Source organism: Bos indicus x Bos taurus, chromosome 19 (genome assembly GCF_003369695.1).
Source record: "Bos indicus x Bos taurus breed Angus x Brahman F1 hybrid chromosome 19, Bos_hybrid_MaternalHap_v2.0, whole genome shotgun sequence".
Taxonomy (NCBI): domain Eukaryota; kingdom Metazoa; phylum Chordata; class Mammalia; order Artiodactyla; family Bovidae; genus Bos; species Bos indicus x Bos taurus.
This window is the reverse complement of record NC_040094.1, coordinates 54375491-54512675: the sequence shown is the minus strand read 5'-3', so window position 1 is coordinate 54512675 and position 137185 is coordinate 54375491. Positions and strand designations below refer to the sequence as shown.

Here is a 137185-nt window from a genome sequence, read left to right as displayed (position 1 = left end):
TTTCAGTTGTCATTATATGAAGCTGAAGCTAAAAATATCTAATATAGGTACATCTATCAGGTATCTAGCTTCTTCACTAGCTTGAGCAGCTGAGAGTGATGCTAGCTATCTCCTCAATTCATTGACTGAAAACTGGCCTCCCTGGGGGCCAAGAATTCCTTGGTACAATACAGAGAAAGGAATCCAGGAGCCAGAACCCCTGAAGAATGTACTGTGAGCAGCCAATCTCTAGCCTCTAATCTGGAAAGACCCAAACAGCTGTGTTTGCCCCAAGACCTGGTGAAATCACTGGGAAAGGAGCCACCAGCCTTTTAGAAAGTGCCCTTGTGGCTTATCTCTGAAGGCCAGAGAGGGCCCACTCTAGAGACACTGCCATTGAGAGAGCTTCCTGATTGCAATGGGAGGGATGTGGCTAGCTGTTCATGAGATGCTCAGGACCAAAATAGACGAGCAGCTTGCAAAACTCTTAATTCTTATCATTGAGAAAAAAACCTGAGCAGAGCCATCATGGGAGGGTTGTGGTCCCCTCCCAATTTCTGGGTCACTCAGAGCCCCCTCAGAGGCAAGTGGTCAGGCTTTTAGGCCCTGGACTTCAACAGTGTGCAGTCCTGACAACCTTTCTCCTGGCCATTAACCAAGTGACCGAGAGCTCCCGGGAAAGACTTTGTGGGCTCTTGTACACGCTTGGTTAGCAGACTATCTTGAAGATCCCAGTGGGCCCTCCTATTTTTCCAGGCACAGCCTGGTTGGAGCAGAGTGGTAGAGCCCAACACCTGGAATGCGGCCGTTGTGAGCAATTTTTTCTCTCACGTGCACACACACACCCACCTGCTTCGGGACTGTGCCAGCTCGCTGATTCTGTGCCTTCCCCCTGCCGTCTCACTATGCCACAGCCGAAGGACAGGTGGCCCTGGCCACTTAGAAGAGGGCACCCCCTCTGGACGTTCGAGGTGGCGTGTGCCACACTTGGTGCTGCTGTGGCCGTTAGTGGTGACCCAAAACCTGGAGTCAGAGCACAAGGCAGGCAGCTCACCTGCCATCCAAGGAGTCGACATTTAACTAGATTTGGATTGGTCCTCCCCACCCATCAGTCCACCTTAGCGTTACCAGCCCTGGACTCACTGACCGGCACGATGGCTGGACGGCTGCTCCCAGAGCACGCAGGTGCCGATGTCAAGGGATTTGCTGTCGTTAAGAGTAGCCCATGACACGGAGCTGGCCTGTGAATCGGAGGGTGAGGACAAATCCCAAGGCTCAAGATAAAAGTGACGAAAGACAGAAGGATCTGGGTCTGAAGACATCAACAGCACATTAGCCAATCCTGGAACCGCCCAACTTCCAGATTCCTCAATACATTCTTTCATCATTTACTGCCGAACAGAACAGAACAAAACAACCCCAAACAAACACCCAGCCCTGGGCTCCAGTCTGTGGCAGGGTGAGTCCCTCCCCGACCTGCACCCCTAGTGCGGGAGCCAGTGGTGGCCGAGCAGGACAGATTAGTCCTGCTAATCTTCCCCAGGGCCAGACGTTCTGCGTCCGGTCCCCCTAACTCTGGACTCTGCTGGTTTAGAGTTTTTACACCCACGAAAGGAATGTTTCCACTAAGAGACACCTCCAGGCTCCACTGGCCAGAAGCTGAGACCAAGATCTGACCAAGGGGACCACTCATGTGTTCAGGCAAATGGGATGGGTGAGGAAAGAAGGTGGGAGGCCTACCCTGGGCTGGTAGACCCTGACTGTCAGGGGGACAAGCCTGCCACTCGAACGCCCACAAGGAGGATGGAAGGAACTCGGGGATTCCTCGGGCACGTCCTCAAATGGCTGATCCCACGGCTCGAGGTGGGGCTGCAGGCTTCCTTATAGTCTGGATCCACCAGGGCCCGGAGCACTCTGGAGGAAAGGTTCCGGTTACCTGACCAGGCCTGTACCTTCACTTCTGGGGTGCTGGCTCTGGGCAGAGGTCCAGGGAGCGGGTAGGAGACGAGGATGCTGTGGGTTTGTGGCTCATTGCTTCAGTGAGACTGCCGCTCCCCTGTGTGTGTCTGGAGCATGTTGATAACCAACATTTCCTGTCTTCTTTTACCAGCTACAGTCCTCGACTGTGGTGATGGCCATCAGTGTGGTTTAAACAAAGTGGTAGATTTTTAAGATGTCAAAGGACCACCATGGAGGTGGCCAAGATGGGGGGCCTGGATCTTGGGAGGGGGGTAGGGCTGGGGGCGCCTTCTGGCAAAGGGTGAAGCTGTGTGGGGTCAGGGGGCGGCTTTGTGTGTCCCTGCTCTTGTTTTCTCGGGGCTGGAGGGAAGAGGCATGTGTGGCGGGGACAGCTGCTGTCCTGGCTGCCCAGCTTCTGAATCTCACTCCCACTGGGTGAGTGTAGTGCCGCCTCCCTTCTCAAGGCCAGAGCAGTCCAGATGCTTGTTCTCTCAGACCCTGGCCAAGAGTGGAGGGCACGTGGTCTGAGCCTGGCCAACCAGATGCTTCCACCAGAGCCTGGTGCCTGGAGCGTGTGTAACACAAAGAAGCGGGGACAGTTTAGAATTCTTGCCCCGCTTGTGGTGGGGGCAGCCTCCAGCGCCCAGACCCCGGTGGTGGCATTCTAACGCAATTTCCCTATGGGACCCCAGGCCCGGTTCCCTTGCCTTGCCCTAGATTCGGTGGGTCTTCCAGTCTCCTTCTTGTACACGCTTCTTCTGCCTGACCCTCCACATTGTGGGTGTCTTTTATTTGTGCTCAAGTATCCCATTGGCCTTCTAGGCTCTTTGCAAATTTCCATTTCTACAAACAATGCTGGGAAGAGAATCTCTGCCCTCTTCCCAGTGCACAAGTGGGAAGATTGATGGGGCCAAGATTCCGATCACCTACTGTTCCTTCTCCCTGGAACACACACACCCTCCTGCCATTTCCCCCACGCCTGCTGCCTCGCACTCTTCATTTCTCCACTGAGATCCACTAAAGTAGCTCCAGCCTGTGCCTCCCACCTTCCTTCCTCTGGTTTCCATCACCCATTATTCCCTCTGGTCCTCACCCCAAGTGTTTGCTTACTTGTGATGGCCTGTCTCACCCACGAGACTGCAGCAGCTTCACAGAGAAGGGACCACGTCAGCTCATTACTTGATCCCAGGGCCTAGCGAATCATCCTCTGTCCCAACACCCTATGAACTCAACAGCCTCTTCTGCGTGAACAAGAGAACTTGGGAACCACAGTGCAATTTTAATGATCTCAGACAAGGGACAGCAGAGGGTGGAGAAAGTGAAAGGCCAGGTAGGAAACCCCACAGCTCCTGGCTCACATCTCATTGCTTCCCAACAAATTAAGCTGGCAGTTGAAGTGGGAGTTCTCAGCTTGTGAGTGCACTAGTTGAAGGAAGGAAGTGTTAGTCGCTCAGTTGTGTCCAACTCTTTGCAACAAGTTGTCTCTGACTCTTTGCGACTCCATGGACTGTAGCCTGCCAGGCTCCTCTGTCCATGGGATTCTCCAGGCAAGAATACTGGAGTGGGTTGCTATTCCCTTCTCCAGGGGATCCTCACGACCCAGGGGTTGAACCCAGGTCTCCTACATTGCAGGCAGATTCTTTACCATCTGAGCCACCAGGGAAGTCTGCAGTAGCTGAAGTCTTCCAGTAATTTCCGTAAGCTCAGAGAGATCAACGGAAGCAGGGGGGCCACCTGGTGGCCGGTGACTGGAGGTGGCTGCAGAGAGGAGGTGAAGGAGGGGAGGTGCCCAGCCTCTATGAACTCCTGCCCACCCTGACCTCCAGCCTCGAGTCTAGTCCATGTCCGTGGAGTTGGTCAGGTAGAAGGGACGGATGACGACTTGGAACCTGCTGAAGACCCCTGACGGGCAGGGGAAGAGGGAAGTGCTCCTGGAGCTGTTGGTAGCCAGGGCACTGGGGACCAGGGCCTTCCAGCCCTTGAAGTCGATGACGTCTACCACAAAGCTCCCCTCACAGTGCAGCAGGGCCCGGTTTTCATAGCCGATGGTGGGATTGGACTTGGAGTAGCTGGACTTGGAGAGAGCCAGGAGTGGGGGGTCATCAGAGGAGCACGAGAACCCGTAGTTCCAGCAGCTCTGGAGGGTAGGGAGGTAGACGAAAGACCAGGAGACAGAGCTGTCATGGAAGAGGAAGCTGGGGTGCTGGGGGGTCTGGAAGGACCGGGAGGGGTTGTAACTGGAGCTCATCACGGATTGGCTCCAGGTGGGCGAGGTGTAAAGCCGGGGCTGGTAGGTGCCCTCAGTGAGGTTCAGGCCCCAGTACTGAGCCAGCAGCTCGAAGGGCACGGTGTGGAACTCCAGGGCCTGCAGGATCTTCTTCTGGAAGAGCGCCTCGTGACTCCAGTACAGGGACAGGTTAAACTGCAGCGAGAAGAGGTCCTGGGGTGGCATCATGGGGAACCGGACCTGCTCCACCAAGGCCTCCACTTCCCTGTGGGAGGTGTGCCTCTCCTGGCTCCACTTGTCCACAGCCAGCAGCAGGACCAGCTCGCTGGGCACCACCAGTTCGGTCCTGGAGAGCAGACCTTGGAGCAGGGCCGGGGGGACGCTTGGCCAGGCCTCGGCCTGCGTCAGGGCCCCGAAGTTCCAGGACAGGAACTGCACGCAGATCTCCTCCAGCACAGGGTCCCGGGTGGCCAGGGCGTAGGCGTAGAGCTCCAGGGGTGTCCAGAAAGAGGGGTCCTGGGGGATGAGGATGGCAAAGAGGTGCCCGCAGTAGCTCTGCAGCTGCTTGGCCTGGTAGGCAGAGGCGAGCTTGTGCAAACACTTCACTGACGACAGGGACACGTCGATCCTCCGGGAGTAGAGGTACCTGAGGGAGACGAGGGCTGATGCCTGGCCACACCCCTTCTCCCGAAGGACGACAGGTGTGCCCTGGTGCGGGTGTCTGGCTGACTGCTGATGCCCAGGGTGTCAGCTATTTCAGGGGGCCTTCGGAGCCCCCGACTTATCTCCTGAGTCAACCCCCAGTCTAAGCTCATATGGGCCGAGAGCCACAGGCAGCTGGGCGGACCCCAGACTCCTTGAGGATGTTGCTCCATCCTCATCGGTGGGGACGGTCCCACCTCCATCATCACCATCATCTTCATGGGCTGGGCCCCGACACCAGGACCTGCTGGCCATCCGGGGCTCTGCCCTTCCCTTTCCCCTGTCACGCCCCTGGGCAGAACTCTTGAGTTCCCCACTGGGTGCCCATGGGTGCCCCTGTGCCCCAGCACCTGTCTGGTGCCCCTGTGACATAGGGATCGTCATGGGTCACCTCCTGTCTGCCATCCTTGCCAGCTGTGAGCCCTGTGGGTGGCACCCAGTCTATGCCACCCGCCACGTAATTCGGTGCGCCACCAGGAGGCACTCTGCTTGTGAAGACTTGTGTGGAGGGAGCCTGCTGGGAGGGGAAACGCCAGGCGATGGCCCCTGCCGTCTCCTGGGAGATGATGAGTGGGGCCCTGCTTTGGAAAGAACCAAACAAACTCTCTCCACTGCTTCTCTCGAATGACGAGCCTTCCAGGGAGCCTCAGACTTGCTGGCTTCCCTATCACCTGAACATGGAGACTCAGGTGCCCAGAAAGGAGCCGGGACCCCACAGAGCCCAGTGGCAGCAGCGGGGTGGGCCGGCCCTCGTCCCACCGCTGCTCCGCCCTGATGTGCTCAGTACATCCTGTGATCCTGCTGCTGAACGTGAACTCAAGAGCAAAAATGGTCATCTGCACCACGTGGGGGCTGCCGGGCAGAGGGAACGGGAGTGGGGGGTGGTGGAGGCAGTGAACAAGGGTCTCCAGAGGCCCTCTAGGGCCTGGGTGGGGCTCATTGCTGCCTCCCTGCCTTAGAGGAGGGAGAGAGACAGAGAGAGAGGGAGGGAGGGAGAGACACCAAGATACGGGGCAATAGGAAGATAGAGAGAGATGGAGTGAGAGGCAGAGAGAGACAGGCAGACAGAGGCAGGAAGGCAGAGAGAGGCAGAGAGAGCGAGCTGGAGCACATGGCTAGACAGTCCAGAGAACCACTGACTCTGACCAAGGGCGGTGACTGACGGGCTGAGAGGCTGGGGCCAGGCACAGATGCATCACAGACCTCAGTCCTGCTGGGAGGGGCACAGGACAGCTGCCAAGCTCTCATCCTTGGCTGAGAAGACGCCATTTAATCTTTTTAAACTGCCATTTGCCGATTCCTCTTAAATGTCACTTTCGGCTACCTACAACTTTGGGTCATGAGAGGGAACGGCTTTTCATACACTTGGTTCTCTCTTTAAATTGATGCTCCCAGAACGCCAGTCCCTGGGAAGCCCACCTGAGGTGGTGACATAGTGACCCCCCAGCAGGATGGTCTGTGGGGGAAGGGGCTGACCCCTCGGGGGCCACTCTCAAATGGGAGACGGGCTCCCGGTGTGGTTGGCCGGCTGGTTAGACTGACGCCTGGACGGTGCCGCCTGGGGATTTTCTCCCCACTTTCTTCAGGCAGCAGACTTGGATTCCCGTTTCTTTAAAAAACAATTTTCGCAGGAGCAGATCAGTGAGGTGAGAAGAGGAAGAATGACTTTGATAGTTATTTTTTTGGGTGCTTATGACACCTGAGAGACAGGTGTGGGGTGTGTGTGTGTGTGTATGTGTGAGGGCTGACCCATTTCTCACAGTCCCTGTGGAAAGAATACATAAGAATGTGTGTGCAAAGGTGAGGACCCGTGGCTGTGAAGGTGCGTGTGCGCACGTGTGTGGGTGTGTGAGCACACAAGTGTGAGAGCACATATGCGGTTGCCCTCGCATGTGTTCAGGTGAGCACAGCTGTGGCTGGTGCCGCATCCCTGGTCCCTGGGGTTTTCCTTTGGCGGGGACGCTGCCCAGTCCCCGGGCCCGGCCCCGAGGCCACTCACCTGATGAAGTCCTTGACGACGGGCACACACTCAGAGTCCACCTCCATGGTGACCCTACTGCCCGGCTCCTTCCATAGGCCGTGGGCCTCGGGGTTGGTGGACAGGATCAGCTTGTGGGCACACATGGCTATCTCGTCTTCCTCACGCACCTTCACCGTGATGAACAGGTCACAGCCCTTCTGGCTCTCAAATATCTGCTCTAGGGCCGCAGGGAGTTCGCCAGATAGGTCGAGGGTGTAGACACCTCTGGTTTCTATGGAGGGAGACACATGTTAGGAGGGGCCCCGGCACTCGCTTCTTCTGTGACCCAAAAATACTTTTGCTCCCCGGAGTCAGATTCTTCCCTTAAACTGTGGATCCTGCCTTATCAACTCAGAAAGGCTCCTGGGGAGACGAGGAAAGAACGGCCCTGGAACGCAGGGTGCCGTTGGCCCCCGTGGCCCAGAGCCCCACCCCGTCAAACACCCCTATGTCATAGCTCACCTGCCCCACCCAACATTCAGATGGCACATCTTGGGGGGGATCTGGAGGGGCTGACTTCCAGAACTTGGGGTCCTATCCCAATCAGTCAGTCAATCAATCACCCAGATGTGACTTTCTAAAACCTGAACCTCCTGCCTCGTCTGGTCTGAAGAGGGTCCCATGGCAATGTGGTTTAGAGCTTTGGGGTCCTTGGTAGCCTCCTACAAGGGACTGAGGCCTAGAGAAGCTACTGGAAGCTCCCAGCCTGGTTTGGGGGTGATGCACCCCCTTTCCCAGCAGAAACAGAAGGCTGCCGATTCAAGGGGTAAGCCTGCAGTGTGCAGACACGGGGTGCAGAGGCACCTCACTTTACTGTGCGTGGCCATGTTTCTCAGAAACTGAAGGTTGCGGCAACAGTGTCTTGAGCTCTGCTATTTTTTTTTTCCAATGACATTTGCTCACTTTGTGTCTCTGTGTCATGGTTTGGCAATTCTCAGTGATCTTTGATGTTACTACTGCAAAAAGATTATGACTTGCTGAAGGCTCGGAGGGTAGTTAGCAATTTTTAGCACTCAAGTACTGGGTTCTTTTGGCTGTACCTCATGGCATGCAGGATCCTAGTTCCCTGACCAGGAATTGAACCCATGTCCTCTGCACTGGAAGTGTGGAGTCATAATTACAGTGCCACCAGGGAAGTCCCAATAAAGTATTGTTTAATTAAGGTATGTACATTATTTAAAAAAAAAAATAAAGTGTGTATATTATTATCATTATTTTTACTGCTAGCTTTTCTGGTTTACTGGGGCTTCCCTGGTGGCTCAGATGGTAAAGAATTCGCCTGGGGTGTGGGAGACTGGGGTTCTATCCCTGGGTTGGGAAGATCCCCTGGAGGAGGGCATGGCAACCCACTCCAGTGTCCTCGCCTGGAGATTCCCCATCGACAGAGGAGCCTGGCAGGCTACAGTCCATGGGGTCACAGAGTCGGACACGACTGCGAGACTAAGCAACAGCACTGGTTTATTGATTTTATGGCATTGATCTATTATATTTAGGATTGGCCATTCTTTAAATTTGTTCTCTTCAAAAAAACAAAGAGAGAGAAAATATGCATATTTATTTTACCTAAAACTCTTCATCTTCAATCCTCTCACGGCAGCAAGGCCCCGCCCTTGTGCCTAGAGCAGAGTTAGTCTCCCTGTACTTCCCCATGTCACAGCAAGGGGGCGCCGCTGAGCCAGGAGCCTGAGCCCGGTGACAACTGCTTCCTGTCTCACGGGGATTCTTTACTGTGGTGGGAACTGCAGGCTTTCCCACCCCTCCTGGAGAGCGGGCATCACCTGTGAACCTTTGCTCAGGTAGGTGTGTGATTCACATGGAGCCGGGGAACCGGCCTGACCACCGTCCCTGGGATCCAGGCCGGGCCTCTGGGGCCCAGGATGGGGCACCCGGCCGCCCCACTCCGCGCCCCCTTGCTCACCGTTGGTGCAGATCACGCTGGCGTCCTTGTCGTGTCTGCAGTTGCTCCGCATCCAGCCCAGGGATGAGCAGTTGGCCAGCGAGGGCTCTGTCCCCGTGCACCTCACCTCGTCCAGCATGATAGGGCCATATCCTGGAAGCACAGCAAGGACAACTGAGCCTGGAGGGGGGCTGGGGCTCTCGGCCGGGGAGGAAGGCCCTGCCAACAGAGCTGCTTCCCTGAGAAGCCTAGGAAAGGACAGTCGCAGTTACACACAGAGATGGAGAAAAGCACTCTGCAAATCCTGCCACCCCAGTAAAGCAGGGCCTAGTTGGTGACGTCCCCTCCAGCGTGGGTCCATGTGGGCACGTGTTTTTACCCGGCACTGTCGTGTGACTACTCGAGCATGGGTGCAGATCTATTATTGTAACTTTGTACCATGAACTAGCCTTGTTCGACCCGGTCCGTCCGCTTTGTAGATATCAAATAATTACTGCGTAACTTATGTATCTACCCCTCTGGCTGAATACGTGGATGATTTCTCATTTTTTCAGAGTCATAGGCACTGCACACAGACTTTTCTTTTAGGGGGAAACTGTTTCAAGAAGGTAAAGTCTGGAGTGGAGTTTCTGGGCTGGAGGGAACAGCTGCTAGGCAAGTGGAGTGCAGACTGGGCGGCCAGCTCTTGGCCAGCGCAGAGCTTCTGCCCCTTGGAAACCTTGGCCAGTGGTGGGAATGCCATTTGCACGCCTTAGGTATGACCCCTTCCTGGGCCTGGTTCCTTGGCAGCGCATCCTGCTTTGGGGGACCCGGGGACCCGTGGGTTACCTGGCCCGAAGGCGGCCCCGCCCAGAGCCTCGGTGGCGTTCTGGAAGCCCAGGGCCCGGCAGACGACGCTGGCGTCCGTCAGGTCCCACATGTTCTCACACACCGTCCCCCACTGGCCGTTGTAGTAGATCTCCACGCGGCCCTGGTTGGCGGAGCCCCCGTCAGCCAGCCGCATGTCGCCATCTTTCACGCCTGTGGGCTCTCAAGGGAGAGCAGAGGTCAGCAAAGATGGAGGCTGGGTGCTGGGCCTTCATCCCTGGGCGGAAGCATGGCTACCCCACACTCCTGGGGACCATGGGCTTTCGTGGGGGCTGTAGAGTTCTCCTCAACAGGGGTGAACCCTGGACCATTAGCTTTGAACACCCCATCCATCCTCGAGGGGATCAGCCCCTGGGAGGAGTGAAAAATACACATAGACACCCCCCCCGCCCCCATACACACACTGAGGGTAGACGTCCCCTTTCTAGTCCTTGAGCTCTGAGTCCTTCATGCCATTGATAGAGACGGGCCAGGGGGGCGCTTGGTGCCACCTGAGAGTGGGGTGGCAGGACCCCAAGGGAAGAACAGGCCCACACTGGCCCCACCTGTGGGTGTCTGGGGCTTGGGGTGCAGCCTGGGCACCATGGCAAGGAGTCCTGGGAGGGATGTTTGGGAAGGCCTGAGGGCAAAGGTCCAGAGCACCCTGGAAACACAGGAAGAGTATGCCAGACCAGGAGAGAAAGCAGGGTCCCACTCCACATTCATTCTTCTGGGACTCAGCCCGCTGACCTCCCCACCCAGCCCCACCTCAGCCCCTGCTGGAGCCGACAGGGTCAGGCAGGAGCCGGGTGCCAGGTCAAAGGGCACTTCTCAGATGGGGTGTAACAGGCCTTCCATGGGGTCACTGGGAAGAGGAAGGGCCTCTGAGTGTGAAGAGCGTGAGGACAGGTGTCCAGGACTCTGGATGCTGACTGTCCAAAGGGCACCGACCCCAGGCCCCTCGGGGCTCGGCTGCTCTGTGAGCCCCTCCTGCCTGGTCCCTCTGGTTCCAGCTGGATGAGAATGGAGCCCCCCGACCTCCTCTCCAAATCTCCAAGCCATGAGTTGGGCCATCCAGGGCTTCACGCAGGAGCGAAGACCCAGGCTGGCCCCTGTGACCCAGGCGCCGCGCAGAACACTGCCTTGACTTTCTGCAAGGGGAAGGGGCTGACCTTGTAGAGCAAGGTCACAGACGGCTGCTCTCAGCATTCCTGGGGGTCAGCTCACCTCGAGTCCCCACGACCAGCAGCCATATCCAGAAGAGCCGTAGAGGGGCCATGGCCTTGCCTGGGGGTCCCTTGTCCTGCAGCGAAAGGAGGCAGCAGAGTGAGAGGGTGGAGCTGGACAGGCCTCGGGCCCTCCTCGTGGAGGGTGCTCTGGGTGTCCCAGCGGGGGCCCTCACCTCGTCTGAAGGTGGTCCTCTGAGGATGAGGAAGACTTGCCCAGATGAAGGGGGGGTCTCTGGGCAGCGAGGACAGCGGGAGGAAAAAGGTGCCCATATCAGAAAGCTAGGCCCTGGGCATGACTGTCAGGGGACATGGGTGGGAAGGGCGGGGAGGGAGGAGGCAGAGGGTGCAGGGCCGAGATTGGGGAGCCTGGGGGACCCCGTTCAGGGTGGCTGAGAGATAGCAGGGATGGCTCAGAAGGCAGGCCAGCCTGCGAGAGTACCCTGAGGTCTGCAGCTGCCGAAGAACTTTGCATGAAATGGACCATGTGGAATGTGGAAGGGAGGGGTCGAGGGTGGGCAGGGTGGGGAGATGTGTCAGGAGGAGGCCACAAAAGTCCGGGCAGGGGCGACACGGCGACGGACGGCAGTGAAGAGACTGGGCTGGGGGTGGGCGGGGGGCGGGGGAAGAGGGTTGAGGGCTAAGACCCAGGCCTCCGCCTGGGCAGCTGGGTGGGGTTGGGGGAGACTGGGGCAGGGGAACGAGACGAGAGGACACTCTGGTCCTGGCACTGCCGCCTCTGAGGTCAGTGTCCCCAAGAAACAGAGGCTGGAGGAGGCGGGGGACCGCAAAGGCCACACAGCCAGCCCTGGGGAAGGGGAGCGGGGGGCACCCAAGTCTCTCCACTTTTGCCGGGCTGTCTTGCCTCTGTCATTCTCATGGCTCGCTTTTTCTCTTCGCCCACATCCTGGCCCTCACCTGCCTCCCTCCTTCATGTCCACATACCAGCACGGTGAGGCGGGAAGAGGGGCATGGAGCGGGTGCAGAGTCCCTGCTGCTCTGGCCCAGTGAGGGCCTTGCGACACCCACACCCCGCCTCAGGGCCCAGCCAGCAGGGCTGTGGCCGCTGTTGTTGCACCACTCGAGTCAGGGCCTGGTAACCAGACCCTCCGGGGGCTCCCAGGCAGGAGGGTCCGCTGTCACTGAGCAGAGTCCCTGGATTGGACTGCTCACACCACTGGCTCACGGAATCCCGACCACGACCCTGAGAAAGACCTCGTTGATCCCACCTTACAAGTGAGGGGGCTGAAGCCCGGAAGGATAGCCAGCTCTGCTCACACAGCTGGGGAGCTGTGGGTGGTGAGTGGCCGTGGGGGAATCTGCCCAGCGGCCACCCTCTCTTCATTACACTGACCTCAGCTGTTGGCCGAGTGGCCAGGATGACCAACCACGCAGCACACTGGGGTCTGTCCCAGTTTTAGCACTGGAAGTCCTATGTCCTGGGACATGCTCTCGGTCCTAGGCACATGGGGACGGCTGGTCACCCTCTGCACTCCCCAGAGAGTGGGGGCCACCAGCTTCGCTCATCCTGAAACCGGAACCCAGGGTCCCAGGCAGATGGCCAATCAGGCACTTGGCTCATGGTATGCAAATGTCACTGCCCTCCGGCTGTCTGTGGCCACCCATTTTTGCCTGACTCATTCCAGTGATGAGGCAGAATTATCTGCCCGGGGCCATTCGGCACTCTTGTGCAAATTGGGGAAAGGTGCTCTTCCTTTGGGCAGGCTTAGCCTGAGCTGAAATGGCAACCCACTCCAGTACTCTTGCCTGGAAAATCCCATGGATGGAGGAGCCTGAAAGGCTGCAGTCCATGGGGTCACTAGGAGTCGGACACGACTGAGCGACTTCACTTTCACTTTTCACTTTCCTGCATTGGAGAAGGAAATGGCAACCCACTCCAGTGTTCTTGCCTGGAGAATCCCAGGGACGGGGGAGCCTGGTGGGCTGCCGTCTATGGGGTCGCACAGAGTCGAACACGACTGAAGTGCCTTAGCAGTAGCAGCAGCAGCAGCCTGAGCTGAAAAGCACAGATCGGAGGGAGCACCTCGGCTGAACTGCTTGCCCCTTTGGGTGGTGTCCTTGTGCACCAGTGAACAACCTGCCCAACTGTTGGACAGAGAGACACAGGAGCAGCAGTGATGGGCCCTGGTTTCAGGAGGAGCATCAGATCCCTAACTGAGCACAGGCTGGGAGACTTGGCCGCTGCAAGATTACACTGTATAAAGAGAGGGACACCCACCTGAGAGCAAAAGGTTACCAGCTTACCTGCTCGGGGCACCTGCGGATGGCTGTCCTAAGGCCTCCCACTTGCAGAGGAACCTCCAACCCAGAAAACCCTCCCAGGTCAGAGTGTGTCAGGCTGGTCCCAGGAAGCGCTTCAGGAAGCTCAGTCTAGTTTCAATTTCTAGAAACCACCTGACCCTGTTTCCTTCTGGGGTTGGCTGCTGCCAAGGCTTCCTGCTTCCCTCCCCGCCCTTGGCTCTGAGTGGGGGTGGCTGGGATGGCGATGGGGAGGATGGCAGCCGCCCAAGGCTGCAGTCTGGCTGATTTTGCTCTGGTTACAGAGCAAGGCGGCTGATGGCTGTATTTGAATTTCAACACTCTCACAAGCTAAACCGGCGCCGGGGTGGGTGCTGGGGGAGGGGAGAGGAGGGGCAGCAGGAGTTAGTGGTCAGAAGAGCAGAGGAAGGGCGTGGACAGGTTCTGTCTGCATCCAGGGACCGTGGGCTCTTTCACTGCACGCCCACGCCCGTCTCCTGGGTCTCACGTGTTGCTGGGGGCAGGGGTAGGAGGGTGCTCACTCTGCTCTAAGCACTTGACATGCCTGACCTGAACACCTCACCCCTCTGGGGCGGGGGCAGAACCTCTGGAGTGGACGTAAATTGTTCTGCCCATCTCACAGCCACTCCCTTTCCTTCCCTCTGACAGAGAGCCTGCACCTCGATTTTCCCCTGGGGAAGCACACTGGGTCTGGCCTGAGTCTGGCAGGTTGGAGACAATGGTGTCAGGGAGGTGTTGTGATCCCAGCCGACCTGGGGGGTCAGTTTTAGATTGCTGGAAGGGGACCCTGTAGGGAGCAGGTGGCCTGGAGGTGCTGATGCCCCTGGTGCCCCTGACTGTGCCCTGAGGAAAGCCCAGCTGAGGATGCAGGTGAGGGCAGAGCTGAGAGATGGAGGAACCCAGGTCCTGATGCTATGGTTTGAGCACCTGTGTCCCCCAGGCCTGAACTCAAGGCCAAGCCCTGGCTTCAAGGTTAAAGGAGGCAATCAACATCCTCTTTTCTTTCTGTCATTTGCATCCCAGGTTCTGGACGAGAGTTATCCCCTAGGAATGTCCCCAGGTCTCTCTAACCTGCTGGCTGTCGCCCTGGTCGGCTCCTGAGAATCACCCAGGTGTCTCACGAACTCCCAGCGTTCACATCCACAATCTCTAGGGTGGGGACAGGCGTTGGTCTTGAAGCCTTGCAGGTGGTTCTATGTACAGCCAGGGCTGAGAACCATTAGTGGGGAGACAGAGTTTCCCTGGCAGCTCTTGAGTCCAAGACAGTGAGCCCTCGGGTCAACCATTCAATGACTATTTGCCCAAAACGTGAGGTTTGAGGGGGCTATGGGCTCATGTGATCCCCTCCAAAGAAGCTGTAAAGCTCCGTGGGGGGAAAAGGGGAGTGGAGCCACAGAAACAGAAGCAGCAGAAGAGACTGGAGAGTTTTAACATCCGACCCAACTGAAGGACCCTCAGTGCTGGCTGTCACAGAAACCCTGGCCTTGTCACTTCCAGCCTCCATTGGTTCTTGCCCCAGTAAGGAGCTGGTCAGGGTCAAGAGCACGGAGGAAGTCCTTTGGGAGGAACTGGTGGCGACGTTGGAAAAACCCAAGCTGCTGAAGGATTTGGGATCAAAGCAGGGGTGTCTGTTCCCCTCCGGCTTTTCCAGTCTTCCGCCCACTAAGGGAAGTGGAACAGGAATTGAGGCTATCTTCTCCAGAGAGAAGTGACTAAGCTGTGATAAGGAGACCATCCGTGGAAGCCTGGCTCCACAGATAATCGGGCCGGTGGGGACCATGTGGACGCGGCTGCTGTAAGCAGGCAGCCACAGCCAATGCAGTCAGGAGTGTGCTGGGGCTGTCAGAGACCAGAGCCCATATGAAGCCTTTAGACTTTCTTTTGTGCCTCCTCTCCCGCTCCACCAAACAGGGGAACGCTGCCTGTGATGCTAACATAGAGACAGCTGGCACTGCTATAGTCTTTGATGGGACCCATTCAATACTCCCAACCTCTACAGGAAGCTGTTGTTGTTCAGTCACTCAGTCATGTCCGACTCTTTGTGACTCCAAGGACTGCAGGACGTCAAGTTTCCCTGTCCTTCACTATCTTCCAGAGTTTGCTCAAACTCATGTCCATTGAATCGGTGATGCCATCCAACCATCTCATCCTCTGCCGCCCCCTTCTCCTCCTGCCTTCAATCTTTCCCAGCATCAGGGTCTTTTCCAATGAATCGGCTCTTTGCATCAGGTGTTCCAAGTTTTGGGAGCTTCAGCTTCAGCATCAGTACTTCCAACGAGTATTCAGGGTTGATTTCCTTTAGGACTGACTGATTCAATCTCCTTGCTGTCCAACGGACTCTCAAAAGTCTTCTTTAGCACCTCAGTTAGAAAACATCGATTCTTTGGCACTCAGCCTTATGGTCCAACTCTCACATCCATACATGACTACTAGAAAAACAATAGCTTTGACTATATGGACCTTTGTCAGCAAAATGAAGTCTGCTGTCTAGGTTTTTTTTTTGTTTTTTTTTTTTACTTTATCCATTTTATTTATTTATTTTTTCTAAATTTTTAAAAGAAAATCCATCCTGAACCCTCGGCCCTCCTCCCTCCCCATACCATCCCTCTGGGTCGTCCCAGTGCACCAGTCCCAAGCATCCAGCATCGTGCATTGAACCTGGACTGGCATCTCGTTTCATACATGACATTTCACATGTTTCAATGCCATTCTCCCAAATCTTGCCACCGTCTCCCTCTCCCACAGAGTCCATAAGGCTGTTCTATACATCAGTGTCTCTTTTGCTGTCTCGTATACAGGGTTATCATTACCATCTTTCTAAATTCCATATATATGCGTTAGTATACTGTATTGGTGTTTGTCCTTCTGGCTTACTTCACTCTGTATAATAGGCTCCAGTTTCATCCACCTCATTAGAACTGATTCAAATGTATTCTTTTTAATGGCTGAGTAATACTCCATTGTGTATATGTACCATACCTTTCTTATCCATTCATCTGCTGATGGACATCTAGGTTGCTTCCATGTCCTGGCTATTATAAACAGTGCTGCGATGAACATTGGGGTACACGTGTCTCTTTCCTGCTGTCTAGGTTTTAAGATGCTGTCATAGCTTTTCTTCTAAGGAACTCTTACTAACTCTTTAAAAAACATTATTTATTCATTATTTTTGCTGCACTGGGTCTTCGTTGCTTTCTCTAGCTGCTTCTTCGCTGCTTTCTCTAACTGCAGTGAGCAGGGGCCACTCTCCAGTTGTCCTGCACGGGCTTCGCAGTGTGCTGGCGTCTCTTGTTGCAGAGCACAGGCTCTAGGCACATGGGCTCAGTAGTTGTGGCACACAGGCTTAGTTGCCCCGAGGCATGTGGACTCTTCCCAGACCAGGGATCGAACCCGTGTTCCCTGAATTGGCAGGCAGATTCTTAACCACTGGACCACCAGGCAATCCTCTTATTAACTCTTTAATAGATGAGAAAACAGAGGTGCAGAGAAGGGAAGCCCACCTAGTTACACAGCCAAGAAGGGGGACTGCTGGCATGTCAACCACTTTTTCAAAAGACTTACTTGAGATCTGATAATTTACATACAATAAAGTGCATCAATTTAATGAGCTTTGGCAAATGTATACAGACGGTAACCACAACCGTAATATAGAGAACATTCTTATCATCTCTCAAGGTTCTCTTAGGCCCTTTGCTGACAATCTCCTCTACCAGCCCCCAACCCTGGCAACTGGTGATCTGCGTACTCCTACTGTGTAGATCACAATAAACTGTGGAAAATTCTGAAAGAGATGGAAATACCAAACCACCTGACCTACCTCCTGAGAAATCTGTATGCGGGTCAGGAAGCAACAGTTAGAACTGGACATGGAACAACAGACTGGTTCCAAATAGGAAAAGGAGTATGTCAAGGCTGTATATTGTCACCCTGCTTATTTAACTTATATGCAGAGTACATCATGAGAAACGCTGAACTGGAGGAAGCACAAGCTGGAATCAAGATTGACGGGAGAAATATCAATAACCTCAGGTATGCAGATGACACCACCCTTATGGCAGAAAGTGAAGAAGAACTAAAGAGCCTCTTGATGAAAGTGAAAGAGGAGAGTGAAAAAGTTGGCTTAAAGCTCAACATTCAGAAAACGAAGATCATGGCATCCGGTCCCATCACTTCATGGCAAATAGATGGGGAGACAGTGGAAATAGTGGCTGACTTTACTTTTCTGGGCTCTAAGATTGCTGCAGATGGTGATTGCAGCCATGAAATTAAAAGATGCTTACTCCTTGGAAGGAAAGTTATGACCAACTTAGATAGCGTATTCAAAAGCAGAGACATTACTTTGCCAACAAAGGTCCGTCTAGTCAAGGCTATGATTTTTCCAGTAGTCATGTATGGATGTGAGAGTTGGAGTATAAAGAAAGCTGAGCGCCGAAGACTTGATGCTTTTGAACTGTGGTGTTGGAGAAGACTCTTGAGAGTCCCTTGGACTGCACGGAGATCCAACTAGTCCATCCTAAAGGAGATCAGTCCTAGTTTGTAGGAGACAGGAAGAATAAAAGAAAAGCAGGCCCTGGCAAGGGCCGCAAAAGAAATTCATAATTATTGATAAACTGGATGCTATAAGGCATGAAACTCTTGGAACAAGTCCAGAGGGAACAGTTCATAGTCTCGAAAACAGGATATGATCCTGGGGTCGGAAGACGGACCCCAGACTATTTCTCAACTGGTGTCTCAGAGTCATATGTTTTACATATCTGGTGGAAAATCTATAGATAAGAATATTAGTCTTAGTTACTGATGTGTTATTGATTGCTATTTCCTAATTACTCAATGGTTAATGATTGTTTTGTTCTTTGGCCCTGAAGGCCACATGAGTTATAGTTTAACTCCCCGCTTACTCTTTCATTCCTGGCTGAAAGTATACTAAAGCCGGCTTGAATTCAGTTTCGGCTCCTTCAGCTTGGAGCGGCGTTGGTCCCCTGATCCTCGCTTTTCTCTGAATTCTTGTGTCTCATTTCTCATTCTCTTGCTGTATCGTGCTTTCGGAAACCCTGCTTGTCAAGCTGGACTCGACACTGGTTGTTCATTGGAAGGACTGATGTTGAAGCTGAAACTCCAATACTTTGGCCACCTGATGCGAAGAGCTGACTCATTTGAAAAGACCCTGATGCTGGGAAAGATTGAAGGCAGGAGGAGAAGGGGACGACAGAGGATGAGATGGTTGGATGGTATCACCGACTCGATGGACATGGGTTTGGGTAGACTCCGGGAGTTGGTGATGGACAGGGAGGCCTGGCGTGCTACGGTTCATGGGGTCGCAAAGAGTCGGACACAACTGAGCAACTGAACTGAACTGAACAGTTTCAGGCATCCAATGGAGTCTTGGAAAGTATCTTCTGCAGATACAGGGGCAGGGTGGGGGATGGCTACTGTATTACACATAAAACTGTTAAGAACGTTTAGAGACAAGTCTTTGTATGAATGTCAGTTTTTATTTCTTTTGTGGAGGGACAGGATTACTGGGTCCCATGGTCGGTGTATATTTAACTTCTTAAGAAACTGTCAAATTTCCAAAGCGGCTGAACCCATTTTTGCATCCCTACTGGCAATTCCTATTACTGTTTCAGTGGTTTAAATGCTCACCAATACTTGGTATCGCCAGTTGTCAGGATTTTATACTTTCAGCATATAGATCTTGTACATATTTTGTTAGACTTTTATCTGTTTCACGTTTTGGGGTGCTATTATAAATGCTGCTGTCTCAAAAATTTTCCAGTTGTTCACTGCACAGAAATAAAACTAATTTCCGTATGTGAACTGTGTATCCTTCAGCTCTGCTAAACTCAGCTGTTAGGTCTTTTTTGAAGAGTCCTTAGGGTTTTCCTATCTAGTTGAACTTGTCCTTGGTGAAAAAAGACAGTTTTACCCTTTCTTTCCCAATCTAAAGATTCTGCTTTCTCTTGCCTAATTGCACTGTCCGGGACCTCGTAAGAGATGGTGGGTGAAGAACAGTGACGAGCACATTGCCAATTTCCTAGTTTGATCACGGAGCTGTGGTTGTGTAACAGCATGAAGGGAACACAGCAACACTAATTCTAGTTTGGCAACTTCTTTGTGGCTTAAAATGATTTCAAAACAGAAAGTTAAGTGGTAGGGGAAAAAAAGGTGGAGAATGCCGATTCTTGCTTTGTTCCCAGCCTTCAAAGCAAAGTTTTTTTACCATGTAGTATTATGTTAGCTAAAGGTTTTTTCCACAGACACCATTTACCAGCTTAAAGAAGTTCCTTTTATTTCTAGTTTGCAAAGAGGTTTTTTTTTCCCCCCCGCTTGTATTTATTAAAAATATTTAAAGTATTAAGAAAATTCATTTTTATTATGACAAATGTTCAGAAAATATATCCTTAGTGTTTAACAAATCCTCTTTTTTTGGCCCTGCACCGTGCTGGATCTTAGTTCTGAAGCCAGGGACTGAACCCACGTCCCTGAAGTAGAAGCCTGGAGTCAGCCACTGGACCACCAGGGAAGTCTCCGTTTGCTTTTAAATCATGAATGAGTACTGGATTCCATCCGGTTTTTTTTCCTCTATCTTTTGAGATTATCACACGGTTTTACCTTCTTCATCTGTTAAATATGGTGGATTACGTGGATTTTAGAATATTAAACCAACCCTGCATTCCTGGAGTAAATCACAGTCTGTCGTGAAGTATTGTCCATTTTACAGGACATTGTATTCAACTGGCTAAATTTCTGTCAAGGATTTTTGCTTCTACGTTCACGAGGGTTTGTATTTTTCTTCTATTTGTCTGGTTTTGGTATCAGGGCAGTGATGCCCTCACAGAATGAATTGAGGGTGTTCCCAGTTCCCAAAATTATGGAAGATTTTGTGTTGGCTCCTTACAACTTCTTCCTTAAATGTCTTAGACACAATTTACCAATAAAGTCATTTGGCCTCGGAATTTTCTTTGTGTGAAGGTATTTTATTTTTGTTTTACCCAAATCTATTAACGGTTTTATTAAGGTATAATTTACCAATTTGAAGTGCACAAGTAAGTAAAGTTGCTCAGTCGTGTCTGACTCTTTGCAACCCCATGGACTGTAGCCCACCAGACTCCTCCAACCATGGGATTCTCCAGACAAGAATACTGGAGTGGGTTGCCATTTCCTTCTCCAGGGGATCTTCCTGAACCAGGGATCGAACCCAGGTCTCCCTCATTGCAGGCAGACACTTTAACCTCTGAGCCACCAGGGAAGCCAGCAGAAGTGCATAAAGAAGACAGGATTAACATTTGGAAAGAAATTAGTCTCATTTTCTTTCACCTAGTTCTGAGATGACTTTTGGGAATTTCTTTTTTGCTAATGAATTGGAGAAGGAAATGGCAACTCACTCCAGTATTCTTGCCTGGAAAATCCGATGGATGGAGGAGCCTGGTAGGCTACAGTCCATGGGGTCACAAAGAGTCGGACATGACTGAGCGACTTCACTTCTGGTGGCTCAGATGGTAAAGAATCTGCCTGCAATGTAGGAGACCCAGGTTTGATTCCTGGGTCAGGAAGATCCCCTGGAGAAGGAAATGGCAATCTACTCCAGTATTCTTGCCTGGAGAATCCCAAGGACAGAGAAATCTGGCGGGCTATAGGCTATGGGGTCACAAAGAGTCGGACACAACTGAGTGACTAACACTAATGAATTGCAAGTGTGAGTGCTAGGCAGGCCAAGTCGTGTGGAGCCCAGAGTGTCACAGCTGCTTAAGATACAGTCAAGCGCCGATTTTCTCTGCCTTCCTCCTCCATGTGCAGTTGCTCACCCTGTTCCCCTCCTCAGCTCGATGTGCTCTGGCTCCCCATCTCCCATCCTGGGACTGTCCTCCTGAGGACTGCTTCCTCACTGCGGGCCCCTGGAAACACTCGGCCTCCTTACTTGACACCTGCGTGGTTTTGACGGTTGAGTCTCCTCCCTGACTGTCCTGGTCAGGCTCGCAGCAGGTGGTCCCAGATTAGGATACTCTAAGGAAGCTTTAAAGACAGGGGAGCTATTTACAAGGTGTGAGTGAGCTGGTGCAGCTGGTATCTGGAGGTCTGGCTACTCCCAGGCCGGAAGCGACAAAGGCAGGAAGTAGTTCCTGGAGGTAGTGCAAGAGGCAGGCAGCCCTGGAGAGGGAATCAGTGCTTCCTGCTGGTTGGGGGTCAGTCCCAGAGTGTGCTGATGAGGTGCAGAGGCTCACTCACGTCAGCCTCTGGGGAGGCCGAGCAGGATGGGGAAAGGATGGAGGAGGACGGGCACCCTGACCTACACCTGCCTCCTTCCAGGTTCCTTCCTCTTAGGGTTAGGGTTAGAGGTTAGAGGTTCCTTCCTCTTAGGGCCCCCAATGTCCTCCAGAATGATCTAGTTGGTTCCTGCAGGCTCATCAGACACCTAACGACATCTGGACCAGTCAAGAACCCTTGCTGGAGCCCACCTCCCTGCCAATCTTCTAGTAGCCTCCAAGAAAATGGATAAGTAGATGCTAATCTGTGTATGGACTCATTTACTGTTCATGACAGCTCTGTGAAGTAGCTCCATTATCGCTGTCCTTTCACGGACGAGGAAATACAAGCACAGAGAGGTTAGCTGATCCAACCACGGTCACACAGTTGCAAAGTGTCAGAGCCAGGACTGGAACCTGGAGTGGAAACAGAACCTATATTCTTTATCAGTCTGACCAAAGCAGCGTCTTCAGGCTTAGGGACAAGCTGGACTGGCTGATGTGGTTTCCACAAAGGCTTCTAGTCCACAAAGGTCCACGGTCCCAATCCCATGAGCTCCCATGGCACCCCGGCCATCCTGCATCAAGAATGCTTCTGGCTCGTTCCTTGCCAGGATCCCTCTTCATCCCCACAGGAAGTGCACCCTTCTCTGAGCCCCTGTGTGAACTGGCTCTCATATCCCCTGCGGCAGTGCCAAAAGCCAACACAGACCAGAAGACAAAGAGAATTCACTTTATTGTTTACAAAACAATGGCTCCAGTAGGAAGGGAACACAATCATTATGCTTACAGCAGCGAATAGGGGTGGGGGTGGGGGAAAGTCTAGCTTTAAAATACTTGAAAATCACTGTGTGAAAATGGAGCTTCTGGGCACCTGGGGCTTAGACCTCAACCCAGAGAATGTCCCTAGTCCTCCAACCTTCCTAATTTCATCTCTGGTATTTTTAATATCACACGGCCCTGAATGTCGTGGATATTTATCAAGGAGGTGGGTCAGGGAGCCCAGGTAAGCCAAGTCAGAGAAGACTTGGGCCTTCAGACTGTGTACAGTGGGAGCTGAGCTCTAGAGAGACATGTCTGTTCCAAACCTTGTTTTCTACTCTCCTGCTGTTAGTGTTATAGTGGAAGAAACAACCGCGCAGGAACAGGGATCCTTCCTGGGTCCCCTCCGAGCATTTGTATTAAAATTCCAAAGTGGGAAAAGTCTACAAGACAGAGGTTCACAAGACAACAGCCAGAGCCTAAAACACGGCCCTTCCTGGCCATCACAAACCCTACATTCTCCTGAGAGGTGAGGTAGCTTCTGGGAGAGGGGTGCCGTGGGCTGATGGTGATGGCCCTTCTAGACTTCGGTTCTGGCTGACCTGTGTCCCAAACCCTCCGCCTTTACCCTGGGGTACGGAGAAGAGACCACAGGGACTAAGACGTGCCAAAGTTTCTGTGAAGTTTTTATAAAGAAGAGGCTGCAAAACTCTAACAGGGAAGCGGAGAAATAAAAGGCCAGGACAGAAATTGCCGGACCAGGTAGGCCTCATCCACAAGTCCCAGGGTAAGGGAGCCCAGCGTCGGGGGCCAGGTGCAGGCTTGCCAGAGCCTGGGGCCCCTCTTTGACTCAGGAATTACACATTCAAGTCATTCGTGGAAGTCTTTAAAGAAATGGCAATTTCTGATAATTGCTAGAAAAAGGTATTGTGTCCTTATCATTGTATCCTTTGGCCAAGGACTTAGAAGTGCTTGAAAACTTGCCTTATGGACTGTAACTGCTTAATTACCATTTTCTTCACTGCCGGGAATGAATTTCTTAACTACAGGACTTTGCTCTTGATAAGATTTGCCGATTCCATTTTATAAGAAAGGAAACTAATTAATATATAAGCTAATAATTAAAACTTCAAAGTGCTACGCAGGCACAGAATTTTCCTGAAGACAGAATATACGGGGCCAGACCCTTGAATGGAGAAGTTTGACGTGGGGCAGATGGTGGGCCTGTGACCCCTCTTGGGGCACTTTGAGCAGACGTGTTCCCGGAGGCCTGCCCTTGCCCTCACAGCCCTGTGAGGTCCTGCAGTGTAAATAGGTTCTTTTCCAGGGGCCTGGAGGGGTGGATTTAATGCCTGAGGTTCACAAGGAAGAGAAGACGGGTGGTCCAGGGGCACCAGGCTGGCAGCCCCACTTGGCAGACTCACTGTTGGGTTCCCAGAGAGGGCACAGTTCTTGACACACAGTAGGAGCTCAATAAATATTTATTGAGCAGGAGAAGAAATGGAGAGAAAAGAAAAGGAGGTCAGATGGAAGAAAGGGCTGAATCGGAGGATGGGCCCCAAATTAAGATGCCTGCAATGACTAGCTTCCACCACCAGGTGGAGGCGCAGGGAAATGTCCGGCCTGCAGCTCTGGGAGACACCCCCACCCCGCCACTTCTGTTCCCCTCTGAAAAGCCACATCTCAGGCTGGGACTGAGCTCCCAGTTCTGGAAATTTCTAAACCAGGCACGCACCTCAAGAGTTCCAAAAAAAAAAAAATCAAAACAAGAAAAAAGGATCAACTAAACATCACGTCAAAGTGCAGTCGTTGGGTTTTTATGAAACTTGAGTCCTGACGTAGCTTAAAACTGTCCACCCCTCGGCCTGGCTTGTCATCTTGACTTCTCTTGGTTCAAATGAACTCTATGCCCTCGTACTTCACACTCCCGATCTTGGTCTCGGGCAGGAGGAAGCGTCCGTCCAGCGTGAAGGCCATGATGTAGGTGGCAATCTGGCCGCTGTCCTCCTCAGACTTGAGGGCCACAATGATCTGGTCGTCGGTGTTGGGGATGAACTTGAAGGAGGAGAAGCCGTGGGTGGGGACCACTGCCCCCACGTGCTGGACGGTTATGTCCCCGAAGTCCTGGGTGGCGCTCAGCAGCAGGTTGGTGCCCCGGCGCTCGTCGTCCTTCTCGCTGTAGCGCTCGTGGCTGGCGCGGCGCGGCAGGAAGAACCAGCGCTGCAGCGTGTCGCTCCAGCAGGCAGACTCGTGGATGAGGTAGCCTGGGGACACACAGGCCGGTCACGGCCCGCCCGACCCGGGCCTGGGCGGCCTCGCCCCGCGTGCACACCCGCGAGTGGCCCGGCGCCCGGGCAGCAGCACCGTTCTTTTCTTTAGCTGTCCGTCTGTCCAGAGTGGCTGAACCCAGCAGGACAGAGCCCATGGGGCCGCGTGAGCCTCTGCTGGGCCGCCTCTCTGGCCACCCTCCCTCGCTGGCTCCCCCAGCACTGCTGAGTAGCCATGGCTACAAGGTCTGTCTGTATTTCACCTCCTTGGTGCTATTTCACCTCTCTCGGGGCGCAGAGCAGAGAGCTTCTGGAAGAGGCACGAGTAACACTAGGTCTGATCTGAGAAGACGGATCAGGGCAGGTAGGAGAGGCTGCCTCTAAGCCAAAAAGGATGGGAACTCAGCCTATCTGGAGGTGAAGCTGTGACCTTAGTCATGTGCTTGAGCCTGCTCCAAGCACCGCCCCTCCCTAAAATAAACCATGACTTCCAGAAATGAGGGCAAAGCAGCAAAGCTTCGTGCACCTGCTCCCACCACCAGGTCAGGGGCGAGGCCTGACCTCGGGGCGGCCCCCAGGACACTGCTGACGGGGCTACTGTCTGAGCCCGCCGAGTGAGCCTGGGTGAAAAGCAAAAACAGCTCGCTGGCCCCAGAACCGAGAGGCCTGGTGGGAGCAACCATCAGAGACAGCTGAATGGTCTAACAAGCAAGCTCACGGTGCCCATCCGTGGGCCTGGCTCTCACCTGGCGGCCGGATCCCGGCAGCGGCCCGCAGGGCGTTGTAGCTGGACACCCAGTTCTCGTGGCCCACGCTGCCTCTGCAGCCCACCACCTTCACCCACTCTGGGTTCTCATTCAGCACCTCCCCCGTGGCAGTGGTCCACTCCTTGCCCAGGCCGCCCACATACAGATGCTCATCCTTCACGGCCAGCCACTCAGCTTTGAAGCCTGGGGACAGGGAGACAGGGGCGGGGCTGAGGCGAGGGCCAGCCTTCTGCTGGCCTGGCCCATGGGCTCAGTCAGGCCAGAGCAGAGAGCCCTCTGGGCCCGGCAGCTCTAGGTGGCAGAGGTCACTCATGTTGGACTCAACCTGGGGCGACGACAGGAGGATAGGGGATGGACCAGCCAGCTCGCAGGTCCGTTCGAGGGTGGGCGGTCGGGCCCCTCTCCTTAGAGCAGACACCACGGCGTTCACGTGGGGCAGACGGGCACCACCTCTGCCTTCTGACTCCTGGCTTCTCTCTCCCTGCCCTCTAGCATCTTCCTCCCAAACTCACCCCAGGAACCCTGCTGGATCCCCGCCTCCTTAACCCATGTGAACCCCCTAGTGGAGCAGCCTAGTCCTCCCCCCAGCCAGAAAAGTGGCCCTCCACTCACAATCTCTGCAGACCCAACCTCCCCGTTTTCCCAACTGTCATGTCAACCCCATCAGACTACGCCCAACCCTGGGAGCAGCAAAGTGCTGGTCACACAGCCACACCCCCGAGGGATTTATGCGCCAGCGGCCAGAGCGTAGTGGGGCTCAGCACAGATGCGCACAGTAGCCACGCCAATCAGTGTGTTTATTTTCTTAGATGGATTCACTTACCATAAGCCTAGTTGTGAAGGCTGTGTGGGCACTTTGTTCTAGCATATTCTCACCTGTTCCTACACTGTGTTCTAATCTGTGCCTATTCCCAAATGTTTTGCAAACTTCCGGCTGGCCCAAGGAGCTGTGGCTGCAACCCTCACCTCAGGATGCTTCTCTGCAGGTGGCTCTGGGGGACCCACTGACTTCCTGTGATCTCCTCCGGGGGACAGACCACCGGGCAACCCCGAGCTCCCTCTATCCCGCTATCCTCCAGACCCGAAGGGCAAGCAGAACTGCTGGATGGTGCCGGACATGCGCGGCCGGCCTAAAGCAGAAAGCGGGCAACCGAAGTTTTCAATAAAATGGTGGCTGAGAGAGAGTCCTGCCAACCTGCTCAGCCTCGGGCAAAGTCGGGACAGATTTTTATCACTTCGAGGGAAGGAGGCCCTGGCAGCCAGCCCAGGGCCCAGTGAGTTAATGCGATTTCTCCTTTGACCCCAGGTGCTGGCAGTGGAGCCTGGCTTTCTAGCAGATGCAGATCCAGCCACACGCATGGAAGCTGGTGTCAACTCTCCCGCTGCTCCATGTGAAGGTTCTGGGCACACAGGCTCCCTCCCACAGCTCTGCTACCTGCCTGCTGGCATAGCCGATGCCAGAGGTCAGACTCCACTCAAGGTCGGGGTGGGAGGCACTGCTGTTCACACTCAGACCCTCCCCTGCTGGGTTTTCAGAAATGAGCAGTTTGCTTTTTAACAAAGTCTCAGTTCAGAATGAGCAAACCTGATGCCCCAGCTTTAAAGCCAACCCACGTGGAGGGCACAGTCCCAGCGTGCGCTCAAGACACTGACACAGCTGAGGACGCAGAAAGGGGCTGTCCCTGAGGGCAAGGCCCAGCGCTCCTCTGGGAGAGACCCTGCTTCCCCGCCAGCCCCCAGCAGAAGCTCACACTCCTGGGCGCGGCTTCGGTCTGAGGTCTCCGAGGACTCTGCTCAGGCTGCGGGAGCTGCAGGTCAGAGGTGGGGTAGACGAGATCTCCCCGACGTCCACCCCTGGACCAGCGACTGCTTTGCTGTGCATGTGTTGAGAACCAACTGGATGACCTGATCTCCAGCACCGCAACGAGCCCAGGGACAGACAGCCCGACTTACCTTTCCCCACGGTGCCGTCGCCGTCGGACAGGATGACCCAGGGCACGGCCCTGGAGCCTTCGATCTGGTAGACCACGCCTGTGCGGTCGTCCACGGAGTAGAGCTTCCCGTTGAAGACGATCAGATCCGACAGTTCCATGCCCCGCCCCTTTTCTGCCAGGTGGGACTCCAAGACCTCATGGCCTTGGTCCCACTCCACGGCCACCCGGTCCCCGCTGTCTGACAGGGTCAGATGACCCTTCTTCAGGTAACTGACCCAGGTGTTCTCCTCCTGGGCCCTGGACTTTGTGTCCAGGTCAGCAATAACAGCGATCCGGTATCGCGTCCCGCCTGGCGTCCTCTGGGGGGCAGACAGTGGGTAGGTGTCATTGTACCGGGCAGCAGGTGGCTGGACAAGCTTCCAGTTGTGGGTGTTGGGCAGGGGGGGCCGGCCAGGAGGGGGGCGGTGGGTGTAGAGCAGCCAGAGGACAGCAGCGCCCACGAAGGATGGCAGGATCACCTTCCAGCGGGGGCGGAAGCGGGGGTCCGCGGCCTTGGTCATGGACGCCAGCACGGGAAGGCCCCCCACGCTGATCCGGAGAGAGTGCATAGACTCATTCCATTCCGGGGGGTTGGAGAGCTGGACGGGCATCAGACTGAAGGGCGGCGGGACCTGCAACGCGGGGGAAAGGAGAGTGGTCACGACCTGCCGGGCGCAGTGCCCCACCTACGAGCGGGCGTACGGTCCAAGGTGGCCTCGTCCAGGGTGACTGGCGTGGCCACGACTCAGCCACTGCTGCCCCCTTGGCCTAAGTAAACCCTGACTCTAGCAGTGTCTTTGTTTACTCTTTTCAGCAGGTAAAAGTCTTTCCAAAGCAAAACCATTCCATGTCCTCTGTCCCAGCTGGCAAGACACAAAGCTCAGTGAGAGAAAGTTCTGCATAAGCTGGTGCTTTGCAGTCTTGGGAAAGAGGGCATGTGGCAGGCGGGGAGGTAGGGAGGGTTGGGCAGGACAAACTATCAGACAGAGTACAGGTCCATTTTAAGCAAAGGTCACCTAAGCCAGAAAGCCCTCCCTGACGGCTCTGCTCCCGACGGCAGCCTCCATCCCTTTCCTTGGCACTTGTCACCACTGGACATCAGGTTACAGTTTATTCATTTGCGCCCCCGGCTACTAGAACAGTGCACAGAGCAGACACATGCTCAGTGAGGGAGCTACGTCCTCCTGGGTTACGTTTCTGTGATATTCAAATAAAGCATAAAACACAATCAGCCAAACAGAAACGTGCTGTGCTGAGCTTAGTTGCTCAGTCATGTCTGACTTGCTGTGACCCCGTGGACTGTAGCCTGTCGGGCTCCTCTGTCCATGGGACTTTTCAGGCAAGAATACTGGAGTGGAATGCCATTTCCTCCTCCAGGGGATATTCCCGACCCAGGGATTGAACCTGCACCTCCTCTGTCTCCTGAATTGCAGGGGGATCCTTTACCCGCTGAGCCATTGGGGAAGCCCATTCAAATCAACTATGGAACACAATCAAGCCAAACAGAAACAGTGCAGGTTTTGGCAACATCTGCCCCCTGGCACCTTTGTGTCATGCAAAAGGCTGAGGGTCCAGAGGTTGACGCGTCCTCATCCCTGGAGCCCTGCCTGTCAGCACTTCAGCTCCAAGGACAGCGTGGCTCGGCCCAGCCCGCTCCCTGGGTGTAGCTGGAGGCCGAGCTCCGGGGGAGGTGGTGGTGGCCAGGAACAGCGGCTCTTGTCCCCAGCACAGACCACGGCAGCTCACAGGTCACAGCAGCACCAGGGGCAGAAGCAGCAGAACACTGGCCCGTGGCCACCCTCAGTCTCGACCTTCAGCTGTGACTTGGCAGGTCTCAGCCTGAGAAAGGTCCCTCAGGCCACGGAGCATTTCTGCCTTGGCCCCCAAACAACTAACGGCTGACTCTCTGCGTAGATGCTCCTCGCTCCGCCAGGTGGCAGCTGGGAAGGGTGTGGGGACTCACAAGGGGACTTGGCAGTTCTGTGAACCACCCCCCACCACACTGTAGACCATGTGGGCTGGCTCCTGGGATGGAAAATGAAGGCAACAGGCCCATATGGCAAACAGGCCTCCCATCCCCTTGCTTTCCGGACAGATTCTTAGGTTTTGGCCAGAGGGTCAAGTACAGAAAAGGGACTTCTAAGGAGCAGGTAAGACATCGGGGCTCTGCGGAACGGCCTTGGAGTCCTCCTCCCCTCCCCTGGGCATGGGCCCGACTCCCCTCCTGGGAGAGGGCTCCCCCGCCCCCAGGAAGCAGTCCCCCAATTTGCCATGGAGATGTGAGCTGGTCGCCGAGGACCTCGAGGGAAAGCAGGAGTCCTGGCCCCACCTCTGGTCTCGCCAAACCACGGCTTCAAAAGCACGGCCAGGCCGAAGCTGCCCGCTGTCCACGTCCAGCCCACCGTCACCACTGAGTTCTCAGCTCCTGCATCTCACCTCCTGGTCAAGATTCTGCCTGGATTTCTGACACACATTCGCCTGCAATTCTTCCCTCAGGAATCGAAGCAGCGATGGCGGATGGCCATAGTCACAGCTGTCCTGGTCAAAACTTCCATGAAAACCCTGGGAGACACAACTCTCCATGTGAACACACTTCAACCAAAAGTTATGAGCCACCACCACCTCGAAAAGCTCAGGTGTGGCCCCGATCCCCCTCCGTCTGCAGCATCTGCTCTGTCAGCCCCAGCGACCCGGCTGCCTGCCTCCTCGCCATCGGCTCCCACAGCCCCTTCTCACAGGAACCACGCAGGCACCTTCTTGCTGCTACCCCCCGACCCCGACACCCACTGGTGCCCTGCGGGCACTGACACCTGCCATTCAAGCCAGTCCCTCTGGCGTGTCATTCCCTGCTTTGGGAGCAAACCCTCGCTAGTTACACAACCCCTGTCAACCCCAACCCGGCCCCGGCAAGCCGGCTCCTCTGCCTGCCGACCAACCACTCTTCTACCCCGCGTCCCCCAGACAGGGCTCGCCGTCCTCCTGACGGTCTTGCTCGCACTCCTCAGAAAGGCCTCCCTGCCCACCCTCTACCCCACAGCATACTGCGCCGAAGGAATGAAAACGACACCCACTTCCCGAGCAGCTGAGGCTCCTTGCCCCTGCGCTCCAGCTTAGGTACACGCAAACCTCTGGCCCTGGATCCAGCCGGACGGTCAAGCTGCCTGCCGTCACAGGGCTGCAGGGGCAGTGGGCAGAGTGCCTGCCAGGGCAGACGTGTCTCCATCGTGCTGTGTGCCCTCACAGCCCCTGGTGGGCTCTTCATTTCTGCTTCGCGGTCCTGGTGTCCCCCCGTCACTCGCTCCCAGCAGACTCTGAGGACGCCACCAGCAGCTAGGGCCCAGTGGAGCCCACCCGGCTCCCCGGCCTCGGTCTGGGGGAGGACCTCCTGCTTGCTCAGGGTCAGGTCAGCCATGCCTGCTCTACTGGTTCCTTCTCAGTCTATACTTGTCCATATCTCCCATCTGAGCCACTGTTCCAGCTCCAGGGTACACTCTCAGGTACTGGTAGCGCTCGGTACGTGAAAGGGTGACATCGTGCCTCTGTGAATGAAGGCAGAGCCCACCCCCCCCATCCCGGAGGAGGGCCCTCTCCCCGGTCCTAGCTAGGGTCCACTGCTGGCCCCGGAGACGCCCCACCCACAGGCAGGCCTGCTCCTGGGGCCCAGACACAGGGTGTCCCGCTGCACCTCCTGCCAGCAGCCACGGGGCCGCCAGTGGTGACCTGTCTGCGGTCCTCTTCCCTCTCTTCTCGGCCCTCAAGGCGGGCTCCTTCCTCGTCACCCACCGCTTCTCCTTCTGAATCCACACCCTCCCAGCCCGAATGTCTCCCTGGAATCCAGGCCAGGAGCCCAGCTGCTGAGCCTCCCGCGCCTGCAGCAGGTTCTGGGCAGGAAGGCACCGCTGGCCGGAGGCGCTCCCAGCTCTCAGCGCCAGCCTGGGCAGCAGTCAAATCGCTCACGCCGCCACATCCTGGCGGGTGCCAGGCCCCCTCACCTGTCCGCACCCCAGCTCTCAACTCTGCACCACTCCCCTCCCCGCCCCAGCCTCTGCCCTGGTCTTGTCTCACCTTGGCCTCCTGATGACCCAGACCTCTGGGCAACCTGAGCTCTGCCCGTTACCAGCCACGTGACCTCAAGCAAGTGACCTCGTTCCTCTGGATCTCCGTCTCTCCACGTGTAAACTGTGCACATGACGGACCGGCTTCCCAGGGCCACGGCCGCCGGGTCAGACGCTGTGGGACTTGGCACTGACCACCCTCTGCTGTCCAGCGCTTCCCTCCTCACATTACGAGCACCTGTGCTCAGGCCTGGGGGGCCCAGCTCTGCGGGCGAAGCTGGCACAGGGGCCAGCCCACTCCTGTGAGTGTGGGCATGGCCAGAGCCAGGGACTAGATGGCCCGCAAAGCTGAGAATACCCACGCTCTACTCCCCCAGAGAAACAGATCCTCCCCAATCCATCCTTCACACAACTGAGACTTTCCTGAAAAGTGAATCTTTACCAGCCCCCAGCGCCTTCCTGCCAAAAGACAAGCTCCTCAGCCTGCAGGTGAAGCTTTGTATCCTCGCACACGCTCCCCACGCTCAGCACCGCCTTGTTGTGATCCCACAATCCGTGTGCCAGACACTCGCACAGGACGCTTTCTCCACTCAGCCACATGGACCCACCTAGCAGTTCCTGGCTGTCTCATGAGAGTACTTGCTGTCCTGTTCCCCTCCTGCCCTGCGTCCACGTGAAGTGCCCCCCACCCCCCTGTAAGTGTCCCTCCTGTGAGGGGCTGACATCCCAAAGGCAGCCGGGCTGGATCTCAGGACTTGGGACTGTCCCCTTCTATGGCAACAGGGACTGTGCAGACGAGAGCCAGTCGGGGGCCTTGCGATGGAATTGCCCAGGCAGGCCCTCAGTGTGACCGTGTCCTCACAGAAGCGGGGCGGGGGACGTGACGGCTGAGGAGGCCATGTGACCACGGCCGAGAAACGCACAGGACCCCAAGGAGCTGGAAGAGGCGAGGATGGACTGTCCCCGGCACCTTCAGCGGAGCGCGGCCCTGCCCACACTATTTCAGCCCAGTGAAATGACACCTGCTTCTGGCCTCCCGAACAATGAGGGCACATGTACTCTTTTCAGCTGAGAAGTCTGTGGCGATGTGTGAGGCTAGGCCTAGAAATCAATGTACCTGATGCCGGCTGCACCTCTTGGGGCTCTGCCGTTTCTCTGGCTGCAACCCGGTCTCAGCCTCCCCACTGACTCTGAGCCCCAGGAGCCCAGGGGCTCTGCTCAGTCAGGTTGGCTCCCAAGACCAAAGGAGGCCTGGGCTTCGATCACGTTTTGCTACATCAACACTTATTCGATTGCTTTTGGTGACCGGAGAGTTTGGGCTGCCTTCCAGAAAGCCCCTTCAGCTTCACCACTGGATCAAAGCCCAACCTTGGTGTCCATCCCTCCTTTGGCATCCCAAGGGATTATTTTTATTTTGTAGAAGAAGAAAGTTTCCAATCAGGTTCGTTTTCATGCCGTGCCACGACCCGCCGGTTTATCATCTAAAACTGATGGTGAGCTGCCTGTAGTCTCTTGTTGCTGGAGGCCTAGCTCCAAGAGAGAGCTTGCATTTTCATTAAAAAAACAAAAACCTGCCATCCACAAAAACCAAGAGACAAGCCAGCGCAGGTGAGAGGTGAAATGGACAAAGCCGTTCCCAGGAGGGCCTGCCCCCTGCCCACGCACCTCCGAACGCGAAGCGGTTTAAATGTCACCACCTCGTGCAGCTCGAGCTCAGTCGCTCAGTTGTGTCTGACTTTGCGACCCCAAGGACTGTATCCTCCAGGCTCCTCTGTCCATGGGATTCTCCCAGGCAAGAATACTGGAGTGGGTTGCCATTTCCTTCTCCAGGGGATCTTCCTGACCCAGGGATCAAACCCACATCTCCTCTCCTACATTGTAGGCAGATTCTTTACCCACTCAGCCATCATAATGGATCGATTTTTTAAAAAACTAGTTTTCTTTATTTGACCACACTGTCTTAGTTGCACACGTGGGAGCGAGTTCCCAGATGAGGGGCTGACTCTGAGCCTCCCGCATTGGGAGTGCGCAGCCTTAGTCACTGGGAGGTCCCAGGCTGATTTTACATAACCAGGAAAACTGGAATCAAGTTGCTGTGGTAGGAAGTCATGAGCTCTTTGGCCGGCCAGGCTCACCTGTTCAGGGGGCATGCCTGCCTTTGCTCCCGTTCAGAAACCCCTGGGGACCACACCCCTCGGGGCTTCCTTTCTCCCACGCCAGTCCCACTGAAACATCTCTGGAAAGACGTCCCTGGCTGTCGAGGGGCAACCACCACCCAGGAGGTTCGCGTTCTAATCTCCTTCCGGGTCCCCTCTCTTTGGGGCGGGTGTCAAGAATGGCTTGCTGACACTCCTGCTTTTCCAGTGTCCGTGGAACCAGCACTTCCTTAGAAGACAGGCCGGAAACAGCCAGGTGGGGTGCTGGTGATTATCCACTGGGCAGTGGACTCCAGACCCAAGGGAGGCGGCACGAACCTCTTGCTGTACACCCAGGGGGACGCTGCCTCCCCAGCCCAGCAGCAGCAGCCCCTCCGAGGTCTGGTTACAGTTAAGGAGGAGGACAGGCTCTGACACCCCTACTTTCACGGGCCTTTCACCACTGGACTCTACCAAGACTTAGAAGAAAGTGGGTGGCGACACTGACACAGCCAAGAGCCTTTTTCTGTAGATTCCTTCAGGACAGGGGTGTGACAGGTGGCAGGGCAAACAGGTTTAACGACAGCTGCCAAGGCTATCCTCCCCCCACCCCCCTTCAGGATCTAGGGAGGCAGGAAGCACAGTGTAGAGATAAGGAGGCCCCTCCCTGCTCCCTGCTGCCTCGGGGGCAGCCACTCTCCTCCCTAGGGAGCAACTGCCTTCCTGGCCCCACCTCGCTCCTAGAGAGCCCTATCCAGACAGTGGGCTGGGCCGGCCTCCGAGTTGCTGCTGTGCTCACTGCCAAAGGGCACTTCCTGGTTAGAAAGTCAAGAACTCATCCCATTGACGGCACTAGGCACCAAGGTTTCACAGCTCCAGCGAGACGGCATCTCAAAGAATGCAGACGGTGTTGTCTCAGCTTCTGGAAAAAGTGACCTGATTCAAGGCATTTTTCTGTTTTGGACTTGCCAAGGCTTACTACTTTGTACTATTTTAGGCCATTTCGAATGCGGACAGGGTGGACAGTGGAAGGAAACCAGGAAGGACGGGAAAGGTCCTTTTCAGTCCAGTTTCTCAGTCATGTCCGACTCTTTGTGACTCCTTGGACTGCAGCACGCCAGGCCTCCCTATCTATCACCAACTCCTGGAGTTTGAGGACCCAAACTCATGTCCATTGAGTTGGTGATGCCATCCAACCACCTCATCCTCTGTCGTCCCCTTCTCCTCCCGCCTTCAATCTTTCCCAGCTTCAGGGTCTTTTCAAATGAGTCAGCTCTTCCCATCAGGTGGCCAAAGTATTGGAGGTTCAGCTTCAACACCAGTCCTTCCAATGAATACTGAGGTCAGGGCTGAAACTCCAGGCCCTACCCGAGTCTGCACCTTCCCAGGCTCCTCTTACTCTGTATACAGGCATTCACAACTGCGTGCTCAATCCGGTTACATACAGCTCGAGGTAACTTATTTTTCAGCCCTCTGGCTTGTTTTAAGGTCACTACCCAAGAGGAGTGAATTTGTTTTCTGTTGCTGCTATTAACAAATCACCACAGACTCGGCGGCTTACACACCACAAACTCGCTTAACGGTCTTGGAGGACGGAAGTCTGACATGGGTCTCACTGGACTAAAATCAAGGGCTGTGTCCTTTTCCGAGGAGCTGGCCTTTCTCAGCTTCTTGCGGCTGCCCACATTTCTTGGCTTGCGGCCCCTTCCTCCACCTTCAAAGCCGGCAACAACACTGTCTCGCTCTGGCCTTTCTGCCGTCACCTCCCTCTGAAGTTCTCCTCTCTCCCTCTTCCGCGTTTAAAGGCTCTGTGATTGCTCGATAACCCAGCATGGTTTCCCTATTTTAAGGTTGTGGGTTAACAACCCTAATTCCATCTGCTACCTTAATATCCCCTTGTGAAAGTAAAGTCGCTCAGCTGTGTCTTCACGACCCCATGGACTGTAGCCTGCCAGGCTCCTCCATGAATGGGATTTTCCAGGCAAGAATACTGGAGTGGGTTGCCATCTCCTTCTCCAGGGGATATTCCCGACCGAGAGATCGAACCCAGGTCTCCAGCATCACAGGCACTCTTTACATCTGAGCCACCAGGGAATCCCTAATAACCCCTTGCCACGTGATATATTTGTAGATTCTGGGGGTCAGGATGTGGACATCTTGCGGGGGCCATTATTCTGCCAACCACAAAGAGGGAGACAGAGAAAGAACCTCCGGCTTTTCCAAAGGGGCAGGGCCGTTCGCACACGGCTCTGTCTCCGGGGTGGGTACACGGTGTCAGGATCGCCCACAGCTTGTAGTTATTGCCATCATGGGAGGGCTGCATGTGCTTCAGTTGTATCATTAAAGCTATACTTGGAGGATTTTTAGCAAAAAGTGATCTTTCCAGTTGAAAGTGAGGCGCCGTACACAAAACCACACATCACTGGGGCAGTTTACGCAGAGAGCCCACAAATACGAGGACACACTCATCCCATGATCCATCTGAATCAGGCCTTGCTTCCAGACAGTGGAGCTGCGCCTGCAAGAAGCCATTTCCTCCCGGCACTTTTCTCAGTGGCAGATACCGCTGGGGCTCACTCAACCCTCGGAGCCCTTCTGTGGGGGCTCCAACCTGCAGACACCGCTGGGACTCGCTCAACCCTCGGAGCCCTTCTGTGGGGGCTCAGTGGCAGATACCTCTAGGGCTCACTCAACCCTCGGAGCCCTTCTGTGGGGGCTCCAACCTCAACCTCACACCTTCAGTAACCATAACAGTATCTGGTCTGGCCCCGTCTGATCCCTGCTGTCTGGGGCCCTACTCCAGCCTCATTCCCCATGACTTGTTCCCCTAGCTGAACAAGAATGCAAGTCGGGCTCTGCTTCAGAACCTGAAACTGTGAGTTCCACTTAATGACTGGACCTACTACAGGTAAACAAGTAGGATTTAAAAAAAAAAAAGGTATATAAGAAACGAGAAAACCGAACACCTTCCCAGATTTCTCTATCACCAGGATTATTTTTTTCTAATTGATCATCTTGAGTCTAGTGAAACGGGAAATCAACACAGGGGTCCTTAAAGATTAATATGAAAATTTTAGATTCCCCTAACGTTGGCATTTAATAATATCTTTCCAGGCATCTCCACAGTCCAGAGTGTTACTGAAGGGAAAAGTAACATCACTACCCTTTTCCCTGCAGTGTCCTAGGTACCATTCCACAATCATCTGAACGATAGAGAAATGACTTATCACAGTGTAGACCCATTCAGGACTCCAGACCACATTCCCAGATCTGAAGTACTCTGTTTCTGAAGGAGAACACACTGGAGCATGTGTCCACCTACCCTCCACAGCTGCCACGAGGACTGCCACGTTGCTGCTGGCAAGTCCCGAGACTCAGATGAAAGGGGCGTGTGTGTGTGGCAGCCTGCAGTGCTCACCTCAAAGGCCACAGTCAGGGAGTAGGGCGGACATAGCCACTCCTCCTGCACCCTGGGTCCCTCCTCCCCACATCTGTGGCTCAGGGAGGCTGGGCACACGCGCAGGGTGCAGTTAGACCGGCAGGTAAGAAATCCCTCAAGTATCAACAGCTTAAACACATCACTGCTGCCGTCTATGAAAATAAGGGGTGAACTACATTTGGGTAACATCTTTAGGGGGAAGAAAGCAGACTTTCAGCTAACAGAAGGAATGGAATAATCAGATCATACGGTGCCACAAAGCATACTTGCCCGTAGGGGATTTCCTCCACCACCCTGTGACATCACAGTGCCTTGTGTGATCAGGTTAACTGGTTAACTTGATCTCGTCAGGTTAACTGACGGGAAAAAGTGAGAAGATGGAGAATCCTGGCCCCAGACCACTGCAGAGGCCTCATGACAGTGCCTGACCAAATCGATCCGTCTCCCCTGAGTCCTCTCCCAAAGACACTCTCAGGATGGGAGGCCCCTACCAAGTGCAGAGGGAGTGGCTGGCTGGTTGGTGTGCCTCTCAGACCGAATAGAGGGCTCATTGAGGCCAGCAGGGAGGCGCCCCAGGGGCTGGCTACTTGCTGGCTCTTCTGGGAGGAGCCCCACTGAGACCACAGGCTCAGGCTGGGCTGTTCCACTGGCAGGCCTGTGGGGTGAGGCTGGGGGCTGGAGGAAGGCCCGCAGCCCAGCCCAGGCAGATTTTTCTCAATCAAGCTCCTCAAGGGAGAGGAGGGGGAGGCTGCAAAGACCCTAGGGCTCCTGAAGGGCTACAGCACCTGCTTCCTTTTCATGGACCCCCAGAGACCCTGTGCTTTTGTTAACGTTTGGTCCTTAGACAGAAGGGCCAGCAAGATTCACTTGACCTCAGCAGATGCAGGCTCCCACATCTACAATTGTTCAGAAACGGGTAGGAAAAGATGTCAAGCACATACCCTGAGGCAGCCATAGGAAATGGGGCTGGAGTGCAAAGAGGCACCCATCTCCTGGGGGACCCTCAGGTGCCTGCCAAGCCTAGGGACATGAGCGCAAGGGTCACGACAAACCACAGGGATGGGCAAAGCGCCTGTCCTAGGAATGGTGCCCATCCTGACCAGAAGGTGGGGAGGAGAGGGTGGAGAGGGGGCAGGGCAGACAGTCTGGGTGCAAAAGGAAAAAGGGGAAGGAGAGGAAGGCCTGCTGGGGTGGGGGGACGCTGACCTGCTGCAGGTGTGACAAAGTGCCAGTCAGAGAGGGGAGGGGTTCCCTAACTGGTCAGGAGAAACCCTGCAGAGGTCACAGAGGCTGGTAATGAAATCACAGCGAGCAGGAGAGGGTTGTCCTCAAGGATAGTTAAGCCTCAGGAAGGGAATGCATCCCCCAGGCTCAGAGGGGGTGATGTCCCAACCTAGGCGGAGGGGCGAGGTGTCCACAAGTCAGAGGGGGCAGGAGTCTTGCAGTCAGAGGGGTGGTGGACCGTACCAGTCAGAGGGTGGACGAGTCCCCCAGGTCAGAGAGGGTCGTCCTGCAGTCACACGAGGGAGGTATCTCCTAAGTCAGAGGGGGGAGGTGTCCCGTAGGTCAGAGGAGGTAAGAGTCTTACAAGTCAGAGGAGAGGGAGGCGTCCCACCCTAGTCAGCGAGTCAAGGGGGGCGGGGGCCCCGCTCAGGGAGAAGAGGGATGGAGCCTGGGGTCGGAGGAGAGACGCGGCGGGGTCGGAGCGGGCAGCAGGCGCCGGCGAGCCGCCGACAGGCCGTCACTCACCCGGTGCGGGCTGGCTCCGGGGCCCGCGGGCGGCGGGGCCTCGCTGCGGGTAGCGCCGGGGACCCAGCGGGAGGCCGACTTCCGCCCGGCGCGCTCGCCCCGCCTCCGGGCAACACGCTCCCGGCAGCCTTCGCTCCGCGGCTGCGCGCCGACGCCCACTGCCGGCTTCTGGGAGTTGTGGTTTTTTGGTTTTTTTTGCTGCTCAGCGAGCAGGTCCGGGGGGAGGAGCCGCTCGCTGGGAGGGGGCCCGAGGGCAGTGTGCTCCACCCGCAGGCCGTTTTCGGCGAGTTATTCCAGAACTTTGGCCAAAATGGAAGCAGGGGATGGAATGAAGTCTATGAGGAAGGAGTTGTTATTCCTCCAGCTGAGATTGCAGGATCCCTCTCCTGGAGGCAGGGAAGCTTGGACCCCTTTCTGCCACCCTCATTCAGAGGGTAAAGAATCCGCCTGCAATGCAGGCTTCGATCCCTGGAAAAGGAAATAGCGACCCACTCCAGTATTTTTTTTTCTTTCTTTTTCCCCACTCCTTATTCATTAGAGCTTCCCAGGTGGCGCTAGTGGCGAAGAACCCGCTTGCCAGTGCACAAGACCTAAGAGATAACATGTTCGATCCCTGGGTCGGGAAGATCCCCTGGAGGCGGTCATGGCAACCCACTCCAGTATTCTTGCCTGGAGAATCCCATGGACAGAGGAGTCTGGCGGGCTACAGTCCGTGGGGTCGCCAAGAGTGGGACACGACTGAGCAACTAACACTTTCATTTTCCCGGAGCCTCTCTCCTTGGCTCTTCCAATCGACCACATCAGAACGTTGATCCGTTTCCAAACAAAAGGTCTGTGTACAGAACTTACAGATGCACAAGGGAAAAATTCAAATTACATTAATGGTGCACAGTGAAAAATAATCGCCCCCACACTACCCTGTTTGGCATTCCCTGCCCAGAGGCAATCACTATTACTAGTTTTCTGTGGTTATTTCTAGAGCTATTTCACGATGCACAAACTAATCACAAACACATACATTAAATTACCTTTTAAAAAATGCAAATGTGCTAGACATGGTTCTGCCTTTTTTTTTAGGGTGGGGGGACCCATCTTGAATTCATTTGTTTCCTGTCATGCTAAACTAAATCCTGGCCATACACCATGTTTGTGTTTGTTCAGTCGCTAAGTTGTGTCCGACTCAGCTACCGCTGAGGACTACAGCATGCTAGGCCTCCCTGTCCTTCACTATCTCCTGGACTGATTGTGCTGTGCTCAGTAGTATTTGAGTCCTTGTGACCCCATGGACTGCAGCCCACCAGGCTCCTCTGTCGATGGTATTTTCCAGGCAAGAATACTGAAGTGGGTTGCCATTTCCTCCTCCAGGGGATCTTCCTGACTCAGGGATCGAACCTGTGTCTCTTGAGTCTCCTGCATTGGCAGGCAGATTCTTTACCACTGAGTCACCTCAGAAGCCCCTCACTATCTTCCAGAGTTTACTCAAACTCACGTCCATTGATTCAGTGATGGGATCCAACCATCTCATTCTCTGTCATTCGCTTCTCCTCCTGTCCTCAATCTTTCCCAGCATCAGGGTCTTTTCCAGTGAGTTGGCTCTTCACCTCAGGTGGCCAAAGTACTGGAGCTTCAGCTTCAGCATCAATCCTTCCAATGAATATTCAGGGTTGATTTCCTTTAGGATTGAATGGCTTCATCTCCTTGCTGTCCAAGGGACTCTCAAGCGTCTTCTCCAGTACCATATATACCATATATATTGTTATTACTTTAAATTCTTCAAATCTTTTATTTATTAAGATATCTCTCTCTATATATGGGGCGTCCCTGATAACTCAGTTGGTAAAGAATCCGCCAGCAATGCAGGAGATCCCAGTTCAATTCCTGGGTCAGGAAGATCACTTGGAGAGGGGATAGGCTACCCACTCCAGTATTCTTGGGTTTCCCTGTGGCTCAGCTGGTAAAGAATCTGCCTGCAATGCAGGAGACCCTGGTTCGATTCCTGAGTCGGGAAGATCCACTGCAGAAGGGCTAGGCTACCCACTCCAGGACTCATGGGCTTCCCTTGTGGCTCAGACAGTAAAGAAACCGTCTGCAATGCTGGAGACCTGGTTTCAATTCCTGGGTTGGGAAGATCCCCTGGCGAAGGGAATGGCTACCCACTTCAGTATTCAGGCCTGGGTCCCAAAGAGTCGGGCACTACTGAGTGACTTTCACTTTCACAGTGCCTATTATAACTTTTACAACAAGAAATAAAACTATGCAGTGGATGAGAGATCAAGTCACTCCAGAGATATTATTAGGTTATTAATTTTGCCAACTATGGCATTAAATATCTTCTCTGGGATACTGTCTGAGTACTGAGAGATTGTATATCATATATTTTGGTCATTTCTATTTCTTCTTCTACAGATGCCCCAATATCTCAGTGGTGTTTTTAGGAAATAATCCTTTTCCCATTGATATGTATGCAATGCCTGTTTGGTCATAGATCAAGTTTCCATATATACGTGGGTCTGTTTGGGGGGGCTTTCTATTAGGTTGTACTGGTGTAATTTTTCACAGTAGTTCCAATACCACTGTCCTCATTATTACCTCTTTTTAATAAGCGTTTATATGTTGTAGGACAATTCCCCCCTCCCTCCCACAACATACCCTCCACCCCAGCTTTTTAGGATTTTGAATGGAATTGCTTTGAATCTGTAGATTAATTGGGGGAGAATTGAAATTTTTATGGTGATGAGTCTTTTACCCAAGAACATGGTTTGCCTTTCCATTTACTGTTCAGTTCAGTTCAGTTCAGTAACTCAGTTGTGTCCGACTCTTTTCGACCCCATGGACTGCAGCACGCCAGGCCTCCCTGTCCATCACCAACTCCCGGAGTTTACTCAAACTCATGTTCATCGAGTCGGTGATGCCATCCAGCCATCTCAGCCTCTGTCGTCCCCCTTCTCTTCCTGCCCTCAATCTTTCCCAGCATCAGGGTCTTTTCCAATGAGTCAGTTCTTCTCATCAGGTGGCCAAAGTATTGGAGTTTCAGCTTCAATATCAGTTCTTCCAAAGAACACCCAGGACTGGTCTCCTTTAGGATGGACTGGTTGGATCTCCTTGCAGTCCAAGGGACTCTCAAGAGTCTTCTCCAACACCACAGTTAAAAAGCATCAATTCTTTGGCACTCAGCTTTCTTTATCGTTCAATTCTCACATCCATACATGACCACTGGAAAAACCATAGCCTTGACTAGACGGACCTTTGTTGACAAAGTAATGTCTCTGCTTTTCAATATGCTGTCTAGGTTGGCCCATTTTCTGAGGTCTTCTTTAATGTTTTTCAATAAAGTTTGTAATTTTTCACCTTACGTGAATGCCTGTTCTATACCATTACATAGAGTGGCTTCATTCTCTAAGGAGCCACGTGCTATCTGCTGTATGGATGTTCTGTAATTTACTTTACCAGGCCCCTAGTGATGTCATTTTAGGATATCTGTGATCTTTCTGCATTACAGCGATGCTTAGGGGGCATATCCCAGAACTTACTTATTGGAGCCCAATTGTAAGTATATCTGCAGGATAAATTCCTGGAAGAAAGATGACTAGGTCAAAGGGGACTTGTATCCTCTAGTGAATAGACACTGCCTTCCTGGAAGCCTGTGGCATGAAATTGCCCTCCTCCCAGTCAGCAGTCATGTACAACCAGGTTTTTCTTTAATTTTCATTGTCCTTGTCTTCTTTGCATCACAGGAGACTTCACCGCGACCTTCTCCTGGAAATTCCCTTCTCCTTTTATTTCTGTGGCTCTGCATGAAAGACTAAAAAATTTGTCACGTTAATTGTTCATTCATGAGTCTACTTATTCACTCATAGTGCAAGGCATAGAATTGTGCCGTCCACTAGAGGGCCTCCAATTTTGTGCATCAAGTAAAGTAGTTTTACCTAACTGGTCTGTCTAGGACTGTCTCTGTGTAACTGAAAGTGCTAGGAAACGGGAGTAAGCATTGAGAGATGGAGAAACTGAGGCATGAGGCATTAAGTGGCTTGACTAGAGTCAGGAGGCATATAAAAGGCAAAAGAAAGACAGCGACTGTATTTTTCTATCCCCTACTGCCCAACTTGGCGTGGAGTTGTGAGGGGACTCCTCCTTAGAGTGGGCGTGTCTTCTCCAGGTCTGAAGATCACTCACACATTAGCCTGTTCCATCCTGGCAGCTATCAGTCCAATTCCCACCTGTCCCGGAGCCTTCCAGAACACGGGCAGCACCATCCAGGAGCAGTGAGGGTGGGCCAGCAGCCAGGGAAGCTGGGTCTGGCTGCCAAGTTTCCATCTCAGCTCCTTCTCCAGATCTCCACAGAATCTCTCCCACCCCCATCCCTTGGCCGTGGGACACCACCAGCGGAGCCTGCCTGCCTTTCGTTACCCTTTGGAACAGAATTCAAAAGTTTGCAATACCGATCTCTGCCCTTGAGACTGGGATGGCTGGGCAACCCGGCCCAAAAATAGCTGGGAGAGGCCTCAGTGGGAAAAAAAATCACAGAGCTGCTAATAACAGGCTTTGCTTATCTAGAACTGCGCGTCTTGCAGACGTTAACTGAGGTCACGTAGTTTTTTCCAAGGAGGAGAAAACAGAGTGAGCATCGTGACGTGCCCGGGGAGAGAGAAGGAATTGCCAAAGAGTACACAGAATGTGCTGCCTCTGGGCAGAGATTCCGGGCAGTGTGCTCCCCTCCCCCCACCGTGAGCTGCTGGGTTTTACATCCCATGAGCAACCCGTGTCTGAGAATGTGGAGCCACTTGGGAATGTTCAGGAAAACTTTAGGAGTTTGGCCCAGACATCCTTGTGTAGGAGGTGCGGGCTCCTAGGGAATTCCAAGATGGGCGTGGTCTATGACTCCTCTGGGAACCTAAGAGACCTTGATCCAGTGGGGTGGAGGGTCATCATTCTGGTTGGCCTTGGCCTCTGACCCATCACAGGGCTGATGAACTCTCCCCAAGCATGACTGCTGGCTTTGACTTCTGATTTGTTAGCTTTTTTTTTTTTAAACTATCAATCTTGTCCTAGCCCTGGCCCAGACTGTCCTAGGAGAAGATATTTGCTGAACTGAGAACATTCTGCCCTGGTTGCTGCGGGTGGGGTTGGGGTGGGCTGGGGGAGGCAGGCTATACCCGTGATGGAGAGAATCAAGCATCGCCAAAATTTTTACTACTTACCACTTTAAGGAAATACCTGACAAAGGGCATGAAGGCCCCGGCCAGCTCTGTGTTTGCGTGACATAATATTTCTTTTCTTAAGGGCAGACTTTGCTTTCTCTGGGAGTGTAGACTTTCGAATCTTTGCCCAGTTGTCTGTTGGCTTGGGTTGTGGGCCCCGATGGCACTACCCAGCGTGTACTCAGACTTTAGTTCCTGTTCTCCGGAACTTCCCATGCCTCAGAGTCTTCTGTTTCTCATGAATATCTTGGGAAACCCCAGGCTCTTGTTGCCACATTTAATATCAACACACCCACCCCCCATTTTCTGCCTCAAAAAAAAAAAAAAAAAAGAGTAATCTCTTTCTAACTCTTGGGAGATTTGGGGGCTCAAACCAACAGGAAAGAGGGAAGAAGACCATTCTTGTAATGATAGTTATCATTACTATTCTCACACTTGACCCCAAATCCCCCCAATACAAACACTCTGAAAACACAGTGTTCCCCTAAATTTGGCATGAAACAAATTTGAAAGAACAATGTGATTTAAAGTGAGACTATGTGAGACTATGTGACTATGCATGTCTTTCCTTTATCCCACTAAAGACGATACAGGCATCTGATGAAGGGGCCCCACCCAAAGCCCACTGGGTAGGATGCTCTTGTGACAGTTGCATCGTACTCCGGACACATCTGTCTTCATGGGTTCCAGGAAGAGACTCTGAACCTGGCTCTGCTTTATAGACTAAGACCCACCGAGGTAGGGCAGCATCGCTTGGCTGCGGACTCGAAGCCTCCTGTTAGGACAAGCCAACTGCTGCTGAAAGGGACGGTCCTTCTTTGGCTGTATTTCTAGAGCTCTGCTCTATATTGGGCCTCTGAGTTCATGCCTTGGAATGATCTTAGAGGTGACTGTCTTTTAGTTCTTCAACACCAAAGCCGTCTTGCATGGAGGCAGGAAGGGAACAAACCTTCCATCTCCACGTCTGTGTCTCTTTCAAGCTGTGTGCCTAGCTTTGTGCACGTTGAATTCTGGTATTGGTCCAGGATTTTCCCAGGTCTGAGTCTCCTGAGTAGGACAAAGGAGGGCTTTCCCATTGCACTCAGGTGGCTCCCAGTTCACAGGAGTTCTGAGAAAGACTTGAATCCTCTAACGTCCAGGAAGAACCCACAGGGTGGCCTCTTTTGTTACTGCCATCTCCCTGCTTTGAAGGTTATTCGAGGACAGAACAACTAGGGGAAGGTCAGTGGGTGTGCTGGCCTGGGGTCTTGTTGACCGGGAAGTGTCCTCGGGTTATGCACGGAACGAAGACGAGCTTATCTCTGGGTTTTCCTGTGTGGATAAGCTACCAGGGATGTAGGGTTTGCCAAGTCTCAGACACATGCCAAAGATCGTGAGCAGTTCTGAGTCTTCTAACGCCAGCTGAAATAAAACCATATCTCCAGGGGAAAAGCATTTACTTAATCTTTCCATGGTGTCCTTGAAGTTCTCTAGGGCTACGGAGGATCAGGGCTACTTGTGACTTTGCTCCCACAGAAGCGAGTTGATGGCCAGGGTCTCTCCACTACCCAGAGCCCCTCTTTCTTCTTCCATCACCACCATTCTCAGCTCGCCCTGGTGAGAAGGTGTGCCGAGTGCGTCAGAAACGCACTCCCCTCCTCCTCTCGTTCAGTGTCTTAGCCTTCCAGGCAAACACGTGGAACGCAGAGGTGGAGAAGTCTCTCTGCTTTGCCCTGAGCACTCCAATCCATCATCCTTGCCTCTACATCTCCTGTCTGAGTAGAGCCAGTGGGAGAGGTCCTGGGAGGAGTGACCACAAAACAAAAAGTGCAGGGAGGACATCCAGACAGATTGGAGAGACCGTGGGAGACGGGGAGAAATCCCTCCCCCCAAAATTTTATCGCCACAACAGAGTTGTGTTTCTCAAGACAGATCGTTCTACTTCTCTTGATATGATAAGACGCTAGAACTATCTGGTCTGACTCAGACTTTGGGGATGGAGACCAGCTTGACCAGGGGCAGCTCTTGAGAAGCCCAGGGCAGTTATCAGGATGCAGGGAAGGAGTTGGGGGGCAAAGGATGTTGTTGCAAAAGAACTTTTGTATAAGATGGAGAAAATGTCTGTTTTTCATATCAAGGAATGAAAGGCCCGATAAAGACTGAGAAACGCTGACGTCCCTGCTGGCCCCACCCTGGCTCACATGTCACCCAGAAAGTCTGCACCCCCAGCCAAGGTTCTTAACCTTTGGATCACGGCCTCCTCGAAGAATCTGATCAAAGCATTAGACCGTCAGCATCCAATAACACCCGTGTGTGCACACACACAGGCACACATGCAATTTTGCATTCTGTTTGGGCGTTCACAGATTCCCTCAAACCTGTCCAAGGCCCCTGGCACCCCAGCTGGATGTCTCAGGTCTGCCACCATCTGGGAACCGATGGGGGTGGGGTGGCTGCAAGTGCCCCTTGAGAGCCTTGGAGCCCAGCCCCCTGCCGCCCAGCAACTCTGGGAGTTCCCAACTCTCCTTGTCCTTGGACCCCCGGCCCCCCCAACACCAGGAGGGACTTCCAGACCCTCAGAACCCCACCCCCAGTGGCCAGTCCCCAGCCTGCTGGCTCCTAGGGTTGCCAGGAGGAGGGCGGCGCGGGCGCTCCCCCCCGGGCACACACACAGTTAATCCTCGGCGGCTGCTGTTTGGATAAAATGCGCTGGGAGCGTTCGAGGCTCCGCGGCCGCTCACATCTGGCCGGGATTTGCTCCTTACACGTCTGTCCCGCTTTCTTCGGCTCTTCCTCTACTTTCGAGAAACCGCGTTTCCGCTTCTGGCCAAAGAGACCTCGGAGTCCAGGCGATCCAGGTGCCGGGAAGGGGTCGGCTGTTGCCTGCACCGCCTCCCCTCCCACCCACCCCCTCCCCCGCAAACTTTCGGGGCCCTCTGTTCCGGAGGACTTCTTTTTTTTTTTTCCTTCCTGCTTGCTCTCTCCTTCGACAAGTCTGGTCTTCCCTCGACCTGGCCGGGAGGAGGCTCCGCCGCTGGGAGATGCTGTAAGAGAGGCCGCGGGGAGAACGCGGGCGGCCAGCTCGCTCCCGGACGCCGGTGGTTGGCGGTAGGTGGCCTGGTGGGCGGGGTGTTTGTGCGGGGCGAGGGTAGGGGGGCCCGGAGCTCCTTTTTCTGTCTTCAGCATACTCAGAGAATCGGTACCTTGACTGGGGCGGGCAGCGGGCGAGGAGCATAGTGGGAGGGGTCGGGGGCACTTGCTGCCAAGGGGCAGAGAGACCAGTTGCGGGAAGGGTCCGGTGCGGGTTCCTGCTGCTGCCTGCCTTGGTGGAGATGCCACGGAGAGCCGTGGCGTGGTCTCCATCTGTGACCAGGAAGCAGGAGGCTCCGTGGCAGATGCTGTTGGGAATGACTGGTTCTGTTTGTTTGTTTTAGTCCCTAAGTGGTGCCTGACTCTTTGCGACCCCATGGACTGTAGCCCGCTAAGCTCCTCTGTCCATGGGATTTCCCAGGCAAAAATACTGGAGTGGGTTGCCATTTCCTCCTCCAGGGGATCTTCGCCACCGACGGATCGAACCCGCGTGGTCTTGCATTGGCAGGCGGATTCTTTACCACTGAGCCACCTGGGAAGCCCCTGGGAATGGTTGGACCTCCCTTGATTTTTGTGGCGTGTTTACATTGCTTCATTCTTCTCCGGGTGTGAAAAGGAAAGGAATGATACCCAAGTTCCCCCTCTATCCCTGGTGGGGAGCTCCTGCCCCAGTAGCTCCTGCCCCAATATCTCCTGGATCATGTGAGATCCAGACTTGCCTGTGGGCAACTTGGACCCCACACAGAACAGGGAATGCTGACTTTGGCCCCTGCATCTAATGGCTTTGGTGTTCCTGGAGGGGTCCAGTCTGGACAGGAAAAAATGATGTCCCTTTCCCGGGGACCCTCTGGTCTGCCGGCATCACGAAGGTGGCCCTGGTTGGGGCTGGAGTCGCTGAGCTGCCCTTAAGCCTCTGGATGGAACATGCCTCTCGGTGCAGCACGAAATGCCAGGCATCTCCATAGCACAGGTGTGAGCCCACCTGTCCAGGGCACACATGTCATGTGAGCCTGGGCCTCGCCGTGCACAGCTGCTGTGTCTCCCGTGGGACCCCAGCGTGCTTCAGGCTGACCCACTCGGGCGCGGCCCGCCCTGTGACTTGTTCCTGTCTCTTCTCTCTTTCACTTGGTTTCTAAGAACGGAGGCAGTTTGGCACACTAGGAGTTTCCTCCTCCGAAGCTTTGAAAATGGGGAGTGTCCTGAGAAACTAAGTTTTCTCAACCGCCAGCTACATCCTGGGTCCCTGGGGGGAGGATGTGAGGTCCTCAGAGGCTGCTGGGCCTTTGCTTTTTATAGTTCAGGGAAGCACGCGGACAGCCCCACGTGCAAGGTCACACATAGAGGCACTTGACTGTGTGTGCTGCCGGGAGAGGCCGGGCAAGAAGTACATGCTCCACAAGGCCTGCTCACTGTCCCTGCTGACCAGAGAGGCCGGAAACACACAGGTGAAGGGGAGATGGGGACTGAAACACACAGGTGAAGGGGAGATGGGGGACCAGAGGGTTGAGCTGTCCTCTCCCGCCCTCCTTCTCCACTCTCCTTCTTAACCTGAGCGTAAGAGGAGCTTAGGGATGACCCAACAATAGTAGTAGCAATATAAATGATGACAGTACACGTGCGTGTGTGTATCTGTGTGATTCCCACACAGTAAGCAATGAGCAAATGCTGATTCTCAACAATTCTACCAACGGCACTGTCATCCCTGATAAGCTCAGAGAGACTGTGGCTTGCCCAGAGGCAGTAGGTGGAGGACCCGAGGCCTGCATCTCTGTGCCCAGAAGGGATGTGACTTGCTCAAGGATGTGCAGCTTTCCAAACGGAGGCTGGAAAACCCAAGCTTCTCAAGTTTGCAGATTTCTACTTCCCAGCTGCCCAAAGAGAAAGTTCCTTGGGGCCAAGACAGCCAGGTTCTGCTTCCCAGGGACCCTGGCCCTCTCTTCTGGCTCTCTCTCCCCCTTCCTTCTCTCATCTTGAGTCTCTTGGGATGCCAAAGTGAGCAGCGGGTCAGGAAGACAGAGAAATGCAGGTGCCAGAGGCCTTGGATGGTCCATCTTTCAGCCAGAGGACACCGCTGCCTGTCTGGGGCAGGTGCAGCCAGCCAGCGAGGGGCATGCTCACAGGTGGGAGCTGAGAAAGCCGACATGGCCTCGGGAAGCCTGCAGGCAACTCCCGCCTCATTCCTGGGACGTAACCTCCCTATTCAGGGCAACCAGCGCAGCATAATTCTTTTGGAACATGCTTCTTTCTGTTGTTCTTCCTGGTGCCTCGCTCCCTTCCCTCCACCCACCCCCCCTTCCCAGCTGTAATTAGCATGACTCATAAACCAAATATTCTGGCATTGAACTTTACCCATCAAAACAAAGATGAAAAGAATTTCATAGATATAGTCATGCTGCTGGGCGCCCTCACTGGACGTGAGCTTGTCTTTGGGTTTTTGTCTTCAGGGGCCGGACCCTTGTGTGGGTCCCTGTTCCCGGAGTTGGGGGTGGCTGAGGCTCCAGGATCATAGGCGAGAGGTGGTAGTTTGCAAAGTAGAGGAAGAATAGAAAGTTTCCCTTCTGTTATGGTCCCCACACTCTGCTGACAACTTAAGGTAACTCTGCCTGCTCACCTACTAGAGAGAGAAATGGCCGTTTTGGAAGCAGCCTTGTCCCCCCGCTCTGAGAGCCCAGCAACCTTCAGTGGGGCCGATGGCATCCCAGGACACTTCATCTTGGTGGTGTAACTACCACGTGTGCTAAGGCTAATTATTTTCTTCCTGTTTTTACCTGCTGAAATCTGCCTTCTCATAAAGTCAAATGAGACAGGGCAGCTTCCTGGATGGGACTCTTGACATCTCCTTGAACTGACCTCTCCCACAATGCGAGGGACCACCTGCTCACAGTGAGAAGGATTTGGAAAAGGACCATGAGAGCCTGACCAGGTGCTTCCTTCTGTGCTCTCGGGGCAGCCCAGGGAGCCGGTCCCCTGGGTCCCAGGATTTGGGATCCCTGGGGCGCCTCCTGGGCATCCCCGGCCTGGCAGGACCAGTTCTGTGCTTAACTACAGACATGCAGAAGTGGGCACGCTGGCTCTTCCCTTCCTCCCCAAGCCTGTGGTGAAACTTTTGCCACTGCGGCCTGTGACCTCTGACCTTTGTCTTCTTGCCTCTTGGAGAGCGGCTTGGTGCCATGAGCAGGCGTGGGAGCTCTTGAGACCTTTGGGGGCATCTTTATCTCTGAGTCCTCATCAAGGTTGCAACCGAGCAGTGCCTGAGCAGTTGGAGGCAGAAGCAACTCCCAGACCCTGTGAAGCCACTCATCCTTCCCATGCTTGCTTCCCAGGACTGAGCTCAAAGTGGAATGGGTGTGGGAGGCCCCCCACTGCCCACCCAGCTGTCCCTGGCCTGCGCAGAGGCCTTTGGAGTGAACCCCTCTCCAGCTGTGGACGGCACAAGCATAGTCCTGTCCTGGCTTCCTGTCTCATTCAGGATGGCCATCAGGAGAGCTTTGGGCCTGCCTGCTCCTCCATGTCTGACCACTTCCCTGCCTGACCATCTCCTTGGCTCGTTTGAAATTTTCTTGAAATGAGATGGAGCAGAGCAGGAGACTGTGGGCAGGGATGCGGGATGGGAAGGAGGCAGACAGGCGGGGTGGGCCGTGGGGGGTGTGGGGAGCCTGTGGACCCCAGGTTCATGGCGTCTTGTGCTGTGTCAGATGTTGCTGTTGGCCACTGGTGGATCCCCACTTGGGGGAAGGCCCCAAACCCTTTGCCTCCCTTGCACCCCCTCCCAAGTGGGGACATCTGGTTACCAGCCGTCCTCTGCCCTGGGGACTAGCAGAGGAAAAGGACCTCGCCTGGGAAGGCTGCCAGCCCTGGTGGTGCTGCGGGCGGGTGCAGGCCAGACGTTGGTTGGGCTGGGCTCTGCCCCTCTGCCTGCAGGTTCTGAGGCTGGTGGTCAGGGTGGGTGACTGGGGTGTGCTCGGAAACACTTGGGCTCTTTCTGCTTGTGAAGAGTCTGAAGTGAGTTCTGGTGAGAGATGGGTGGATCTGGGTGGGGTTCAGAGTAGCCCTGGCTCTCAGATTTTCCAGCATTCAGGACATCTATCCCCGACCTTCCCCTTCTCCCCACCGCCTTTTTTTTTTTTTTGGCTGCACAGTGTATCATGCAGTATCTTAGTTCCTTGGCCAGGGATCAAACCCATGCCCTCTGCAATGGAAGAGCAGAGTCTTAACCACTGGACCACCAGGGAAGTTCCCTTCCTCCCTCGATTTAAGATATAGTTATGAGAACAAGGGGCTTCCCTGGTGGCTCACGTGGTAGAATCTGCCTGCAATGTGGGAGACCTGGGTTGGGAAGATCCCCTGGAGAAGGATCTGGCTACCCACTCCAGTCTTCTTGCCTGGAGAATCCCATGAACAGAGGAGCCTGGTGGGCTACAGTCCATGGGGTTGCAAACAGTCAGACATGACTAAGCAACTCACACTTTCACACGAGAATAAGACCCATGGTACTGTAATCTGTGTAGACCTATGAGAAAGAGACCCTGAGAATATCCCATGGAACAAGCAGACCCAGGCCTGGGAAGCTGGGGAGCTGTGCTAGAGTTCAATGCCTGCCGTTTCCACTTTGTTCCCTTCTGATACTGTATTCTTCCCCCGGTTCCCTCTCTGCAGGGACCTCTCCTCTGGGGCCCCCACACCTGACCCCAGGCAACCTCTGAGGGATAGGCAGACACAGGGCACACTCAGTGCATCCACAGTGTCGATTATTATTATTATCTTTTGGCTGCTCCATGCAGCATGCAGGATCCTAGCTCCCTGACTAGGGATTGAACCTGCACCCCCGGCATTAGCAGCACAGAGTCTTAGCCACTGGACTGCCAGGGCAGTCCCCCAAAGTCAATTCTCTACACCATTCCCCTCTGCGAGCTGCACTCAGCCTCAGACCCCTTTGCTTCTGAGCATCAGAGGGCATGGGACGTTCACCATCCCTGTGAATTGTGGGCTTCCCTCTTCCCTCCCCTCCAGACCTCACCCATGCACCATTTGCTCTCTACCCTGCAAGAGCAGTGCCCTCAACATGTACATTCAATGGGCCATAGCCCCCATGCCCTTCCATTCTGAGGTGTGAGGGGGGCTCCTGGTGATTCTGTGCCTAAACCCAAAGGAGTTCAGCTCCAGCAGTGGGTGTTAAGATACGACCCCAAGAGATCTTAGCACATCACTTTGATGAGACAGTTATCAGGGATGCCCCAGTGCCCTGCATGGTGCTGGGCCTGGGACAGGCCCTCAGCAATCTGCTGGAGGGATGGACACGAGGGTTCAGCTGGGAGATAATTTCTGCAGGGCCCGGGGCTGCTGCTGCTGTTCCCACGGTAACCGAGTGAGCTAAGCAAGTGAATGCCTGCCCAGAAGGTGGGGCCCCCCCGCTGGACCGTGGTTTGGTAGAACCAGCCCATCCTACCTGGCTTCTTCCTGGAGGCCCCCTTGAGGCGCAGCAGCAGGAGCTCTGCTGTCAGGCACACCTGGGTCTCACCTGAGCTGTAGCACCTGCCACAGCAGGGCCTGAGCGGTGACTCCCTGACTCTGAGCCCATTTGTTCCTTGGAGAAATCGAAGTGGCTGTAGGGGTCAAGTGCAGTAGCCTCCGTAAGGTATGTGCCCAGAGCCCAGCACGCAGCAGGTGGTTAACCAGTGGTCACGGTAGAGCTTTGTTAGAAGCAATCTCTGGTAATGGACAGGGCTGCTCACGGGCCCATTAATGCGCCTGACCATGCCTGACAATGGGCTCATGGCTTTTTCTCCATTTCCTCCTGTTTGATGGCTGCAGGCAGCTTCCTTCAGTAGCGAGTCACCAGTGATTGGTGTGTGAAAGGCAGAACAAATCCCCTGCTTCTAGAGAACGTGTTCTCTCCAGCTAGCCTGATTCTAGCCCCGCTCCGGCACCTTCTCCCGCATAACCAGTACCCACGGTAACTCCAGGGTTCTGCTGCCTGATCGGAGCACTGTGTCTTCTTCTTTTTCCATCACATTGCTAGAACCCAGCCCTCTTCCCAGTGCTCAGCAGACACTCAACACACACTTACGAAAGAACGTGGGACTTTAACATGAGGACAATTTATATTCCACACAGTCTGGCTTGAGCCCCAAACTCGCCACAGTGTCCCCAAGCCCCTCCCCCGTTCTCCTCTCCCTCGAATAGACTCAAATTCCTCAGAATAAACAAAATGCTCTCTCAATCCCCAGAGTGGGGCTTATTTGTCATTTTTCTAAGTGGAAAATAATGTGTACTTAATGTGAAAAAATATGTGACTATTATAGGGGAAAACCCCAGAGATACTAAAATAAGAAAATGGCAAACATCCATATTTTCATCACTCGGAGATAATTGCTGTCAGCAGCCAGGTGGGTGGCCTTTGGGTCTCTGCAGTTACTGTATGTGCGTGTGTGGATGTGTTCTTATGTACATTTGTTTTCAACCTGCATTTTAAACTCATCAGCATTTTATGAACATCTTTTCATGCCCGTAAATACTCATCTGTTGACAGAGGTCAGTCCTTAGTGCTGCTGGCTGAGGTTGCCCACCTCCCAGCATCATTTATTTGTTTATTTGCTGCTAAGTCACTTCAGTCGTGTCCAACTCTGTGCGACCCCATAGATGGCAGCCCACCAGGCTCCGCCGTCCCTGGGATTCTCTAGGCAAGAACACTGGAGTGTGTTGCCATTGCCTTCTCCGATTTGTTTATTTAAATGCCTTTAAATGGAGCATGTGTTTCCCTGTTGTTGCAGTCTCCACCCCTCCCTATGACATTACAGCCCAGACCACGGTCAATGGCTAAAGGCGCTTGAGTTTGTCGCCCTGAGCAACCACCTCGTTTTTAGCTTTCCATTGTGTGGATGTACCGTCATTTGATTAGACAGCTTTTGCAGGATCTCGGAGGTGGTGGTTTGTAACTTTGGTTGATGGAGGCAGTGGGTTGCAACTCTTATTTTTCTTTTAAATTTTTTTCTTTTTGGATCTTCGTTGCTGCTCGTGGGCTTTCCCTAGCTGTGGTGAGTGGGGGCTGCTCTTCGTTGAGGTACAGGGGCTTCTCCTCATGGTGGCTCCTCTCGCGGTGCACGGGCTCTAGGAACGCGGCTTCAGTGGCTGCAGCACCCGGGCGCACAGGCTTAGTTGCCCCATGGCATGTGGGGTCTTCCTGGACCAGAGACGGAACCTTTGTCTCCTGCACTGGCAGGTGGATTCTTGACTGCTGGACCACCGGGGAAGCCCGTAACTTTTTTTTTGAAGTAGAAGGCTTTGAGTGCTGATAAGAGGAGCATTTGAGGCAAAGACGGCTACCTGGTCACACCAGGATTCCGCATTCTGATGACACATAATAGTGTGTCCTTGGTCACTCTCCCCACTTCCCTTCTCCCCCTACTGCAGACCACCCACGTTCCAAATTAGAGACAGAGCTGAACACACTGGCTTGAGTCCTCTTTGGACGATGGCTCTGCTACTTGAGAAGGCCTGAAAGGGAGTGCGGAATTCAGTCAGTACTGAAAGTCAGACCCCAGACCCTGGAGATGCTTGTGAAAAACGCATCACCTGTGTGTGAGGACCTCCTGGCCTGTGAGGGGACCAGACAAGAAAGCCGCTCTGTGCCAGATGCTGGGGGAGGAAACTTCCTGGAAGAGGTGGCATCGGGCTGGGGTCTGAAGGACACGGCAACGGGGAAGGTGGCAGGAGAAAGATATGGAGGATGAGACCGTGGTGTGACTTCTGTTGGGACTTCCAGTGGCTCTAGGTGGCTGGCGTGAAGGATACAGGTGCAGGGGTGGGGATGAGGGGCCAGAGATGAGACGGGAGATAGATGGTGAAGTTTAAACATTTCCTCTACTTTCGTGGGAAGCCTCTGGGGCCAAGGGTGGCATTCAGATGTGCAGGTTTGAAAGTGGCCTCTGGCAAGCAGTTTGGAAGGCAGAGGAGAGACGAGACAAATGCAGGGCTGAGAGAAAAGCGGTGATGGCAGCCTAGACAGGGAGAGAAGACCTTCAGGAGGCCTGGTGATGGTGCGGGAGAAGCAGGGGTCCAGGGTTCTCCCAGGTGCCAGCCTGCGGCCCCTGTGTGAACAGCTGTACGTGCAGGAGTAGGAGCAGGGCTGCTGGGGGCTGAGAGAGAAGACAGAAAGCTAACAAGGGGCTCGAGCATCTTACGACAGACTGAGGAGACCTGGTCTGAAGACAGCTGGACACCTGGGTCCGGACCAGCGCTGTCCAATAGGACTTTGCAACCATGGACGTGTCCTCCCAGCTGTGCTGTCCAGGAGGGGAGCCACTTAAGATGTGCTTGAGTGACGGAGAACGGAAATTTTCACTTTGTTTAGCTGTCATTAATGTATCTGGCCCCAGGGGCCAGACACTACTGTTGTGGAGAGCACAGGCCCAGAGCTTGGTGGTCAGGGACGCCTGCTGGGGACAAGGATCGAGGACCCATCTGCTGAAGCCATCGTACAGGAAAAGACGGGCAGAAAGCGTTTGGAGGGAGAGGGGCTGAGAGCTGAGGATACAGCCTGGAAAACACCTGTCTCTAAAGGGGAGGTTGCGCAGGGTAATCACTGGGAGACAGGGTGGGCCGGAGCAGGGGCGGAGAGGCAGGTGGTCATCTCCGGCAGGCGCTCTGCAGCGCACACGAGAGCCAGAGCTGTCTGGGCTGGATCGGGAGGTGGCGGGACTGTTGGATGCTGAGCTAAATTACACTCTTGACTTAGAAGCCACTAGATGTGGGACAACCTTCTACCTTTTGCCAAACTCCCCCCACCCTGCCCTGTCCCTGGAGATGGCTGTAAAACACGGCAGTGATTTTCAGGTCCCAGAAAATTGAAAACGGTTGTGCTGCTTGTAAAAGGGGTAGTGCGGTGGCCGTGGAATTCCCAGCTACTTCCCACCCTCCGTCTTGGGGGCGGTCAGCCCTCTGAGGGTGTCACCACTGCGGGGCAGTGGGCCAGGGGCCAGGCCACCTGCGGCGTGGGCTCCAGCGAGCACGAGCTGTCAGTGGCTCTTCTCTCTAGCACGGTTCTCAAAGCGGGGGCAAGCCTGCCGCCCGAGGCCTCACAGCTGGGAGGTGATCTAAGGACAGGGCTCTAGTCAAGGAAATCTTTGTTTGTACTGGGGAGGCTGGGCTGGCCAGGTGCCCCCGAAGGCCCGCCGCCTGCGGCCCACGTGGTCTCCTTGTTTGCAGGGCCTGGGCAGAGATTTAGGCAGTGTCTGCTCTCAGCTCCAGGTGAGCCCTTTCTGGTCTAGGCACAGAGAGTTGCCCCAGGAGAGGATGGAGATGTTTCAGGATGGGGAGGAGGCCTGGCCCGTCTTACCTTGGCTGTTTGGTCCCAAGTCAGCGCAAAGGAAGCCCTCGCTTATTCATCAGCAAGTAGCCCTGGAAGACTTCATTGCCATCCCTGGCCTTGGACTTTGGAGGGAACAAATAAACCCCCGAACCTTAAGAAAATAAACCCTCTTCCTCTAAACCAGAGAACAGCTTCTTGGAAAAAGGAGAAGAAAGAGATTCCGCGAGGGAGATGGGCACCAGGACGCCTTCATCTTTTGGGAAAGGCTCAGCTTACCCCCAGTTGACCGGCGCATGCGTGCGTGCTCAGTCGCATCTGGCTTTTTTCTACCCCATGGACTGTAGCCCGCCAGCCTCTTCTGTCCATGGGATTCTCCAGGCAAGAATACTGAGTGGGTCAAAGCCGGTGCTCTGGGACAACCCAGAAGGATGGGGTAGGGAAGGAGGTGGGTGGGGGGTTCAGGATGGGGAGACACATGTACACATGTGGCTGATTCATGTCGATGTATGGCAAAAACCACCACGAGATTGTAAAGTAATTAGCCTCCAATTAAATAAATAAGTAATTTTTTTTTTTTTAAAGGGAGACACACACACACACACAAAGAATACTGAGTATGTTGCCATGCCCTCCTCTGGGTTATTTTCCTAACCCAGGGATTGAACCCGTGTCTCCTGCATCTCCTGCTTTGCAGGCTAATTCTTTACCTGACTGGAGTTTCTTTAATAAAGGATCCCCATCCCCCACCGCTGCTTCCTCTAGCGTGTTGGGAGGAAGCCAGAGAGGGCCCAAGACCAGCTGGGGCTGCCCCATTACAGAAGGGAAAATTAGATATGAATTGGGTTCCTGGGTTTGGTGAGCAAACGTCATTTATCAAGTGGACGTCACTCTGCCTCCCTCCTGCCCATCACTGGAGGAGCCTGGTAAGTGGAAAATGAGTGTAATGAATGGCTTCTGGGGAAGGAAAGCAGATGCCACGTGTTAGACAATCCTGATGGTCATCAGGGCCAGAGGGACACCCCAATATGGGGCTTTCTTCTTTCTGGGCACCCCAGGATCTGAGTCCAGGGGACCTCTTGCAGCAGCTGGAGAGCTCTGAGCATCTCAAGTGGAGAATTTCCGCCAGATGTCGAAGCAGAGAGGCAGCTCCAGGGCTTCCTTTCTGGTGGAGAGATCATCAGGGAGGGGAGAGGGGGGCAGGAGCAGATGTGCCGCTTGCTGAGCTGAGGGATGGATGATGCTGGGTTGAGACAGGCTCTGATTGGATGCTGAGTCAAGTCGCCTTCTTATCTAGAAGACATTAGGTGTGGGAAGACATCCTATCTTAGGCCCAACTTTCTTGGGAGATGAGTGTGAAATTTGGGGATTGATGTCCAGGCCCTAGAAAAGCCAGACGAAGATATTTGTCTTGGGAGTAAATTGAGGTCTGGGGCCCGGCCAGAGCTCCTGGAAAGCGTCAGCTGGTACAGAGGAGCAGAGTCCTTCAGGAGATATTAAGGAGGGTTGGTGACTGATTCAGTGTGGCGGGCATGTGAGAGGAAGGCATCTAAATGACTCTCAGATTTCTGGCCCACTGTTTGCTCATGCTTCCTACTCCCCCGCCCCCCAACTTCATGTTAATAGGACTGAGCTGCCCAGTGGAGCTTTCTACGGTAATTGAAATGTTCTGTTCTCTGCCCTCCAGTATGGTAGCTCCCAGCTCCCTGTAGCCATTGAGACCCTGGAATGCGCCTAGTGTGACTGGGAACAGAATTTAGAATGATCTTTCCTTTATTTTATCTTTTTGGCCGTGCCATGCAGCATGCGGGGTCTTAGTTCCCCAAGCAGATATCAAATCCGTGCCCCCTGCTATGGAAGTGTGGAGTCTTCACCACTGGACCGCCAGGGAAGTCCTTAGAATGTTCTTTAATTTTAATTGGTTTAAAATGAAATAGCCACAGGTGGCTGGTGGCTACTGCAGGGCATAGCACAGGCCTAGAATGTCTCTCTCCTTTTTTTTTTGTAGATGAATATCTTTTTTAAATTTCTAGTTTGTTTCGTTTTGGCTGTGCTGGCTCTTCGTCGCTGAGTGGGCTTTTCTCTAGTTGCGGAGAGTGGCGGCTAGTCTCTAGTTGTGGCGTGTGGGCTTCTCATTGCCTGGGCCCTGTTGTAGCGGAGCACCGGCTCTAGGGCCTGCGGGCTTCAGTAGCTGCGGCGCATGGCTCAGTAGCTGTGGCTCCCAGGCTCTAGAGCACATGGCTCAATAGTTGTGGTGCATGGGCTTCATTGCCCTGCGGCACGGGGGGTCTTCCTGGATCAGGGATTGAACCCGTGTTTCCTACATTGGCAGGCGGATTCTTTACCACTGAGCCACCCAGGAAGCCTCCAGAATGTCTCGTTTTGAGTCAACATCTGCCGTTTTTGCCTTGGGCTGTCTCCTTCACTGGCTGGTAATCGCCTTGAGGTTATGGGGTGTTTATAATCTGCAGTGGCATCCCTGCCTCCCAAGCTCTTGCCTGATGCTGTGCGCATCACCGGCATCCAGGAAACCATGGCTGTGTTCAGTTTTCTGCTGAGAGGCAATTCCTGAGCTACATAGGCCATTTGGACTTGTCTTCTAAATTCCTTCTAATCCAGGGAGATCCCGGGTTTCTCTCCCCTCTCAGAGCAGCTGGTTACCCGATGATGATCAGGGAAGAGGGAAAACCATGGTTATAAAATGCTTTTGTCCAAGGGCACTGAGCTGGGTGTGGCCACAAGGCAAATATGTGTAGCCTGAGGGCTGGGAGTTCACTATCAGAATGCTGGCTGACACCCTGGAAGTGGGCGGGCCCCCCAAAGTGCTGGGACCGGTTTTTGAACAGATACAAAGAAACTTAGACTTGTATATGAAAATCCTCTCCTTAAAGGATTCACCACACATCCATTCTGGGGCTCTGGAAGATAAAAATAATTAACCAGGAAGTGTTCTCACACTTCCTGTCTTCCTCCAGACCCTGCCATTGACCCAATTCCTCCTTTTCCCCTCCCACCTACTGTTGGAAGAGGGGAGGAGGTTAAGCTGCAGGGTGATGGGGAGGGTTGAGGGAGAGGAGAAGAGGAGCCACAGGTCCTGGAGGGAGTGAGTGGTAGAAAAAGATGTTCATGGAATTGCCATGGAATCTGGCAACTGAGTGTCTTGCAGGGTTTGGGATGGGCAAGTCCAGAACTTGAGTCATGTTGGAATCGACCTCAGACGCCTTGACCGCAAGGCTGCCAGGAGACTGGACCACGCAGGACCAGATTCAGAAGGGTTACACATCCCTGGCCGAGCCGTCCTGGGGGTCGCTTCCCAGACCTGCCTCGCTGAGCACAGCACGTTCTCCTGAGTCACCTTTCTGGGCTCCACACCCCCTCTGTTGCAGGGGACTTTGTTTCACTGGAAATCACTAAAGTGGGCCAGAGCCAAGTTTGGTTGGAAGTTGGGCAACACTGTTTTTTTGCCCCAAAGTGATTAAAATGATCATAGTCATGATGCTGACTTTGCTGTGGGACTTGGGGAAATGGTTCTGAAGATAGTTGCGAAGAGGGAAAGGTTTCAATCTGGGTTTGCCTTGGCTCCAAAGAGGAGGTCCTTGAGGAGAACCTCCAGCCTCTGCTGACCTCTCTCAGTCCGCCTGGCGCCTCCGACACTGCCGGGCCATCACGGCTCCACCCCCGCCGATATCACCACCCCTTCACGGGCTGCATCCTGGTCTCCGTCTCTTCTGACCCAGGTACAGAAAAATTCCCTTTCTAGACTTCGAAAGAGACATACCAACGTGCAGAAGGGTGCTTCCATTGGGGGTGGAGGACTGATTCTCAACTGGGAGGATTTCTGCCTTCTGGGGGACACGTGGCAAAGTCTGGAGACGGTTTTCGGCTGTCACAACTGGGGGTAGGGCTATGCTGATGACATCGAGCGGGTGGAGTCTAGGGATGCTGCTAAACATCCTGCAAAGCACAGGACAGCCCCTCCCCCTCCCTCTACCCCACGACAAAGGTTGATCCAGCCCCAGATGTCCTCGGTGCCCAGGCTGAGGGACCCCGGGGGCAAAGGAATCCAAGATAACTCCTTCCTTCCTCTTGCTGTTATTTTCCAACTTTCCCCAAATGAATTGTATATTACTTTGGATTCTGGGGGGACAAGATGTTTAAAGAAAGGAAAATCTCTTTTCCTTTCAAGTGATGCAAGTTTGGCATTGAAGAGGAAAACGAGAGTAATTATCAAGGCGCCAAGGAAAAACAGAGGAAATACAGAAATAGGGCAATAAACAAATTTGGAGAATTCAATCTGACAAATATTTGTTGAGCAGAGGGTGCTGCAGGATGCTTGGCGGGTCCAAGATGAACAAGACCATGTCCCAGGCCCAGAGGAGGTCACGGGTCTGCGGTGCAGAAACTTCCCGGCCAAGAAAAACTCTTTGCAGAATGAGACAATATGAGAAGCACAAACAGCAAAGAGCACGGGGAATTGGTTCCAGTTGAGGATCTGGGGGGCTTTCCTGGTGGCACTAGTGGTAAAGAACCCACCTGCCAATGCAGGAGACATAAGAGACATGGGTTCGACCCCTGGGTCGGGAAAATCCCCTGGAGGAGGGCATCGAAACCCACTTCAATATTCTTGCTTGGAGAATCCCCATGGACAGAGGAGCCTGGGGGGCTACAGTCCATGGGGTCGCACAGAGTCAGACACAACTGAAGTGACTTAGCACACAGGCGTGCACCAGGGTCTGGGAGACCTTCAGGAGGAATATGAAACACCTGGATAGGTCTTGGGTAGGATTTTGATGTGATTGGAAGGCAGCCTGTTGAATTCAAATCCAGCCCCCATGGCTTATAAATTGGACAGCCTTAGGCTAATCAACTTTTCAATGTCATTTTTTCCTCACTGGTGCTTAGTTACTCAGTTGTGTCCGACTCTTGGTGACCCCATGGACTGTAGCCCTCCAGGCTCCTCTGTCCATGGGGATTCTCCAGGATAGAATACTGGAGTGGGTTGCCGTACCCTTCAGCAGGGGATCTTCCCAACTCAGGGATTGAACCCAGGTCTCCCGCATTGCAGGCAAATTCTTTACCATGTGAGTCACCAGGGAAGCCCTTCTTCACTGGTAAATTTGGTATAATAATGAATGAATATTGTCTCCTTAAAGGATTCCCTGCAGGTCCATCTGAGGCCTTTGATAGGGTAAAACCTATTAATGAGGAAGTAATCTCAGAAGGAACCCAAACCCACAGGGTTGTATGGATGAATGGAAATGCTCTAGTGATCCCCAGCACCAGGCCTGGGGCAGTTGTCAGTGGAGCACGGGCTCGAAGGCATGTGGGCTTCAGTAGCTGCAGCGTACAGGCTCAGTGTTGTGGTGCACGGGCTTAATTGCCCTGCTGCAAGCGGAATCTTCCCGGACCAGGGATTGAACCTGTGTCCCCTGCATTGGCAGGTAGAGTCTTCACCACTGGGGCACCAGGAAAGTCCAGGAGAGATTCTTTTAATATGCGTTTTACGAATTACACTTATAAGTACAAACTTTTTTTTGTGAAATGGAGGTGAGGTCGTGAACGTTTTGAGTGGGGGCACTGGTTCCAACCAGTTTCTAGGTCATTGGGAAGGTCTCTGGGCCCTGACTCTTGGCAGGTAGAGAATGTGGAGGTGGCGGGCCCAGCTAATCCACTGCAGGGGATGGGGGTATGCAGAGAATTGAAGAGGTGGTGGAAGTGTGGGTTGGGGGCTTGGGGGTGGGGTTCCCGCGGAGGCCAGCCTTCCTGGCTCCGTCTCATGTCTCTGAGGACCCACTGGGAGCCTCAGCTCCCTTGGCTCTGGGTGCTGGTCCTCTGCTTCCCCCAGGTTTTCCTGACCTGGCATGGGGCTCCAGCAGGGCCAGAGCATTCTGTCTTCAGAGCTAAAACAGCGAGCCCACTAACACACAGAAGAAAGAACGAAGCTGAGAGTCAGCACAATGAGAGGGTCGTGCCCTCCGGGGCTGCGAGGTCTCTGAACCAGGGGAGGTGAAGTACGTCCACGGAGGCCCAAGACACGTGAAGGGAGCATTCACCTGGATAGACGATTACCAAGAAAAACAGAACTCGCTCTCAGTATTTTCGTTCCCCTTAGACATGAAAAGAGGAGTTAAAGAAAAATCAGAAAATCAGACAGGACCTTCTGAGGCTGTTTCCTTGTTTGATGCTTTGTTCGTCCCCCATGAGGCCTGGTTCCCAGCTCCAGCCTGGCTGAGAAGGGAAGTAGGTGTTCTTACTCCCCCAGCTTCAGCCCTTTCGCTGTGCAGTCCAAAGGGTCCAATTTAGTGTCCTCGTCAGCACTTTCCATGTTAAATTGTATGTTTTGGTGAACAAAATGGGTTGGGATTGACCACCGTCTTCCCTTCCATGATGGGAGGTTTTCCAGCCACCAGAAATAGCCGAGGTGCACGTGACTCCTGACTCCACAGGCGTGTAAACCCCATGGCTGGCCCGGGTTAGCCAGGGTGGTAACTGACAGTGAGAAACAGGTGAGATGTTGTGTCTGTTTTAAGCTCAAGCACTGCCTCCTAGTGGGCTCACTGAGAACCACCCCAGTGGTCAGCTCTTTCTAGAAGGACTATCTCAATCCTGGACGAAGAGGGTCCTGTCCAGAGCTTTTTGGAGAGACATGGAGCTGGCTTCAGTGACAATAAGTGCCCTCTGGGGCTGGGCAGACTCGCCCCCCACCCCCACATCAGATACTCAAGGACACTTACTGGTGGGCCACCTGGTGGCCAGAGAGCAACTTGACACCTTCCTGCACACCGGCCCCCACGGTGCTGGCTGGGGCAGACTCACTGCACAGTGGACCCCCAAATTCATTCCAGATTTTGCTCATTGTCCTAACACGGTCAAGATACAATCATCTTCAGAGCTCAGGGTTGAGGGGTCTCCTTCCTGGGAGGCATGGGGGTGCTGGGCAGAGCTCAGCGGCCACAGGCAGCCGGGTGCTCCAGGGTGGAATGTGCGAGTCTGTGCATATTAAGTTTGTGAGTGTGCTGAGAGAGTGCATGTTGGGGGTGGGCATGCATGTATGCCTGAGTGTGCACACATGTGAGTGCATGGGAGTATACACGAGTGTGTTGAGTGTGCAAGTATGAACACAAGAGTATGGATTTGAGTGTGTTTTAAGTGTACTGTCTTGAGTGTGTGTGGAGTGTATTTGTGGATGAGTGCGTATTGTCTGTGTGAGAGAGGGTGTGAGTACGTGTGTGTGTGGGCCCGTGTGTATGTGCGTGAACATGCACTGGGGTTTGTGTGTGTGTGTGGGAGTGTGTAGCTAGGTATGTGAATGTGTTCAGTGTGTGAGTGTATGATCACCCTCCCAGGAGGAGCGGCAGCGAAGCGCCTCCCAGAGTAGTGGCTGGGGCGAACTCCATGGGCTTGTTCTCCCCGTGGGGCTCTTCCAGCCCACATCCTCCGTGTGTCTCCCCAGCAGGGCTTGGCGGGAAGATGGGCTCCCGCGGGCTGAGACTCTCGCTGGCGTGCTGTCTGCTGCTGGCCTTCGCCTGTGGTCTGGTGCTGGGCCGAGTGCCCCATGGGCAGCAGGAACAGCAGGAGCAGGAGGGGACCAGGGAGCCGCCGATGGACCATGCTGAGAGGTGAGGCCATCGGGTGTGGGTGCCGGAGCTCTGGCTCAGTGGTGGGGATAAGGGCCGAGTCCGGGCACCCCCGAGTGCTGTTGACGGCCAGAGAAGGGGCAGAGGCTGAGGCTGAGGAGCTGGGGGACGGAGGCAGCATTTCTCCTTTCAGTGACCCGGGCGTGTTGTCTGCAACTGTGGGTAGTAACCCAGCCTCATTCCAGCCCCAGAGGAATATGGGTCTGCCTGAGGTTCTGCAGTCACATCCTTAAAAAAGAACATGCCACCCCCCGACCCCAGCCTTTGGTTTCTTTGCATTCTCGCCTGTCCTTTGAGAGTATCTATTAGAGCTCTAAGCACCACCTGGAAGTAGAAGGCAGGGACGCTGCTAGACCGAGAGTGCATCTCCACCACCCTGCTGTCTGATCACATTACCAGGTGGGGGACAATGGGTGAAGACTGACACAGGAAGTGGCAGCTTTCCTTGAAAAGTTATGAATTTCTTCCTCATGGCATTGTCTTCATATACCTGATAGCTCAATTGGTAAAGAATCGCCTGCAATGTGGGAGACCTAGGTTCGATCCCTGGGTTGGGAAGATCCCCTGGAGAAGAGAAAGGCTACCCAGTACAGTACTGGCCTGGAGAATTCTGTGGACTGTATAGTCCGTAAAAGAGTCAGACATGACTGAGCGACTGTCACTTCACTTTACTTCATATACATATGCCTTCAGTGATACACAGACTCTAGGATCTTTGGGATATTTTGTAGGGATACATAAAACGCTTAGGATTACTGATGGAAAAGTTGTTCATCAAACAAGAGGTCCTAGACACCCAGTGCTGGCTTTGAGTTTTATCAGCACTTTTCACTAGTCAACTTTGGGCTGACTTGATACTCAAGGCTTTGGGCTGTCTTGGAATATATTGGAATTGCATAGGTCTGGGGCAAAGGAACATCATTCTTGGGCCTTTCTGCTGGCTCAGACTTATAAAGACTCTGCCTGCAATGCAGGAGACCCAGGTTCCATCCATAGGTTGGGAAGATCCCCTAGAGAAGGGAATGGCCCCCCACTCCAGTATTCTTGCTGTAGAGTTCCATGGACAGAAGCAGACTACAGTCCATGGGGTCGCAGAGTCGGACACGACTGAGTGACTCGCCCTTTCACACACACAACAGCATTCTTGACCTTTGTCTTGTCTTCTCCTCCCCTTCTTCTTCCTCCTTCTTTTCATTTAACGAACATTAATCAAGTGCTGCTACTGAGCTGGCCATCTGCCTGGCCCTGGGGACATACACATCGATGACACAGTCTCTGGGCTCCAGGAACTCCAAGGCTGTGGGGGGACAGACACGCATGACCCACTTCAGTGAGGCTGGCTCTGCAGTACAAGTGTGTCCACAAGGTGGATGTGGAGGGTGGGGGAAAGTTAGGTGGAGAAGTGACTGGGTCTTGAAGGTCACTGGGGGAGCATCCCAGGCACAGAAGCAGGGGAAGCTGCCTGGCAGCCAGGGCAACACGTGTGAAGGGCAACCTTTCCAGTGTCTGACTGTGTAAGGCTAGTGGGTCCTTTGAGTAGTGGGAGCCAGTGTTGGAGGGTAGAGGCTGGGAGGATGGGATGAGCCTTGTGGGGAAGGATCTCTCTGGAGCTTCATCTGTAGGGGAGTCGTGGAGAGATTTGCATTTCATGGTGTTCTAGAAAGAATTCTGCCCAGGGGAATGAACTGGCAAGAAAGAGATGAATTCCAGGAGAGCATTCAAAATGCCAGTGGTCCCAGAAGTGAGGAGAGCCAAGGGCCCAGGTCCTGGAAGTACTTTGTTGGTGGACTGGGCTGACCCCTCAGGACTGCATGATTCTCCGAATGGAGCAGAGAAGCATCTGTAATGAGGCTGAGGGTCCCATTCTGGTCATGCTGGTCATGCTGCTGCTGCTGCTGCTGGGGACAGGGTTTGGAAAGAGAAGACTCTAGGGACAAGCAGAAGTGAAGGGCTGTCAATTTGGGACACTTCTTATGTGTGGGGCTCATGGAATCTTTGTGGAGACTTCTGCTGGGAGGTGGGGGCAGGGTTTCCTCTGAGGGTCTAGGACTTGTTTAGTTGGTAAGTTGTGTCCAACTCTTTTGCGCCCCAACATGGACTGAAGCCCGCCAGGCTCCTCTGTCCATGGGATTTCCCAGGCAAGAATACTGTTTTTTCGGTATTGAATACCATAGGCGTGGGTTGCCATTTCTTACTCTGGGGGATCTTCCCCAGGAGAACCTGAGTCTCCTGCATTGGCAGATGGATTATTTACCACTGAGCCATGAGGGAAGCCCCTAGAGCTTGTAGGTGGCTGAGTTTAGGGCATAGAAATCCTTTTCCTGGATTGTCTGTGATTTGAAAATAGGAGCGGAGTAAAACAAGGGGCTGACCCTTTGATGAGAGGACTGTGCCACCTCCAAGATGGTGCTGTCACAACCGAACAGCTGCAAGCAGAGAGCACGGTGCAGTGCAGTGTGACGCCGGGAGGTGGCAGCGTGGAGCTGCTGCTCCCCGGGATCCTCAGGAGCCCCTTTCCAAATGTCAGGTTGTAAACAGGACCGTAGAGTCTCCAGCTGCTGCAGTTCCCAGGAATCCCACAACGTCTGGCTGAGCCCTCTCATTTGCAAACAAGTCAGCTTGACATAGTGTCTTCCAGAATCCTGGAGGTCAGAGTTCCAAGTTAAGTGAAGTGAAATGAAGTGAAATTTGCTCAGTTGTGTCTGACTCTTTGAGACCCCATGGACTATAGAGTCCATGGAATTCTTCAGGCCAGAATACTGGAGTGGGTAGCCTTTCCCTTCTCCAGGGGATCTTTCCAACTCAGGGGTCGAACCCAGGTCTCCCGCATTGCAGGCAGATTCTGTACAGTCCAAGCCACCAGGGAAGCCCTAGATACGTGAAGGGGATGTTCATTCAAGGGCTGCCATGTCATGTCATCCCGAGACCCCTCCTAGAGGTGCCAGATTTCTCCCATGGAGCCTCCATCTTGCCAGGCCCTCAAATTGTTGCTGTTTTTGTTATCATTATTTCCACGACGGTCACTACAGTTAACGGAGGGCAGGGGCTCTTTCTGAAACTTCACTGAGGACCTTAGAGTTCACCAAGAGCCAGTGCAGCACATCTGGGAGGAAGATGTGGCTTCCTGGATGGCGCTAACAGTAAAGAATCCGCCTGCCAATGCAGGAGACGCGAGAGACGCAGGTTCAATCCCTGCATCTGGAAGATCCCCTGGAGAAGGAAATGGCAAGCCACTTTAGTATTCTTGCCTGGGGACTTTCACAGACAGAGGAGCCTGGCGGGCTACAGTCCATGGGGTCGCAAAGAGTCGACACGACTGAGCACAGAGCACAGCAAGAATGCAGACATCTGAGTTGAGAGCATGCGAGTCAGGTAGCCCAGACTCTCTAGCAGAAGACAGAGAAGAGTTCCTGGCTCTGAGAGTTCCTGGCTTTTACAGTGATGTCTTTACTCCCTTAGAGATGAAGAAGAGCATGAAAAATACGGCCCCAGGCAGGACGAGGAAGCCCCTGCTTCTCGGTGCCTCCGCTGCTGTGACCCTGGTACTCCCGTGTACCAGGCCATCCCGGTGCCGCAGATCAACATCACCATCCTGAAAGGTCAGGCACAGAGACCAGCCGAGGGCACCTTCCCCTGGGGAGCAGAGAGGGCGCTGCCCTGTCCTGATCGGACGGCGGGGCAGAAGATAGACTTAGGGAGGAGGAGGGGCAGGGGCAGATGGCTCCCTTGGGGCACTGAGCAGAAGCATGCTGTCATCTGGGGGGAGGAAGGAATTCTGTTTCTGAGGCTCTGGTCCCCTTCCAAGAGGAAAGGTTGGGGACAGGACCACGGGAGAAGAAGCCTCAGGGCAGCTCTGGGTCTCACCCCTCCTGCATTTGCACCGAAAGCCTCAGGGTCACGGTCCTGCGAGCAGCACATCACCTTGCACAGCCCGGCACAACTGAGTCGGGAAGCCAAACGGCCCGGGTCCTACATCCCCGGGGCCCTGTGTCTGCAGTTCATCTGCTTCGAGAGAGCCATGGGCCTGGCCGCGGCTCCTGTTGCTTTTGGATAAATGCTTTACGTTGCAGGGATTTTCCAGAAGGAAGAAAAAAAATTTTTTGATTGCTTCTGGATGAAAAGAGAAGAATCCTTGAGATTGCTTGACACCGTGTGTTTTCCCGTCCTGTTTAGGTGAGAAGGGCGACCGGGGAGACCGGGGCTTGCAAGGCAAATATGGCAAAACAGGGTCCATGGGTGCCAGGGGCCACACGGGACCTAAAGGGCAGAAAGGGTCCATGGGGGCCCCCGGGGACCGCTGCAAGAACCACTACGCCGCCTTCTCCGTGGGCCGGAAGAAGCCCCTGCACAGCAACGACTACTACCAGACGGTGATCTTCGACACGGAGTTCGTGAACCTCTACAGCCACTTCAACATGTTCACGGGGAAATTCTACTGCTACGTGCCCGGCATCTACTTCTTCAGCCTCAACGTGCACACCTGGAACCAGAAGGAGACGTACCTGCACATCATGAAGAACGCAGAGGAGGTGGTGATCCTGTACGCGCAGGTGAGCGACCGCAGTATCATGCAGAGTCAGAGTCTGATGCTGGAGCTGCGGGACCAGGACGAAGTGTGGGTGCGCCTCTTCAAGGGCGAGCGGGAGAACGCCATCTTCAGCGACGAGTTTGACACCTACATCACCTTCAGCGGCTACCTGGTCAAGCCGGCCAACGAGCCCTAGCCACCTGCCAGCCTCCGTCGCCACAGGCTCACCTCCCCTTCTCCCTGTGCCCCACCCTCCTCTGCTGGACCTTCCCCACCCCACCCCCCACCATCTGGAACCTCCCTCATCCACTCCTGGTCAGCCCCTCCTGCACCCGGGTTTCCCAGGCCCCCCATGCCACCCTGCTTTGGCATTCGACATGACGCCCCTCACGGGAGCGGGAAGCAACGTTGGCTGGGTGGTCCCAAGCCTTGCTGTGTCCGCACGTGCAATCACCAGGTGGGTGTGCTATGGGAGTTCCCCGCTGTGTACACGTCCTTGAGTGAGACCCTCCCCCGATGTGCCCCACGACAACGACGCACCAGGGTGTCCCAGAGCAAGCCACCCTTGCTCCAGTTGCTGGGAATAATAAAGCCAGTTCTAAAGGTTGTGAAAGGAGCAAAGTAAACCATGAAAAGAGAGGGAGGCAGTTGTTATTTTTGTCTTCCGCTGGCCCCGCTGGCTCCCAGGAGGGCCGTCTCTGCTTTAGGCAGCGGAAGGCTCCTGGTAAGACAAGATCTAAAGTGGATGCCGAGAGTATCCACTAGAGAGGAAACTACTGGCTTAATATTTTAGGCCACATACAAACCTTCTTGGGGGACAGCTGGACTGATGTCCACATCCTGTGGACATTCCTGTGGCCTCGCCCAGGGGCTCAGCTGGTCTTTCTGAGCCACAACAGTGAGGGGGTTTGAACTGGGCGGCAAGTGTCAGCTCCTCAGAGGGGCAGCCACGCCCTCGGCTTTGGCCTCTTACTGGGGGAATAGTCTGCTGTTCAGTCTACTAGAAACCGTGGGCTTCTGGCAGCAGGTGGTTCTCTGAGCAGCAAAGGTCAGTACAACCCAGACAAGCCATGCATCCTTGCGTGGCTCTGTTCACCAGCACCCCCCACACCCCACCCTGGCATCCTGGGCAGGGCTTCCACGCCTGCCACCCTGGCACAGGCTTTCTGTCCCTCTTCTCCAATGGGTCAGCTAGGGAAGGCTCAGGGGTCTTTGGTTTTGTAGCAGCTCTCATGGTTGCACAATATTTTCAATAAAACCTGCTCATACACCCTCTCATAATCCTACACCCCAGAGGGTTCAGCATTCAGCCTGCCAGGACCCTCCCCTGGAACCTCTTTGACCATCAGCCTAAGACCATGCAGGGGGGTGCTTTCCTGGGCCCCAGAGCAGGGGAGAGTTCGAAGGGACTGGAAGGCTCCCCCCTGCCTGTCTCCGGAGCTCCTGCACAGCTTAGCCTCTGAAAGAGGGTGTGTCCCCACCACCGGTGTCAGAGCCTCTGCTCTGAGCAGGGTGTGGGGGCGCTGCCTGGATTGGTGCTCTAGTTCTTGGCTGACTTTGGCCAGGCAGCCCTCCCCCACTTCCCTACATCAACCCCCAGGGCCGGGGTCACCCTGCCTGCTTGGGCCCTAGGCCCAAAAGGAGGCCTCCTGCTCACGATCTGGTAATGCCCAGTCTTGACCGATCCCTCTGCCCTCGCCGGGCCTGGCTGTGGGGTCTGGGGTCCATACATCCCTCCCTCTGCTGGTCAGACTTTAAAAACTGTTTCTGTTTCTGCTGGTGAGCAGGGTGCCCGCCTGCTGCTTTGTGCTGCCTCGGTGCTCTTTCAGAAAACATTAAACTCGGAATTGTGTGTTTCAGCATCACAGCCTCATAATTTTTGGGCCTTGAGACAAATCCTCCTCCTTTCTTTCTTTCTTTTTTTAAAAAATATTTAGTTATTTGGCTGCATCCTGTCTTATTTGGACACACGGGACCCTGTGTTGCCGTGTACAGACTCTCCAGTTGTAGCACTGGGCCTGGTTGCTCTGCAGCATGTGGGGTCCTAGTTCCCTGACCAGCGATGGAACCGACATCCCCTGAATTACAAGGCAGATTCTTAGCCATTGAACCACCAGGGAAGTCCCAAATCCTCCTCTTTTCTATCTCCTCCCTTCCCCCACCGGAACCCCGCCGACTGTCCATTGGTGGCCTGGGAGCCTTTAGCTTGGAACCTGGGAACATGAGTGCCCAGTGGCCATAGGCTGGGCCATGAACTGCCTCATTTCTCACAGGAATGCATTTCACAGCCAGATGAGGCCCCGTCGGACGCCCGGTAGGAGAACAGCCTTCCTTGTTTTTTCTGGCTTCCAGTGGCCCCATGTGTTCCATGGTTTGTGGCCACCTTGCTCCAGTTCCTGCCTACCTCTGTCTTCACGTGGCCTTCTTTCCCCAATCTCTTAAATCTCCCCCTCCCTTCTCTCCCAGTTGTTGGAATTAGGGCCCAGCTTAAATCCAGGACATCTCCTTCCTCTTGAGATTACATTGATTACATTGTAATTGATTTGCATTGATTACATTTGCAAAGATCCTATTTCCAAATAAGGTCACGTTCACAGGTATCGGGGGTCAGGACCTGGATCTATCTTTGGAAGGATGCAGTTCACCTACTACAGCGGCTTGCGGGTTGAGTACACCCACTGACAGCACCTTTTATGCCTGAGCGGTGAAGAGCAGATGTTTCTTCTTCTCTCCCCGTTGCTTGCCAACTGGGTTAGTGGCCAGTGACCTTATCAGACTGCCAGCAGGCAGTGCCGAAGCCGCCTTGGCCCCGCTGGTGCCAGCAGGCTGGCAGACAGCTGCTGTCCTCCCTTTGCCTGGCTATGGAGTGGGCTTGGGTGGCCATACTCAGTCTTGCACTGGGGCCAGACCGGAGCAGGCGGACACTGCAATCTTGCTCCCTGCAGGACAAAGAGTGGGCCCCACCTCCACACAGCTGAGGCCACCGGACAGAGGATGCAGCTGGGAGCAGGGGCTGAGCGCATTTCCCAAAGGTGCAAGTGCAAAGAACAAGTCGGCTTGAGGCAGGTGCCCACTGCCCGCCCTCTCTCCAGGGACAGTCGCGTGGAGTGTGTAATGCCTGATCCACGGCTGGCCACGCCGATATGGGAGAGGAGGCAGGCTGCTCTGGAGCTTACCCGATCCCCTTTGGCTGTCCCTCACTCTGTAAGCTCGTCCACATCCAATCTACCAGTCCATTCCTGCTGGCATTCCCACCCTGCTTTTCTCTCTCCAGATACATCTCCTGCTCCTGCTCTGTGCTGGCCCAGGTGCCAAGTGCTGGGGAGTGGTGACAGACAAGACACGGTGCTTGCTTCTGGAGGACTCTTCCCGGGCTTTAACTGCAGTGTGACATGGATGTCACCTCTTCAGAAGAGCAGCATGCGTGGCACCTAGTTCTGACCTCGCCTGACTCCCATCCTGTGCGGTCTACCTTGCAGGGGCGCCCTTCCCCATGTCTTGACCCTGGCTACTGAGAAATTGGCCAACCTTCCCTGGAAAAGGTCTGATAAACTCAGTTGCAATGCAAATATTAATGTTTTCCCAAAAGGACCTAGAAACAGCTGATGACTCAGCCAAAGGAAAGAACAGCTTGTGTTAGGGCTTTCAGGAGTCTTTGTAGCCAGGGCTGGGGGAAGTGAGGAGGGCACACCCAATCCTATGGGGGTTTAGAGAGAGAGAGGGAGAGACAGAGTACATGTGTGTGTGTGCACGCGCGTGCTCAAGGATAATTTTCAGTGGAGTTCACTATGGGAACACAATGGTATGATGGCAAGTTAGTTTTATTGGGCCATAGTAATAAGACTGGGATAAAGTGATTTTCTTGCCCAAATCATGAAAAAAGCAGCAGGTTACAGAAAATATTAAATAAAACAAGATACCTCCATATGCAAAACAGTAGAGTTGTCTCTCAACACATACCATATACAAACATTAACTCAAAATGGATCAGTCACCTAAATATAAGAACTAAAAGTGTCAGATTCTTAGAGGAAAAAAAAACAAACCTAGGTGTTCATCATTGTGACCTGTATTAGGCAATAATTTCCTACCTATGACACCAGAAACACAAGTAACACAAAGAAAAATAGATAAATTGGCTATCATCGAAATTTAAAATTCTATTAGTTAGGGACTTCCCTGGTGGTCCAGTGGTTAAGACTCTGTGCTTCCACTTCAGGAGGCATGGGTTCTAACTGGTTGACGAACTAGGATCCTGCATGCTGCACAGTGCTGCCAAATAAAATGATGTGAAATGAAACAAAATAAAATTTTGTGCATCAAAGGACACTGTTAAGAAAGTGAAAACAACACAAAATGGAAGAAAATATTTGGAAACTGTGTATCTGATAAGGAACTTATATCTAGAACATATAAAGGACTCTTGCAACCCAGTAATAAAAAGACCAGTTAAAAATGGGCAAGAGGTCTCAATAAATATTTCTCTAAAGAAGATAAACAAATGACCAGTAAGCACACGAAAAGATGCTCAGCATCATTAATTACCAGGAAAATGCAAGTCAAAACCACAGTGAGTTACAACCTCACAACCAACAGGATTGTTATTCAGTCACTAAGTCATGGCTGACTCTTTGTGACACCATGGACTGCAGCATGCCAGGCTTAAACTGGCCTTCACTATCTCCTGAAGTTTGCTCAAACTCATGTCCATTGAGTCAGTGATGTCATCCAACCATTTTATCCTCTGTTGCCCCCCTTCTCCTCCTGCCCTCAATCTTTCCCAGCATCAGGGTCTTTTCCAGTGAGTTACTCTTTGCATCAGGTGGCTCTTAGGATCAGCTTCAGTGTCAGTCCTTCCAATGAATATTCAGGGTTGATTTCCTTTAGGACTGACTGGTTTAATCTCTTTGCTGTCCAAGGGACTCTCTAGAGTCTTCACCACAATTTGAAAAATCAATTCTTTGGTGCTCAGGCTTTCTTATGGTCCAGCTCTCATATCTGTACATGACAACTGGAAAAACCATAGCTTTGACTATATGGATTTTTGTTGGCAAAGTGATGTCTCTTACCAGTAGGATGGTTGCAATCAAAATGACAAAAGTTGGCAAGAATATAGAGAAACTGTGACTCTTGTACCTCGGAAGGAATGTAAAATGGTGCAGCTGCTTTGGAAAATGGTCAGGTGCTTCCTCAAACATAGAGTTACAGGTAACCCAGCAGTTCCCCAAAAGAAATGAAAATATATATCTACACACAAAAAGTGGATGGATGTTCTTAGCAGTATTGCTTTGTAGTAAAAAAGTGGAAACAACCCAAATGTTCGTCAGTGGATGAATGGATAAATAAAACGCAGCATATCCACACAATGGAATATTCAGTTCAGTTCAGTAGCTCAGTCATGCCGACTCTTTGTGACCCCATGAGTTGCAGCACCCCAGGCCTTCCTGTCCATCACCAACTCCTGGAGTTCACTCAAACTCACGTCCATCGATCGAGTTGGTGATGCCATCCAGCCAATGGAATATTATTCAGTCATTAAAAAATGAAGCACTGATATGGGCCACAACATGGATGAACCTTAAAAACATCATGCTGAGTGAAAGAAGCTAGTCATGAAAGATTACATATTGTGTGAGCCCATTTATGCGAAATTCCCAGAACATGCAAGTCCATAGAGACAGAAAGTAGGTTAGAGGTTTCCAGGGGCTGGGGCTGGGGGGAATGGGGAATGACTGCTGACAAGTATGACATTTCTTTCTGGAGTGATGAAAATGTTCTAACATTGATAGCAGTTGTGGCTGCACAACTCTATGAATATACTAAAAACACACGAATTGCACACTTTAAATGGGTGAATTGAATGGTATATACATTACATTTTCAACATAGTCATAAAAACAAATAAACAATACACACACCAGAATACCTTGCCTTTCTCTCTTGAGCTGCAGAAACTCACATTATCCCAGGCTTGACTTAGCCTGGGGCTGGGGTCCAGGGTCCAGTGAGGTGGGATGGGAGTGTCAGGGTTAGTTCTTCCAAGAGCATCAATGAACAAACATTTTGGAATCAACTGATGGATGAGATCATGCAAACACAGGAGACTGACTCAGGTGCCAAGGGAAGCATTCCAGAAGGAACAGTTAATTGAAGACCATGCCTTTCTCTCTCAAGTCCCTACACAGCTGGAGAAAGGACTGGAAAGGCAGAGTGACCTCAAATGCCCCTACCTCAACTGGCTCTGGTAACCAGCTCCTCCTAGGGAAGAAGAGAGCAGAGTCCTTTTCTCCTTAGGTAGATGATCAGGCAAGGACAAGAAATTTCCTCCTTAGAGGGTTTCACAAGTAAGACTAGAATTCCACACACTCTAGATAATTTGAAAACATCCCTGCCTAAAGATAGAGATCCAACTGTTCAGTAGAGATGTCCACTAAGTTGTCCATTCAGTTTGACAGCCTACCTATGAAAAATATCCAATAAGTATGTATTAAATTCTTATCGTATGGTTCAGTGGTGAAGAATCCACCTGCCAAGTAGGAGACATGGGTTTGATTCTTGGGTCAGGAAGATCCCCTGAAGAAGGAAAGTGCAACCCATTCTAATATTCTTGAAATATTAGATATCTCTGTCCAGAAATCCCCTGGACAGAGGAGCCTGGCGGGCTACAGTACATGGGGTTGCAAAAGAGTTGGACTAAACAACAACAATATGGGGGAAATATTCATGGAATTATCACAATCAAAAATGAAAATATCTATGCTTGCTATATTTGAAGAAATAAAAGACAAGACTGAGAATTGTGGCAAAGAATTTGAAACCAGTGAGAAAAAGAAAAAGCCATATGGAAACTCTAGAAGTGGAAAATAAAACAAGTGAAATGAATTCAGTGGCTGAGTATGACAGCATGTTATATAGAGCTGAAGAGAAAAATCAGTGAATTAGAAGATAAATCAGAAGAAAGTATCCAGTAAGCAGCAAGGAAAGGCAAAAGACAGGAAGGACAGAATAGAGGCTATATCTGTACAGAAGTGACGCTGAGAAAGACCTCCTGAGGCCTAGGCTCAGAAGTTACACCACAGGGGCTTCTCTGGCGGTCCAGTGGCTAAGAACCCACATTCCCATTGCAGGGGGCTTGGGTTTGATTCAGGATCAGGGAACCAGACCCCACAGGCAACTAAGAGCCTGCATGCCACAACTGAGACCGGGGGCAGCCAAATAAATAAACAAAAATAAATTATTTAATTAAAAAAGGACAGTCTTTCCAAAAACCATGAACGACTGAGGGTCCGTGTGATAAAAAAATAAACTGTATATACAAAATAGATCAACGGCAATGTCCTACTGTATAGCACGGGTAACTATATTTAATATTTTGTTGTAACCTATAATAGAAAAGAATCTGAAAAAGAATATTTATATATATATATATAAAATGAAGATTAAAAATGTTAATCGCCCAGTTGTGTCCTACTCTTTGTGAGCCCATGGACTATAGCCCACCAGGTTCGTCCGTCTGTGGAATTCTCCAGGCAAGAATACTGAAGTGGGCTGCTATGTCCTCCTCCAGGGGATCTTCCTGACCCATGAATGCTAGAGAATCTGTGTCTCTAGCATTGCAGGCAGATTCTTTACCATCTGAACCACCAAGGAAGTATGTATATATAAATATATAACTGAATCGCTTTGCTGTATACTTGAAATGAACACAACACTGTAAACTGTACATCAACTATACTTCATTTAAAAAATGAAATAAAATACCTCCACATTATAAACAAAAATAATTCCGAATGGCCTGTGGATCTAAAAGGGGAGGGCAAGAAAATAAAACTTCTAGAAAGTAAGGGAGGGTGGAGTGTTCCCTATTCTCATTAGTTTAGGGTGTGCAATACATTTTGAAAAAGACACAAAGCTACTAATCATAACAGAAAAGGCTGATTAATTCTACCGCAGCAAAATTAAGGATTGTTTTGGATGAGTTAGTGGGGGCACTAACAAAATGACAAGGCATCTAGAACGTACTGGCAGTGAAAGTTGCTGCTATCGAAAACTGGGACACAGTGAGAGTCATTCTCAGAGGGAAGTGTATTCCCTCAACTGCATTCACAGAAAAACAAGAAAGATTTAAAAATAAGTGAACCGCACAGTCTACTTTTGAAACCAGAAAAAGAACAACAAAATACATCCAAAGAAAATAACAGGAAAGAAAATAAAAGCAAAGATGAGTGAAACAGAAAACAAACAAAAACTAGAACAAAATGAAGAGTGTGTGTTTTGACAGGACTAATAGACAGCCCTTCAGAAAAAGAAAAATAGCATCAGACAAAAAGGAAGGAGACACAAATAAGCAACATCGGAACTGAAGAGAGGGCATAATCAAGAGATTTTAAAAATGTGATTAGAAATGCCTTACTCGCCTACATTTTGAGAACCTCAATGAAGTGCATATTTTATAAGAAAACACTCATTGTGGTACAATTGGCCCAAGAAGAAAGAGGAAAATCTGTACGGGCAATAACCAGACAGGAAGATGAAATATTAAAGGCCTATCCTCAAACGGCATCTGAAAGTTGTAGACATAAACAGCAAAGAACTAAACTCGACAATTATTAACTAAAAATGCAGGAAAGCATCTTCATGACCTTAAAGTCAGGACAGCCCTCCGAAACAGCAAAGCCACAGAAGACAGTAGTGATAAACTTGACCATACAGGAATCTAAAAAACCTATGGTAAAAATAAGCAGATGTGCATTTGCTCCATTTATGTATATAAGAGGCAAAATATTAGTATTTAGCATGTATGTGACTCTTACATCGGAAAGAAAAGACAACACAGTAGAAATGGGCAAAGACCCTCTAACAGGATTGACGTGGAAGAAAACTCATTTCCAAATGGCTGACCAACACGAAAAGCTGCAACTTCAATTTAACACAACAGCCAGACCCCTATGGGCACCCACCAGGGGAGCAAAAATCTTCGAGTTCGATAATATCAGTATTTGAGAGGCTGTGGAGTAACCTGTATTTATCCCATGCTGCGGAGGATGTCGCTGGCAGTTTGTTAGTGACTTAAAACTGAAAACGTGCATGCTGTTACTCTTAGCAACTCTAATCCTGTTTTATCTGAAAAAGGAAAAAAACGTTAAGTATGACCAAAATGGTCTACACAAAGATGTTCATTTTAACATTTAAAAAATAATAGCAAGCAAATGTTTACTATTTACATGTCCACCTATAGGTAGATAGCTAAGTAGACTGACGTGTCAGAATGATAGCATAGTAATAACAGTCAAAACAAATTAGAGTTATTTAAAAAGAAGTGGCTTTAAAATTTTATTTATTTATTTGGCTGTGCTGGGTCTTAGTTGTGGCACGTGGGATTCTCAGTCTTCACTGGGGGCCTGCAGGATCTAGTTCGCTGACCAGGGTTCCAACTCAGGCTCCCTGCAGCAGGAGCATGGAGTCTTAGCCACTGGACCACCAGGGAAGTCCCTCCAAAGTGGCTTTAAAAAATATTGCTGAGTGAAAAAAGCAAGATATAGAATAATGTGTGTGACTGATACCATTTTTATAAAATGCAAACAATGTTATATAGTTCCAGATACATATAGGTGTGTAAAAAAGTATTTTAAGACATCTGAGAGGATACAGGTCAAACTGAAGAATTAGGGGGAATGTTAAGGGGTCTCAGTAGGACAGGGGAGGCAAGGCAATCAAGAGGGAGGTGGATTAAAGGGAACATTAATTTTATCTGCAGGGCTTTAAATTTTTAAAAAGAGAAAATGAATGTAACCATTGTGCGAGTATAATAATACAGGGACCCAGCAAAGGCAGGTGCCCCAGGTTTGCTATGATTGTTGCAGAGTGTGTGTTCACAGACAGGCACCTGTTAGGCGCACAGGCAGGCGTGAACCAGAAGGGGCTCGATATTCATCGTGCAGGACATTCAAGCAGGTGCCTGGGCACAGACTCAAGTGGGTGTAAAGGTGATGCCAGGCCCAGCATCCTTTCATTCCTTGGCCTTTGCTGAGCACCTGGGAGAACTCTGTAAAAGGGAGTGCGAGTCCTGGGCTGCACCACACAGGCCTGCAAACCCGGGGCAGCCCTAGCTTCCAGACCGGAAAAAGAACCCAGAGTCAGCAACAGACACATCAGTGGTTTAATGGAGAGAGGAGCTTCCATGTTGGAAGGAAGGTCCTGGAGCACACCCCATGTTGCGTGTGCAGCTGATGGCAGGTAGGACATGGATGCACCTTCACTTCCGGGGGGAGGGGGAGGAGGAGGTTCCCAGTCATAGGGATTTGACATAGATGGAGTCATTAGTTACCGGGGAAACCAGCAGAGGGCCATGCGCCTCCCTGTCCCTTAGATAAGCTGTCTGGTCTAGAATAATCTAGCTGAGGCCGGAGGGGAAAATATGTAGAAAGGCCAGTCAGTTGAGTAGGATGTAGGTGAAGCAGGCACTGGTCAAGCAGTGGATATACAGAGAACAAGAGAACAGCCGCCACAGGAGGCCTAACCACACAGAGCTATAGTTCAGGAGTCTTTAATGTGATTTTTGCTCTCACCCCAGCTGGTCTGAGGCAGCTCTCTGAATGAAGGGAAAGTGGGATTTATTGCAGAAGGAACGCAGAAAGAACAAGCTAACAAGATCTTGCAAAAAACGGTGACAGCCTTGTAAGGCAGGCTATTATTTTGAGAAATTTTTCTATATTCCTGTGTTCTCCCTCTGCTGTAGTTAGATTCAGCTACTATAAAAAATACCAAAATAATATTGGCTTAAATCAGACAGAAGTTTATTTTCCTTACATAGGAATCCAAACACCAGCATTCCAGGGCAATACTGTGGTCTGTGCCATCGGGGAAGTCAAGCCCCTTCTCTCTGGTTGCTCTGGGCCCTCTCCATGTGCCTTCTGTCTTACAGTCCCAGAAGATTGCTGCAGTTCCTACCATCACATCTCACACCCATCTGGCCAGCAGCAGGAAGCAGGGAAGAAAAAGTGTGTGTGTGTCGTGGGCGGGGAGGAGGTGGGGGGGTGTTCCTTTGTTTTGCAGGCACAGCCAGAATTGCAAGCATGACTTCCATTCTCATCTGGAAAACAGGACATGCTTGCCAGGCCCTTCTAAAGTCTCAGGGCTGCTGGAGATGCTGTCTTCATCCAGGCAGCCAGCAGTCAGCTAAGAGTGGGCTTTTCTCGCTAAAGTACAAGGGGGAGGAAGGGATACTGGGGACAATTAGCTGTTGCCTTTAGCTTATGAATAACCAAGCCTGAGGATCAGGTCATGTCCACTCCTCTGGTTCTAGCTTCTGGCCCAGCGACATTGTGGAGGCCAGAAGAAAGAGAGTGGAGGAAGGAAAAGCAGGCAGATGTGAGTCCAGGTCTCCCCCTAGGTCCAGTTGAGGGTCAGATATGGCAGCCAGTGCATATCTGAGGCCCATGCAGCACCAAACCAGTGGCACCGTCAGTCGGTCAGGCATGGAGGTCTCTAGGCTCAGGTCCCTGCACCATCCTGGCTTCCTGTGCTGGCAGAGCCAGGAAGGTGGACAGAGCCAGGACATGTCAGCAGGGTCCCCCATGGCAGGGCAATGCTGCAGTGGAAATTCACAGATGGGGCTGCCAGATTTAGCAAACTCAGCATCAAGTTCACTTTGCATTTCCGATAAATGAGAAATAATTGCTTCGTATAGTCATGTCCCATTTCCATTTATTGTTTATCTGGTGTTCATGTTTAATTGGGCATCCTGTACTTTATCTGGAAACTCTACAAGGTAAGGATTTTAGGTGGCCAATCCAGGCTTTGGAGGGTCTGGAGCCCCAGGGGGACCAGCATGCTGCTGCTGCTGCTGCTAAGTCGCTTCAGTCGTGTCCGACTCTGTGCGACCCCATAGACGGCAGCCCACCAGGCCCCGCCGTCCCTGGGATTCTCTAGACAAGAACACTGGAGTGGGTTGCCATTTCCTCCTCCAATGCATGAAAGTGAAAAGTGAAAGTGAAGTCGCTCAGTTGTGTCCGACTCTTAGCGACCCCATGGACTGCAGCCTACCAGGCTCCTCCGTCCATGGGATTAAGGCAAATGTGGGGACCTCCAGGCTCATCCTGATCACTGGACAAGGACACTGAGACCAGGAACCACAGGGTCTTGCAGAGTAGGCAGCGCAGCAGGGGCCAATGCAGAGGCTGCAAACCGGCTCTTCCTGGCCCTGTGGAGGGTGTGCAGGACAACTTGAACTTCCCTGACCCCCAGACCAGAGGCCAGCACTGCCGAGAGGAGCAGAGAAGGGAGGTCTGAATATATTTTTCCCCCAGAGAATGAGAATTACCCTAAAGAATCTCTAAGAACTTTTAGTTCAGAGGATGAAAATTTATTTATTTTCACCGCTAAGCTGCAGGTAAGTGGTTTAAATGCAGACTAAATACAGACCCCCACATCTTCTGTGCTCACTTGAGCACAGCCAGAGGGGACTTGTGACCCTGCAACCGCCCTCCCCCACCCCCTGCTCCTCCGGGGTCAAGGCAGACTTCCCAGGGTGCTGCAGTCCCTGTCCTCCCTGGGATCACTGTCGCCTGCTCCCCAGGGCCCCATCTTTCCCCAAAGCACAGCCAGGATCCATATTTCACAGCTGAGTTATCTTCCCCATTCTATGGGTTTATGGATACTTGGGGCCTCATAAAGTTCAAAGTCTGCAGCCATAATAAAGAGGCCCACTCAGCTTGGCTTGCACAGCAGGCCATTCCCAAGCAGCACAAACAGGTGTTGGGAGCTGGGTGAGCAGAGCTTCAAGAGGGCCCACATTCAGTCCTGTGGGGCCCAGTCTTGGGTCCAGGCCCTTCTCCTCACACTCCACACTCTGGGGACCCCTCTGTGACTAAGAGGCTGGGGAAGTGCTATCTCTGAGATACCTCCTGGCCCTGTGTGCTTTGCAGGGCCTTGCAGATTTGGGGGTGCAGAAAAAATTTGTGCTTCAATGGAAACTATGCATTCTCTACATGCTGCATATCCTGCTGTTATCTCATTCTAGCTTTTTTTTTAAATTGAGGTATAAAAATATGGAGGCATAGTTGATGTACAATATAAGTTTCCGTACAACATAGTGATACACAATTTTTAAAGGTTATACTCCATTTATAATTATTATAAAATATTGGCTATATTCTCTGTGTTGTACAATATATCCTTGTAGCTTATTTATTTTATACATAGTGAAGGAGGAAACAGACAGAACAGGCTCCATCTTGAAAGCAGGACTCCATCTTGGGTCAGACTGGGCTTTGAGCTATATGCCCAGTAAAAACCAGGCCGCCTGGATGGAAGAGCCCCAGGGTCGTACCTAGACTCTCTGTTGCCTAAAAGAATACCCTAATTATGTGTGTAACCGAATGAGGATTCATGCTCAGTCGTGTCCGACTCTTTGCAACCCCATAGACTGGAGCCTATCAGGCTCCTCAGTTCATGGAATTTTCCAGGCAAGAGTACTGGAGTGGGTTGCCATTTCCTTCTCCACGGGATCTTCCCGACCCAGGGATCGAACCTATGTCTCCTGCATTGCAGGCAGACACTTTACCGTCTGAGCCGCCATGGAAGTCCATAACCGAATAGAATCATACATTCTATTATGCTTATTGGGGTATGACCACAGGCCTATTGATAATTGTCTACTGTTAACTACCTAGGCTTAAGGCATATGAATAATGGGTTAACTTTGATTGTATCTTTCTTTTCCTTTGTTCAGACTAGTTTCAGGGAATTTGGGGAGGTGGGTTTGGGCACGTACACTTAGGGTATATAAGGTTTTCAGAAAAACTGGTCGGGGTCCTTGGCTAAGAGGAGACTCTTCTTTGGGCCTGCCGGTGTAATACACTGCACTCCACTATCTGCATTGTCCTTCTGAGTGAGTTTGTTTCCCGGAACGCGTGGCTACAATAGTTCTTTGTACCTCTTCATCTGATTTTAGTTTTATTTTTTGTCACCTTTTTTACGTGTAAATTGTCTTGTCCAGAGGCTCAATGATCTCACTCACCCCCAACCCACCCAGCGGAAAAACTCTTTATGCCTCTATTTACGTACTCATTTCAGTATTCCTGATCTATACACGATCTCTTTTTTGATTCGCTTTGAACTGGTTATAACACCTGTCTGAATAACGAGTAGGACAGTCTTTAACACTTGTCCATATTTATACTTCGGAGAAAGCAATGGCACCCCACTCCAGTACTCTTGCCTGGAAAATCCCATGGATGGAGGAGCCTGGTGGGCTGCAGTCCATGGGTTCGCTAGGAGTCGGACACGACTGAGCGACTTCACTTTCACTTCTCACTTCATGCTTTGGAGAAGGAAATGGCAACCCACTCCAGTGTTCTTGCCTGGAGAATCCCAGGGACCGGGGAGCCTGGTGGGCTGCCGTCTATGGGGTCACACAGAGTCGGACACGACTGAAGAGACTTAGCAGCAGCAGCAGAATATTTATACTTGAATGAGAATTATGATTTCACTTTTCCCAGAAAATTATCTTTGAAACAGGGGTTAAGCAAACTGAGTTCAGATATCACTTTCACAATTTACTGACTTTGTGATCTTCAGGAGATAGCTCATCTTTTGAAAAAGAACTCACACAAAGGGGTTTTCCGGAGCCCTGGGCTAAGACCCCGCCCATCCCCACGCCCACCGCATGAGCCCCGCCCCATTCCCCGCCCCCTAGGCCTTCCTCCTCTACAAAGGCCGGGCGGCAGGTGCGCCAGCCACAGAGCGAGCGGGGTGTCCAGCCTGAGCCTAGTAGGGGCGGGGCAACCGCGCAGAGAAGTCCTCATTGGCCGGCGGGCGGCGGCGGTGGCGGGTCTCGGCCTGCGATTGGCCGGTGGCCGGCGGGTGGCGCGGGCGGAGCAACGTCATGGAGGAGGCAGGGACAGGGACCCGGACGGCGGCGCGGCGGCAGGGGCGGCGGATGCGGGCCCCGGCGACCTTGGAGAAGCAGCGGGATCGGCGGCCGGCAGGGCGGCTGACCCGGAGGAGGTGGGTAAGAGGTCGGCGGGAGAATTCTAAGGATCGATCCGGCGGCCGGACAGTGGGCCGGAGTCGTTGGGCGCCTGGCCTTGGCCAAGGGAGGCCGTAGGCACAGGACAGCGATCTCCGGCCCCCACGCTCACTGTTCGCGGCGGGTTCTGTCCATCGTCCCGCCCGCCCCGCACAGCAGTAGGCACGGACAGAGTCTCGGAGCCTGGGTGCGACCCCAGCCTCGGGCGCGTCTGGGCATCCTGGCGCCCTGACTAGAAGCTCCGACATCCTTTTCTAAGAAATGGGTTGACTATGCCTCCCTCCCCTGGCCTTGGGTCTGCAGAGAGATTTTAATTGCTCAGTGCAGACCAGTGGGTGTAATTAGGATTATTAGTGTCCATGCTGGGGAGGACAGGGAGGGTGCCTGGCGCGGAACATCTGAACTGGTCTTTGAGGAGGTGGAGGACTGCAGTAGGTGGAGACTGGAGAGAAGGGTGTTCTAGTGTGAGGGAACAGAATGGGCAAAGGCACGTTTCCATAGTTCGCATTAAAAAATGTAAACCAGAGGACGTCTCCCCCTGCACTTCCTCATGGGGTCTGGTCCCTTTGCTTCTACAGGTTCTTTTTCTTTACCCTTTTATTTAAAAACAAAAAAAACACAATTCAACTCCTTCTTTGCTTAGAATTGAAGAGGATCGAGAAGAAGCAGTCTTTCGAGAAGTGGTCAGTTTTACCCCAGACCCTTTGCCAGGTAAGAAGGACCGAGGCTCTGAACACTGTCCATGTTCACTCTGGGGCTTCTGGGCAGGGCTGCCCCTTCCCCATCTCAAGTTCTCTATTATGAATTCCATAATTTCCACTGATTCCTCGCTGTTTCCCTCCTCTGATCAGTTAGATATTATGACAAGGACACCACCAGACCCATCAGCTTTTACTTGTCTTCCCTGGAGGAACTCTTGGCGTGGAGACCCGATGCGGAGGATGGCTTTAATGTGGCCTTGGGGCCCCCTGAGTGTCGGCAGCCCCCTCTGAGCAGCCGGAGGCCCAGAACTTTGATGTGTCATGACATGATGGGCGGGTACCTGGATGACAAGTGAGGACACTGCGAGCGCATGGCCTGGTGTGACGGGAGGAGGGGAGGGGCTGTGCCCAGTGGTGGAAGGAGCACTGGATGTGGAGTCAGGAGTCAGCCAGCCCACCCTGCCACCTACTGGGAGAGGAACTCAGGCTTCAGCCTTTCATCTGTAAGAAGAGGAGGATGGGTTAGGGGCTAGCTTATGCCTCCTTCAGCCCTGAAACTGTCTGATTCTCTGGACTGTCTGCACCTGAAGTCAGGGAGGCTGGAGAAAGCACCATCGCAGGGACCTTTTCAGACCACCTGGCCCAGTAACTTGGTTCTTCTGCTGATTTCTTTCCTTCACCCTCCTCAGTTCTATTCCATCTTGGCCCACTGGTTCTGGAATCATTGCACTCCCTCCCCAACCCCACCCCAGCTGGGGGCATTTCTTCCCAAGATCCTGCAGGGTCAGCTTAGAGATCTTGTTGTTTAGTTGCTAGGTTGTGTCTGACTCTTTGCGACCCCTAAACTGTAGCCCCTTAGGCTCCTCTGTCCAAGGTATTTCCCAGGCAAAAATACTGGAATGGGTTGCCATCCTCCTCCAGGGGATCTTTCTGACCCAGGGATCGAACCCAGGTCTCCTGGATTGGCAGGTGGATTCTTTACCACTGAGTCACCGGGGAATCCATTAGAGATCTTTAAATATCCATAAAACAAGCTTGGATGTCATAATTGATGGGAAGCCTTGAGTCAGAGCTGGCCATCAAGGTACAGAAGTGGGTGATGAAGCCACTGGTGCAGCTCATGTGGTTGTCAACCCCAACCATACCTGCAAGCTGTCTGTGTCCTAGTGAACTGCAGGTGTTGGAATAGAGCAGGGCCCCGGGCACTTGGAGGTCTGTGTGAGCCCCTCCAGGTCTCTTTCCTTGTGTTCTGTCTGTCTGTTCATTGAGGCTAAACACGCTCAGTCTTTTGGATCCGATAGCAAAGTGCCTGTTGGGCCTGGTGAAAATGCTTCCCTTAAGACTAACCCTCTCAGGACTTCCCTGGTGGTCTGGTGGTTAAGAATCCGCCTTCCAATGCAGAGGGTGTGGGTTCGACCCCTGGTCAGGGAACTCAGATCCCACATGTTGTGGGGCAGCTAAGCCCACATGTCACAACTACTGAGCCCATGTGCTCTGGAGCTCACACTACAACTAGAGAGCCCAAGGATCCCACCTGCTACAACTAAGACCCAACGCAGCAAAAAAAAACCAAAACAACAACACTAACCCTCTTGACATCCGGGCTGTGACCTGGTGCTACTTCTGAGCCCAGTCACTGGGCACGGCCTAGCTCACAACAACCTCTAGTGCCAACTAGATGGAACTAAAGGGAATCTTCACTCGTGTCGTCCTCTCTTTTCACCTTGCGGTCGCCATGTCCTCGTCTGTTTCTGGGTCCGGATCTTGTTCTCTTTCTTCACCCAGGTTTATTCAAGGCTCAGCCACACAGACTCCCTATTCCTTTTACCACTGGCAGTACATCGACATCTTTGTGTACTTCAGCCATCACACGGTCACCATCCCCCCAGTAGGCTGGACCAACGCTGCCCACAGGCATGGGGTCTGTGTGCTGGGTAAGAGCCAAGGGCCTGCCTGCAACCCAACCAGACTCGTTGGCACACCTGCCTGGGGCCCCAGTGATAAAAGGGCTTGGGCTTGGGGTGCTGTTGGGTGGGTAGACCTCCTTACCAGCCTTGATGAGTTAGGACAGGTGAAGGCAAACTTGTTCTGGAAAAAGGAAATATCCTCAGTTTTCCAGGCCACCGAGTCATGTACTGGGGCTGCCAGAGAGTCAACAGCTCCCACAGACAATAAACAAACAAATGGGCTTGACTGTGATCCCGTGAAACTGTTTTTGCAAGAAGAATTGGGGGCAGGATGTAGGATATAGGTGGTCCACCGCTGGGGGAGGGGAGTGCTTCTCAAGCTTTTCCCTGCATCTGAATAATTTATTATCTAACACTGATTTTGGGGCCCTGCCTCCAGGTATCTTATTTATCTGCCATCTGGGGACACTGGGAATTTGGAATTCTAACAACGTTTTTGCAGGCGACAGTGATGCTGTTGTTGCAGGAACCACACCCTGGGAACTGCTGGGTCGAAGGGGAAATAATCCCCTGGCCTGACCTCGATCTCGTTTCTCTCCTGCCCCACAGGGACTTTCATCACTGAATGGAAAGACGGGGAGCGGCTCTGCCAGGCCTTCCTGGCTGGGGATGAGCACTCATACCGGGCGGTGGCCGATCAGCTGGTCCTGATCGCCCAGTTTTTCCGATTTGACGGCTGGCTGATCAACATTGAGAACTCTCTGAGTGTGAGCACACCTGCCCCTGGTGCCTGGCCCGCCAGCCCCTGTGCCCCGAGGGGACCCTCCACCATGCTCCTCAGCCTCACCAGGCTGGGTCCCTGCTACCGCAGTGCTTCCTGCATCCCAGCTAGAGCTAGCTCCAACCTCCAGCCCCTCTGCCTCTTCACAGGGAGATGGACATTCTCCAGCGTGATGTCCAGGAATCTTGCCTGGCTGAGCTTTGCTTCTCTGGTTCCTTCAAGGCGGCCCTGTCTTCCTCCTCTGTCTCTGCTTTGCTTGGGCTGCATGTGCGACTTCCTTTTCATGGTGCCTTCCCTTTTCATTGGGTTTTATCTTGATTGCGGAGTCCATGTCCTTCCTGCTTCAGAAAGAAAGGAAAGTCGGACCTCTGGCTGGACCCTCTGCTCGGCAGCTGTGGGGCCGAGGGGCTTCCGGGACCAGGACCTGTTTGCCCCTGGGGTTAGGTGTCCTGTCTGTCCAGGACCGGGGCGCTCCTCACGACAGGTGTCTCTGGGCCTCACGGAGGGTCTGTCTCCATGCCTCTCTCCAGCTGGCCGCCGTGGGGAACGTGCCCCACTTCCTCCAGTACCTGACCTCTCAGCTGCATCAGCAGGTCCCCGGGGGCCTGGTGCTCTGGTATGACAGCGTGGTGAGCAGCGGGCAGCTCAAATGGCAGAACGAGCTCAACGAGCAGAACAGGTGAGCCTGCAGGCGGGCAGCCTGGGCTCCTGGGCAGGGCTAGAACTTCCTCTGCCTTCTGGAGGTGTCACCTACACCGCTGCCCTGGGGGAAAGCGAGGGAGAGGGCAGAGGTGTTTGGTACCCTGACCACAAGCAGACAGAATTAATGCCTTGTCAGCCTGGCTGTGCCCAGGGTTACCCGCCACAGTTTGTGGTCTAGGTGCGGGCTCTTCGGAAGCAGACTCTGCTCGGTCCCAGAGGCAGGCAGCGTGCAGTCCGTGGGCCCAGCCGACGCAGGTGCTTGAGGGGAGAACGCCTGGGCTTCACGGCCCACCCGTGCCGCCCCCAGAGTCTTCTTTGATGCCTGCGACGGCTTCTTCACCAACTATAACTGGCGGGAGGAGCATCTGGAGCGGACGCTGGGGCAGGCCGGGGAGCGCCGGGCGGACGTGTACGTGGGTGTAGACGTGTTCGCCCGCGGGAATGTCGTCGGGGGCCGGTTCGACACGAATAAGGTGGGTGGTGGCCTTTGAGGCCGGGGAGGTGGTGGCCGGGGCCTGGGTGCTTCGTGTTCCTGTGGACCCCTCATTCCACCTGCACCTCAAGGGTAAGAGAGGCAGCAATGATCCTCCCCCAAATGGGGACCCCGAGGCCCCGAGAACAGGCTGTGCCCTAAAATCCTAACTTTCAGCCCATCTCTTCAGATGGTACGGTTTTCCCGTAGATGCTAATGGACAAAGCACCTGTTCCGACCATGGGTCTCACAGACAGCTCTACTTTCTTCTGGACTCGGTGCTTTGAGGGGCACCGAGCTGGCCTTTTAGCGCATCATGTGGACGCGGGGGTGGGGTGGGGTGGGGTGGGGCCAGAAGCCAGGGAGCATGTTTTGGTGTTTCCTTAGCTCAGGGCCAAGGACTGAGGTCACACACCCAGTTTTGGGAACTGCTGGTTTGATTAACTAGTGAGGTTTTTCTGGCAAGGGAAATCTTGTCGGCAGCGAGAAAAGAGGAAGAGAGGCCGCGGGGGGGCCGCCGCACCTGGTGTGGGATAAATAGGGAATCAGCCCGTCCCCAGGCTGTCAATCCTGCCCTTCCCAGGTGCCGGGGGGACGTTCTCAACTCATTAATTAAGCTTTTAAGTGAATAAATTAATCCAATAACTGAAGATTCTCTCCGCCCCACTGTGAGTCTGATAATAGAACGAAGTGTAGTGAGAGAGCGAGACGTGTCTCCTGTGGGCGCCCCGCGTACAGACCCCTACCCCTCGGATTTTTCCCTCCGCGCCTCCCTGCCGCCTCGCGCCCTCTTCTGGGCAGCTGCGGAACTTCAGGGATGAACCCTAAAGCCCCGGAGGTTGCCCCTTGCCTAAGCCCCTCATCCTGTGCGTGGACTCTGGTTGTTGGCACCGGGGCATCTCCCTGACTCCTATCTCCCCAGTCGCTGGAGCTGATTCGGAAGCACGGGTTCTCGGCGGCCCTGTTTGCGCCTGGCTGGGTGTACGAGTGTTTGGAGAAGGGGAATTTCTTCCAGAACCAGGACAAGTGAGTCCCTGGAGTCCCAGGGCCTGGGTGTGGCCAGTGGCAGGGAGGGTCTCAGGTGATTTCCCCAGGTTCTGGCCAGGCTCGGTTGAGGAGTGGGGGTTAAGACAAGGCATGGGGCTCAGCTGCCCTGGCTGCTCCTGGGGGTCCTTGAGACCAGTTACACAGGAAGGATGAAAACTGGGGACCCCAAGGGACCACTTCGTACAGACGCTCAGTGGGGGCCGAGGTCACTTGGTAAGGGGTGCAGGAAAGCTTAGGGTCATGAGAGTGAGTTCGGGGCGCTGCAGTGCCCTCTTGGGGACCTGAGCCTCCATGCATTTCTCCGTAGGTTCTGGAGTTTGCTGGAACGCTACTTGCCCACACACAGCATCTGCTCCTTGCCCTTTGTCACTTCCTTCTGCCTGGGCATGGGGACTCGAAGAGTCTACTATGGCCAGGTGTGTGGGTCCTGCTCTGGGTGGCTGGGGACCAGGGGCTTTCCTGGACGTGGCTGCTTCTGGGTGAAGGGGCTGCCTTCTCTCCGGCCTTTGGGCCTCCCCTGGGACTGGTGGGAGGGGCGTTGGGTGTGATAGCTCCGTCTGCCCCCAGTGCCCCTCCACCTCTGCCTCACCCTTCAGGAGGAGGCCGTGGGGCCCTGGTACCACCCGAGCGCCCAGGAGATCCAGCCCCTGTTTGGAGAGCACAGGCTGGAAGGGGACGGGCAGGGCTGGGTGAAGACGCACTGCTGCCTGGAGGACGCCTGGAACGGGGGCAGCTCTCTGCTCATCCGAGGGCTGATTCCGCCCGAGGTTGGAAACGTGGCTGTGAGGTAGGTGAGTGAGGCGGGCTGGGACCTGGGGCCCATCAGCTGCCCCCGTCATCCTTGTCAGTTGCTAAAACCGGGCAGGTGGGCAGCAGAGGCCAGAAGGAGGACAAACTGGGATTTTGTTTTACTCTGTGAAGAACATGCAACATCCAGTTTTCACCGCTTCGAGTGTCCAGGAGAGTAGCATCAGCTGCCTGCATGCTGTTGCGTGCCTCTTCCGCCCAGCAGCCCACCCTCCTCCCCGTCCTGGAGGGAGAAGTTGGCGGCTGGGACCTAGTGCAGCGCTGGCTTTCCAGTAGTCTCCCCGCAGCCTCTCATCTCTGGACCTTTCTTCTCCAGGTTATTCTCCCTGCAGGTCCCAGTGCCACCCAAGATCTTCGTGTCCCTGGTGTACAAGCTGGAAGGGCCTTCGGCGGTGGGGGTGGCTTTGGAGCTCACCACAGGGGACGCGGGCAGCTGTCATGTGGGAGGCATCTCGGTGCTGAGCGGTGGGTGGACGTGATTGGCGCCTCCCTTCCTTACAGGCTTCTCCCTTCTCGGGGCGTGTCGGGGAGGAGGAGGCTAGGGGTGTGGAGGCGGCCAGGGTCCAGGTGCTGCTCTGAGCCGGGCCTGGCCTGGGGGTCCGCCTCTGAGTGGGAGCCTCTGGGCCACAGCGGCCCTGTGGCGTGGGGTTGGACGTGTGGGCCCGTGGCAGCTCTCCTGCCAGCAGTGCCCCAAGTGGGAGGATGTCCTCGGACCAGTCCTGGGCATCCATCCCCGAGCTTCCCTCCTCTCCTCCCTGTTCTCTATTCCCCAAGGCCTCAGTCCATTTGGCTGAGTACTGGGGCTACCAGGGCATCTTGGGGGGCCCCCAGCTCCCTGTTCAGTGACACCTCCCAGTGCCGTTTCCTTTGGACTCCCCTTGTTAAAGTTCTGTGTCTCTTCCTCCAGCAGAAACGAGCTCAAGGCGCAGTCCCCGACCCCTCCGGGTGCCCCCAACCAAGCTGGCCAAATGGGTGGGCCGTTGCGGCCAGCAGCTCAGTGGGGGCTGGGTCCAGCGGTGAGTCCCCCCTCTTTTCCTGTTGAGTCCCCAGCAGAGGATGGCCACACCACCATGGTGAGGATTGGAGAGTGAGGGGCCCTCCACTGAGAAACCACAGAATTGCAGGGATATAGGTGCCCCAGCAGCAGCAGCAGCAGGGGCCATGGGCCAGTCCTCCCAGATTTCAGGCAGCTTAATGACACAAGCCCAAGGATGCTTGCTGGGAAAGGTCACGATCACGGTCATGGCTTAGGTCCAGGTTTCCCACTGATCACAGGGTCCCCTTTGGGATGGACCTCCCTGTGGCTCCAGGCTTCTGTGAGCAGCCAGTCTGCAGGTGCCGGGCTGAGGCTCCTTATGACTGGTCTCTCTCTGTCTTTCCCAGCTGCTACGAAGTGACTCTGCGGGGCTGCCTCCTACAGGACCTCTTTGTTAATTTCTCCCGGCCTCCGGGCAGCCAGAAGGAGGAGAACTTCATCTGTCGCCTTGGAGAGCTCCAGGTGAGGCATCCCAGGGACCTGGCTGGAGCTTGGCCGGGGCATCTGTGCCCCTTGCAGACGAGGCCAGACACCCACCAGCCCTCTCCTCTGGCTCAGAGGGGAGCTGGGGCAGAGGTGCCATGGCTGGGACCATGCAGGGCCAGGCACCCCCCCCAACCTTCTCTAGGCTCCCAGGCTGAGCTTAGCTCTGTCTCTTCTGCCAGGTGGTGGATGCCAACAGCCTGCTGACCCCGCTCCCCCAGGTGCAGGCCGTGACGGTCTCGCATGTGCGCTGGCAGCCGTTCGCCTCCGAGCGGGAGGGCGGCCCCGCCGGGCTTCGGCTCAGCTGTACTCTCCACTGGGCCTACCTCCTTCCCCGCGTCCGGTGCTTCCGGATCCACTGCTGCCGAGGATCGGAAGGTGGCTCTCCCAGCAGCGGGCCTTCGCAGCCAGGGAGGCCCAGGCTGCTGGGCCTGGCTTTCGTCAACCGGTATCGGATAGTGGGCCTGGCAGTGGCAGCCGCGGAGCCTGGCCAGGATGGCCGCGTGGAGTTCCTGGTGGAGCCTGTCCCCAAAGAGGGGTTCCTGGTGCCTCAGGCCGAGTGGGGCAAGGCGGCCATACTCTACTCCATGCCCCGCACGTGAGCAGACATTAAAGCAGAGTCTCTTTCTCAAGGCTAAAGGCTTCTTCTGCGCAGGGGCCTCACACAAGTGTTTGGGGAAGACCCGGGTCCTGAGGGCTGGGTGAGAAGACCGTGGGTGAGATGTCTGTGGCTCTTCATCGGGGCATTGCAATAGGAAAGCTGAGAAGTTGGTTTGCTGAGTTGATAATTCCCAGGGGTGAATGGACACCACCACCGCCCCCACTCTTGGTTTCATCTCTCTCAGTAGAATACTATACCAGGTACAAGTGAAAAGATTTGGGAGCATTTAGCCTAGAAAATTCCATAAAGACTATTGCCTAATAGGCCGAGAGACACTTATGCTGACAATGGTGACCTTTTATTCCTGCAGTTGGAACAATTAGGAACGTGCTTCACTGTGGTGGGAGGGCCTCCGAGCAGGGCCCTGAGACGCTTCCTAGGGTGGGAATGAGATAGAGGGGCCACAATGGGGATGCAGAGCTGGGATTGGGGGGGATTGGGGTAGCACAGGAACAGCAGCCCCTGCAGGTGCTGGGAGGGGGTCCCTGGGGTGCTTCTACCCCAGAAGTAGGAGCCCCTGGCCAGGCTGTGCCAGGTTACACCAACCCCCGGCAGGGTGGGCACATGGGCCAGACCACCTGTGACCTGGCTTCCCTGGCTTACTGTTCTCCAGAGCCAAAGCCACTTTTGGAACGTCCCCACTGGCCTTGGGTCCTGCCTCATCTCTTCTGGGTTGTAGGTGGGAGCTAGTGAGCTTGGGCAGCAGGTGGCCGGGCAGTACCCAGGAAGGCCCTTTGGGCTGCACCCAGCAGCCCCCAGCCCTGTGTGGGGGCTCCAGGTCGCCTCCTGCCTCCACCCTCCTGCTCAGCCGGTTGCTTGAGCAGGTGTTAGCCCGGAGCATCATGGCGCGGGGGCTGCGGCTCTCTCCACTGGGGTCCCTCCTGCCCCCGCCTCTCTGCAGCCTCTCCCTCTGTCCTCTGCCCGAGCTGAGGCTGCCTAGCGGTTCTCCATAGGGACGAGGCGGGGGTCAGCGAGCCAGAGACAGCCCCTCCTGCCACACAGCTCCCTTTTGACACATGGGCTGCCGCGGTGGCTTCCCGGGAGGGATCTCGGCCCCGCAGCCTCAGGGAACCTGCTCCCCTCCCCTCTCCAGGCCCAAGTGGGCTCTGCTGTGGCCCTCTGATGAAGGCCGTCAGCCCCTCGTTCTTGGGGATCTCTCACCTCCAGGCCCCACAGGCCAGCAATGGGGGTGTTACTTCCCTGTTCCTCTTGTCCTCCTCTCTGTGCTACGAGATGTGGATGATGCCAAGGGCCAGGACACTCTGGGGTGACCTCCCAGCTAGGAGAGTGGGGCTCCTATGCCAGCTCAGGGTCAGCAAACTTGATTTACGCTGCAGGGAAGGGAGAGGCCGCCAGGCGGCAGTGCAGCCACACTGCATCCGCCCTGGCCCTCGACTGGGAGAGGACAGAGTGGCTCAGTGGTAAAGAATCGCCTGCCAAGCAGGAGACACAGGGCACATGGGTTTGACCCCTGGGTCAGGAAGATCCCCTGGAGAAGGAAATGGCAATCCACTCCAATACTCTTGGCCTGAGAAATCCCACAGACAGGAGGATGGGGGGCTACGGTCCACGGGGTCGCTGAATTGTCAGACACTCAGACTTAGCCACTGAGCCTGCACACACAGGACACAGGAGTCTCCTCGGCAGACAACGGACTCTGTCTCAACCTGCCCTGCTTCCCAGGTGCCCATGTGCCCCTTTCACAGCCCCACACAGGAACTCAGGTTCCAGGTCTTTCCTAACTGGGAACATTTAACTCTTCATGCCCCACACTGTGGTCCACCTCAGTCCCAGGGTGGGAAGAGGTTTGTTTGGGAGGGGGACGATGGCTCTGGCGGGCCAGGAAGACCACTTCCAGTGTCTGACCCTGAAAAGGCTTCCCAGAGCCCCTGGTTTGCCCAGAACTGTCGGGGTTGGGGAACCGCTCCCTTGACTTTTCCTGGAAATGTTTTGAGCCTCCCCATTTTAAACTGGGGGTGAGGGCTCCCGCCTGCCCCTGCCGCCCAGTCCCCAGGGATGGGGGTCAGTGGGGGGACATAGCCAGGCGCCCAGAAGTGGGCAGCACAGCTGTGATGCCCTGCTGCTCTTATTTCAGGAGCACTCCCCCTTCCTTTTTTAAGTGCTGGTTTTCCGAATATTTTATGCAGAGAAGGAGGGAAAATTTATAGTGGCAATTATTTTCTCACAGTCTGGTGAGCAAGCAATTAGAGGTAAGGGGGTTTAGCAGAGCGTGGCATGCAGAGGGATCGCACAGCCCCAGCTCCCCTAGAGCACGGTCCCCAGTCCCACCAACGTAAAGGCTCGTATGCGGGAAAATTAATATGTCGGCATTTAAGCTCGTGCCCCTCTGGTGTGTGTAATCGCCCTGAAATAAATTATCTGGCGCTGTGAAAAATGAAGAGCGCAGTCCTGGCGAGACATGGAGGGGGCACTGTGGTTGGGTTTGGAGCCGCCCCCCCATTGCAGCTCCCAGCCCATGGCTTTCAGGCTGTTGGTTTGAATTTTGCTGCTTCTCCTCCCAGCTCGCCCTCCTCTCACAGGGATGGGTGGTGGAGGGTGGTGGCCACTCACACCGCCCCATCTGGCCAGGGTTGGGGACTCACAGAGGTGGCGCAGGCGGGGCTTACCTTTAAGCAGCTCCGTTCTTGGGACCATGGCTGGCCCCGAGTGCAGCAGCCTCAACCGCCCAGCTGGCTCTGTCTCATCCCGGGGCGGGAGGCAGGCTGGGGACTGCCTGCGGTCAGGCCCCATCAGGGGCAGCAACTGCTGAGCGGCGGCCAGTTGCGGGGGTAGACTGCCGCTAACTTCACAGACCTTACCCGCAGGCTAGGAGCCCTGCCTCCAGACTCCAGAGGCGGGATGGAGGAGAGGATGGGGGTACTAGAATCTCTCCCAGAAGGGTCTTCTGGCTCCCCTTGGCCATCTGGCTTCCTAGGAGAAAGAAGCTGCCTGTCCTGGTCCTCTGTGCCCTCTCCCCTCTGTGCCCAGGGGGCCGGCCAATCAAAAAGAGTTGTCCTGGTTTGAAGAAAAATCTTTATTAATAATCTTAATAATAATAATACGGTTGATTTAAATGGTCACACCTTGGAAGCATACAGAATGATAAGAAAGGAAGCCTGGGGCCTGGCTGCAGTCCTGGGGGTGGGGGGTGGGGGGCGGGAGGGCGCAGGGCTGGTGGAGGGGGGTGGCGGTGGGGTGGTGGGGTGGAGCGGCTGCAAGAAAAGGGCCCAGAACAGCAGAGGGTAGAGGGGCCTGTACAGAGGACGAAGCCGGAGGCGGGGCGGGGCTATGTACACCGGGAATAGAAAAGGAGACTCATCTCAGTAGCTTCAGGAGCTGATGCTGAATATAAAGTGAGGTGTATTTTTTTTTCTTTTTTTTTTACCTTTTAAGTTTCATGAGACAGTGGAGCCATGTTGGGAGCCTACATCTTTTGTTCTTTTCTGCTGCTTCCCCGAGTCCAGCTCTCTCTGCCTGGCCAGGGGCTCCTCCCTGCTGCCCACTGTCTGCGGCCACCCTGGGACCTGATCTGGGAGCAGGGGAGAGGGCCACAGACCACCCAGGCCTTCCCCCACCCCCTCGCTCTCTCTGCTCGGACGTGCCGTCCAGACGCACAGCACCGTGACCCCGACCTCACCGTGCAGCCAGGTGCTGGCCAGTCCTGTCCCTCTGTTTCAGCTGCAGCGATGAGGCTGGCCTTCCCTCCCCTGGGCCAGACCCAGGGCCCCCTCCAGAAAGGGAACCAGAAACCCACCAGTCCGAGCCAAGTCCTCAGCCTTCAGGCCCCCACCCCCCGCCGGGCAGCTGGAGCCCCCTGACGTGGAGGGGCCCTGGGTGCCCCGGAGCTCTGGAGAGACATCAGCCCTTGGTGTTGGGTTTGGAGCCCAGGGCTGCTGCTGGTCGTTCAGACAGTCTCCGGCGCTGCCAACTCCTCCTCCTCAGGTTTGCAGGACATGGGTGTTGGCGGCGAGGCAGGAGGGGTAGCTGGGGCCCAGAGCGGGAGACACGGGTGGGGGGGTGACCGGGCACAGCCGAAGCCCTGGGATGAGAAGCCGACCCCTCCCGCGCCTGTCCCTCCGCTGGCACCGTCGGTAGCCAAGGTCAAGTCCTGCTGGCTGCTCTTCCTGCTCGGGCCCGCAGCCTCTCGCCACTGGCCCCACGCTGCCCCGAGTGGGGCCCGGAAGGAAGACTTGGTAGAAAATGAGGCACCCCCCACCTCTCCACCCCCCATCTTCCTGCAGACTTGCTCCCTCGCTGCGGTGGGTGCGGCGGCTCGCGGGCTCACGGACTCGGACGTGGTGGATGCTTCTCGGTTTGGTTGTTTTTGTTGCTTGGATTTGAACATCTTTTTTTTTTTATTTTGTTTTTTTGTTTTGTGATTTTTTTGTGTGTGATTTTTTTGTTTTGTTTTTGCCCTTCATGGTCCAAGAAGGAAACGGCAGAAGCTTTCACTACAACAGAAACAGAAAGGCAGGACTTGCAGTTCACAGAAGCAACTGCCGGGTGTGCTATGGGGGAGGGGCGGCAGGCTCTGGGGCCCTGGGCGCCAGGTGGGTGCGGGGAGGGCGCCCCACACCGGCCCCACTCCCCATCCTGCATACGGGAATTGAATGCAGACCTCTGCCCTCCAGCAGGGAGAAAGGGAGGATGGTGGCAGGGATGGAAGAGCCACAGCCAGCTGGCAGAAGCTACTGGTGGACTCTGCTGAGCCCTGGGTGGGCAGGGCCTGGCTGCTGGGGCGGATGAGGGCAGAGGTCAGGGCATGGTGGGTGGATGGTGCTGCACGGGCCATGTTGGGGGGGTCTGGAATAAGGCAGCTGAGAGGGTGTTCAGGCAGTGGAGGTAAGCTGGCTGGGTACACTCTAGAGGCCTGCCCACCCACCAACCAGAAACCACGTGCTGGTGGAGTGGGTGGAGGCTCATGCCCTGGCTGGCAGGGACCTGCACCCTCTAGCTGGCTGTCCATACCCCCCAGAAGCCAGCTCTGGCACATAGGAGCCCAGGGCCTCCTTGGCCCGGCCACTTTCTCCTGTATCAGAGGCGACAGAGCCGCACATGAAGCTTCCAGAAGCTCCCCCAGCCGTCTCAGCTTTACCTGCAGGCCCCAGACCCCTGCAGCAGAGCTGAGCCCCGAACTTCTCCGGACAGGAGGTGGGTGCTAAGCACTGTCCCGCCAGAGGGGCTGGATGATGAGCACCACCTTTCCCTGCTCTCTCGCTCAGACTCCCCTTCCAGGAGGGTACCCGGAAAAGAACATTTCAAGCTTGGGGAAGGGAAGGCAGGGCTGACTCAAATACAGACCGGGGTGCCAGGCTGGCAGGGACCCCGTCTCCAGAGTGTGGCCGGATTGGAAAGACTCACGAGTGTGGGGAGTGGGGCAGACAGGCTAAGAGAGGGCCCCCGGGCACTGCAGGGCTGGACCACTTTTAGACTCTTTCATTTCTTGTAACAGAGGCTAAGGAACCCCTGAGGCTGGTGTGGCTCCCCCACAACTTGTGACAACTTCAGCAGGAAACATCAGTCAGATTTAATCAGAATTGTGAGTTTAGCTGAATGGGGACAAGGAGGGCAGAGACAGCTACTCCTGCGATTAGCTGGGTGAAGATCAGGAGTGACCACTGTCGAGGCTGGGAACCCACCAAGTGGGGCAGACAGACAAGAGCCCCTCGCCGCCTGAACCCCAGGGGCAGGGGCAGGGCTGTGGTCAGACTGGCTGGGGTGGCTTCCTGGGGAGGCTGGACTGGTGTCTTCCTTGGGGTGGGGTGGGGACAGGTGACAGGAGACTGGGCATGGCTCTCTCGGGCTCTATTGCTACTTCTTGAGAAGAGGTCTTCTAGTAGCCTAGCCCCTCCCACTCTGTGCGTCCTATACCTGAAATGGCTCAGGGCTGGGGGTGGGGTGGGGCACAACATCAACAGAGTCAAAATAGGAACCAAGGTTTCAGACATACAGGGGTGACCAGGGTCAAAGACACACACGCCATCGTGGGGGGAGACCAGCTGGCCGGAGGTAAAACCTATGGACTTAAAGAGTCGCGGAGGTCAGCGGCGCGTGTCGCTGACCGGGAGGGGCGCACTGTCCTCGGAGTGGCTGTGCCTGCTTTTGGACTGCTGGGTTTGGTGTGTACTAGGCAGTCAGAGTGAATGCTGTTAGGGGCTGGGCCTCTTGCTAGTAGGGGGTGAAGCGGCTGTACCCTCCTCGGCAGAGGCTAGCCTGCAACATCAAAGATGAAAAACAGCCAATCAGTACCGCCTTTCGGGAGGGGAGGGGGAAAGCAAAAAGAAAAAAAAAAAAAAAAGAAAGAAAAACAAAAAGAGAAACAGCTAAATCCCGTCTTCTGCCCCCTCCCTTCCGTTCTGCCTTGGGGAGAATGGGCGCTGGTTGTCATGGCAGCCGGAGGGGCGCTGGGCCTATTTCCGATGTGGTTGGTGGCCTTGGGGTCAGAGAGGTGCTGGGGTCACCAGCCATGGAGCTTCTGGATAACGAGGTCTGAGATGTCTTTTGGGCACTTCGTTGGCTCAGGCCTGACCCTTCCCTGCCTGCTTCCTCCATCGGCTGTCATCTGGGGGAGGTCGGAGCAGAAGCCCCGCCTCCTCCAAGCCCATCGGGGCTGCGGGCGGGGGCAGTGCAGGCCTCAGCCCCGCCAGGCACCGGAGGGGAGAGGGGCCTCTAGTCAGGGTTCCTGGGGCCTTGGCTCTATCAGGAAGGACTGTGTTTGCTCATCCAGCTCCAGGGGCCTTCTGGGGTCCCTGCGCCTCCTCTGTCCAGCCGGGAGGACAGGCCTTTGGCATGCTCTCTCCCGTGCCCCGGGGCTCCCCTGGGCCAGGGAGCCCTACACAGGAACCTCCTGCCCCACCCACCAGTTTCCCCAGAGAAAGGAATGGCCAGTGCCAGAGCAGAAAAGTTGCAGGGGATAAAAACCCAAGAGAATCTTATAAAAACAAAAGAAAACATAAGAGGGAACCCTCTGTGAATTAACCAAAGCTTTTAGCTAACAGCTTCGCAGAGGGCCTGGCGATTCTGAAGCCAAGGAGTCTGCAAGCCAATTTCGGGGCCTTCATCCAGGAGTGGGCCTGGGCCCGCCCCCCAACCCAGAGGCCTGCGACCCATGGCTGCTTGGGATGTCTGAGGCTCATTAAAAATCAAAAAAAGATAAAACGAAAATTGGGAGGGAGTAATCAAGAACAAGGGAGATGGAAAAAAAAAATCCATATTGTCTCTGAAGCTCCTCCCTCTTTACCCTGCCCAAAACGTTTTCATCTTTGATGCTGGATGCCAAGCTAGTTAAAAACCGACATTAATACCCCGGGGGGTCGGGGTGGGCCTGGAAGGTAGGTGTTCACTGGAAGCAGATTTTGGGGTACAGAGTGAGCTGGGCTGTATGTGTCAAGAGCTGGCCATACATACACACACACACAGACACACCGGCCCGCGCACCTCCGGGCCTCAGCAGGCCGTCAGAAGTGTGCCTCTTCCGCCCCCGCCGAAGCCCAGGGCAGAGGCCCGCCTCCCCAGGAGAGACCTGCAGGCCCAGCTGGGAGCCATGGAGGGGTCACGGAGCAGGGGCGTGGGTGATGTGAGGAAAGGTAGAGCAAGGCGGTGACAACACAGAGGGCCTGTGGCACAGACACACCCACACAAGAGGAAGAGGAGGCCCTGCCTGCCTCTGGAGCCCCTGCCAGGAGGTTCTGTTGGGTTTTCCCAGTCCAGGGAATGGAAGGCCAGGATGCTCGGACTTCAGTTGCAGGGCTCAGCAAAGCGGGCCACACCAGAAGGTCTCCCAGACGACGTTACCGGGCAGCTGCCTGTCTGGGCGGGCCTGCCTCCCTCTGACTCCACGGGGCACAAGGGGCAAGTCCTGCCCAGCTCAGATCCAGGCCCCCGTCCTGCTAGGCACCAGGCCGAGGTCCGGGGCGTTTCCCTGAGGGACTGCCCGCCCGCCCCAGCCTCAGCCCGGCCCGGGCCTCCTTACCATGGTTCCAATGCTATAGGTCGCCGCGGGGCCGATGGTGTGGTGGTAGGGGTCAGCAGCCGCGTAGACTCTGCCATAACTGGGGAGGTGAGCACAGGGAGGGGGGTGGGGGGGCGACAGGGCAGGTGAGGGTCTCCCACCTCTCTGGAGACAGCACCCCAAGGCCCTGCCCTCCCCTGCACACCCCCTCTTCCTCCTTCCTGCTGGTTTGGATGGAACATAGCCAGCCACCCTCTGAACACGTCCAGCGAGTGCTGACCACGAGCGCTGGCCTACTGTGCCCCAGACAAAACCCAGAGGCCAGATGCTAAGGGCGCCACCTGCCCCTGGAAGGGAGGGCCGAGGGGCCTTCAGTGCCGCTGGCAAGAGCAACAGCTGCCTTCCACGAAGTGCCCACTGGACGCCCAGCTCTGGAGCCTGTATGCTTCCCCAGGCTGCAGTCAGTGGCCGATAGGCCGAGTGCCCACAGGGAAAGGCATCAAGGCAGCCCCCACCCCAGGACTGGCCCTCAAGACAAGAGAGAACCCTCCTCAGGCCTCTGGATGTACTTGCAGCAGAGCACACACTCTGCCTTTCTTTCTCCGGGCTTAAGGGTCTCAGGCCTGGGAGCACTGAAAAGGGTCAGAGGTGTCCCAGGCAGAAACCAAGGCTCCTAATTACCCTCTCACTTGGGGCTCCAGAGCTCAGGGCGTTGGGAGGGGGTGGTGGTTAGGCCTCTAGGGCTGGGCATCAGAGGAACTGTCTGCTACCTAGAACTGGGGGGTCCCAAGGCCTCCTGTGCTGTGAAGGAAGGAAGTGATTACAGAAGTTTGGGGCTTGCTGGCTTGGGGTCTCCAAGCCCATGTAGACTTGCTCTCCTTTGTCCAGACTCTTATGTTCCTCCAGGGGGAAGCACTGCCAGGCCCGGAGTGGTGGGTAAGGCTTCTTGTCTGTTGCAGCCCAGCCCTGTGACCTGTCCATCTTCTCCTCCCCATCCCACCCAGCTCTCCACCCCTCCCCAGGTACCTGTCACTGTAGGCGGCTGCAGCTGCTGCTGGCTGAGCATATCTGTAGGCGGCATAGCCTCCCTGCAAGGTAAGGGTCGGGGGGAACACAGCACATGGGCTTAGTGGGGCAAACACAGCCTTTCAGCCTTCACCTTGGGCAGGTGAGGGATGGCTGGCGCACGCCTGAGAGCACCTGGCTTGTGGTCTAGTGGCATGGCTCAAAGTGGGGCAGGGTGTCCACACGCCTCCTTCATTCATTCATTCATTTATGTGTCCATTTGTGCATTCAACACACATGGGTGGGCACCAATAATTATATGTCTGGCTGTGTTCAAAGCTTTGGCACCCAGTAGATGTTCACAGACCTGCCACCAAGCCAGTGTACTGCCAACCTGGATGCTGATGGGCACGGAGAACCCATGGGTGACTCGGTGTTGGATGCTGGGATGGGTCAGGGGCAAAAGGCATTAACTCAGACCACATCTTAGCCCTGTTCAATGGATGGCTGAATTACAGGTGACCACCACCCAGGATGGCAGTGGGGGATGGGGGTTGTCAGCAAGGGCTCCGAGCTACAGGAAGCAGCAAGTGATGCCCCGTGAAAGAAGAGAGAAGGCAGGACTCCATCCAGGGGTCTGCCCTCGAGCTCCTACCTCCCGGTCATTCTCTGAGCCTCTGCAATGGATCTTGGGTGCCCGCTGGGGCTCACTCAGTGACCCCAATGTGGTTAGAGATACGGAAGAGCCACCCACGGCCCCCATCATACAACTGACACCTTGTGAAATGGAGAAGACACGCCCGGCTCATCGTGCTGCTGGGAATCCATTACTACTGCCACCCTGAGCGGGGACAACCCAGGTTTAGCTGAAGCTGACCTCCTGGGCTCCCAGGATGGAAGGGGTGGGGGGAGCGGGGCAGGGAGTGGGGGACACTGACTGTTCATTGAGACACATGAGATACCGGATTCATCTACCCTCCCACCCCTGGGGCTGCACTTACATAAATCTCAGCACCATAAAAGCCATCCTGATACACGACCCTGGAAGCAAACGGACAAGAAAGTGGTGGGAACGCTGGAGAGGTGGGGTAGGCCGGCTCCGGTGTCTGCTGAGGAGGGAGGGGGCAGGGTGCCAGCCCTGCCCATGGGACTGGCATTTTAACAAGCGTTTGCTCCAGTGCCCTGTTTTGGTATAACAATAGAGTAACACCCTTGCTGGTCAGCTCCTTTCTCCCGCAAACCCAGGGGCCCATCGGCCCACCTTGCTTACTGACCCTCCCCCTGCTCCACCCCAGGCAGCTGTACCCCCCTATTAGGGTCGGAGGGCCCCGGACCAGGGAGGGCTTAGAGAAGGCCCACTGAGCTCCGGGGCCGACCACGACCCATGAAAGCAATGGGCAAGGTGCTGGGGCTCTGAACGTCCCCCACATGCCAGTGACCCTGAGATCCCGGAGCAGGGTGGGGGTGGGGGTACTGATGTGAAGGCGACTGCAGTGTGAAGGTTGCGGTTCAAGCCCCACCCCCCGCCCCCGCGGTTCTGGAAAGGCTGCCTAGCCCCCCTGGCTGCACCACGCCTCCCTCCCCACGCCCCCTGGGCCTTTCTCCAAGCCTCCCTCCGTGTGCCCGCCAGGTACTCACGCTCCGTAAGTCGGGATGGGGGGCGGGGGCGGTGCAGCCCGGAACGTATTGTATACAGCCCGGCCCCGACCCCGTAGGTGCGCGCCCCTGTAGGCAACGGCTGTGCCGGTGGTGGGGTAGGGGAACCCCGTCACTGCAAGAAAGTGGGCCGGAGAGCAGACGGTGTGAGAGGGACAGCTAAGAGGAGAGGAGGAGGCGGGAGGGCGGGAAGCCTGACCACCGCTTCACCTGACCACACCTCCTATCCGGCCACGCCCAGCCCAGCCCCTGCCCGGCCCCGCCCCGCCCCTGCCCGGCCACGCCCCCTGCCTGGCCCCGCCCCTGGCCGCGTCCTCTTATGCAGGAAGATCTGACTACCCAACCAGGCCCTCCCCAAGCCCACGCCCCAGCTCCTAGCCTTTACCTGCATAGAATTCAGGTCCATAGACTGCCCCTACCACCGGATTTAGCTTCCAGCCTAGAAGAGAAGCAGAGAAACCCAATCACTATCTTCCTGATTCTCTCCCCACTTCACATTATGTCTGGGAACCCTGGAGACTCCAGGATAGGCCCCACTGGGACAGTCCCAGGCTGTGGCCGCTGCAGAGAACAGGCATGACCCCTCCTTCTGCAACCAGGGTAGACGGATGAGGCAGGAGCACAGACTCCAGGCCCCGCTTAGGAGGCTGCAGCCTCCCTGGCTGGGTGCCTTCTGCTCCTTAATAGGCACGCAGCCACTCCTGACCATCTGCCTAGTGTCTTGATTCTTTTCAAATTTTTGCCTTCCCCAGCCTGCCCCAGGCCTCCCCTGTCCTGGGGCACTGGCCGCAGCAGCTTGGGGTCTGCACGTCTGCTGAAGAGCATTAACAGGGAAAGTGGAATGTGTTATTATGCAACCGTCTGTAGGTCGCAGCTGGGATAGGGGTGCTGGTGGTCTGGGTGCTTTGGCGCCTGACAGCCCAGTCTCCTGGGAGCTGTATCATGCAGGTGCTTGGCTGCCTTCCAGGAGGGTCAGAAGGTGCCTGGCCTCAGCCATGGCGACCTCCTCCATCTCCTGCCCATGTCTGTCCTGGGCTGGAGCTCCTGGAGGGCTCCCTTCCCCAGGCTGAGTTTGCTCTCCTGTGTCTGTTTTTCCCCAAAGCAGCCGACGGCAGGGCTGCTGAGGGAAGAGGTGGGGAGGAAGAGCTTTGGGATTGGGGACAATAAGAAGGACAGCTAGCATTCCCTTTACCACATGCCAGACTGTTCTAGACCCACCCAACAAGGAAGGCGTCACCCTCACCCATCTTACAGATGAGCAAATAGAGGCTCACAGAGGCACGGCAGCCTCCAGTTACAGGGCTGGTGAGTGGCAGTGTGCGTCAGTCACTCAGTTGTGTCCAGCTCTTTTTTGACCCCATGGACTGTAGCCCGCCAGGCTCCTCTGTCTACGGGGATTCTCCAGGCAAGAATACTGGAGTGGGTTGCTATTTCCTTCTCCAGGGGATCTTCCCAACCCAGGGATCGAACTCCAGTCTCCTGCATTGCAGGCAGATTCTTTACCATCTGAGCCATCAGGGAAGCCCACACCAGCTCAGACCATGCTCCTGGCCACTCCCTGGGCCCCAGCCTCTTCCTCTCTGCAGGTGGGCTGGCTCCTCCTGGCTGGTCTTCCTCTCCTGTCAGATATCCAGGGGCAGGAGTGAAGGCCTGCTCCCACCTGAGGTCCCGGGGATGGAAACCAGTGGGCAGAAACTTCACCATCCCCAAGCGGTCAGGAAGTGAGTGCAGGGGGTGGTCAGCCTGTTTGACCAGGCCCAGCCTCTGGCCCCTTAGCTCTTGGAGTCTTTGCAGCATTCCCCCCAGGTCCAGCTCCACATCCCAAGCCCAGAGTCTGACAGCCCCACTGCTGGACTGACAGCCGAGAAGTGCACAGGACAGAGTTTCCGGGCCTTGTTCCTCCCAGGGCGGCCCGTTCTCCACACTTTTTGTGAGACTGCCATCTATTCCTGGTCCACCATCACATGACGTGCCTGAATGTTACTGTTGTGCTTCTGAAATCTTCTATAAATACCAGGTCAGGAGGGAAGAAATAGTTCATCTTCTGAGAAGACCTCCAGTCCCAAGAACTGAGTCGTCATCTTTTTTTTAAATTATTTATTTTTGTGGCTTCGCTAGGTCTTCGTTGGTTTCCCTTGTGGCTCAGCTGATAAAACATCCTCCTTGCAATGAGGGAAAGACCTGGGGGTCAGGAAGATCCCCTGGAGAAGGGAAAGGCTACCCACTGTGGCCTGGAGAATTCCATGGACTGTACACTCCATGGGGTCGCAGAGTCGGCCGCGGCTGAGTGACTTTCACTTCAGGTCTTCGTTGCCGTGCCTGGGCTTTCTTTCCTTGCGGGAGAGCGGGGCCTACTCTCTAGTTTCTGTGTGCAGGCTTCTCACTGCAGTGGCTTTTCCTGTTGTGGAGCATGGGCTCTAGGGCTTCAGTAGTTGCTGCACATCGGCTCAGCAGTTGTGGCTCTTGGGCTCCAGAGCACAGGCTCAGTAGTTATGCACAGGCTTAGTTGCCCTGTGGCATCTCCCTGGACCACAGATCGAACTGGTATCCTCTGAATTGAAAGGTGGACTCAGCCACTGGACTACCCGGGAAGCTGGAACCGAGTCTTCTCAGTAAAAATCCAGAGTGGTGCAGAGTCCTTGAGCCACCTACCCCAGTCCAGTCCCCAGGTCCCATCCGGCACCTCCTCTGGTCCCTTCAGAGAGTCTGCACTTCTGCTTCGGATGGTCCTGGCACTTCCCTCTGCCAGTTCTGGAATCCTGCGTACCTCTGTTGCTCTGGCCCCAATTCACTGTCTGGGACCCCAGATGACAGAGGCAGCCTGACACCCACCTGGGTGGATCCTTTGTTTCTTTTGCAAATAGTAACACCCGGTCAAACCTGGAGAGTTTTGTTTCCTGCAGTGGAAACTTCTGCTCCTCTGACTGAACAATGAATTTGAGTCCTCCAGAGCATTAAGCAAAGTCAAGCCTTTGATGACCAAAGTCATCAGAGCCCATGAGCTGGGTCTCACAGCCACCTGTGGTTGCCGCCAAAGTGGGCAGAGGTTTCTTCCTCTCTTCACTCTCTGTTGTTTAACTGGCTTCAGTTCTGTGACCATCCATGCCAAGGATGCAGTCATTGAGGGATGGGTTCCCTCCTGAATCCCATGCTCCTTGGCACTCTCAGGTATGCCAGACAGCAGGGGCGTGTGGCTCTCAGGAGGGGCTGTGCAGCCCCCAGGGTCACCCTGACCCTGTAAACATGTCTATGGCTTTCCTTCCTGCAGTGAGAGCCAGGTCTCTAAAGTCACACCCAGTACGGGCTCAGCACAGGTGCAAAGCCTGGGAGCCTACAGAGTTTTAGAAAGAATTTGAGCTTTGTTATTCTCAAAAAAGCACACATGTATACCTATGGCTGATTCACATTGATGTATGACCCAAACCAACACAATATTCTAAAGCAATTAGCCTTCAATTAAAAAAAAATCAGGATGGGAGTGACAATAATCTCGTCTAAACGGAGTCTGGCCGAGCCCCAGCCCTACTCCAGGAGGTCAGGTGGTAGGTCTGCCCACAGTCCTGGCACAGGCCTTCTGTGCTGGCCTGCCCCCTGACTCCATGCACATCTGATCAGACCGGGACAAGCGAATCTTGGGGTGGCTTGGTCCACTCTTTCCTGCTGGGGGTTGGGGGGTGGGAAGCAAAGCCGGAAGACCCATACTGATGGAGTGAGGCTGCTGCTCCCTGGCAAGAGGTGTGAACTCAAAAAGGCCCCAACGAAGTGCCAGCTACACTCAAACTAGTTCCTTGCCCGGTGAAGTTAAGGCACAGGGTGGCCAGCCAAGAGCTGTCCCTTCACTGCTTCCAGCTGCCAGCATTTAGCATCGGCAGTTTCGTTTCAAAGACTGGTCACCTCTGCTTACAGTCAGGTCCAGGTAGGTATGGACAAGGCCGCTTGGCCAACTAGGCCTCAACCTTTCAGTGTTTCTAAGGCTGGGGGTTGGGGGAGGCGACTGCCCATCTGTCATCACGCTCATTAAAATACTGAACACCTCTAGCCCGGGCTTCCCTCTGCGCTTAGAAAATAAGGAACAATCCAGGAAGTTGCCACCTTCCCCCTGTGCCTGAAGCCTGTCCTTGGCCTCTGGGTGCTGGACACCCCACGGGGGTCTCACCAGCTGTGTAGGAAAAGGGTGGTCCAAGGTCTCCCCTGCCTCACTGACCCACCCCCTTCAGACCACAGCAGAGCATGAGGGGGTGCTCAGCATCCTGGGAGGCCGGCCTCCAGTGGCCTGGGCCCCCTGTCCCCACTGGCAGCCCCTGCAGCCTCCCAGGGGTCCAGGGCCCGCTTACCGTTGGTGTAGGGGTTGGCAGTCTTCTTGTTGGTCATGACCCGGGCCGTGGCGTTATTGACCTGCCCGGAGAGAGAGAGGGAGAGGCTGAGGGGGGCATTAGCCTGCAGGCCACTGGCCGCCTGGTCCCACTCTGAACTTCTCCTCTGTGGCCGCCTTGGAGGGGGCGGGGGGCTGGGGACGAGGCCCCCGGGGCTCCCAGGCGAGGCATGGTACAGCTTCTGCCACCAGCCTGGTCCCCCACCAACCACGGCCTGGGCTCTTCCCTCCCCGGGCACCCCGCCCTACCCGGGGGGCCGGAGCCACCACTGCTCCGCATGCTGCCCAGGTCCCCAGCCTCGGCTCAGACATCGTGTCCAGCGCCCCTGCCTGGCCCTTGCCCTTCACACGGCTGTCCCTACAGCCCAAGCTCAGCCTGTCTCTGGCAACCCACGGCCGTGGGAGCAGCTGACTGGTGGACTCTCCACAAAGTGCTCTCAGCGCAGCTAGCAGACCGGCCCCTAAGACTTCTCTGCTGTGGGCAGCTGCTGAGGCCTTCCTAGTCGTGGGCACCAGGATGGCCACCCCTCTCTGTGGGGGCTGCACCCCTTCCCTCAAGGCCAGCAGAGAGTTTTCCTAAGGTGGGGCACACATGCCTGTTGAGGGGGGCAAGGCCAATGTGAGAGGACCAGGTGGGCACCAAGTGGGTCCTACTGTCCAGACATCTAAGGCCCTGGTCGGGCTGCCCAGAGGGCCAGGCTGGGGTGTAGGAAGGAAGGGGAGAGCCTCTGCGGAGGGAGCAGAGAGCAGGTGGGGAACTTGAGGGCGGCGTCAGGGCCGTACTGCCTCCTCCCAAGTCCCTGTGAGCCCCAGGGGCCTGGGGCCACAGCCTCGAGTGTTGCCGGACACTGAGCTGGAGCCCAGCCGCGGTCAGTGCCTGTAGCATTTGTTCCGCTTCTGGAAGCCTCCCCCACCCCCAAGCCTTCCACCGCCCTTCCTATGGCTCTGCACTGGCCACTGAGCCCTCTTCTGTGGCCGCCCTCACTGCTGAGCCTGTTTGGGAAGCCCAGCTCCCAGCCATCAGAACCATAGCACTGAGCAGGGTGCACACGGGCCCGGGGAAGCTGGCTTAGTGTCAGGAGGACCCTGCCTCCTGTCCCCTCTGCTCCTCTGGGCTGGATCCATCCCTCTGCCATGGCTGCACCTTGCTGCCCACTCTCTGGGGGATGAAGGCAAAGGGCAGATGGCAGGATGGGGCAGCGTGGGGAGGGGGCAAATGGGGCAACCGTTGTTCCTTGGTGAGAGTGGCCGGGGGGATGGTTAATGATCCCCTGCCAACTAGGGGCAGACTAGGCTGGCTGAGGTCCTTGGAGCTGCCAAGCCTCAGAGAGATGACTTCTGGGGCTTCTCCAGCCCCATGGGAAGGAGAGGGAGGGCACAGGGTGCGGGGCCCTTGGGTGAGCCTGAGATCGAGACCCAAGAGGGGCGGCAGGTGGTGGGCTCAGTTCCAGCCTCAGCGTGGCCCCGCCCCGGGGACCCTGGCCCGGCTCTCTGCAGGGCAGCGGCGGGGCTGGGTTGGGGGCCCCGGGGTGACCGGAGGCGGTTCTCAAGGGCGTCCCTGCTGCAGCACACTTATCTGAGCACCTCAATTTTCCGGCCCTCTACGATCGTCCCATTCAGCTTCTCCCGGGCTCGGTCAGCATCTGAGCTAGTTTCAAAAGTTACAAACCCAAAACCCTGTGAGCGGAGAAGGACAGACACGGAGAGAGAGACATAGGATGAGAAAAAGGAAAAAAAAAAGAGGTGTGCAGGGTGGGGGGGGCGTGGGTGGGGGGGGCGGGGCGTGGGGGCGGGGCGTGGGTGGGAGGGGGCGGGGCAATGGGGGTGGGTAGAGAGAGAGAGAGGGGTTGAGTCAGGTGAGTTGAAGGAGACTCAGAGGTCTGTCCTGGTACCACTGGCAGGATGCCCAGGAGGGGTACGGCCCCTGGCGGGGGCAGCTGCTGGCCTGGCCTGAGCCCGGCCTGAGCTGACCGCCTGGCACCTGAGGGGACAGGCCAAAGCTGAAAAAGAGATGCTGACCTGACCAGGGGCCAGAACTGTCGCCCTAAGCCCACCTGGGAAGTGGGGGTGCCCAAGGCTGGGCTTCTGAAGGACTGAGTGGGGGCAGCCTCACCCATCTTCACCCTGGGGAGCCCGAGGGTGGGGGGAATCCTCCCATCCAGGAGCTGGCACCCTCCCGCCTGCCCCCTGCCGGCCCTTCTCCAAGCCCCGGGCGGGGGGTGGGGGGCAGCTCCAGGAAGGCCCCTGGCCCCAGGGGAGCAGCTCGCAGGCTGGGGAGGGGCCCAGGCCCAGGGGTGGGGGCTCTCCGAGTGCAGACAGAGAGGTCCCGGCGGCTTAGAGAGAAGGAAGCGTCGGCGGCAGGCAGCGCAGCGACAACACAGACAGCGGGGTGGGGAGGGCGGGGCGGGCGGAGGAGGGGAGTACAAGCACCCGTGTCGCTCAGGGGTCCTCAGGCTCGGAGCTCTCCAGGGCGGAAACGCACATTTCACACGTTAGCCTGGCGGGACCTACAGCCGGGCGCTGTAATGGTGGCGGCCTCTGGGCGGCACCCACCTTGGAGCCCCGCTCGTTAAAAATGATCTCCACGTCTAAAATTTTTCCGAATTGCTGCAGAGACAGAGATGAGGGTGGGAGAGACAGGAGAGGGTGGGTTAAGACCGCCGGCCCGGTTCGCCGGCTCTCCACGGAGACCACTGCCCACTGCCTCCATCTGGTCCTCTGCTCCCCGGAGGGGAGGGGCGTGCGGGGGCGGGGGGCCCTTTCCACCTCCTGCAGGGCCGTGCATAGCCTTGTGGGGGTGGTCCCCACCTTCCCATGCAGAGGGCTTCTCCTGCCAGGACACCTGCCCCACCTGTGTGTCACCAGTCTTCCTGCTCTGACTCCCTGCTCGGGCTCTGCCCCTAGCTGCTGACAGCTGGCCCTGATTCCCACACATGCGTACAGGGCTGTGGATAAGCCCTTCCCCAAAGGTTGGGGGCCGCTGTGTAGAGGAGCCCCTGGAAGAGACACAGGGCCCAGGAAGGACACTGCATTGCCTGCTGCCTGTGCTGTTTAGGGGCTGGTCTGTGTGGGGTGCAGAGGACAGTGAACCCAGGCCCCTCTGCCTGACTGGGACATACCAGTCAGCTGGTCCCAGACACTTCAGCTAACCCCTTCCTGCCCCATCGCTGGCCTGGAACCCTCAAGGGGTAGCCCTGTCCCTCTCACAGCACTTGAGATCAGGAAGCTGGGGATTAAGTCCCCTAAAATGCCAGCTGAGGTCCTAAGGGGCCTCCAGTACATGCAACTGGAGTTTCCCCTTCATCCTGTAATGTTCAGGAGGCAACACAGAGCCAGACAGCGAGGCAGTGCCAACCCTGCTGAGTGGTAGGGAGGGAGGAGGCGCAGCTGGGATGCAGGCAGAGTGGGCTGAGGGTGCTTGTGGGTGGCCTGTAGGGACAGAGTGTGCTGAGACCCATGATGTAGGGACCGGAATGGCATCCCAGTGAACTGACCCAACACTAGCTGCTTTAAGTCAGGGCTCCGGGCTCAGAGAAGTTTGGCACCTGCCAGGCCCAGGCTGAGAGGGGGTAGAATCCTTATCTTCCGATGATTCTAAATTCTGCCCGGACCCCACTGGGTCTCACCCCAATCTAATGGGCCCTGGCCCCATCCTGAGGCCACCTCCCGTTTACCTGACAAATCCCACCTGAGGGTGGCATGAGGGGAGGGCTGGGGTTCAGGGGTCAGAGTCTGCTGGACTTGAGGTGGAAGTGGGGAGTGGGCATGGGGCAGGCAGGGGAAGGAGAGTTTGGAGTGGGAGACAGGAGAGAGGGAGAGAACACAGGCTGGGTGCACATGTCCTCCATGGCCAGGCCTGAACCTGGGTTGCTGCCCCCTTACCCACCCACAGGGCAGCCCCAGCCCTGAGTGGGCATCAGCACGTGCTAGGGGCTCAAATCACGTGGCAGAATAAAGTCACTGCAGGACTTAAGAGCCTCCCTGTAGGATCTCACAGTGACACTGCCACTCGCTGGTATCCTACAGAGTCTAGAACAGACTGGGAGAATCCAGGGATGGAATGCTCACTGGCTTCCCGTAGTGTGAGCTCCTTGTTGCCCCAGCCCCCGGGGCCTGGGGGCTGCAGGCCCAGAGATGTCAAGTACCTGGGCCGGGCCCCAGGCACACTGGACAGGCGGGGGCTGTTGGGTGTGAGGCCGGGAGGCTGGGTGCCCTTCTGGACACAGAGTTCTCTGGAGCCCTCAACAGCAGAATGATAAACCTAACTGGCACCTGCCTGGGCCTGAGGGGCAAGGGGTTGGGGTGAAAGTGAAAGTCGCTCAGTCACGTCCGACTCTTTGTGACCCCATGGACTATACAGTCCATGGAATTCTCCAGGCCAGAATACTGGACTGGGTAGCCTCTCCCGTCTCCAGGGGATCTTCCCAACCCAGGGATCGAACCCAGGTCTCCCACATTGTAGGCAGATTCTTTACCAGCTGAGCCACCAGGGATGCCTGGGGTCGGGGGTGACAGTCACGCAGGTCCCTCCGTGGAGCCTGCGTCCCTCCTCCCCCCTCCCATCCTGCAGGCTCAGGTCAGAGCGGGGCTGGACCCAGAGGGCAATGGGAAGCGGGAAACCGGGGGGCCGTTCTGACACTGGGGCCACCCTGGGGGTGGGGGGCAGATGGAGGGGCCACACACACTCACCCCGAACATTTGCCGCAGGTCGGGGTCCCTGAACCGGAAGGGGATGTTGGAGACATGTAGCCGCTTGGGCTGCTGCTTCTCTGTGGGGTCGGAGGGGTGGAGTGGCTGGCTGTCCGTCTGTGCCGCCTCGTCTGTCTGCTGTGGGGAGAGGACCCGGGCTGGGAGGTGCCCCCCTTCTGCTCCCACCCCATAGTGGGGGAGGATCTAGACACCAGGTCTTCCCCAAGCCCCGCAGACTACCCCCGCCCGGGATTCACAGGATTCGTAGTAGCACTTCGACCTCAGAGGTCCCACTTTCGGGCTCTTCCCTGAGCAGTGTCTGTGATGCCGTCACAGAGCAAGGCCTCCCTGGCCCAGTGTGCTCTCCCACCCTGTGGCTCAGCTTGACCACTGATGCCCGACCTCAGTGGTCCCTTGGCCATCACAGTTCTTGAGGTTGTGCGTGTACCCCCCCAACCCCGCGACAGCCTGAGCTCTGGGAGGACAGGTAACGTTTGGGGTTTCCAGCCTGATGAGAAAGTGGAGAGCTTTTGGAAGCCACTTGTGGCACACACATCAGTAGGGATGTGGCCCCAGGGGAGGCCACCCCCAGACTGCCTCTTCTTCTAGCCCTGCTCTGAGGCTTTGCATTGTCCAGGGCTCAGGGGTGGCAACCTCCAGTGCCTCACAGCTGGTCCTGATTCTGGACCCAAACACTGATCAACAGAGGGATTCTGAAAGACTCGAGTCTCTGGAAACAAAGCTGCCACAGAGCAAGGACCACCTCCCCGCCCTGTCCCCCAAACCAGCTCCCTGAGAGGTCAAGGCCATGAAGAGGCCTCGAGGCAGTGCGGTGCAGCGAGCGGGCTGGGCACATGTGTGAGGTTCCTCACTGGGGACTTCCATGGGGACAGGCCACCAGCTCACAGCCAGGCTGCCCTTCAACTTGGTGGGTCCTGCTGAATACCCAGGCCAAAGGCAGGCTGGGCATGGTGAGTGCAGGGAGGGCCCACCGAGGGACCTCATCATGACCCTGGGGCTGGCATCTCTGGTCCTCTGTGTCGGTGTCCAGGAGCAGAGCCGATGACAGGCCGGGTGACTGGACAGACGCCTTCTCTCACTTGGGGCTCCTCCGGACCAGCTCCTCTGGGGCTCTCCTCTGATGCCGTGTGCCCCCATCCCCTGTGGGCACGACTGGCTGAGAAAGCATCTTTTACTGCTCCTTTTCTCTTCCTGTCTCAAGTCCTGGTTTCCCTCCCAGGTTTTCTGGGATCACCTCCCCAGTACACTGCTTGGACTTGAACCTTTGTCTGAGGATCTTCCTCTGGGTCAGGATTCCAGGTGACAGTCGGGGGGCTTGGCTCCTGTCTGATACTCCTACAGAGAATGAAGGGGGAAGGACAAGGTCCTCAAGGCTGGGGTAGACTTTGCACAAATGGAAGTCCTGGCAGCTGTGGTCTCCCACGTGGCCAGCGGAGAGAGGCCGGGCTGCAGAGACACGCAACGAGGACAGCTGAGGGGAGAGGTGCTGGCGTGTGCCTTCCACGGGTTGCTGGCAACTCCCCGCTTGCTTCTGGTGCGTTTTGTCCACCAAAGGAGTGCTGGGCAGTACCACAAGCCTCCCAGAGCCAGGATGGTAAGCAGGGCGAGCTCACGGCACCTGAGCCTTCGTGCTGTGGCTGAGGACTGGCCCTCGCCAAGGCCACTGGCTGGAGGTCTGTCTCTGGACTCCTGAGTGGCTGCCCTCAGTGGCCATCAGGGTCATCCTCTCTGAAAAGACAGGGCTGCTCCCCTAACTCCTGCGCTCAGCCAGTCCCCAGGGCAGCAGATGCCATAGGGGACAGGAGGGGAGGGGAGGGGGGTCAGCTCCTGGGCACACTTCCTGGTGGCAAGCCAGGAGGGGGTCTGGAGGGCTGCAGGGGTGCGGGGCTATCCTGTTCAAAGGCCCCGTAGACTCAGCTCTGTATTCCTGTGTTGAGAGGAAGCACAGGGCGGGCGATCCTACACGTGGGTTTGAAACCACCATCCTCTCGTGTGCCTGGGGGCACATGTGTGACCTGGGGTTCAGCAGGCTGGCCACCTCACGCATGGCAGGCCCATTTCTGGAGTGTGTGTTCTCTGAGCCAAGTGTGGGGCTGCAGGTGATTCTGCGCTTGTTCCTGGGGCTTCACCAGCAAGTGCTGACACCCAGGAGCCCCCTTCAGTCTGGGGAGGAACAGCTGGTCAGGGGGAGTGAGGTGGCAGGGCTCCGAGGCTCCTGGTCTGGCCTGCACATGCCCTCGTTCCTGACAGACAAATCGGGGCAGCTGCCTTTGGGCTTTTGGGGGACATTTGGGGGCTCCTCTCCCCCAAGCCCAGGACCTGGAGATGCCCAACCGCTCAGCCCCCTCCCCAGCTGTCCTCCTCCCTTGTTGCACTCTTCCTTGTAGGAAGCAAGCTTGGGCTTGACCGTCAGAGGCCCCGTCTGCACCCCCAGACCAAGGCAGAACTGGCCGTGCATCTGCTGATTCTTCAGAAGCCTGGGCCCCGCCCTCTGGCTACAAAAAGCTGTGGCTCTTTCCGTGAGGCGGTCAGGTTGGGTCCAGTGTCCCTTGTCACCCTCCCCTGCCATGCCTTTCACACACCTGTGCCCTTGGCTGCTCTTGGGTACAGGTGATTCATGGACTCCAGATCTGGGAAACTAGGGGGAGGAGCATGCAATGCTGACCCCAGGCCAGCAGAGGGCAGTGGTCAGCGCAAGCTGGTGGCCAGGACTACGGTGGACGGTGGTGGGGGTGGGGTGGGGTGGGAATCCCAGCTCCCACTCAGAGATGGGGAGCCTTTGGTGGGAAGGGGGCACCATGGGATGGCACTGATGAAGCTGGGGCATCTGGGGCCAGGGTGGGATGTCCTTTCTGCAACGCCTTGGGCCTCTCCTAATAGCAGAACTGAGCCCACTGTGTGTCTCCAAGATCCAGGGTCCTCCTGCTTCTTCCCACCTCAAAGGCCCTTAGGAGAGCAGCTGAGGGTGAGGTGGGAGAAACGGGGTGATGGGGGGTGCAGGAAAAGTAAGAAAAGCCCCCCTTGGCCCCAAGCACAGCTGCAAACAGAGGCAGATAAATGGGTTCAATGGCTGTGAAATTGTAAGATGCTGGAGAAACCCCCGAGTGTGACAGCACACTGGCTGCCCCGAGGGGAGACGGAGGCCTTCTCACCATTTATCACAGCGGGCCGGGCAGCTGGCACCGCCTTCCGAGGGACTTCACTTCCCTTTTTCTTCTTTAAAGCAATCTTTGCCTTTGGTTCTCAAATGCAGGGAAACGAGAAACAGCAGCAGCAACACCCCTTCCCTCTCCAGCTGCTCTCGGCCGTTTTGCTTCTGCGTCCTCCTCATTTCCGTGTCATCTTAGCCCACGTGGTGACACGGTCCTCGTCCCCCTTTCAAGGCAGCATCCGGTCCCTCTGCATGGGACAGTGCATCTCCCATCCTTGCACCCTCCAAAGAGTCTGCAGCCCCCTTCTCTTGGGCCTCTCCAAGCCCAGCACCGGGAGAGGCTGAGAGGGCCCTGGACAGGGTCAGTAGGTCCAGTGCGGTGGCAGGCAGCAGGCCAGGATCCGGGGGCCGTCACTGGGACAGAACCAAGGCTGGGTGATGCCACACAGAGGAAGCAGCTCCAGGAAACCCTCTTTCTCTGTGGCCCCCTCTCCCCTCATCTTCGGTCCTCCAAGACTTCCTGGTCACCCATGCAATGACCATCGGCTGCTCACCCGACATGGCTCGTCCCTGGTGGGTGGTGAGCCAGCTTCGGAGGAGGTGTTCTCCCCATGAGGCCTCGAGCCATCCACTCATGAAGCCTTCTTCAGAACCTCAGGTGGAGCTGTGTCCTCTTTGGACGCTGTGAATGACGCCATGCTCCGGGAACTCTCTGCTTGGCCCCCCATGGTGCATCGATGCTGATGGCGCCATCTGCTCGCACCCTGCCTGAGTCAGGGCAGCACCCTGGGGTGCTGTATTCCAACCACGGTCCACCCCGTTCCCTTAAGTCCCAAGAGCCAAGAGCAAAGAGGACCGAAGGCTGCCGCTCCAGCAGGAGTTTCTGAGAGGATGTCCCTGTGGCTGCCCCACCACACAGGGTAGACGGGTGGGTGGGGAGGACCCCTGCAGGGGACCCCCGTAAAACCTTGCAAGAATGAGGTAGCTCTGGGAGGTGGTCCCCAACCTGTACCCCAGGGGGTCCTGCAGAGTAGTGAGGCAGGCCTGCTCCATCAGCAGCCCCAGTCACTCTGTGTCCCCTGCTGCCTTTTGATAAAAGAACGTAGATGACGCCGTGATGACAAACGGAATCCACAGGCAGGAGAGGGCAGGTTGGACATAAGCTGGAGCCTACACTGCCTGCCGCCCCCTACCTCCCGATTCTAACACCAGGCTGTTTGGGGAAGGCCAAGGGGAGGCTCTGGGAAGTGACGCAGGCCTGATCCGGGATGGATGTAAGACAGCTGAGCAGCAGGGCTAGGAGGACCAAGAGTTTGTTGAAGATAAGTGGCTCCTGGAATCTTCGAGCAGGACAGGCAGTGACCACCCTCCTCAGCTCCTCCCAAGGTGCGAAACCTCTGATGGAAGGAACACTCCGGATTGGAGCATCCACGCCCTGCAGCAGCGGCAGCTGAAGTCTTTGCCGGGCAATTCTGAGTGTCTTTGAGATCATCCGATAGTCGGGGCCTCTATCTCGGTATCCCAGGGGAAGAGCAGCAGACTCACCCCCTCCCAGGACCTGAAGAGCCCCCCGTGGACAGAGGAAGGCCGAGGCTGCCCGGTATCGGGCTCAGCAGCTCTCTGGCCCAGGCATTCCTGGGGTGGGGGGGCGTTCGATTGAGCAGTGAGGCTCTCACATCTCAGTTGGCTTCTCTCTGAGACTCCCAGGTCCTCTTCGGGGCCACGGACTCTCGAAGAGTGGAAGGGGCCCATGTAATGTCCGTGACTGGTGGGAAGTGACGGCCCCCGCGGGTAGGGTCAGGCCCTTCTTCCTGTGCACCCCCGTGCTGGCTCGGGGCCCAGCACAAGTAGGTCCCTGCAGAAGTCGGCCAAAGGAAGATGATTCTGTACGGGTCGCGGTGAGGCTGCGTCAGGCGGCCCAGAAGGCCTGTCTGTGCTGTGGAGGTGTCAGCGGTCGGTCTCAGCCTCCTCTGTGTCAGCCACCAGTCTGGTCATCTTGTCTCCTGGGTTTGCTTCTCCGGGGGGCGGGGGGGGGGGGCGGTCAGCATTTGTTCCCAAGGAGGTCATGAGAGGTTTCCCCAGATTCACCCCATCTGCTGTTGTCCATCAGAAAGAGACCAGCCAGCCAGCGGTGACCTGCTCACAGGGACCCCTCTGGCTCCCTCACTCACCTCTCTTTTCTGAGCACATGCAGGTCACAGATTGAGGCATGAGAAGCGGCAGCGGCCAGGGAAGTATGGTTTGGCTCCCTGTTCTGAGACCCATGGACATTGCCCTTCTCATCCGTGGAACCCTGGGGGGCATCTGTGGTGGATACCCTGTACCAGGGATGCTGGGAGAATCGAGAAGACTGATGGTTTTGGCGCAGACTCAGGTCTGGCAGTGCTCCAAGCGGGCAGGAGAGTTTGGTCCAGCCCGTGGCGGGCAGCGTGGGTGGGCGCTATCCCCAGAGTTTGGATGATGCTGCCCACACAGTGAGGGAAGGTGATATCCACATCTAGGGGTACACCGCAGGAGCCAGGCTGGGTTAAGGGGCTGAGGTGGCACAAGGAGGGGGGCACCCATCAGGCAAGCGGTGCAGGGCATGTTGGCCTCCTGCCCGGCCCCCACCAGTCAGCACTGGCACCAGGCCAGTAGGGCCAGCTCGATGAACCCAGAGCCCTGGAGCTCGGCAGGGCGGGTCCACAGAGGATGCAACAGAGGAGGCTGGGGGCGGGGACGCAGCAGCCCAGTCTTTGGAGGGGCTCCCTCCACAGGGTGCCCACCCCAGGCGGGCCAGGGGCAGCAGCCACTCCTGGACGTGATCCTTGGCTATCAGGAAATCTCCAAGAAGTGCCAGGCTCAGCACTTTATCCTTGGAACTGCATCACAACCACATAATTGAAGTTATCTGATTGGAGGGCAGCCAAGCAGATAGATTACAAGTGATTAGAAATGATAGGAGGGCCTGCAACCCGAGACAGCTCTGAGGGGCTCTGGGCCTCTGCTCACTGCTGCCAGCCAACCCCCCTCCCCTGTCCCCCGCCCCCCCCACCACTGCTGGGTCCCCCGGGACTCCGGGTGAGCCCAGGCCCCCGACCTGGCTGTTTCCCTCGTTTCTCATTAACAGGTCACTGATGGTTGAGGTCACGCTCCTTCTCCCAGATGAGGTGAGAGCTGGCCTGAAGTTATGGCTCGGGGAGGCAGAGGGGGGCCCCTGCGTGGCATCTGCCCACCGGAAAGATTCTTGGGTGTCAGATGGTGGAGAGCCGGAAGGCTGAGAGAGCCTTCCTGGGGGCAGAGACACCCCTGCTATGGGCTGCCTCTCCATACGCAGGCCCCGAGGCCCCTCCCCCTGGAGTTCCGAGGCTGGGGGGGCCCTTACCGGCACCGTCTGGGCCCCTGTGATGGGCTGTGTGCTGGTGTCACTGCTTGGCTGCTCCGGGTGGGTCTGTGCTGGTGTGTACAGGGTCATGCCATGCTCTGGGGGAACCGGGGTCTGGCCCGAGTAGTCCGGCGTGGGGTGCGGTGGGGGTGGGGCGTACTCGGCGGGGATGCCGTTCTGTGGCGGAGGGGGGTACTGGGCTGGGGGGTAGGGCTGGGCCATCGCTTCAGGCGGAGCCGTGGCGTCCTGATTGCCCTGCGGAGGAGAGAGCAAGGCTGGTTAGACTGCGGTCTGGCCGGGACTCTGCCTCCTTTCACCGGCCCCTCTCCAGGAGGCCCTGTGGTCCTGAACTAGACTTTGAGCAGCATTGTCCAGGCCGCATGGGATGGGGCGCTCCCCCAGCACGGGGCATCCAGCTCACAGCTGGGCTTCCAGGGGCATTCAGGGGAGCCCAGGTCTGCGGCGAGACACCCCTGAGTTTGAGGCCACTTGTGTGAATTTGTCAGGTCCGAGCACACTAAAGGTTTATTTTTAATCCACCAAATTTTAAAAATAATTAAACATTTCCAGATAACTGTAGACAGACACAGCTGTAAGAAATAGCTCAGGGTGGCCCCGTGTACCCTCTATGCAGGGCCCCCCAGCGGTGATGGCCTGTGAAACCTTCCTCACCAGGAGACTGACATGGGGCCAGTCAAGACGCAGAACCTTCCAGAAGCAGCAGGATCCTGCCTTTGGCCCTGGATGGCCACACCCCCACTCTCTGGCCTGAGAAAGGCTTTTAAGCCTCGGTTTTCTCACTAGTAAAGCAGGTGTGAGGACACGATTCACAGCCTGCAGAGGGGAGGACTGGAGTTGATCGTGAAGACATGGAGCCTCATACAACTCAGCTTCATGGTGGCCACAGGGTGAGGTGCTGTCCGTAGGGCACAGAGGGTTCTGGCCTCCGTCTCGAGGATCTCCAAGATGTCCCAGTGATCCTTCCCACCCTCAAAGGTCTGCTGCCCCAGGGGGAAATGTATTCCCTCGATGCTGGCCCCAGCCAACCTGGGGCTCTGAGAAGCCCTTGGCGAGGCCTGGAAGCGCCCCAGGACAGTGGTTCTCCAAATGGGGTGCTGGGATCTGCAGCATTGGCATCATCTGGGGTCTGGTCAGCAATGCAGATTCTCGGCTCACTCCAGACCTCCTCCCCAAATCTGGGGGCTGTGAGAACCACTGGTATTGGGTACAAAGAAAAGCCCTGGTAGAAAAATCTCTCAGCCTCAGAGAAGGGACTGGGGTCCCTTGTGGGTTCAGGGGAGGGGACTAGTGTTCTGGCCAACCCTCCCTGTGGACACACACTAGGGGGCAGGCTCTCAGCAGCCACTATGAGCAGGGGAGGCACCCCTGGCCTTCTGAGGGTGCCTCTGGGGGAGAAGGGGCCTCACCACCTGGAAGGACAGGGTCACCTCTCGCAGGAGGAGCCCCCACAATGTGGAAGGACCATTGCACACGCGGGGATGGTTGACTGCTTTCCCAGTGCCCTGCGGACAGGGGACCTTGTGTGCTCCCGTGCCCACCCCCATCAACCTCTGTGTGTCTGACCTCAGTTTTAGAGTCTCCCCACCCCGAGACAGGTGCTTCTTTTAGCAGGCACGCTGACTTGCTCACGCTGTTCCTTCAATTGGTGACTATTTATTCACCCCAAACTGTGTGTTGGGAAGCTGGGGTGCTGGGCTTGTGGTTCTGGTGGGGAGCAGGATGGGTAGTCCCTGCTCCGGTGGGGTCTGCCGTCCGGTGGGAGAGTTAGTCCAACTCCTCAGATGTTGAGTCGACCGTGAGTGGGGGAGGTGGCCCAAGGGGACTGGCCACACGAGGCCAACGGAGACTGGACGGAAGACGCGGTGTTCTGCCTTCAGGCCAGAGCCCTGCCCCACTGCCACAGTCTGCTTGGCTGGCCACCTCCCTTCTAGCCAGCGACCGCAGGCCCCCACATCAGCCCAGGGCCCAGCTCCACCGTGCAACCAACCGTCCCAGTGCCAGCCTCCGCCTCGGTGCTGATGGCCCTCACTTCTGGGCGACCCGACATGAAAAAAGAGGTCTCGTCCCGCTCCTCCTTGGGGAAGCCCCCAGATCCTTCCCCTCTCTCGCCAGGCCCCTGACAAGTGGACGGATACAGGCCTACGCACACACTCATGAGGGTCCTGCCTCACTGCTCCCAAGCGGCTGAGAAGCCCCGTCACCCAGTCGGCCAACACGCTGGTCGCGTCCTCTGGCTCCGGCCCAGCGGGACCCGGGGTGGGTTCACCAGGAGGGAGGAGGGGCCCGCGAGGCGGGAGGCTCCCAGGGGTGGAGGAGCACCCAGGCTCCAGGATGGCGGAGTAGAGGCAGGGAGGAGGCGGGGGCGAGGAGAGGAGGGAAGCCGAGAGCCAGGCAGGAGTGTGGAAAGGCCCGGGTGAGGGGGAAGGCGCTGTCCGCAGCCTCCGGAGATCAATTAACTGATAAATATTTGATTAGAACCTTCACTAACTTACATCTTGCCAGCGCCCCCTCTTCCCCACCTCCTCCGAGGCTCTAGGAAAGGGGGGCTGCTCTCCTGTCTGCTTCCTCCCCAGCCCCACCCCCGCTGCGACCCTCCCCAGTGCCCGAGGGACAGCTGCCAATCTCTCCCTCTGCAGGGCTCCCGCGCTGGGGCCTGGGGCCCAGACTGTCAGGGGAACCTGCGACACGGTGGGGGTGGCGGGAGGGGTGTTTGGGGTCCTGAGGGCCAGGGTCTGGAGGGGTCAGGGGTGGGCAGGAGGCAGCTGAGGGATGGGGACCTCGAGCGACATTGTGACATCATGAAGTCAGCGCATCTGAGCGCATGGTGCTGTCTGCTCTGCAGACGTAACCTCATCGAATCTCCAACCTACCAGGTGGACAATGTGCCCCCATTTCCCAGCCAATAAAGTTGAGGTACAGAGACCTGTATGGCATGGGCTGCCAGCTCCTAAACCTGGCTCCCTGCTCCTCGTCCAGAACTGTAGCCATTCCTGGGGGGTCTAGGCGGAGGTGAGGTTCCACAGCCCCGTGAGAGTCGAGACCCTGGAGAGCACATGGAGAGATCTGACCCCCCTCTTATCCACCCACTGGCCCCACGTCACTGCTCATCTGCTCTGAGTACATCTCCCATCTGCAGTGGTCACCCCCAGCGTGTCGGGGGGCCCTGGGCAATTCTCGACACCCCTGCCCTGCATCTCCTTCACGCCCACACATAGGGGCTACGGTTCCACGAGTGGCCTTTTCCTAGGCTGCACAGCCCGTACCTGGGACGCACACCGGGCAACGGAACTTCACAACCAAACTTTCCCACGAGACTCTGAAGTGCAGCCCACGCTGACAGCCCTAAGAGCAGACCTGGTGGAACAGCAGAGGGTCAGGTCTGCCCTAAGAGGGTGTCCGGGGGCCTGCACACAGAGGTTTGCACAGTGTGTGTCACTTTCGTTTTCTTCCTTCTTCTCGGGTCTGTTGGGGCCACAACGAAGGGCCTGGGGTTGGTGGCGTGAGCTGGGCAGAGTCCCCCTGCCAGGCCAGGTCTCATGGCTTCAGGTGATTTCAGAGCAGTTTGTGAACTAGTGTGGCTCCCCAGGGATCGTGAATTCCCTCACTTGCCCTCCATGCCCACATCCCTGCACTCAGCACAGCACTCTGCTGCACTTGGAAGTTTCAATGCACACTGGATGGATGAATGGAAGGATGGGTGGGTGGATGGATAAATGAAAAGACAGATGGAAAGATGGCTGGCTGGATAAAAAGATGGCTGGATGGTTGGATGGATGAAAGGATTGATGGGTGGATGGATGAATGGAAGAACTGACAGACAGAGGGGTGGATGGGTGGATAGATGGAGAGATAAAGAGACACTGATGTATAGAACAGTCTTAGGGACTCTGTGGGAGAGGGAGAGGGTGGGAAGATTTGGGAGAATGGCATTGAAACATGTATACTATCATGTATGAAACGAGTCGCCAGTCCAGGTTCGATGCATGATGCTGGATGCTTGGGGCTGGTGCACTGGGATGACCCAGAGGGATGGTATGGGGAGGGAGGAGGGAGAGGGGTTCAGGATGGGGAACACGTGTATACCTGTGGCGGATTCATTTCGATGTTTGGCAAAACCAATACAATACTGTAAAGTTTAAAAATAAAATAAAATTTAAAAAAATAAATAAAAAGATGGATGGAAAGATGGATATAAAGTGGAGAATGGATGGATGAAAGGGGAGTGGTTGAGTAGATGGACAGATGAGTTAAAAGCTTAAAGACCATGGTCAAGTCATTTATTCCCACCCCCTCTACAAACCTGTCTCTCTCTCTTGTCTTTACACTTGCCTGGAAAATTGCTAAGAGCAGCTGTGCCCATTCCACTCCGTGGCCCACACTCTGGGAAAACATACAAAATCAGCCCAATTTCCTTAGATCACTGTCCTCTGCCTGGATCTGCCATTCGCTCTCAATGACCATTTCCCTCTTCCTCCCCAACCCTCCCACCACGCTCCAATGTTCTCCTTCTTGGCGATGACTGTGCTTTTATTTCCTGTGGAAATGGAAGGCCATGTCCACGCTCACTTGTTCACCTTCCTGCCTCTTGTCCCACCCCTGGCCTTCCCTCCCATTTCTGCTCCCATCTCTAACTGGTCACTTCCAAGCACACAGGTGTCCAGTCCTTCTCACCAGCATATGCTCACAGCTCTGGCAATTTGCTGACTGGCTCCCATGATAGGGAAAGAAAACCCTCCTTGACCACTCAGCTTTGTCAGCTACAAACCCCACGCACTGCTTCCTTACAGAGCAAAGTCTCTTGAATGAGTCGCCTACACCTGCAGCCTAAACTCCTTTATTCCTGTTCCCTCGTCATCCCACCCCCGGCAGAGTCTCCAAGGCACCATTCCCTGAAACTACCCTGGGCAAGGTTCCCACCTCTGCCATGTGGACCATCTAAGGGTCAGCTCCCAGTCCTCATCTGACCTGACCCTCGACAGCACGCAATGTGCTGACCCCTCATCTCTTGCCAGACACACTCTCTTTTCTTGGTTCTGACTCACCACTCTCTTCATTGCCATGAGGGGTTTCTGGCCCAAGAGGAACTGACCATTCTAAGTCAACAGCAATGGTGGCTGGAAGGCAGTAAGTTCTAGAGAGCAAAGTTCACTCATCTGACAAAGGGGAACTGAGGGCCACGACATAAGAGAGTAGACCGATTCAAGGCGAGGGGTGATGTCAGGGGAGGGGGTGTGGTTGGCCATGAAGGCGGGGCGAGGGCTCAGTCCTCTGCTTTCCAGAGTCTGGGGGTGAGTCTGGGGTATTTATTCCCTTGCTCTCTCCCTGGGAGGCTGTCTCTCCCCAGACCAGAGGGGATCCAGACTCAAGTGAGTGCCCCTCCAGGACCCTGCAGTCTTCTTGGTTCTACTGCTGCTTCTTCCTTAGGCCTGAGGTGGTAACAGCGCCGTCACTGTCAGTCGGGGGTCCTACACTGTTCCTGGTGGTCCCTCCAGCCCATCCTCCAGTTCTTGCTGTTGTTGAGCTGCTCAGCTGTGTGCGACTCTTTGCGACCCCATGGACTGCAGCACACCAGGCCTCTCTGTCCATCACCAACTCCTGGAGTTTGCTCAAACTCATGTCCAGTGAATCGGTGATGCCATCCAACCATCTCATCCTCTGTCATCCCCTTCTCCTCCTGCCTTCAATCCTTCCCAGCATCATGGTCTTTTCTAATGAGTCGGCTCTTCGTATCAGGTGGCCAAAGTATTGGAGCTTCAGCTTCAGTCCTTCCAATGAATATTCAGGGTTGACTTCCTTTAGGATTGACTGGTTTGATCTCCTTGCAGTTCAAGGGACCCTCAAGAGTCCTCTCCAACACCACAGTTCAAAACCATCAGTTCTTCAGTGCTCAGCCTTCTTTATGGTCCAGCTCTCCTCCAGACACCTCTGGAAAGTCTCCTTGTAAATAAACTCACATTATCCTAGAGCCAGTGAGCCACCCGCTCCCTGCTGGGACCTGATGACACAGTGGTATGAGATGGAAGGGCTTGTCCAGCCCCAGGAACGGGCAGCGAGGGGCTTTGACCAGTGAGAGCCCAGCCAGCCTCTCGGGGAGGCCCTGCAGCTAATGGCCTTTTCTCTGCTCCTGTACCTTGGGTAGTCCAGCTTTTGGCACCAGACCCTGAGTGCAGACTCAATGCCTCCATTTCTAGGTGACCCTGGGCACAGCCTAACCTCTTAGTCTGTGGAAAGGGGACAGGGACTCATCTGCCTGGAGGCAGGGTCTGGGCAGGAGGGCCCTTCATCTTTAAGATCTAGAGCTAAGACTCCCCCAAGTGTCTCTGCCCACATCACCGGCCCAATGGAAATCCACGCACTCAGGCCTTGGCCAGTGAGCTCCTGTCATCTGTGGGGAGGGTCCCCTCTGTGTGGGATGCACTGGGCAGGATGTTCAGGGAGCAGGGTGCTGGGGGCAGGGAAGAGCTGAAGCAGCTGCAGACAGAGGCCCTCCGAGCTCCTCCCTGCACAGTCCCCTTGGGGATCTCTGCTCCCAGCCCCTCCTCGACAATTAGGCTAATTGCCTCCCAGACTCCTCACCCTGGGAGGGAGGGTGCGGTGGGCCTGGTCCGCAGGCCAGGCTGCAGAAAGAAGGCAGGCTGGCAGCAAAGGCTGGGCACCACGCCATCTTTCCACCACCTCTGGGCAAAGAGGCTTCCAGACAGGGCGGAGGAGGGGAGCGTGGCAGAACCACCAGCTTCAAGGACCAGACAGGTAGGTGTGTGATCTGCTTGTCCCACTCTGGACATGGCTCACCTGTCCTGAGAGGAGAGGGGACCCCCCCCCCCACCTTCACAGGCATGCCCCCCCAATACCAATCTTTACCCAGGTCACTGGCATCAGTTGAGCCTCTGCTGCCTGGCACCTGGGACACAGGAGGTGCACAGGCTGGACTGATGCTGTGCCTGTGTGCGCAGGGCACTGCCCATGTTCCCAGGACAGTGGGGACAGATGTTGCCTCCCTAAGCCAGGAACAGGGGCCAAGCCTGAGCCTTCATGCAGTGTTGGACAATTCACAGGACCAGGAAAACGGGACAGTCGGTTTCCAGAAGAGGCCCGTGCAGAGGACCCCCTGTGAGCATCACTGGGTCATTCTCGAGGCATCCACGGTGCCCATCAGTGTCAGAAGAGGAGGCAGCTGACTTAGGGACTGACTGCTGGCAGGCAGGACATGTGGGTTCACGTCCCCAGTGGTGGCTGAGCCAGGGCACCTCAGGGGTCTGACCTCCCAGTCTGGGAGCAGGATGGTCCTGCCCTCCCCATCCCAGGGCATGCACGTGTGAGGCCGTGCCCCAAACCGCTGAACGCTGAGGAGTCTGCACCCCGAGCAAACCCGAGACTCCTTCAATCCCTGAGCCTTAGATGGGAGATGACCACGTGTGACACCAGACAGTGCCCGCCAGACAGTGACTCTCATCTCTGTGCCCTTCCTGGTACCTGCCCGGCTCTGTCCAAACGAGCCCAGCAATGCATGTTCGCCAGCGTGGAGGCTCTTTCCCTCCCGGGGCAGCTCTGCTGGGATGCTCTTCCACGGGCAGAGCTGAAACCTGCCTTCTGGAAACTTCCACCCCGTGCCCGCACGACTGCAGTCCGGGGACTCGTCCGCCCCTTGCTGACCCTCTGAGAGTGTGAAGAATCCACAACACTGTGCCCACTTTGACTGTCCCTTGGCGCAGCTCCAGGAATATGTGGGATGGTTGTCCCCCTTTTACAGGTGAGGAAACGTCGGTCCGTGGTTCCATGCGAATCTGAATCCAGCCTGCGTTCTGCTTGCCTCCACGACCACTGCACCTTTCCCGATTGGGGAGGGGGTCTCGGTCGACACCCACCTGCTCAGAGGGAGGGTCCCTCTGTCCCTGGCTGCCCCGGGTAGGCTGGTTCGGGAGCAGAGAGATGGCGTTTCCTGGAGTCAGAGGACTGCCCGTGATCACATGATGGTAGCAGTGGGGAGGGTGGGGGCTCACGGAGGGGAAAGGGCTGGGGTGGGGGGGAACACGAGGAGCAGGAGAGAAAGGGGGTGTTACTAGACTAACACATTCGGTTGTCTTCTTGGAGGTGATGTCTCTATTCTGTTTTCTTAATGTGCTGGTCACAGGGAGGTGAGGTTTTGGGGAGAAAGAGAAGATGAGATTATTGAAGAGGAACGAAGATGAAGCTGGGACACGCGATGGTATCAAGGGAAGGGGCAAGAGACCCCCAGCCCTTGTGCGTGCTGGTCCACGCATCACGGCCTGCCATGTTCTTGCTGACAGGTATGGGTGAGTTTGGTTGATTCTGGCAAGTCGTCCTGCTGTGACTTAAGACACACCAGGCAGGGATAGCACGCGTCCTCTGATTTTCTCCAAGGAGAGTGGATCCTGGCCCTGCCCCCAGAGACCCAGGACCACTGCGATCTCGGAGAGGGGCCTCCGAGGTGGAGAATGTTCTGGCCACTCAGATGAGGAGGAATCGGCCCAGGGGAGGACCAGCTGGCGAGTGCAGGCAGGGTTGGTGTTCTCGAGTCTGCGCCAGCGGAGTGGGAGCGATGGTGTGTGTGAACCTGCTCGCTGAATAAGCACCCAGCATCCACTAGGTTGAAATTCTGGGTGCTGGGCCGCGCCAGCCAGCACAGGGCCCTGCCTCTGGGAGCGCGCACCCCGGGGGCCTGTGAGCATCAGCTAAGTCTGAAGCACGTGACATGACTTTTGGGGGACAAACAATTAACTCCGCCACGGTGTTTGGTTCAGGCTGATATTCCAATTTCCTAGGGGACCAACTGACAGCAGGGGCCGGGTGGAGGCGGGCGTGGGCTCGGCAAGTCTGTTGCCTCGGAGTGTCTCCTGCGTGACTCATGGAAGGGGCTCCCCACTCCTGGAGGGGAGGGGACTCGTTCCCCCAGGAGCATCAGTGTGAAAATAAATAGACACAGTCGAGGTTTCCAGGACCTGCCAAGACCCAGAGCAAAAGGAAGAGCGGGTCCAGGATTCAGCGGAGGCTGTCTGGGCTAGAGGTCACCCGCGGGAGGGTGGCCAGGGGTGGAGCGCCAGGACAGCACACGGTCTGGCCACACTCCCTCACTTTCCTCTTGCCTCAGACTCATTTGCTTTCTCAGTCCAGAAACAGGCCACCTCCACGGCTCACAGGCTCCTGCCCCCAAATTTCATGGGAGAGTGGCCCTGCCAGACGGAAACAGAGGCCCCTCCCAGCCCAGGCACCGGAGGAAAGTCCTGGCTCATGGAGGGGGAGTCCTGGAAACCCAGCCCCCACCTCCATGTGAGACCCCTCCTGTCCCCTTCCAGCCCACCACCCCAAAGGCACAGCAGGGATTTCTCCCTCTTGGAATCTCATGCCTCCTCCCTTCCAAGAGCTAAGATGTCATCCCAGCGGCGTGCAGGGTGGGCGGATCCCTGCAGGCCGGTATACGTCAAGCCAGAGACTTTGGGGCATGGTCTTGGCAAGCAAGGGTGCTGGTATAGATGCTTCAGGACAGAGCAGGGCTGCAGTCACGGTGCCAGGGAACTTGAGTGGGAACTCCCGAGGGCAAGAGCTCACCACTGAGTTCCCCAGCACCTGACACAGCACCGGCATACAGCAGATGCTCAGTACGTGTTGAGTAATACTGATGAATGCAGGAGTGACAGCCATGGGTCACTTAGAGAGCCCAACACTGCATAAAGCAATAAAAAGGCATTAGTTCATAGAATCGTTGAACAGCCTGTGAACTGACCTTCTCCACCGAGGAGAGAAATAGAGAAGGAAGTCACTTGCTAAAGAGTACACAGCGGCACGTGGCAGACCCAGACCCACCTGACTCTGGAGCCAGTGGACACAGCATGACAGCTATGGACTCTTGTAGCTGGACTCTTGTCCACAGCTGTGGACTCTTGTCCGTGGGAGCAGAAGACGGTGGTCCCTCCACCCACCGTCCCCAAGACCCCAGGGCTCCGTCGAGCAGGCTGACCCAGTCTCACGGAATTCCTTCTAACCCAGCAACCAACCAGGGTTTCTGAGCTTGCAGGTGCCCACCCCTGGCCTGACACCCTTCTCCAGCATTCAGAGGATGGGCTGACCTGGCGATCCACTACCCCCCACCAGAGCGGGATAGAGCGGTGTGCTGGTGAGTGTCACACAAGGGTTCTGTTGCGGGGAAAAAGTCCTGCGTTGTGGCGGCTGCATATTTCCATGGTGTAAATGCTACCCCCTCCACTGATTTCAAGCTGCCAGCTTGGAGTCCCTGAGCGAGGAGCCGGAAAGGGATGCACACAATTCAGGGCTCGGATGAAGGACTCGGCACGCCCCTGGGGAGAGGGGGGCACCAGCCCCAGCTGGGCTCCAGTTCACCTTTCCTCAGCTAGGCGACTGGAGGTCGGGTTAAGGGTGGTGATGCAGGCGGTAGGTGTGAAGGGGGCTCTGAAGGGGGCTGGGATGGGGCTGCCCTGGTGTGGAGGGGAGACCAGGGGCCCCCGGCAGACACCAGGGGGAGCTTGAGGGGAGGAGGAAGCGGCGGCTCCAAGGCCAGGGCTGAGAATCCGCCTGAGTGGTGGCCCTTCCTGCCTCATCCAGTACACTCTTCCCCGCAGCCAGTTCAGTATCTTCTGTTAAGTTAGGGCTGTTGGGAGGCCCGTCACACCCTGTACTGGTTCATTCAGGGCCCTCGGGGTGGTAGGCTCTCCAGCCTTCAGCTTTCTCCCCTTCCTCTCCCACCTTTTCCATGGGGCGTCTGGCTCAGTGGATACTCCAGGGACTACAGGGTGCACTGTGTGTCTGCCCCTACCCCTGAGACCTAGAGGGACTTCAGGGGAAATCCAGGCAGAGCCCCCAGACTCCAAGCCACTCGGCAAGTTTATAATCTGACGCTGAGGCCCGTGTTTGGCCATTCCTGGTGGCAATGAGGTGCAGGCCTGGCTGGATTCCCACCACCCCGACCCCTTCCCTCCAGCATCCCAGGTCTCCTCCACCTTATGTCTCCTTTTCCTCTGGTCCACAGACCCTCATTTTCCAGAAGGGTCTCAGGCCTCTCCTGCCTTGGCGGCGGCTGAGTGGTTGATGGGCCGGGTCACCCTGGCAAACAGTGTCCTGATTGCGGAGCCCTGCTCTCCATGTGGAGCACATGTGGGCCCGAGCCTGGGCTCCCACTCAGTCCGCAGCACTGGGGCCAGTCTCCTGACACGGCTCTCTGGGGCACCTTGGGCACCTTGCTTTCTGCCCAGGCTTTGCACAGGGGAAGCCCAGCTACACTCTTGCTCGAGTCTCCCTGCCGGCGGCCTGGTTTCCCATCTGCACCGTGAAGGCCGACAGAGCTGACCCAGAGCTGCCGCAGCGCGAGATCAACGCACACCGATTTGGCATTGTGCCCGGAAGCAGCTTGGTCGTGCTCCGCCTGCGCTCTCTGCCACTTTCTTCTATTGGAGGAAGAACTCCGGGCACCTGAGAGCCTGGACAGGAAAACACCCTACCTTTCCATCTTACTGTCCGCCAACTGGAATGTCAGCACCCACAAAAGTGGCTGCAAACCCAGGGCGTGAGCACTGCCCGAGACCCCGTCTCGAACAGAAGCCGTAGGTCCTTCGTACCGTGCTACGCTTGCACTCGCCCCAACTCCAAAACTAGGGTGTGAGCAGACCCCACCCCTAAATGTTTCTTTCACACATTTGTAAAAAAGCCACAGATTACGACTTCACCTGTCTTCTCTCTTTGGGTAAGTGTATTCCCATAAAATGGCTTTCATAATCCTAATGTATTTTATGCATTCAAGACCATTTTTTGAGAAGGGATCTGTGTGCCTCAACGGATGCTAAGAGGGTTCAAGGCACAAGAAAGAGTAAGAACCTCCACCCGAAGGACCCCAGGCGCTTTCCTGATCTACTGACTGAGCTGTCACCCCCACCCCCCAGAACGGAGCCCCGCCACCTGCCAGAGCCTACCGCTGTCTCTCAGCCCAGACTCAGCCCCTTCCTGCATTAAGCCGGGCCCAGATCTCAGCCGAGGAGCCCCAGGGGAGGGGACGGATTTTCGCACGATTAAGCCGTAATTCCCTCCAAGCTCACTGCATACAAATCGTAAATAACGTGGCCCCATAAATCCCCCTCTCCCATCAGCTTCACCTCCACCGCACTCTGTCCTGCCGGGGGAAATCAGTGAGGAGCCGGCTGCCGTTGTTTGGCTGAAGGGCCCAGGAAGGCAAGTGTGGGGTGGGGGCCCCTGCCAAGCATGAGGCTGCTAGGCCAAGCAAGGACCCCAGAGGCCGGGTCTCTGTAAAAGGGGGTGGGACCAGAACACAACCAGGGCTCAGCTGGGGAGTCCAGGGAGCTGCGGCCAGTCACTGCCCCTCATTGAGGAGGGGTCCTCGCCCCATTTCACAAATCCTCTAGGGTGCTGCCCGGCCCTGAATCTGTAACTCACTGTGTGTGTGTCCACACGTGTGTGTATCCAGCTTGTGTGTGCGTGTGTGTTCACACGTGTGTGTCCATGTGTGTATCCACGATTGTATGTGACTGTGTCCACACACGTGTGCATATCCACACGTGTGCACACGTGTGCACACACGATTGTGTGCTCGTGTCCACACACGTGTATATCCACACGTGTTCACACATGCGTGTCCACGTATCCATGATTGTGTTTGCCCGTGTGTCCACACACGTGTGTGTATATCCACACATGCGTGTCCACGTATATTCACGCTTGTGTGCCTGTGTCCACGTGTGTTCATGCGTGTGTCCACATGTGTACCAACCCTTGTGTGTGCACGTGCCTACACGTATGTATCCACACTTGTGTGTGCGCATATCCACACGTGTGTGTATCCACATTTGTGTGTGCGTGTCCACACGTGTGTGTAGCCACACTTGTGTGTGCGCGCATGTCCATACATGTGCGTGTGTATCCACACTTGTGTGTGTGCGTGTTCACACATGTGTGCAGGTGCCATGAAGAACCAGCAGCTCTGGGGACACATGGGGCTGTGGTTAACCGGAAACGGCGGCTGTCCAGGGACGTGGGAGCGGTGGGGGCGGGACTTCTCTGCCCAGGGGTGGGCCACCCGTCACCTGATGGGCTTGTCTGCCGAGCCTGGAGGCCCCTCCCCCAGGGGCACTGGGAGGGTGGCAGTGGCTGCCTTGCTGCCCCCAAGCAGTGGGAGAACCCCCAGCACCTTTCAACTGCTGCTCACAGGCTTCCTGACAAAAAAACATCAAGAGCATGGGGAAGACACTCTTAGCTCCTCAAGGTGAGGGAGGGGCTTGGGGAAAGCAACCCCCTGCTGGGCCAGGGACCCTCTTCAAACCAGGTGGGAAGAGAGAGCCAGGAGGGCCGGGAGGCTGTGTGCTGGCCCCAGGGGGTGCTGTGTCTGGGGACAAGCCCACCACCTGCCTCCCCTACCTCACAGAGGAGCGCAGTGAAGCTCCTCGGGGCTGGCTTGAGGCCACACAGGTAGGGCTCAGACCCCAGCATGGTCAATCCAAGGCTCTGCTCTCACCTTTGGAGCCCATCTGCCTCTGGGAGGAGGAGGAGCCCACCGTGGTCTCGTACTCCCGCCCACAGGAGCCCCGGGCTAGACCAGCGGGAAGCATGGGGCAGCTGAGCCCTGTGCCCGGGCCCTGGGTGCTGGGGGGCCAAGGCACTGAGACACCTGTAGGCTACCAAGGGCAAGGACGAAGGACACTGTCAGGGAAGCCTCATGAGGAGGGAGACGGCAAGAGGGGAGGGTCCCTAAGGAGGGCCCAGGCCCAGCCTGCCAACCACAGTTACTTGCCAACTCTTAGCAGCACCCACAGAGGTTCCCCCGCACAACTCCTTCTGTCCCCTACCTTCACTGCTCCATTCGCTCAGTAAATAACTGTTCGCTGAGCACTTCCTAAGTTTGCTGAGCATCTCCCATGTCTAGAGATATCAAAGTGAAAAACACCACCCCAGTGCTGTGCTCATGGACAGGCTTTGTGCAGTCTCTGCTGTGACCCAGGACTCTTCCCTCCTCCAACCCTCCCGCTGCCCTGTAAGTGTTCAGACACCACCTCTGGGAAGGCTTCCAGGTTATTCCCATCCCTTGTGATTTCCATTTTGCTCAGTCCCTCCCCTAGCCTTCTCTGGGGTGCTGAGATGCCACTGTGAACTTGTAAGTGGGAGAGCACATGTGGCATCTTTGTGTACATCCGAGAGAGGACCAGTGGACACCAGGCTGCTACTCAGTGGGATGGAGAGGAAGTTCCCTCTTGAGGACAAAGCTACCGGACAGTGTCAAAGTGACCCCACGAGGAGGGGTGCCACAGAGAACCACTCATTCCAACCACAAACAGACAGCAGCCTGCGGTCCACTCTCCCCCGAGGGTCCAGGGCATCAGCCTCTGCACTCCCAGGATGAGCCCCGCCCCCTCCATATGCAGCCACATCGTACATGTTTCCTGTGTATTCATTCATTAAAACATATTAGCATGATGAATGGCCCATGGTTTCTCATAGCAAATGGAATAGGATATTAAGCACAGTGCCCAGGACATGACATGGGCAGGCAGGGGTGGGAACGGTGGACGATGGGGGCGGCACCCACCCTTGGGTATAGCCCAGTGTCTGTGCCCTCCAGCCTCAGGTCCCCGATGTCTGCCCACCCCTCGCTGCCCCCTACCACACACATACCACGGTGTGCTTCTCCTAGTTACCGAGAGCCCTGGGAAGGCAGACTCAAATGAAGACTCGCAAAATGCCATTAGGAAGGTAAATTTCCTGGCAATGAAGATTACATAATGCGTCCCACAGTCAAACACCCCTCAAGGGATTCAGGTTGAGAAATGAATCTGTTTGTCGGTTGGGCACTCCTTCTTTCGTGGGGACGTTTGTGAGTTCAGGACAGTGTCTCCGGGACAGGGGATGTCATGGGGACAGAGTTCATGCCTGGTCACGTGTGGCCACACATGGTGGGTGTCCGCAGCCCTTCAGCCCCGAGTCTGTACACAGTAAGGTCCTCCAGCTGGGGTCTGGACAGCAGCACTGTGTGCCCCGGGCACTGTCAGCAATGCAGGTTCTTGGGCCTTCCTGACCTGCCGACTCAGAACGTGTGACTCAAGGCAACAGCTGCTCCTGATCACAAGCCACAACAGCCCTGGGAAGATGTCCTGAGTTTGAGCCCAACCTGGTGGGCTTGGGATCCGGGCTGGGGTCAGGGGCGTGAGCTGATGCTTATGGAGCCGAAAGTTCCCATCTGGGGGCCAAGTGGCAGCCTCAGCTGGTGCTCAGGTTCTGCTGGTGGGACTGTTCTTTCCAGGGACTGCAAGACCTTGGGGTCCTGGTAACCAGGACCTGGGGAGGGGCACTCCCACCCCCGGGCCTGGGCTGGGAGGACACCTGCTTAGGCTCATCATGGGGCAGTGGCCATGGGTGGATGCCCGTGGTGCCAGAACAGAGGGTGGGTCTGGAAGACAAGCCAGAGGACTATGCAGGATGGGGGCTCACTGCTGCGTCTGGGGGACGAGGGACTAGGACAGGGCTTGAAGGGGGGGCAGAGATTATCGCTGGTGCCTGGGCTCTGGAGGCCCTGCTGAGAATACATGTGTGTGGCTCTGTTTGAGCCTGCCAACACCAAGGTGGGAACACTCTAGCACATCCCAAGAGCACTGACTCCCCAAGGTCACGGGCATGTTAGTGGAGTCATGTGGTCTAGAATCCAGGCCCCTGGGGGGCGGCACGCTCCTTTGCCCGTGTGTACCTCTGAGCACCTGCTCTGCCCACAGCCCTGTGACAGGCTCCCCAGGCAGCCAGGGAGATGGAGGCAGCACACCAGGAGCTGGGCCAGTGAGGAGGGGCAGGCGCGGGGGCGGGGCGGCCCTGGGAGATGAGCTCCTGGGGAAGGAGCCGGGGCCACCCGAGGAGCTGCCCTTTGTCTATGCAGCCCTGGCCACCACCTCTCCTAAGAAACCTGCTCTGATCTGCCCCCACGTCCGTCCCAGGATCACCTTGGTGCTGGAAGTGGAGACTGTGCCCTGCTCACACAGGGACCTGGGCAGCCTGGACCCCCAGACTCACAGAAGGCCCCCTCGCACAGGAGTAGCGCTGCCTACAGGAGTGTCTAGGCAAAGGCCTGGGACCCTCCCTACTGGCCTCACCCAGGATGCTCCCCCGTACAACGGGGCCCTGGGGAAGGGATCCCGGCTGCTTTGTCCCCATCCATTTTTCCTTCCTCTCTTTTTAAACTTTCGCTGTGCAGGGTCTTTGTTATGGTGCAAGGGCTTCTCCAGTTGCAGCGCGTGGGCTTAGTTGCCCAACCAGGAATCGAACCCGTGTCCCCTGTATTGGAAGGTGGATTCTCAACCACTGCACCACCAGGGAAGTCCCGTCCCCATCCTTTCCTCACAGGGTCTCTATGGGGCCATCTGCTTGTCACTTCCCAGGATGGGGTGGGCCTGGCATCCAGGGCCCCCACCATCTCCCTATGACGGAGGCAGACACCCTGCCTCCAGACTGGACAGGGTGAAAACCTGCTGAGAGCTGTGGGCTCAAGGGTTCCATACTCTCTCAGCCTTCAAGCTGGTCGACGCGAATGTCTCCATGTCAAACCTGGGTCCCTCCTGCAGCACTGCCCAGCTCCTCTGCTTTGCTCCTTTCCAAGCAAGACATTTTCCTCCTGAAAATGTGAACATGTCCAGGGCCAGGAGCAGCCTGGTCCCCGCGACCTGCTGGCCCCTGCTCCTGCGTCCCTCTCCTGGCTCCTGCTGCCCCACGGATGCGATGCTGCCGTCACCCTGCCACATCTGCTCTGCCCAGAGCCCCGTCCTCAGCTCACACCTGACAGCCCCAGCCTTGCCCACCCACCCACGCCGTCCACACACCTGGGAAGGCCCTCCCCGACTCTCCCTGCCACCCACCCACGCCGTCCGCGCACCTGGGAAGGCCCTCCCCGACTCTCCCTGCCACCCACCCACGCCGTCCGCGCACCTGGGAAGGCCCTCCCCGACTCTCCCTGCCACCCACCCACGCCGTCCACGCACCTGGGAAGGCCCTCCCCGACTCTCCCTGCCACCCACCCACGCCGTCCACGCACCTGGGAAGGCCCTCCCCGACTCTCCCTGCCACCCACGCCGTCCACGCACCTGGGAAGGCCCTCCCCGACTCTCCCTGCCACCCACCCACGCCGTCCGCGCACCTGGGAAGGCCCTCCCCGACTCTCCCTGCCACCCACCCACGCCGTCCGCGCACCTGGGAAGGCCCTCCCCGACTCTCCCTGCCACCCACCCACGCCGTCCACACACCTGGGAAGGCCCTCCCCGACTCTCCCTGCCACCCACCCACGCCGTCCACGCACCTGGGAAGGCCCTCCCCGACTCTCCCTGCCACCCACCCACGCCGTCCACGCACCTGGGAAGGCCCTCCCCGACTCTCCCTGCCACCCACCCACGCCGTCCGCGCACCTGGGAAGGCCCTCCCCGACTCTCCCTGCCACCCACCCACGCCGTCCACACACCTGGGAAGGCCCTCCCCGACTCTCCCTGCTGGGGGCTGTTCTTGGCACAGTGGTGGCACCCGCTGCACCCCTGTACTGGGGGAGGGGCTGGGACTTGGGGAGGAAGGAGGACAGGGTGGGAAGTGAGCCCCCCGGCTGCCAGACCTCACTTGCACTGAGGAGATGGATCCAACCTGTGCCACCATGACCGAACCTAGGCCTCAGGCTCGGTCCACCAGGGCAGCCCGGCCCGGCACCCCTGGGCTGCGGGAGGTGGGAAAGGTGCCTGGGAGCCCAGTGGAACCCGCAGGGCCATGGTCTGAGGGTGGCACCCTCAGGTGGGTCCCCGAACATGCAGTCAAGATCACAGGTGTTGGGGTGATGGCCCACCAGATGGGCATGCCCTCAGACAGCCTGTCCTGGGCAGGGGCCATTCTCCCCACAGCCTTCAACAGCAAGTGGACAATTCTCTAAACACATCAGAAAGCAGGATCCTCCCAGGGGCCCAGAGATGTTGCTGGGAGGTCCCGGGTGAAGCACACCCAGCAACAGGTCTCAGCTCGCCTGTCAGGTCTCCTCCAGGTCTGCCGGGGCCCCAGCCTCCTCTCCCCCCTCGTCCATGGGAATGAATCCTGACACACATCCACACTCACATACACGTTCCCCGGGCACAGAAGCTCACATGCACACATTGCCTGTGCTCACACATGCTTGGTTCACATGCCACGCACTCACCCCATCCCCCAAGTGCATTCACACGCCCAGCCTGGAGCAGGTGTCTTATGGCCTTGGCACCACCGACGTGTGTGGCAGCAGGTTCTCCCGTGGTGCTGCCCTGGGCACCGTAGGGTGTCTGGCATCCCTGAGCTCTATGGGCGAGCGGCGGGCAGCACCACCCTCCCCAGGGTGACCACAAAACACGTCTCCCGATGCTGCCGCACGTCCCCCGGTGAGGCCAAAATCCAAGCACCTTTGATCCCGGCACCCTGATGCCGTCCGGGCACCCGAACTGGCCTCCACGTGGCCGCGCGCAGCTGGCCCGGGGGCATCGCATCTCCCTGCTGGGGCCCTGGCGCCAGGCCTGGCCGCACGGGCGGGCGGAGGAGGCAGGCCGGCTCCGGTCTCCGCTCGGCGCCCGGCTCCTGGAAGAGGCAAGCGTGGATCTAATCTTCAGCTGATTAAATGTCCCTCATTAATGAGTTTCTTTAATTAATGAAGTTTTTGGGTCTGCTCCACTTGCTTTATTCCAGTCACACTCTGCCTCCTCAGCACAAAGCGGGGCCATTTCCTCCCGGGTAATTGAGGGAGCCGCGGCCGTTCCTGCCGACGCTGCACTTTCCTGATTGCGCCTGTCAACTCGGGGCTGACAACTCCATTTTTAAACATTTCTTCTCCAGAAGCCATGTGCACATGTGTGCCTGCACAAGCACACGGGGGCCACGCCCCGGCACTCCCGTGGCCCCCGTCACAGCCAGGCACACAGGTGCTCTGCACACACCCGGGTCTCACCACCTGGGCACCCAGAGGTGCACAGGGCCGGGCGTGTGCCAAGGCTGAGTCCACATGCAGGCCTCTCTCGTGCACGCACACTGGGACCCTCGGAGCCTGACCAGGCCAGGAGA

The 137185-nt window shown here is 55.7% G+C and overlaps 5 protein-coding genes across 28 annotated transcripts in view; 2 read left to right on the top strand and 3 right to left on the bottom strand.

Annotated features, from left to right (window-relative positions):
* Positions 1-3197: 3197 nt before the first annotated feature.
* On the bottom strand, positions 3198-13267 carry LGALS3BP (galectin 3 binding protein). Of its 5 annotated transcripts, none has more exons than XM_027518223.1 (6): positions 13122-13267; positions 10858-10933; positions 9613-9804; positions 8806-8937; positions 6867-7119; positions 3198-4811 (listed from the first exon to the last, which is right to left on the bottom strand). In XM_027518223.1, the coding sequence occupies exons 2-6, from the start codon at positions 10907-10909 to the stop codon at positions 3773-3775; spliced, it is 1668 nt and encodes a 555-aa protein (XP_027374024.1). In that variant the 5' UTR covers positions 10910-10933; positions 13122-13267; the 3' UTR covers positions 3198-3772. The 5 variants fall into 5 exon arrangements, with proteins under 5 accessions (XP_027374024.1, XP_027374021.1, XP_027374025.1 ...); XM_027518220.1 differs by having other exon boundaries at positions 9613-9813; positions 13122-13257; XM_027518224.1 differs by lacking the exon at positions 13122-13267 and adding an exon at positions 12211-12361.
* An 8829-nt stretch (positions 13268-22096) lies between these two features.
* On the bottom strand, positions 22097-38640 carry CANT1 (calcium activated nucleotidase 1). 2 transcript variants are annotated; one of them, XM_027518219.1, is made up of 5 exons: positions 38527-38609; positions 29585-29710; positions 27129-27780; positions 25155-25358; positions 22097-24405 (listed from the first exon to the last, which is right to left on the bottom strand). In XM_027518219.1, exons 3-5 carry the CDS (start codon positions 27757-27759, stop codon positions 24035-24037), a joined length of 1206 nt encoding a protein of 401 aa, XP_027374020.1. In that variant the 5' UTR covers positions 27760-27780; positions 29585-29710; positions 38527-38609; the 3' UTR covers positions 22097-24034. The 2 variants fall into 2 exon arrangements, with proteins under 2 accessions (XP_027374020.1, XP_027374019.1); XM_027518218.1 differs by lacking the exon at positions 29585-29710 and having other exon boundaries at positions 38527-38640.
* Positions 38641-46217: 7577 nt separating this feature from the next.
* On the top strand, positions 46218-70124 carry C1QTNF1 (C1q and TNF related 1). 5 transcript variants are annotated; one of them, XM_027518213.1, is made up of 4 exons: positions 46218-46811; positions 63551-63716; positions 67194-67333; positions 67908-70124. In XM_027518213.1, exons 2-4 carry the CDS (start codon positions 63568-63570, stop codon positions 68456-68458), a joined length of 840 nt encoding a protein of 279 aa, XP_027374014.1. In that variant the 5' UTR covers positions 46218-46811; positions 63551-63567; the 3' UTR covers positions 68459-70124. The 5 variants fall into 5 exon arrangements, with proteins under 5 accessions (XP_027374014.1, XP_027374012.1, XP_027374016.1 ...); XM_027518211.1 differs by having other exon boundaries at positions 46220-46811; positions 63554-63716; XM_027518215.1 differs by lacking the exon at positions 46218-46811 and adding an exon at positions 48141-48238.
* A 13008-nt stretch (positions 70125-83132) lies between these two features.
* Positions 83133-92165, top strand: ENGASE (endo-beta-N-acetylglucosaminidase). 4 transcript variants are annotated; one of them, XM_027518165.1, is made up of 14 exons: positions 83142-83271; positions 83937-84004; positions 84145-84346; positions 85780-85928; positions 86511-86668; positions 87213-87361; positions 87692-87857; positions 88779-88882; positions 89211-89319; positions 89500-89690; positions 90027-90175; positions 90618-90726; positions 91094-91208; positions 91412-92165. In XM_027518165.1, exons 1-14 carry the CDS (start codon positions 83150-83152, stop codon positions 91829-91831), a joined length of 2211 nt encoding a protein of 736 aa, XP_027373966.1. In that variant the 5' UTR covers positions 83142-83149; the 3' UTR covers positions 91832-92165. The 4 variants fall into 4 exon arrangements, with proteins under 4 accessions (XP_027373968.1, XP_027373966.1, XP_027373967.1 ...); XM_027518166.1 differs by having other exon boundaries at positions 83150-83271; positions 90621-90726; XM_027518169.1 differs by having other exon boundaries at positions 83256-83271; positions 84149-84346.
* A 2741-nt stretch (positions 92166-94906) lies between these two features.
* Positions 94907-137185, bottom strand: part of RBFOX3 (RNA binding fox-1 homolog 3) — a 441600-nt gene continuing 399321 nt past the window's right edge. For 4 of the 12 annotated variants that reach the window (XM_027518172.1, XM_027518170.1, XM_027518173.1 and 1 more), the window contains 11 exons: positions 118100-118354; positions 111564-111701; positions 109428-109481; positions 108459-108551; positions 106837-106897; positions 102888-102941; positions 102485-102617; positions 101848-102028; positions 100868-100929; positions 99863-99941; positions 97398-98103 (listed from right to left, as the gene is read on the bottom strand). In XM_027518172.1, the coding sequence (XP_027373973.1) occupies positions 98059-98103; positions 99863-99941; positions 100868-100929; positions 101848-102028; positions 102485-102617; positions 102888-102941; positions 106837-106897; positions 108459-108551; positions 109428-109481; positions 111564-111701; positions 118100-118321 (1122 nt within the window). In that variant the 5' untranslated portion in view covers positions 118322-118354 and the 3' untranslated portion in view covers positions 97398-98058. Of the gene's footprint in view, positions 96342-97397; positions 98104-99862; positions 99942-100867; positions 100930-101847; positions 102029-102484; positions 102618-102887; positions 102942-106836; positions 106898-108458; positions 108552-109427; positions 109482-111563; positions 111702-118099; positions 118355-137185 lie in introns of those variants that run through there. The other 8 variants (XM_027518175.1, XM_027518182.1, XM_027518178.1 and 5 more) reach the window with 8 other exon arrangements.

What these genes read in the sequence shown, in the direction of transcription:
- C1QTNF1 (XM_027518213.1), top strand. Translation starts at nt 63,568, where the DNA reads ATGGGCTCCCGCGGGCTGAGACTCTCGCTGGCGTGCTGTCTGCTGCTG. An exon ending in CCGATGGACCATGCTGAGAG is followed by an intron (nt 63,717 to 67,193) that starts GTGAGGCCATCG and finishes TTACTCCCTTAG; the next exon opens with AGATGAAGAAGAGCATGAAA. An exon ending in CAACATCACCATCCTGAAAG is followed by an intron (nt 67,334 to 67,907) that starts GTCAGGCACAGA and finishes CGTCCTGTTTAG; the next exon opens with GTGAGAAGGGCGACCGGGGA.
- LGALS3BP (XM_027518220.1), bottom strand. Translation starts at nt 10,909, where the DNA reads ATGGCCCCTCTACGGCTCTTCTGGATATGGCTGCTGGTCGTGGGGACT. An exon ending in CAGCGTGATCTGCACCAACG is followed by an intron (nt 7,120 to 8,805) that starts GTGAGCAAGGGG and finishes CTCCCTCCATAG; the next exon opens with AAACCAGAGGTGTCTACACC. An exon ending in GTCGTCAAGGACTTCATCAG is followed by an intron (nt 4,812 to 6,866) that starts GTGAGTGGCCTC and finishes CGTCTCCCTCAG; the next exon opens with GTACCTCTACTCCCGGAGGA.
- ENGASE (XM_027518165.1), top strand. Translation starts at nt 83,150, where the DNA reads ATGGAGGAGGCAGGGACAGGGACCCGGACGGCGGCGCGGCGGCAGGGG. An exon ending in ACATTGAGAACTCTCTGAGT is followed by an intron (nt 86,669 to 87,212) that starts GTGAGCACACCT and finishes GCCTCTCTCCAG; the next exon opens with CTGGCCGCCGTGGGGAACGT. An exon ending in GAGCTCAACGAGCAGAACAG is followed by an intron (nt 87,362 to 87,691) that starts GTGAGCCTGCAG and finishes TGCCGCCCCCAG; the next exon opens with AGTCTTCTTTGATGCCTGCG.
- CANT1 (XM_027518218.1), bottom strand. Translation starts at nt 27,759, where the DNA reads ATGCCCGTCCAGCTCTCCAACCCCCCGGAATGGAATGAGTCTATGCAC. An exon ending in CGACGGCACCGTGGGGAAAG is followed by an intron (nt 25,359 to 27,128) that starts GTAAGTCGGGCT and finishes CCCTGTCCCCAG; the next exon opens with GCTTCAAAGCTGAGTGGCTG. An exon ending in TGCCGGGATCCGGCCGCCAG is followed by an intron (nt 24,406 to 25,154) that starts GTGAGAGCCAGG and finishes GTGTGTCCCCAG; the next exon opens with GCTACCTCATCCACGAGTCT.